The 140923-nt window shown below is 47.9% G+C and overlaps 4 protein-coding genes across 14 annotated transcripts; 1 reads left to right on the plus strand and 3 right to left on the minus strand.

The window, feature by feature from the left end:
* Positions 1-3595: 3595 nt before the first annotated feature.
* On the minus strand, positions 3596-19305 carry MS4A15 (membrane spanning 4-domains A15). Of its 2 annotated transcripts, none has more exons than XM_088832309.1 (7): positions 19211-19305; positions 12340-12591; positions 9160-9282; positions 8406-8462; positions 6103-6195; positions 5635-5787; positions 3596-4717 (listed from the first exon to the last, which is right to left on the minus strand). In XM_088832309.1, exons 2-7 carry the CDS (start codon positions 12562-12564, stop codon positions 4601-4603), a joined length of 768 nt encoding a protein of 255 aa, XP_088688435.1. In that variant the 5' UTR covers positions 12565-12591; positions 19211-19305; the 3' UTR covers positions 3596-4600. The 2 variants fall into 2 exon arrangements, with proteins under 2 accessions (XP_088688435.1, XP_088688436.1); XM_088832310.1 differs by having other exon boundaries at positions 5635-5748; positions 19211-19233.
* Positions 19306-22584: 3279 nt separating this feature from the next.
* MS4A18 (membrane spanning 4-domains A18) lies at positions 22585-49447 on the minus strand. Of its 5 annotated transcripts, none has more exons than XM_055415844.2 (10): positions 45308-49447; positions 43569-43609; positions 41077-41150; positions 40578-40640; positions 35180-35656; positions 31519-31632; positions 30245-30301; positions 28462-28554; positions 25993-26106; positions 22585-22905 (listed from the first exon to the last, which is right to left on the minus strand). In XM_055415844.2, the coding sequence occupies exons 5-10, from the start codon at positions 35642-35644 to the stop codon at positions 22708-22710; spliced, it is 1041 nt and encodes a 346-aa protein (XP_055271819.2). In that variant the 5' UTR covers positions 35645-35656; positions 40578-40640; positions 41077-41150; positions 43569-43609; positions 45308-49447; the 3' UTR covers positions 22585-22707. The 5 variants fall into 5 exon arrangements, with proteins under 5 accessions (XP_055271819.2, XP_088688582.1, XP_055271818.2 ...); XM_088832456.1 differs by having other exon boundaries at positions 40578-40643; XM_055415843.2 differs by lacking the exons at positions 40578-40640; positions 45308-49447 and having other exon boundaries at positions 43569-44676.
* Positions 49448-54260: 4813 nt separating this feature from the next.
* Positions 54261-74183, minus strand: MS4A8 (membrane spanning 4-domains A8). 3 transcript variants are annotated; one of them, XM_055415847.2, is made up of 7 exons: positions 73876-74182; positions 73360-73579; positions 71246-71368; positions 65167-65226; positions 63079-63204; positions 54853-54966; positions 54261-54675 (listed from the first exon to the last, which is right to left on the minus strand). In XM_055415847.2, the coding sequence occupies exons 2-7, from the start codon at positions 73576-73578 to the stop codon at positions 54574-54576; spliced, it is 744 nt and encodes a 247-aa protein (XP_055271822.2). In that variant the 5' UTR covers position 73579; positions 73876-74182; the 3' UTR covers positions 54261-54573. The 3 variants fall into 3 exon arrangements, with proteins under 3 accessions (XP_055271822.2, XP_055271820.2, XP_055271823.2); XM_055415845.2 differs by having other exon boundaries at positions 73360-73582; positions 73876-74181; XM_055415848.2 differs by lacking the exon at positions 65167-65226 and having other exon boundaries at positions 73360-73582; positions 73876-74183.
* A 27503-nt stretch (positions 74184-101686) lies between these two features.
* Positions 101687-134354, plus strand: SNX19 (sorting nexin 19). 4 transcript variants are annotated; one of them, XM_055415849.2, is made up of 11 exons: positions 101687-103847; positions 105858-105996; positions 107285-107385; positions 107489-107608; positions 109509-109639; positions 110798-110894; positions 111377-111557; positions 114741-114870; positions 131553-131737; positions 132461-132548; positions 133259-134354. In XM_055415849.2, exons 1-11 carry the CDS (start codon positions 102174-102176, stop codon positions 133413-133415), a joined length of 3003 nt encoding a protein of 1000 aa, XP_055271824.2. In that variant the 5' UTR covers positions 101687-102173; the 3' UTR covers positions 133416-134354. The 4 variants fall into 4 exon arrangements, with proteins under 4 accessions (XP_055271824.2, XP_088688610.1, XP_088688608.1 ...); XM_088832484.1 differs by lacking the exon at positions 131553-131737; XM_088832482.1 differs by lacking the exons at positions 131553-131737; positions 132461-132548; positions 133259-134354 and adding an exon at positions 126000-126112.
* Positions 134355-140923: the final 6569 nt, after the last annotated feature.

A 140923-nucleotide genomic window follows, 5' to 3' on the forward strand; every position in this document is an offset into this window, starting at 1 on the left:
TAGATATGCAGGTGTGCTGAGAGCCCAGGATGAGCCAGTAAGGCTTCCTGGAGGAAGCTGTGTCTACAACGAGGTCTGAAGGAGGGTTGGAAGCTAAGTGGGACAAACAGGAGAGTGGGGGGCAGGCAGGGAACAGAGGGATATCACAGAGGTTCAGTATGGCTGCTGGGTGAAGTGTAAGAATAGGCAGGCAGAGTCAAGGCTACAGAAGTGAGTGGGCTGGGTTCTATAAACCTTCCAAGAGCATCTTAGACTTTAGCCTGAGGGTGAGGAGAGCTCCTACTGACTAGGCAGAGCAATAACGCTTTGCACTTAAAATCTCTCGGGCTGTTATCTAGTTCAGATATGGGCTGACCTAGCTTGAGTCTGAGGACAGAGGTTAGGGGTCAGGAGTCTGATGCCACGATGCAGGTGAAAGATGATGGTGGTTCACAGGTGCTGGGAAGGAAGATGGATGGGGACTGAGTTGAGAAAGCTAGAATAAAGAGCATCAGTGGGGCATGTTTACACCTGGGGCTGAGGCAGAGGTGAAACTAAGAGTGATTCTCAAATTTTGTCTTGGGAAGCCACCAAGTCTGTAGCAACACTGATTGATGAATGGCGTGAGTTTCACTGTAGTGGAACCTGAAAGTAGATGCCGAAGCTCTCAGAGGAGAGCTCTGGGTAGAAGACAGGGATTTGGGAATGTTCAGGATGAGGATAGATGAGAACAGGGATTTTGCTGATGTCTGTCATCCTCAGAGCCTGGATACACAGCCAATAAGCACCTACTGAGCAAACCATGAAATGAAGCGAGAGCAGTAGAAAAGATCACCCAGGGGATGTGTAGAGTTCATAGAGGTGAGTCCAGTGCATCCAGGAGTGACCCCAAGGACTACAGCCCACGAGGCCCCTCTGGCCACGGAATTCTCCGGGCAAGAATACTGCAGTGGATAGCCATTCCCTTCTCCAGGGGATCTTCTCGATCCAGGGAAGATTTTTAATGAATATGCCATGATGTGCTTACCTATTCTATTGTGGATGAACATTGAGATGTTTCAAGTTTTTGCCTTTTATGAGTAGAACTGTCATAACAAACTTGTGTCCATGTCTGGTTTGATAGATATATTCACTCACTTCTGTTGTGTGTACATCCGACAACAGAATTGTTAGGTTATACTGTATGCCTTAACATATCCTGTGAAACATTTTCTTCCCCCAAAATGGTGGTATCAAAACATACTCCCACCAGCAATCTATAAGATGAGCTCCCCAAATTCATCAACATCTGAGTAGTCAGTCTTTTTAAATTTCAGCCATTTGGGCATGTTGGGGTAGTTCTTTGTGGTTTTTACTTTGTATTTTTCCAGTGGCTAAAGATGTTGCACACACTTACTGGTCATTTTGAGATCTTTTGCAGAGTGCCTGTGCAAGTTCCTTGTCCATTTGAAATTAAGTTGCCTCCTTTTTTCTTATTTATTTTTAGGAGCTATTTATATATTTTGTATTCAAGTCCTCTGTCTGATATTATGTGTTTTAAAATCTCTTTTCAGTCAGTAGAGCACTTTCATACTTATTTTTTAATAAATAGAAGTTCTTAATTTTAATAAACACTGATTTCTAAATCTTTTGTTTTATGATTAGTTTTGTGTGTGTGTCCAATTTGAAAAATCCTTGCTTATCCCAAAGTACTGTAAGAAACTCCTTTTAAGTTGTAAAATTTAGGTCTATGACCCATCTTGACTTTTTATGTATGTTATGTGATGTAGGAATTGTGTTTCATTTTTTCCTTATAACCAAATCCAATTGCTTCAGCATAATTTACTGAAAAGAATATCTTCGTCCACTGAGTTGGCAGTGGAGCCTTTGTTGTAAATCAAGTGAACTGTATAGGTGAGGGTCTGTTTCTGAACTCTGATCTGATTGTCTACTCAGTAAAAACTATGCTGCCTTGGTTATTATTGCATTATAGTAAGTTTTGAAATCTGGTAGTTTAAGTCCTCCAACTTTGTTTTTCTTTAAGGTTTTCTTGAGTATTTTAGATCCTTATGAATATTTTAGATTTTCCATATAAATTTTAGAATTAGCTTCTCAATTTCTCTCCAAATAAAACTGTTGGAGTTTTGAATGGAAATGTATGAAGTCTACAGGAAAATTTGGAGATAAATGGCATTTTAACAAACTTTTGAGCTTTCCAATCCATGAACATAGTATGGCTCTTCATTTATTTAGATCATCATTCATGTCTCTTTAACAGTTTTCAGAATTAATTATGTCTCTAGCTCCCATTTCCTCTCAGTGGCAGGACTTAATATTGCCAGTTAGGGTAACTCAGTCACTTCCCCTGACTTCCAGTCCACAAGCATGATCTTCCATGCTCGTTTTGCATGGAGGCCACTGTCTCCACCCTATTTAACTGTTATGCTTTAGTCTCACACAGCCCACATTGCACGTCAGCCCTCTGAGCCTCTTGTGCTTTCCCCTGGGGGACACGGGAAGCTTTCTGATGCTTTTACTCATACCCACATGGGAGTGTAGGGCTCCATGTCATGTCATCAGGCATGCCCTTGGCCATCTCAACTCCACATCTGGCTCCATGCTGTCTGGACACGGGGTATCTCTAGAGGCCTTGCCGTCTCCTCATGTTACAGCCTGGGATGCGAAGAAGCATCATTCTTTAATCCCTCCTAATTGATCTGTGGTTTTTGGACATCTCTGTGGAACTTAGTTAACAGGGCACAGAGATGGTAAAACCCCAGCCTGGGGCTAAGCCTTCTCTCTCTCCTCTTTCTCCCTCCTCTCTCCAAACGTCTCCCCTCAATTCAGATAAGTCTCTGATCTCTATGTGTGGCAGGAAACCCATTCTTAAATATACCAACACGTTTCTCCCAGCTGTGTAGTGTGGGGTCTTCAACGCTCAGCTCTGTGTCCTCAAGTCCCTGCTCTTGGTTTTGAAGCCAGATTCTGTTGTGATCCCCACCCAACTCTGCACACGCATGACCCAGGATGGAGGGACTCCTTAAAAGGGGGATCTTCTTACCCCACTTTCGTCTCCACTCTGTGACTGATCAGCACTTGGCCACCTAGCTGACTACTTCCTCTGGGAAGACCTCATGGAAGGAGCAACATTAAAATAGGGTTTTGAAGACAGAGCAGAAGTTTGTTAAATGAAGAAGCGGGGTGCTGAGGAATACAGCCCTGCCCCAGTCTCTGGGATGAAGAAACAGGAGGAGGGAGGGGAATACACTTGGTTGGAATACACTTGGGTTTGGACTGTGGGGCGCTGAATGGTAAGAGCACAGACCCTGAGGCCAGATGAAGCTGGGTTCAGATCCTGGCACTGCCTTTTACTAGCTTGGTGGCCCCGTGCACATGATTTAACCTCTTCTAGGTCCCCTGTCTTCAGTGGTAGGATGGGGACATGAATGCCTGCTTAGTTAGGCTCAGGCGGGGACAGAACAAGGGTAAGGATCACACTGCACAGAGCCCAGCATCCAGAGTGCCCTTTTGCTGTGACGGTGGGACAGTTCCCCAGGTCTCCTGATCAATATGGGACAACCCTTTAAAGCCCCCAAAGTTAAAAACAGAACAAAACAGTCGTTGCTATGAGACCAGATCAAGCTGTAAGCACAGTTTATTTCCCTCTGTGGTATGAGAGACAAGCCACCTGCCAGGGCCTCTAAATACCAGGTAGAACTGTCCCCTTGGCCTGGAGACCCAGCCCAACTCATCACACCCTCAGAGGTTGTTTTCTCCTCAGGCTGGGGTTGGGGGTGAGAGAGGGCACACTGAGGGCCAGGGGAAGTTCTGAGCCTGCCAGGGGAGGGGGCCCCCACAGCTGCGGCCCGTGGATGCTGACCAGGGTGCCATGGGCTGGTCTCAGGCTTCTCCTGAAACCTCTCCAGCCCTGGAGGGTGTGCAGGGCTGAGGAATAGGGCCTCCAAACAGTTCTGCAGGCAGTTGGGATCGGGGGTCATGCCTTAGACTTTAGACTTCTGGGAGCCCAGGGGAGCTGGAAGTGTCTTAAATGTCATCTGGTTCAACACTTTCTTTTCCAGGTGGGAAAACTGAGGCCTGATGACATGGCAGCAGATTATAGAGCTGGCCCTGGGACCTGGTGACCAGAGGCCAAGCCACCGCCGTTTGGCTTTGTGACCTCTGCAGCTAGACTCAGTCCTCCGTTCTGGGGGATTCTGGGTTTAATTCTGACAGCTTAATGACTGTCCCAAGGCCTGAGAGCCAGGGCAGCCCTTGAACCCGTGTCCCAGCGAGGCCAGGGTTTCCAAAATGAGTAGAGAGAAATCCAGGGCGGCATCAGGAGGCATTTTCTGATGAAGGGTGGCACCCAGGGAGCACAGGGACACATACCCTTGACATCAACTAGCTTTTTTAGGAAATAAACCACTGCGGGAAATGTGAGGGACAGACATCCCCAGGGACTCCACTCAGTATCACAACACGAGAGGACTGGGGCGCCAGGCTGCCACCAGATAAACGAGGCGAGGGTGGGGAGAGGCTGGGCCCGGGATGGCGCGGCGGGGCGGGCGGAGGAACGTGCGGAGGCGGGAAGGGGGCCGGGGCAAAGTGAGGGAGGCTGGGCTCCAACCCCCAGAGCGACCGTCTACTCTGAAGCCTCCTTGGGTATATATGCCACATTATCGTAGGCGGGGGGAGGAGAGGCTGCGGGGCTGGGGATGTTGAAGTCTGTGCTGAAGGCGTTCGGCAGGAAAATCACAGGCTGAAAGCAAAAAAAAACAAACCCGGGCAATTCTGGGGGCTCCGGCGCCTTCAGGGAGCTGTTGCAATAGTGCCCTCTTGTGGGTATTGTGAGAACAGCGCCCTAGTGGTGAACTCTCCAGGGATGAATTGGCCCCACTCATCAGTTCAACTAAATTTCCAAAAAGTATTTGCTGAGGTCAGCTATGATCTGAGCATTGGAGGTACAGCAACGAAACAGATAGTAGTCTCATTTATCTAGGAACAAAGGCTCTGGATTTCTTTGTCTCTGGACAGCCCTACACTGGTTCAAGGCTTGGATACCACAGCGCCGGCATCCTTGCAGCCTCTTTGCGGAGGCTTCCCACCTCCAACCCCTACCTCTCCGCCCCGCTCCCTGCCCCCGCAGTGGGCAAACCCTCTAGATTGATTTCCCTGAGCCCCACTCTACTCACCCTCCCCTCTGAACATACAGGCCTCTGCTCAGATTTTCAACAGCTCCACACCCCGTTTTGCACAAACCCACCTCCCAAGGGGGACCCCCACCCCGCCCACGCCCGCACTATGGCCTGCATGTTTGTTTCCGCGGAGGCTGACTTCCAACTGGTTCCCTTGCCTCGAAGGCCCTGCCTCCATCCCCTCTCTGCACTGTCCTCCAGTTTGGGGAAAACGGAGGTCAGTGTCCACCCGAGTCGTGCTGCCCTTCCTGATGTCCACGTCTCTTGACCCGTGAACTTCTGAAGGGTCCCACTCATCCCCGACAGCGATCTCCGCTGGCCCCAGAGCCCGTCTTCCAGGGCTCCGCGTCCAGGCGCAAAGAGCAGCAGGTCCCTTGATGCTGCCGCGCCCCCGTGGCCACGAGGAAAACCTTCCCACGGAAACCCAATGGGGAGCTCTTTGCAGGGCGGGGCCGGGGCAGGGGTAGGGTGAGGTACTCACCGCGTGAGCTTGGGCGCGAGTGGCTTGGCACCCAAAGTGGGTGGCAATGACCGCAATGAAGAACTCCAGTATGGTGAAGATGGTAAGCACGGCCAGATAGCCCCTGCCCACATCCTGGGGACCAAAACCCACAGTCAAGGCCAGCTGAGAATTCTAGAACAGAGGAGGAAAGGGGGCCCAGAGCAGCGAGAATAAGGTGCCCCAGATCACGCAGCCAGTCGATGGCAGAGCTGGAGCGGGTCCCCCTGCCGCGTGACGCATACTCTCCCTTGAACTCAAGATTGCTTCTCCCACCCTTGACGTAGGGTCCTGGGGTCCATATACACCTGGGGGGATCTCTTGGGATTGGCAGGCTCTGCTGATGCCCAGGGCCCTACAACCTCCCTTCCCCCAACCCCCGTCTCCTCCTGGATGTGGCTGTTACTCTTCTTCAAGTTTTCCCACTCCTGGGGACGTTGGACAACATACCCAGTTAGTGACACCAAAATCCATGAGCAGAATGGCCGTCCCTGCAAAGGCCGCCATGGCGCTGAGAATGTTGGTCCCCAGACTGCTCCTCACCTGCAGGGGTAGAGACGGAGGGGAAGGAGGGGAGAGGGGAGGCGGGGGGAGAGGGGGAGGCCACAGCTCTGCCCCGGGAGCCTCGAATACCGGGCCTCCCGCCGCCCCCTGGGTTCTCACACCCATGCCCATACCTGCATCCTCCTTGACCTTCTTTCTTCCTGTCCTTCCCTGGGGACCTCAGGCGAATGGCCCTGCTGACCACTCCCCTAGGTCTTACCTTGTATTGTCTTCTTAGAAGCTGCTGGGAAAGGGGCCCGACCTCCTTCATGGCCTCCCTAAGTGGGGTCTGCAGAGGCTCCTTGCCCACCCATTACTATGCTCCACCCCTCAGGCCCAGCATCCTGAAGGTGCAACTACCCCACGGGCAGGGGTCGGGGGAGGCCCTCTGCTGTGGCCACTGAGGTTGGGAGAGGTGTTGGGGTCAGATCCACCTGGGCCCAGGCAGGGGCTGACAGAGCAAGCACTGCAGATGCCTGCAGGGCACCAGGCAGGGGAGACGCAGGGGCTGTGAGCCTGAGGTCCAGGGAGCGGAGGTCTGGGCCGCGCCCTCATCTGGAGGCTCGGGACTTGGGACAAGTGGACCCCTGGGTGGTCCAGGCAATGGCTCAGGGGTCACCCTCCCCATGCTGCTGGAACCCGATGCTCTTTTGACCCAGTAGCTGAAGCCTTCTGGTTAAACAGCCCTAGCCTTAAAGTGGGGACCTCTCATGGGTGGGCTGGGGACTCTGCAGGATTTGCTCAGGTTCAAAGACTCCAACTCCTCTTTTTTTGAATGACAGGGAGGAGGTTGTTGAGATCAGAGCAGCCTCACACGTAATCAATTAACTGATGAATGACTCCTGCAAACTTCTGTTGAGCACTGGTGCCTGCCAGACACTGTCCAAGGTGCTGTGGGAGTAAATCAGCCCTCTCTCCCCGCCCCCATCCAGACTTTACAGCCTGGGGGAGGGGGGATATAGGTTTGATTCTGAGGTTTCCCTGTGTCCAGTCCCGTCCTATTACAATCCATTCTCCACCCAGCAGCTCTCAGGAGTGTAAATAGAGCACTGATTCTCCTGCTCCCTGGTGGCTCAGACAGTAAAAGGTCTGCCTGTAATGCAGGAGACCCAGCTTTAGTTCCTAGGTGGGGTAGATCCCCTGGAGAAGGGAATGGCAACCCACTCCAGTATTCTTGTCTGGAGAATTCAACGGACGGAGGAGCCTTGTGGGCTACAGTCCATGGGGTTACAAAGAGTAGGACGCAACTGAGCGACCAACACTTTCACTTCTCCCCACCCCACCCCCACCCCGGGCTCCAGCCTCAGTGGCCTCCCACTGCCCTTAAACTTGACTCCATCCACGAGTGTCTCCCCACCTTTCCCTCTCGGCTTAGCTCCTCCCACTCAGCCCCTGGTTTGCTGTAATCCAAAGTCCTGGCCCCTTCTCATCCTCGGGATACTGGTCTCCAGGCTCCTGTACAATGAGCTCAGCGACACCTGCTCAGGGACTGCAGACTCTCCCAGTTGAGCAGAATCCCTCATATTATCCCCCAGCTTTGTTCAGCACTTTCCACTCTGTAAAGACCTTATCTGTGTTTTTGTTTTAGGTGGGGGTCAGGGGTGTCTTACCAGACATTGGAATGTAAGCTCCATGAGGGCAGGGACTTGACTCTGGTGTGATGCTCAACACTCTCCCATCCAAAGCCTCCATTGCCCCCTGCCCTACCTCCCCCCAATCACCCGCAGAAGGCATGGAGCTGTCTGAGATGTCGACCCAGTGTATCTCTAACTTCTCTGCACTTCCCTTCCAAGACTTTTGCCCTGGTCAGATGGAGTCACACATGGTTTCCACGGTGACCCTGCCCACAGTCCCTCCTTGCATCCTCATGCTCTTCCTTCAGGATTTCTCAATCCTACATGCCTACCAAGGCCCAGCTCAGCCGTCTCCTGTTCAGGAGGGCTTTTTGCCTTGTCCCTTTCTCTGGGCCATGAGCACGTCATCTGTGGACCCTCACTTTCTGCCTCTTAGGGTATTCTGAAAGTGTGTCTTGGTTTCTGCTCTCCTGTAGGTAGGGCAGGGACTGTGTCTGGCTGTCTGGGTGTTGTCCCATGCCTGGCCTCCAGCAGCCCCCTATGGAGTGCTTGTTGAAGGAGCATCTTTGGAGGTAGAGCAGAGTGGAGCCTGGCTGTGGCTCCACCCTCACCCCTGGGTCTCCCATTCAGACTTACCAGGCAACTGGTGTGGTTCTTCTCGGCTGCTACTGACAGGGACCCTGAGATGATGAACTGTGTGGGGAAGTGGGTATCCTAGTGAGGCTTCAGCCAGGACACTGGGAAGGGCACACCATGCCTGGCACTGTCAAGGCCGTGGATATCAGGGAGAGGCCAGCAGCCTCCTGGATGCCACTTTCTTGGCCTCCTGGCCAGGCGCTTGGGATCACTCTGTGAGGGTGTCCTCTGGTTACTAGGGGCCCCTGTCCAGGGAACTAGGGCCATGGCTTGCCAGATGAATGTTTTCATTGACATTGTGTCATCAATAGGGAAGGCATTGATCCTTCAGACATTCACTTATCAGACATTTCCTGAGCAGCAGGCATGTGGCAAGATCCTAGCAAAGTTGAATGAGACAGGCAAGATCTCTGACCTCATGAGGCTTCTATTCTAATTTGGTAAGGTGGACACTTAGCAAATAAACAATCAAGAACACTTAGAAGTTTGAAGGATGGAAGCTGGGTAACTACAGGTGTTTAGTGTCCTTAGCCCTGCCTTCATCCCCTTTATTCCATCCTTTTTTGGGGGGAAGCAGGCTAAGCTCTATGCTGGGAGCTTTTCACACATGGGAGTGGGGTCTGGGTCAGGTCATGATTAGGGTTTGTGGTTGAGAGTAGGCTCAGGCCCCCACCCAAGAGTGGCTGTGCCCAGGAGAATGTGGTGGAGGGTGAGCCTGGGCACAGCCCCCCGCCCAGATGGCCCAGGCACTCACGCAGGCTCCTCCCCAGAAGGGAACACCGCCTTCGATGAAGAGCATCCCCACGTGGCCGCGGCGGACCATGAGCAGCACGCCGCCGAAGCCCAGGTGGATAAGGCCGATGAGAATCTGGACGGTCTGCGGGGAGCGGACGGCGGTTCAGCCAGGCGGGCGCGGCGGGCTCCACGCCGCCCCCTGCCGGCCGCAGAGGAAAGCGTGGCAGGGCCCTGCAGTCACGCTTTGAACCCTCGGCAACTCGGAAATAAACTCAGATTCCCTTCTTTTAAGAAGACATCATTACAACAACTGTGAAAGACACCGTATTTTAAGATGGAAAGCCAGTTCCCCACAACTTTCAGGACCCACCCTTCTGGTTCCATGTCTCCACAGGTTTGCCTTTTGCTCTGACCAGGTCTCAGGCACCCTGTGGTGCTACTTGGTTTCTTAGCCCTCATGTTAATGGCTCAGCATTCCCTGCGCTGCCTGCCTCACCGCTTCCTTCCTTGTGCCCCTGCAGCCTGCACAGATATCTCCTTGGGTGTTTTTCTCATTGGAGTGTCATTGATGCATCCCAGTCAAGTGCAGGAGCTGCCGCCTTCCAGCTGGAATCTGGACTTAGGTTTTATATTGATTAGTTAATCAATTAATTAAAGGAATGGTTTCCCAGCACCCCACTGATCCATTCTCAGAAGTGGGATGGTTTTCCCAAGGATGAGGACAATGTGGGCTTCTGGTTCGTGCTGCCACGTTTCTAAGTGGGTTTTTTTTTCTTCTCCTGTTTTGTTTGTTTGTTTTAAAGTATTTATTTACTTGGCTGCTTTGGGTCTTGGTTGGGGCATGCAGGATCCTTCATGACGCAGCATGGATTCTCTAGTTGGATCATGCAGGCTGCAAAGTGCGCAAGCCTCAGTGGTTGTGGCAGGCAGGTGGTGGGATCTTACTTCCCCGACCAGGAATTGATCCCTCATCCACCTGCCTTGCAAGGCAGATTCTTAACCACTGGACCACCAGGGAAGTCCCTGTTTTCCGAATGGTTCTGGTAACGACTGACTCTAGAACTGAGTGGAAAGGGACATTGACGGCCGCTGAACTCAGCCTCTGTCTAATCCAGGTGGTGGTGGCTCAGTCACTAAGTCGTATCCAACTCTTGCGACCCCATGTACTATAGCCCGCCAGGCTCCTCTGTCCGTGGAATTCTCCAGGCAAGACTACTGGAGTGGGCCATTTCCTTCTCCAGGGGATCTTCCCGACCTGGGAATCAAACCCAGATCTCCTGCATTGCAGGCATATTCTTTACTGAGGGAGCTACAAGGGAAGATCCTAATCCAGGAACCCTGTCCATCTCCTGACTTCTGAATGGACTCCCTTAGTGATGAGGTGCTCACTGTGGTCCATTTATGGGCAGTTCAGGCTGTGGAATTGTATCTTAGGATCATGTGCTACATATATATATATATATGTCTTCCTAACATGAGAGCCAAGCATTTGTACATTTAAAGACGTGACCCCTTGAATCCTCTCTTTCCTCTCTCTTTGATCACGTGTCTTCCATGTTTTTGGTGCCCTTTATGGGGTATCACGTCCCAGATGCCAAAGCTGCTCTCCTCCTCGGGTCCTTCCCCTGCTACTGGATCAACACTGCTACTGCAGTTACTCCTCATAAGACACCGGCTGCCACTTACCAAATGCCTGTCTGCACTAAGCGATGTGCTGGGTGTTTTACAGACATTATCTCTTTTAACCCTAATGTGATGAGGTAGGTATCCTAAAATTATTATCCTGATTTCAGAAATGAGGAAATTGAGGAAAATGATGTTCAGAGATATTCAGTAATTTGTGCGAGGTCTCCCAGCTAGGCAGTGGCAGGCCAACTTACTCTAAAGCCAGTATTCTCCCTGGCTGACACTCCCTAGAATCTATATATAGTTTCTCTTTTTTATATTTTTTGGCAATTTGCGTTTGTCTCAGCAAATCCCTTTGGGGTCATTGTTTCTCAGAGGCTGGTCTGAGATTTCCAGTCTCCAGAAAGGGATCCACCAACTTTGTCCATTTGCTTCTACTCCATTCCTGCCCCAGTGGAGCTGGTGCAGCCTTTAGGCTCCTAAGTTCCAGCATATTCAAGCCCAAGCCTTGGGCCAGTGACTTAGCGTTGATGAGCCTCAGCTTCCTCATCTGTCCAGTGGGAACTATGATCCCTGTCTCACAAGTGGTGATGAGACCCTAAGGAGACAACGAGTGCAAATTCTTTGGCCCAGTGTGCGCAGCTCTCAGGGGCACGCAGTAAATGAGAGCTGTCATCATTGTGGTCGTCACCACCATCATCGTCAATGAAACTATGTTTTCATCTTCCACTCCGACAAACTGAGGCCGAGGGACAAGCGGAGGACACTCTGCATATAATATATAGATAAATATGTGTAACTCTCTGTCTGTCTACTGTCCCCCCAAGAGATCAATATCTCACGGCCATCTGAGGTTGGACTGTCAGCCCTGCAGCAGCCAAGGGCTGGCCCTGGCTTCCACTTCAGCTTCATCTCAGCTCCCTCCTTCCTCGGCTCATTACCTTCCAGCCATGTCCGTCTTCTGTTTTTTGTCCATCTTGTTCTTTGAACAAGCCGCCTCAGGGCCTCTGCACTTGCTGTTTCCTCTCCCTGATGAGCCAGTCTCCATCCCCTCACTTGGCTGGCTTCAGCCCAGCATCTGGACTGTCAGCGACAATGCCATTCTCACCAGACAGACCTTTCTGTCCACCTTTGCTGTGTTGCCCCTCCCCCATGGTCATTTTCGACCTCACTGCCTTGTCTGGAGTTATCTCAGTCGTTTCTTCACTGGTTTACTCTCTGCAGAATGGTCCGTGTCTGCCTGGTGCATGGCTGCATCCTCAAGTCCTCACTAAGCATCTACCAATTGCTGCCCTGGTGGCTCAGACAGTAAAGAGTCCACCTGCAGTGCAGGAGACCTGGGTTCGATCCCTGGATTGGGAAGATCCCCTGGAGGAGGGCATGGCAACCCACTCCAGTATTCTTGCCTGGAGACACCCCATGGACAGAGGAGCCTGGCGAGCTGCAGTCCATAGGGCTGCAAAGAGTCAGACACGACTGAGCGACTAAGCGTAGCACATTATCTCCAAGGTGCATGAGGGCTCCCTCCTTGCCCAGCACCTATGCCCCAGGTGGTCGGAAAGGCTGTTCTTACCCCCAGAGCCTTGGGCTCTCCCGTCAGGAATGTCTCCCCGGGCCGCAGGTCTGTTGGCTGGGTGACCCGCGGTGTCTGCGCCCCCAGCGGCGGCTCCTCGTACTGCATGATCCCTGGGGCCTGGCACAGGGAGGTGGGCAGGATGGCTGGGGGCGGGCGCAGGCCGCTGGCGTTGCTGGGTGGGATGACGACAAACACCCCATTGCTGGAGGGAGCCGTGGACATCGTGCTCAGAGAGCCTGGGAGAAGAGGCTCCGGAAATAATAATGATGGTGATGATGGTTACACATTTACATAAGAGATTGTCAGTTTATCAACAACCTGACTTCCTATCCCTGTTCACTGCAGTCCCCAGAGGCTGGCACCAAAATCTCTGCTCAGTGAAGAAGGGAGGCTTCCCTCAGGGAAGTAAAGGGATGTCAGAGGTCAAGGTGAGGCAAGGCCAAGACTTGAATCCAGTCTTTTTGACCCTAGAAACCACATTCTCCATCTCTGCCTTTATTACATGGAAAGGACCTTTAAGAGGAACATGCATTTAAATTGCCTCCTTTGCCCAGAGAGGGCAAGTGACTTACTCAAGGACACACAGCTAGTGTGAGCCGGAGCTGAGCATCTCTGCACAGGAGACTGGAGCTCACCCACCACTTCCTGTCCCTTAGCCCAGGGCTAATGAGCTTGTGTAAATAATACCCCTGGGTGATTTCCTGCTGTGGGAACCTTCCTCTTGGCCACCCAAGCAATCGCCATTATCACAGACAAGCCATGCATGGATTATGGAAACTCTATGCATAGCTGGCCTGAGCAAATGCTTTGGGGAAAACCACCCAACTGTCAGGAGATGGACCAGCAGAGTGATGAACCTGCCAGATCATACAATGAAATGAAGAACAGGCATCCTTCTTATTGGCGTTAATTGGTTAAGCACACGACTCTGCAGATAGAAGCTGGGACTTGAATCCTGGCCCCTCTGGGTACCGGGAGACCTGGGGGCAAGATGGCCACCTGCCCCAGCCTCAGTTTCCTTATCTGTAAAGTGGGGATAATAACACTGAGAGTTAATCCCATAGGGTTTCGTGTGAATTAACATAACACAACCTTGAGAAAAGCCATCTTTCAGAGTCTAACCATTGCTAGGAGTCAGGTACAGGGTCCATGCCCTCCAGGAGCCTTGTGTCTGGTGGGAAGAGCAAGAGAAGCTTGTAATTCAGCCCAACAGATGATGACAGCATTGACTGAGCACCAAGCTCAGGGCTGGGCGTAGGAAGAAGCAGACATGTCCCTTGGGATGGACTGGTACACACTGCTGTATTTAAAATGGATAGCCAACAAGGACCTACTATATAGCACAGAGAACTCTGCTCAGCATTGTGTGGCTGCCCGGATGGGAGGAGAGTTTGGGGAGGATGGATACTTGTATATGGATGGCTGAGTCCCTTTGCTGTGCAACTGAAACCATCACAATACTGTTAATTAATCAGCTATACCCCAATACAGAATAAAAAGTTTTAAAAAAAAGAACGTCCTGTCCTCAGACTCTGGCAACGTAGAGCAGGGCTCTGCTAGGACGGGGTGCTGGTGGAGGTGGGAGCTGATTCCACCTTATTGGTGTGAGTTCAGTCGTGTCGTCAGGGAGGACGCAGACCTGAAACTCGGGTCCTCAGAGGCGGCTGTTAGTCTGCTCTCACCTCCCCACCCACGTTCCTTCCCTTTTCTCTTTCTCTCGTCTTCCATCTTTTTCTTTCCCCGCCTATTGGCCTTTTCCCTCTTCACCAGACGTATTTGAGAAAAGTAGGCGACTGCTGAGGATGTTGTGAAAGAGTCCCTGGTCTGGCAGTCCAAGTACATGGGGCCAGACGAGATGCTGGGAGACGGAGGGTCTGAGCTGAGGAGAACCCTTCCTGCCCCAGGACTCTTTGCTTCTTGAGGTGTGAATAATTACCGTTTAAGTCCTCCTCTCATTCTAAGGGAGAGAAGGCATGGATTGTTAGCTTGGAGATGCTTCCCTGATGGCTCAGCAGATAAAGAATCTGCCTGCAATGCAGGAGACACAGGGGACACGGGTTCAATCCTGTGTGGGGAAGATCTTCTGGAGAAGGAAATGACAACTACTCCAGTATTCTTGCCTGAAAAACCCCATGGCCAGGGGATCCTGGTGGGCTACAGTCCAATGGGTCTTAAAGAGTTGGACACGATTGAGTGACGAAGCACAGCACAGAGATGAAGAACTAGAGGTTCAGAGAGGGTGACTGTGTCTCCCATGGTCACACAGCAGCCTCAGTATTGAAGAATTGGGGTAGGTCTGCACTCTGGTCTTCCGGTAGATGGGAGGCATTCACTCCTGGGTTCAACTCCTGTCTTTGTCAGAGTGAGGGGATCAATCCAGCACTCCAGTTTTTGGAATACTAGTTCTAAAATGCTTGGAATAAAAGTTAATTTAAAAAATACAACTATACTCCAATATAAATTGATAAAAAACAAATGAAATACTTGGAGCCCACAGAGGAGTGAATTGCCAACCCATGGGGCCTGAGTCTGCCAATTTTCCACTTCCTCATGCAAGTTCATTTAAAGAAATCACCCACATTCTCACCATCACCTGGAAAGGATATTTAGCACCAGAGAGGGAGGAAAGGCATAATTTTAGAAAAAAAGGACAAAACCTTTAGGTGGAACACATTTGACTCCTGCTTTGCCTGTAGAGTTGTCATTTCATCAGGGACAAGGTTCACTGGTGGCTCAGATGGTAAAGAACCCTCCTGCAACACGGGAGACCCGAGTTTGACCCCTGACTTGGCAAGATCCCCTGGAGAAGGGAATGGCAACCCACTCCAGTATTTTTGCCTGGAGAATTCCATGAACAGAGGAGCCTGGCGGGCTACCGTCCATGGCGTCACAAAGAGTCGGACACAACTGAGTGACTAACACTTTCAACACAGGTGAAAACTGTGCCTGGGACCCATGGCGATTTGGAGTGTATCTGTGAACACTCTCTGGGGTACCAAGAAGCAGCACCATGAGCTATACCCTTCCTGGGCTCTCCAAGGGGGCCCGAGCAGCCTCAGAAGGGAGCGCAAGCGTAATTAACGCCATCTCTCCCGAGGTGGGAGGTGAGAAACTTGCTTAAACTGAGACCTCACTCCCCCTTAGATGAAAAGAAAACACCTACAAAAATAGGCTCTCAGCTGATGTCGCGGGTTAAGAGGCAACCGAAGTGTCACAGAGCTCCTGAGACCTAAAATCTCTCTCTACTCACCCCTCTGAAGCTGCCATCGGCCTTGCTACAACATCAGGCCAGGGACCACCGTTCTGTTGGGTTCGGAGGCCACCTGGCCCACGCCTCTAGCTATGTGCCACCCAGAAAGAGACTCTCTTTTCCTTGTGAATGAATGTGAATGAATCAGTCACCTTGCCGTAAACCTTGATGCGTGTGTGTCAGGGACAGGCAGGTGGAAAAGAGGCAAAGTCATGATCCCCTGTATCCAGGAGCTTACCAGATACCCTCCAGGGGAACGGCTGCCTAGGACACAGGAAATACCCAGATATCAATAAGGCATGATATGAGCAGCTGCACAGCCTTCTGTAGTTTGTGGAGTCCTCATGTGTATGGGAACCAAGGACCCTTATAACAGCCCCTGAGGTCAGTGTTAATCAGCCCATTTTGCAGACTAGTAAACTGAGGGTCAGGGCTTCCCTGGTGGCTCAGTCAGTAAAGAAACCACCTGCAATGCAGGAGACCCAGGTTTGATCCCTTTGTCCGGAAGATCCCCTGGAGGAGGGCATGTCTACCCACTTCAGTATTCTTGCCTGGAGAATCCCATGGACAGAGGAGCCTGGTGAGCGACAGTCCATGGGGTCGCAAGAGTCAGATACAACTTAGTGACTAAACTATCACCAAACTGAGGGTCAGAAATTGTGCAGTCGAGTGGCCCAGGCCATGGGCCTTGAAATTGGACATAATTGTCAGAGATGTTAAAAGTTTCAGCTGAGTTCAGATACTGGAGTGAGCTGTGCCATAGATGACCTGGTTCAGTTCAGTTCAGTTCAGTTGCTCAGTTGTGTCCGACTCTTTGCGACCCCATGAATCACAGCACGCCAGGCCTCCCCGTCCATCACCTGGTAGAACTTGCCAAAAAGCAGGTGGTCGTGAACCTCCTGGGTGACTTTGCCACCTTTGCCTATACGGCTGGGAATGGAGGCTGAGAGTGGATTTTGGAGAGATTATTTAGAGTGATCTGAGTCTAAATACAGGGGAAGAGAAGTTTTCCTGTTCACCCTGAGACAAAAGGGAGGGGCTGGCTTTGTGGACACTTGGAGAAATTGATCCGCACTCCTGCAGTTTGGGCCTCCCGTGATTCTGAGTTGAGGGAGGGGTTTTCGGGGGAGGTACACAGGAGAGAGAACCATCCTCCCCCCAGTGATGAAGGGGCACATCCAGAGACCTGGTAAAACACCTCTGCAGAGAAACCAGCTCAAACATTGCCAGCCTCAAAGGAGGGCGGTGGGTGCTTGCAAGAGCAGCAGCTAGCTCCCCCGTCCGTTCCTCTCCTCCTTCTCCCCTCCTTCTGTCATCCGGCTCTGGAGAAACTGCAGTCCAGCTTGGGGGAGGGGAAGCTCGTGGGAAAGCGAGGGGAGGTCCTCCAGGTCCTTCTCACCTGCCACATGCTGGGCTGAGGATCCTGGTGCGCTAAGCCTCCTTGTGACCTAACAGGAGATCGGACCCTCCAGTGACCGAATCGGGCTGTTTGCCTCGTATGAGAGCAGCCAGAAGAGTGACCACCGCAGTTTCAATCTCACATAGTTGCTGTGAGTTTTAAAAGAAACAGTGCCCACCTCCTGCCCAGCACAGTGCCTGGCATGCAGGGGGCAACCAGTGCCTCTAGTCTCTGTTGCTAGTGACATCCATATGAAGTAAGTACTATCACCATTTTGCCGATGAAGACAATTGAGCTCAGAGACATTAAGTGATGTGTGTAATCTCCGTCCAGTGAATTATTCTTTGTGAGCCTCAGTTTCTCCATCTGTAAAATGGGTCCCTAAAAATCCCTTTTGGTGCTCAAGCCCTGCTCCTGTGGAACCTGGAGTGAGGTAAACTGTCCTCTCCTTGGGGGCTTCTCTCCAGGACCTTCGTGGGCAGGCAAAGACATGGATGGCTCAGGAGAGAGGGCTAATAACCTGTTGTTTTGAACGTAAGCAAGGTGACCTGCCCAGGGTCACACGGTCAGGGTAAGGGATGGAGCTGGGATGCAAACCTAGGTCTTCTCACTCCACCTCCTGCTCTTTCCCAGTTCCCTGAGGACCCTCCGATGTGGGGGCCACACTGTCAGGACACAGAGTTGCACAGAGAGCCCCAGGACACTGACTCCACTGGCTTCCCTCCCCGGAGCCAAGATGCCCTGGTCCTACACTGATTCATAGACCTACCACCTCTGGCTGGGCCAACTCCACCTCTCAGCTGCCTGGACTTGTCTTGTGAGTGTCTCTGAGCATCGACTATACTCACGAGGCGCCAGAAGCAGTTTTGTTCATTCACAGTCACAGCAGCTGGGAAGCGGGTGGTGTTAACAGCTGGAGGAGAGCGGCTCTTGATGAAAGGCAAAGAGCACATCTGGGAGGGGGCAGCTTTGCCGAGTGGCCGAGATCTCAGGCCCTGGAGTTAGCCTGGGAAGAATCAGCCTACCCCTCTGCCGGCTCTGTCAGCTGCAGGCCCTGGGGCAAGTTGCCTGACCCCTTTGGGTCTCAGTTTCCCCATCTGTCAAGTGGGTGGCTGTGATGTTGGTGGGAGGTGAGGTGCTTGAGTCTTCCAAGGATGCCCCATCTACTCCCCTGCCGGCCTGCTGGCCCCACCTCTGTGTTGATGGGCAGGAACTGGTCCCTTCTGTCTAAGTCTGAGCCTGTGATGTCAGGCTGGCAGGAAGCTACTGGGCTTCTCCAATCCCAGCCCGTTCAGGACAGGTCAGACCTGCTCTGCTGTCCTGGAAATGATGCTGTCAGATGTACACACGTGTTGGAGGAGGACAGGCCTCCCCCCATCCCTGCTGCCTGGCCCCTCTGAAGGTTTCCACTATGCTTCGCTGCCCGCTCTGCATTGAGGGCCTGGGGGTCAGCCCCTTCCCCTGGATGGGCCTCTGTTTCCTCATCTATAAAAGAGAGGCGAGATAATATTTGCCCCTAAGTCCCTTGCCAGCTCAGAATCTGCCAGGTCCTTCTCTTTCCTTGGAGAAGGGAGGAACAGGGTTTGAATCACCTTTCGGCCTGCCTGAGGGGATGGGGTGGGGTGTGTGGAGTCAGGAGCGGGTGGGTGGGGAAAGCTGAGCGGAGGATTCCGGTTCCCTGAGACGACAGTTGGGGGCCCAAGGTCTCAGGGGATACCCGAGTCTTCTCAGTGACTGGCTTTGAGGAGAGAAGACCCATGCCCTTTCTTTACCCCAACACCTGACCGTGGTCCTGAGCTGAAGGTCCCCATCAGAGGGAGGCCAGGAATTCAGAGGCCTGGGAGCTGTCCTGCCCATTAGTGCTGGGTGGGGAAGGACCCGGGGTCATCACCCTGTCGGCCCAGTGGTCTCCTCCTCTCGACTTGCCTGGTGTCTGACATGCCTCTGCCCCGGGTTCTCTGTCGTGCCCCATGTCTCCCGTCTCCTCCCAGGTCCCCTGTCTCCCCCCAGGGCCCCTGTTGTGCCCTACATCCCCTGTCTTGTCCGAGGTCCTTGTCTCATCCCAGGTCCCCTGTCTCGTCCCAGGTCCCTGTCTCCTCCCGGGTCCTGTCTCGTCCCGGGTCCCCTGTCTCCCCCCAGGGCCCCTGTCACACCCCACATCCCTGTCTCGCCCCAGGGACTGGCCTGGGCCTTGCTCCTGGAAGGGCAGGTGTACTCACCCGGCTGTCACTGCCGCCGTGCCCACTGCCGCCTGCTCCCCGCTGCCTCTGCTCTCCGGCTGCCCCTCCTGAGTTCACACATGCTACTGTGAAAGCCTTGCTATTCGTGTGGGGCTTGGAAATCCTCTTCTGTAAGCTGCTGTCTCTGGGAAGTTCTCAAGTCCCCTCCCAGCTCTGCGACCTCACCTATCCAGCCTGATCCACCCAGGGGCCTAGGAAGCTGCTTCTGGGAGCATGGGCTCCCGGGAGCAGGGCCCCTGTGGGCATCAGCTCCTTCCCTCGACGTTCAGAGGGGAGATTAGGCCTGGAGGAGCCAGTGGCCTGCTGGGGTCCCACTGTGAGTGTCGGAGCCGGGACCTGGTCCACAGGGGTCTGCATTGGCCTCCACCCTCTTGCTGCTCAGGAGGGGGGAAGCCTGAGAGTCACCTGGAGGAGGTGGCCTGACATCTTCCAGCTGAACTTGTCTGACGTCGGGGAGTCATTTCCCTGCTTTCCCATGGCAGAGCGCAGAGTGTGTGATTGTAGGAGTGAGTGTGAGCAGGTGTGAGTACACGTGTGTGAGGGTGTGGACATGTGTGTGAGGGAACGTGTGTGAGTGTACCTGGGCTTGTGAAAGCGTGTGCGTGTGTGAGTGCATGCGTGTGAACATGTGTAGGCATGCATGAGTGCAGGTGTGTGAGTGTGGGTGTATGAGTGTGAGCACGTGGCCATGCGTGCAGGTGTGACTGTGGTGTGTGGGTGTGTGGGGGTGTGAACTTGTGTGACCGGGAGTGTGCATGCCCACAGAGTGGTATTCGAGTGGTGTGGGCGCAGAGAATTTGTGCACCAGTTTCTAGATTCAAGGTCTCATCAAAATAGGCGCTGTGACCTCCGGGCCCAGCCAGGGAGATGGGGTGGGTGGGCCGGAAGGGCGTGGCCCCGCCGGCGCTCAGCTCGGCCAGGGACAGGGCAGCCTGATTGCAGAAACAGGCCTGGCTCTCTTCCTCTGTGCATCCACACCTCCTGCAGCTACAACAGGAGTCTAGTTCCCCAAACCCTTGGATCCGGGCTGCCTTGCGTGCAGCAGAAGTGGCCGGGGCAGGCTCTGACCTGAGGCCTCAGGAGGTGTCACGGCTTCTGTTCTTGTCAGGAAACCAGCACCTCCCACGCAGCATGTCCCGCCAGCCTGCTGGAGGCGGGGAGCCAAGCCAGCCCAGCTGTGCCCGCAGAGGCCCCAGCGTGCGAGCGAGAACGGCCAAGGTCAGCAGGGCCATCTGGCTGACACCGAGCTGAACACAAACACATGGGTAAACCTAGATCAGAGCAGGAGGCCTGCCCAGACAACCCAGTGACTGGTGAGCAAAAATAAACGCTTATGGAGGAATGCCATGGAGGTTCCATGGTTGACTGTCTTATGGTCCTTCTCTGGTGATGGGTGAATGAAGGCGTCTGCTCTCCTGTGGCGGCCTCCTCATCTCTCACATCAGCAACTCCGTAGGCCAGGGACCAAAGAATCTGTGCTGACCCTTTAAGGACCAGGAGCAGCTGGAAAAATGGAACTATCCAGACTCTAAGCCCAGCACTAAGCCCCGCCCAGTCCTTTCCCACAGCTGGTGACCCGTTTTCCTTCATGATTTGGGCACTGTGGGCAGCCACCGTCTCTAGCTGAGTGACTCCTTGTTTTTCCTTCTGGGAATGCTTGATTCTTTCCTGTCATTTACCATTTTCAGAATAATGGGAGTGCCCTAACAGCTTCCACAGGTGATAAAAGATATTTTTTTTAGTATTCCTATGAAGGCTCATGTTCCAACCCACCACAGGCATTGTTGTTTTTATTACTATTTTTGCTATTGTTATTAGTCTTGAAGTTCAAATTGTTCCATTTTAAGCCAGTGGGGTCCCCTTCAAACTGGCTCTTTGTCCTTCTGAGATGCCCCTTGTCGGACAGTTTCTGAGTCTCAATTTCCTCATCTGTAAAACGGGCTTCAAATACCTACCTGTATTGTTGTTGGAGATGAAATATTTGTGTTTCGTGAAATACAGCTTCTGAATTCATGTTACTGATGGTCCTGCCCCTTACCCTCCCAGCTCCCCCTCCCACCCTCTGACTTTTTATATTAGAATGGCCTCTGGAACCACACTTTAAGGGCTACACAGTGGTCACAGGGCCCTTCTGATGATCAGTGACACAAATGTGTCATCCAGGGCTTGTGACTGGGACGCTTTAGGCCATCAGCTATGATGGGATGGGAGTTTCCCACTCTTCACTCATTTTTTTTTGTCCCCTCTTCCTTACTCCTAGTAGAAAAAGAGATGCTTGAGCAGAATCACTTATTGCAGTTATGCTAGGAGCAGTTGTCACATTAGCAAGAAAGGCTGGTTGGTCCCTTGTCGACCAATTGGAAATAGCTCTGGAGGTCTGCAAGGAGCCACTGCCACCTTCTTGCATGGCAGCAGGAATGTGGTTTCCATCATTTTTAAAAACTTAATTAATTAAATGTTTTATGTATTGATTTGGCTGTGCTGGGTCTTTGTCACAGCATGCAGGATCTTTTCATTGTAGCATTCCGGGTCTTTTAGCTGTGGCTTATGGGATCCCGACTAAGGGTTGAACCTGGGCCCTGTGCATCAGGAGCTGAGTCTTAGCCTTTGGACACTCAGGGAAGTCCCACTTTGGGGTCTGCTGTCAGGCTGGAGTCAGGACTCTGGAGGGGGGAGTGAGATTCTCCTTGGGCTGAAAGCACGTGCTAGGACACTGCTAGTCTATAGCGCACTTTGTGCAAATGGGGAAGGTACCTCTTCATCAAGATACGGTGTTTTAAGTTAGTGTGTATATACCACTGGGCCACCTGACTAGTCATCTCTGTCGGGTAGGGGTGAGGCACGTTTCCAGAGCCCCAGACAGCAGCATGTGGGTCCATACACTCTTCTACCTGTTCACCCATGAGTGCTGAGGCATCTACACTGCAGCTGCAGCATCCACACGCTCCACTGCTCCCCTGCTCCATGGGGCAACTGAGTCAGAGTCAGAGTCAGAGCTTTGGGGAAGCGGCCAGAGTTGGACCTCCAAGAGCGTCATGACTGAGGCGCCAATTTAGAACAGCAGACCCGGGATCAATCCCTGGGTCGGGAAGATCCCCTGGAGAAGAAATAGCAACCCACTGCACTATTCCTGCCTGGAGAATCCCATGGACAGAGGAGCCTGGTGGGCTACAGTCCACAGGGTCACAGAGTCGGACACGACTGAGTGGCTAACACTGAACAGTGCGCCTCCACCAGGAGTGACAGTGGAAGTGCACCCTGCTCTTCACCAAGGTTAAAGGATGCCGTGTCCCAGGAAATAATTTATGAATTAAAAAAAGAAAAGACATCAATAAATGAAACCAAGGAGGAAAGAAGGGAGAAATTAATTGTTCATTTTGGACCAGCAGCAGTGCTGGGTCAAGGGCTTCCATAAGTTTCTGGGAGAAGGAAAGAGTCAACTGAAATGGCTCCTCCTCATCACTGAAATAGACTGACTATTTCTGGGCAAAACCAGCTACACCTTCATAGGAGGGCACAGGGGGCACCATCACTGCAGCGTTGGTGGGGGAGGTGGGGTTGGCAGGGCTGGTGATAATGTTGGCATGGCCAGTGGTATTGTTGGTAGCGTTGAAGGGGCCGGTGGGAGTGTTGGCTGGGTTGGCAATGACTATGGTCGGAACTTCTGTCTTGTTCTGAAAGACAAAGGATATGAGGTCATCAACTTCCCCTGTGGTCAACTGCACAAATGGCCACAAATTCTTCCCCTTCCTGTTGCCATGCCCTTGGGTAGACCCTTCCTCACTGATGCTGGGAAGTCATGGAACTTCTGTGGGTCAATGGATCGACCATGAAAATGTGAAGCATCAGAGATCTGAGAAGTGTTTGCAAATCCAGGCTTGCTGTCTCATTGCTCTTCTAAACGCTGAGGCTGCCATGTAAAGAAGGCTGGGCTGGCCCACTGGGTGATGACAGAAAAGTAGGCCAGTTGGCCCTATTGGTAGGTGGCGTGCCAACTGCCAGACAAACAATTGAGAGCATCCAAGACGATCCAGTTAGCAGGCAACTCACCAACCAACTGTAGACTCATGGCGAGTCCAGCAGAGGTCAGCTGAGCTGGCCCAAAACAGAAGAACTACCCAGCAGACCCAGAGAATCATAAACTACAGAAGCAGCTATGTTTAAGGGGCTAAGTCTGGGGACTGTTTGATATGTAGCAAAAGCTAATGTACAGAGAAATTGGTAGCTAGAAGCAGGATAACAAAATCTAACATGTGCCTTGGATTTGGGACTGGAGGCCAGTGAGACTGGAGAAATAGCCAGGAAACTGGCATAACAGACTAGATGCATCGTTACCCATGGTATGTAGGGGGAAGCACTGTTGCATTTTGGAAGACAGAAAATGCACCTAAAAACTTTTGCCTCTTGCTAAGGAGACCAGGATCTCCTGCTTTGCAGGCAGATTCTTTAACATCTGAGCCAGTAGGGAAGCCCTGCTAAAGGAGATCACCAGGCATCATATGGGAATGTCAGTTGCTTGCTCCTCGCTGCACATGCTCAAGTACCATAAGGAAGAGATCAGATAAAGACTGATTCACTTCACAAGTAATATTTAGAGGGGAAAAAAGAGGGCCCAGGACTTAAAAAATTAGAAAATAAAATGCTCTCTTATTTCCAGGTTCCTCACAGATAAATGACATTTGAAGTAAAAGTAGGCCTGAGAACAAAGATCAATCCAAGATGTCTCTATCCAACTCTTTGTTAAGATCTGTAAAAGGTTTAAGGTAGTGACTTGCAGACCCTTTCAGCCAGACAGAGAAGCTTCTAAGAATTTTAAGGGCATGGTCCCACAGAAACTTAATCCCAAAATAGATACTCTGAAAGAGAGAGGAATGTCTGGAACATAATCTCAGGTGTGATTTTTGTCAAACAGTAAGAACCATAATCTGATAAAACATTCTCACTGTTTTAAAGGAAACTGTGTCAGCAAACAGATCATCGCCTTGGATTAACTTGGAGCTGCTCAAACTGCAAAAGGGCCTTTGGGTCCTAGTTTCTTCAAACAGGAGGCAGTTTGAGAGAGCTATTCTTCTTCCTCAAGATGAAAAAGGTGGACCATTTCATATGGAAAATGGGTCACTTTTTATGGAAAAGAAAAAATGTTTTCAAGCATGGAGCCAAGAGTTCAGAGGATGGAGTCAAGGTTGCAGAGAGCCTAGATGGAAGCACTAGAGAACTGTGATCTGGGCATACTCTTCCGGGGAGCAGAATTGGCCTCTCATCAAGGCACACTCCCCAGCCCAAGGATGGGGTAATAGCCAGCTGGCCTTTGGGTGTCAGGATTGTTACAGAGCCTTAACTGCCCTGTCTTCCTCTTATCAAATAGGAAGGCACATTGCAGTTTCCATCCCCTTGAATCTGGGGTTGGCCAGGTGACTTATTTTGGCCAAAGAGACATTAAAGAATGTGACATGAGCAGGGACTTAAAAGTCTGTATCTGTGGGGCTGGCTGTGTCTCACTGCTCTTGGAATCCAGCTACCCTAAGAAGCTCAGGCCAGCCTCCTGGAGGAAGCGATACCACTTGGAGCAGATATGGACTTTTCCTCGAAGATTCTGGTTGGTCAGCTGGTGCCAACCTGGCAGCTGCTACACCTGTCTGAATGTGATACTGTGCAGGGCTCTATGGGGCTCCTGGGCACGAGGACTTTCTGTGTCCCTCATCTCTTTGATTATAGGAAACAGCCTTCATTCAGGTCCCCTGACCTTTCCTGAGTTCCAATGCGCAGATTCAAACAGTTGTTAATTAGGGAGGGGAGGGGAGGAGATGCAAGACGAGGGAGAAATAAGACAGTCAAGAGCAGCCTCGGGCAGGGTCCTATTTCCCTATCAGTGGATACACACAATATCTCTGAGCTATTTTGCAGATACTGAAACCCCCACAGGGTGAGAGAAGTTAACGATTAACAATAATTAACAATAATCATGGCCAGTAGAAGGCCCTCTGGTCACACTGAGACTCAGAATCATGAGCTAAAGAAATGGTTGCTGTTTTAAGCTGCTGAGTTTTCCAGCAGTTTCTTTTGTGGCAAAACTACACAGATACACCCTCTTTGTGATGGACTGAATATTTGTATGTTGGAATCTTAACCCTCAATCTGATGGCATCCAAAGGTGAGGCCTTTGGGAGGTAATTAGGTCATGAGGGGGCTTCCCAGGTGGCACTGGTGGTAAAGAACCCACCAGCCAACGCAGGAGACACAGGAGACGTGAGACACAGGAGACGTGGGTTCAATCCCTGGGTATGGAAGATCCCCTAGAGGAGGGCATGGCAACCCACTCCAGTTATCTTGCCTGGAGAATCCCATGGGCAGAGGAGCTTGGCGAGCTACTGTCCATGGGGTTGCAAAGAGTCAGACACAATTGAAGCAACTTAGCATGTTTGCAGGTCATGAGCAGGGAGTGCTCATGAATGGGTTTAGTGCCCTTAGAGAGATGCCAGAGAGTTCTCCCTATCCTTCTGTAAGATAGGGAAGCTATAATAAGAAGACAGCCATCCGAAAGCTAGGAGGAGAGTTCTCACCACAACCTGACCATCCAGGCACCCCGATCTGAGACTCCTAGACTATGAGAAATAATTATAAGCCATGCAGCCTGTGGTATATTTGCTACAACATCCTGAACCAAAGAAGATGTCCTCTCAGGCCCCACTTCTCCCAGTGTCCAGTCACCTCTGCTACCCCCGGAGCACTCTCTGATTCCTGGAGCAGGGCCCAACACTCACCACAAACTGGTTCCAGCATGTAGCCTGGCACCCAAAATGCGAGACCACACAGGTGAGGCAGAACTCCAGCAGGACGAAGGGGAGGAGACCACCGGAAATTGTCTTCACGTTAATCTAGGGGCAGAGAGGAATGGGAAGGGTTTTGTCACAGAGGTGACTGTCCTGTGACTGTCCACGCCTGTAGGGCTCATCTCAGGCAAGCACCACTTGCCTCAGCTGGAGAGCCCCAGACCCTCTGGCACGTGCTCCATGAGCAGTTGCTATGGGTGCCCCTCTCACACGCCCCCACGGTACCTTTGAGGGCACGACAGTCAGGCTTCCAACTGCTGGCACCTGCGTTTCTTTGCCTTGGGGCTTTCTCTGGTCCTTGGAGACCACTTAGCTCTTCATACAACAGGTCCAAAATGCCGGGGAGGTTTCAGATCAGCAGTCTATCAATGACTGACAGGGGCTAGTGGACCAGTACCCTCGATTCTCACCCCTGGGCTGGGAGGGCGTGACTGAAGCATGTGTCTGCACTGCTTTCCCAGGTGAGTTCTCAGTGTTGGATGAGGTCATCTGGGGGCAGTCCTCTGACAGCTGGACCCAGGCAATCGGAGGTCTTCACCCTTCCCCTGTCCTTGGAATGCACTTCTGCAGTGGGAGTCATTTTCAAGAATGCAGCCTTGAGAGTGGGTGGTGTTAAGACCACCTGGACTGGATGCAATTAAGTTTGTAGGATTCTGATGGGCGGTGCAGAGGTCAATGCACCTTGCAGCGGCCCAAGACAAGCCTCATACATCAGTTCCTTGGCTTATTAGACCTACCACCTGCCAGTCTGGCATGGCTGCCTCTTTGGTCAGTCTCCCCCTGCCCTCCAGGTGTGGGGACTGGTTTAGGAACCAACACTCAAGTGGCTTGATTACATCACATCTTTACTGGTCCCTTCTCTTCCCCACCCCATTTCTCATCACCCTGCTGGCATTTGCTTCCTCCCCCAAATAAGCTACTTGTCTCAAAGTCAGTTCTGGGACTTCCCTGGTGGTCCAGTGGTAAAGAATCTGCCTGCCAATGCAGGGGACATGGGTTTGATCCCTGGTCTGGGAAGATTCCACACGCTTCGGGGTAACTAAGCCCGAGTGCCACAACTACTGAGCTTGCCCTCTAGAGACCACGTGCCACAACTATCAAAGCCCTTGAGCCCGAGAACCTGTGCTCTGCAGCAAGAGGAGCCACTGCAATGAGAAGTCCACGCTCGGCAACTAGAGAGTAGCCCCTGCTGGCTGCAATTAGAGAAAACCTGCACATAGCAGCAATGTGCAGCCCAAAAAACAAAGTTAGCTATGGGAGGAACCCAAAGTGAGACCCACCTCACAAGCACACTGGCACACGTGTGGCAGACTGGAGTCCAGGGCATTCAATGCCCCCAGGAGTAGTTTCCAATCAGTGATGGTGGGCATTGGTGGGTGGGTACCCCAGGCCCCTCACCCAGGACAGGGTGGAACTCTGAGGCAGTGTCTTCTCTGTCTGCTAGAGCCCCAGCAGGATTCAGTTCCAGCAGTGACTTGGGTGGTGACGCCCTTTCTCTGTACCTTCCTTTCCTGGCTCATCTTATTCTCTCCCCTACTGGTATTTCCTAGGGGAACCTCTGAAAGAAATGACTTGCTCCTGAATCCCTGTTCCAGCATCTGCTTCTGGGGGCCCCAGATAAGAGGAGAATCTGGGGTCAGCACCTCCTGTTCTTGCAACCAGCTGTCCCTCCCTCAACAGCTTCCTGGGGGCAGGTGGCCTTGAGATCTGAGTGTGGCTACTGCCCCACCTGCTTGCCTTGGCGTTTGCTGCCTCCAAGCAGGAACAGAACAGGTACAAGGAGGGGCCACCTAGCTCCAGCTCTCTGAGTCTCAGTGACCTCATCTATAAAATGGGGTCTATCTCACCTGCCTCAGAAGTCAGGGGTTTTGGTGAGGGTTACACATTTTAGGATGCTTTTGAGTTGTGGTGCTGGAGAAGACTCTTGAGAGTCCCTTGGGCAGCAAGGAGATCAAACCCGTTAATCCTAAAGGAAGTCAACCCTGACTATTCATTGGAAGGACTGATGCTGAAGCTGAAGCTCCAATACTCTAGCCACCTGATGCAAAGAGCTGACTCATTGGAAAAGACCACGATGCTGCGAAGGATTGAGGGCAGGAGGAGAAGGGGACGACAGAGGGTGAGATGGTTGGATGGCATCACCAACTCAATGGGCATGAGTTTGAGCAAGCTCCCAGAGATAGTGAAGGATGGGAAAGCCTGGCGTGCTGCAGTCCATGGGGTTGCAAAGAGTCAGACGTGTCTGAGTGACTGAGCAACAACAAATAACACATTTTAGGACCCAGGGCTGTCATACTAGGATGGAATTGGGCTGTGATTCCTTCCTGCTGTGGAACAACCTCATAAACAAGCCTCCCCGATCTTTCGGAAGCCTGGGGTGCTGGTAGTCTGGATGCTCACCTGCAGGATAAAGCACATATCCAAGATGAGAAGCAAGACCCCAGCCAGGGAAACGATAGCGCTGACCACATTCATGCCGATGCTGCCATGCACCTGGAAGGGGCAGGGGGAGAGGTACTGGTGAGGCAAGTCTGAAGCCAGGCTTGTGAGGACTCTCAGGGAGCAGGAGGAAAGGGAAGCCTGGTCAGGAAAGAGGTGGGTGTGGAGAAGCCAGCTAATCCTAAACTCACTGAAGTGAGAAGATTATTCTTTATTCAATAGGCAGAGTCCACCTGGGGCAGGTGCTGTATTTGTTTGGGAAAATACCTGCATAAGCAGTTGATGGTGCAGGAAATGAGATTCAAAAGTCAGATTGGGAGGAGAGATGGCAAGGATGCTGAGCTGCTCTGTGAAAGAAATGAGCAGAGATGGGGGTGATGGTGGCAGGGGGCATGAGTTGGGATTCGAGGATTGCCTTGAGAGAAGGGAGAGGAAAGTTCTGGTCCTGCTGGAGGGAGCTGGAGTCTGGGCTGGCAGGATTGGTTGGGGAGAGTTTTCAGAACCAGAAAGTCTAGTACTCCATTTTAAGGGATCTGATGCCCAGTGTCGGGCTGCTGAAATCCTCCAGTCACTCACGATGTCCCCTGCTCAACTGCCTCCCCTGGGGGGGTTGGTTCATGGGGATGGAGATGGGGAGGGAAGGGCTGTGTCAACCTGTGGGCTGAGGCTGGGGAGGCTGGCAAGCAAAGTAGAGATGGAAGCAGACACTTCAATGGGAAATCAATCATCAGAACCAGGGGGGACTGGGAGCCCCCCAGGAATTGGTAGGAATCTTGGAGAGGTCATTGGATTTCCCAGAAGATGTGGGACAAGAGTTCGATCCAATTTTGTTAGGCGATTAAGGAGGACTGTGAGCTCAGCTGATGTTGGGGGCCTGGGGAAGGGGGTCTTAATCCCGTTGAAGGGGATAGAGTAAGGCAGACCGAGGGGCAGCAAACATTTGCCTTGCAGACAAAGGACTGGTGATTGGAAACCTTCGTGGGACAACCCAGCCTCCAAGCTAAGCCATGCTTTCCCACTGAAAAGGCAGAAGAGACAAGAAGCCCTTTGGAGAACATGGAGAGGGGCAGGAAGGACTTGGAGCCAGGGATGAGAGGAGGGCCCTTAGAAGCTCTACATTTATCCCTAAGCTTCTTAGAGGCTGCAACAAAAATAAAAACATGCACAGCGTATCTCTGGCTGTTGAGACAGAGGATAACATTCTGATGGTACAAGGGAATTCTATGTCCTGTGTCCTATGGTTTGAACTCTGAACTGTTCAAGGCACACAATCCCCTCATTTTTCCAGGTCTCGCCAAAGGGGAGGGCAGGGAGTACCTTAAAGAGGTGGCTGAAATGTACACACATTTCCACTTGGCCTCTACCTGACCTTCTGCTTAATTCAGAGCACCCCAAGGTCATGGTGCTGTCACTACTTGGCCATTTGCCAAAATGCCAAGTGTTTGAGTAGTTAAATGCAATAGGTGAAGGCACAGTGCTGGGATCAGAGGGCTCTGTGTTTAAACCCCGGCTTGGCCACATTCCCGCTGTATGATCTTAAGTCCGGTCACCCAACCTTTCTGTGACTCGGTTTCCTCTTCTGCAGAAGGAGGATCACAGAACTTTTGAATGAAGTAAGGTACGTAAGAGCGCTGAACCCTGGGGCCAGGACCAGGCCACTCTGGGAGGCTACTGGGAGGCCCCTTGCCCTGGGAGAGTCACATTCTAACACTGAAGGGTGATGAAAGATGGAGTTACAACTCACCATGCAAGAACTGCGGTCCTTTTCAGCCTCCACTGAAAGCGATCCAGAGACGATAAACTACACAGGAAAAAAAGAGTAAAGGACAGTTGTACAGTGTGTTGCAAAGACCACAGTCCATTCAGGGGTGTAGCTCTGAGTCTTTAAGGCCTACACACCTTGTTTCTTAAGATGGGCAGGTCTGTTTACTTCCTCTCAACATTTTCACTATCCCAATGGTTAGATGCCACAATACCCGAACTCCTCTGTGTCTAGGTTAAAATCTTTCCCCCTAAAAGCCTAAATTTTGTTTCAGGATACTAGACATTTCATTTTTGTGTCTGGTCCCCATGAATCATCTGGCCTCCCGCCACCCTGTTCTCAACTGTGATCTTGGAAATGCAGGGACAGGGTAGCAGGGTGAGTAGAGCCCTGGGGCTGGGAAATGGGAGACCTAGGCTTCTGCTCCACTCTTGCTCCCAACTCACCTTGCTGTGACCCTAGGCAAGTTGCTGCTCCAGCCTGGGGGTCCTAACTGGCCCTAGATGCTGCGAGGCAGGTGACAAATGTGTGAACCCAGAGGCAGGAAGAACTTGGTCCAGTTATGAGAGCCCTGAACTGAGGGGGCCTGGGCTCCATCAGGACTTTCTTCCAACCCTTTCTGACTGTGAGCCTGTAGTCATCTTGCCTAACCTCTCTGAGCCCCAGTCTTCTCATCTGGCAAATGAACATGAACAAACAAACCCTGCTCTATCTACAAGAGGGTCATGTGATTCTGTAGTTGTTGTTTGGTTGCTAAGTCATGTCTGATTCTTTGTGACCCCACGGACTGCAACATGGCTCCCCTGTCCTTCACTCTCTCTGGAGTTTGCTCAAGTTCCACATCCATTGAGTTGATGATACTGTCTAACCATCTCATCCTCCGCTGCCCTCTTCTCCATTTGCCTTCAATCTTTCCCAGCAACAGGGCGTGGGAGAATAAGGGTGGGGTTATAAATGATTTACATATTTACATTTACATCAAATGAGAACCCCAAGAGGGTGGAATAATTAAAGCATGTGATTGGCTTGTGAGCATGTGATTGGCTGAAAGTTCCTTAGAGGCAGGGGCGAGTTGCTGGGGCACGGGGTCCGGGCCGGGTCCTTAACCTGTGCTGCACCTACAGTCTTAGGTGGCTGGCTCTGGGCTCCCAGGGCCCTATTATTGGGAGTGCATTCAAGGCTCTTTCTTCCTTCGCTCCGCCACCCCGGTCTGGTAACTCAGAACCCAGAAGGAGGCCGCAGGGCCTTGTACTCACGAATATTCCTCCCCAGACCAGGTACCCTGATATCGCGGAATAAGCTCTTTCCCGATACAGTAAAGGATTGATGGCAGTGAAGATGTGAGTCAGGCCGATGAGAATCTGGATGGCCTGCGGGGAGGACAAGGCATCGTGAGAAAGAGCAGAGCTGGGGGCCTATGGGACTGTAGCTACCCTCAGCAGCCCAGACTGTACCCCAGAATCCCTGAGTATGACTGCTGTTGGGGTCAAAATCTCTCGGGGTGGGGTCCATGTCAAGCTGTTGTTTTGAAGCTCCACAGATGATGCCAATGTACACTCAGAATTGACAGCCATGGACATAAACGGAAGGAGGAGGGGTAGGGGATAGAACAGATCAGGAAGACTTTCCCGTTGGACTCTGCACCTGCAGGCTTGCAGAGAAGATGCCTGGGCGGGGGCTTTGGCAGCAAACCAGACAGGCTTGAATCCTAGCTCTGGCACTCACCAGCTGCGTGGCCTCAGGCAAGCACCACCCCACCGTACTCTCTCTAAGACAGGGATGACCGTATCTGGCTTGCGGGGTTCCTGTAGACAGGGGTCCCCAACCTCCAGGATCTAATGCCTAATGATCTGAGGTGGAGTTGATGGAACAATAACAGAAACCAAGAGTACAATAAACATAATGCTCTTGAAATACAATGCTCATCCTGAGACCACTCACCCCACCCTGCTGCTCAGTCACGTCAGTCGTGTCCGACTCTGTGCGACCCCACAGACGGCAGCCCACCAGTCTCCCCCGTCCCTGGGATTCTCCAGGCAAGAACACTGGAGTGGGTTGCCATTTCCTTCTCCAATGCGTGAAAGTGAAAAGCGATAGTGGTGCTCAGTCACGTCCGACTCTTAGCGACCCCATCGACTGCCGCCTACCAGGCTCCTCTGTCCATGGGGTTTTCCAGGCAAGAGTACTGGAGTGGGGTGCCATCGCCTTCTCCATTCCCCCACCCCGTCTGTGGAAAAACTGTCTTGTAGGAAACCGGTCCCTGGTGCCAAAAAAGGTTAGGAACCACTGGTTGCAGAGATTAGAAAGAGGGCCCCACAGAGACTTCCCTTGCAATACAGTGGTTAAGACTCCTCCTTTCAATGCAGGGGGCACGGGTTCAATCCCTGGTTAGGGAACTAAGATCCCATGTGTCAAAAGGCATGGCCAAATTTTTTTCTTCTTTCTTTTTTTTTTTTTAACGTGCCCATAAAGCTTATAGACAGGTCCTGCCACTTGGGAGGTGTTTGCAAGCCCTCCACCCACACCTTTCCTAGGCCCCACCCCCACCTTTCCTAGGCCCCACCCCCGTGTGTTCCCTGCTGTGGGATCCTCAGTGCCTGAAAGCCTGTGCTGCTCCTCATTCCCACCTGCTTTTCTTCCACTTCTGTCTGAAAGGTACTGGCTTCACCCTCATCCTACTGAAATCCCATCTTTCTTTCAACGACCAAATACATCCTTTTACTGACACCCCCACATTCAGGACAAAATTCCTCCTATTTGGGGATCCTGCAGCACTTGCTATACCTGAGGACTTGGAGTGACATTTAACTTCTTCAGGCCTCAGGGTGCTCAGGGGTCAAGTGATCAGTGTTGAACAGATGCATCAGCTCTCACGCTCAATGAGTCTAGAGCTTAGTGTACAGATCTGGGTTTCACGTCAGCTGCTTCATCAAATAACATGCTTGATCTTGTCTGTGTGCCCACTTTATCTTAAGATAAAGGCATAGCGTCTCCCAAATTAACTGCAGTTCACTAAAGGGGGCCCATGTTTTTGACCTTTCTCTGTGTTTGATCAGGTTCCCAAGGCATTTGCTCTAACTTAAAATAATTCTTTCAAAAGACTTTAATTGGAACCCAAAGTTAACAAGCATTTGTCCAGTATTAATTAATAAGGAAAGTAATCATAACATGAAATTATAACTACTATGTAATATCATATAATATCTTCACCTATTGAAGGTTTTCCACACACATTTATAATCTCATTTCCTGCCTGTGACCAGGATTTCTATTCCTGATACTGTTGATAAAAGCCAATTTCCCATATTGAGGTTTGGGGAAGTCATTCTGGCTTATACACGTTATGCTAACTAAAACAGCCTGTTTGTGGCCTGTCAAACCTCCATTGTACATTTGCTTGGGGCTTCCCTGGTGGCTCAGAGGTTAAAGCATCTGCCTCCAATGCGGGAGACCCGGGTTCGATCCCTGGGTCGGGAAGATCCCCTGGAGAAGGAAATGGTAATCCACTCCAGTATTCTTGCCTGGAGAATCCCATGGATGGAGAAGCCTGGTAGGCTACAGTCCACGGGTCGCAAAGAGTCGGACACGACTGAGCGACTGAATGGATGGAAATGGAAAGAATGTCTACGTTAAATAAATATTAGGAATTTCTCTGCTGGTCCAGTGGTTAGGGGTCTACACTTTCATTGATGAGGGTGTGAGTTCAGTTTCTGGTCAGGGACTAAGACCCTGAAAACTATGCAGCTTGATCTCCCACTAAAAAAAAATCACCTGGGAATGTTTGGGGACTTCCATGGTGGTCTAGTGGCTAAGACTCTGTGCTCCCAATGCAAGGGGCCCAGGTCTGATCCCTCGTCAGGGAACTAGATACCACATGCCACAACTTAAAGAAAGATCCAACAAACTGCATCTAAGACCTGGCACAGAACCACCCTCCCCCCCCCGCAAAAAAAAAAGCAGACAAAGAGAGATGAAGTGCCTCCCTTCCTGGGATGCCAACGCTGGTGCTCCTTCAATGATAAGCCTCCCTTCCCAGGTGCATTGGCTCAGATGGTAAAGAATCTGCCTGCCAATGCAGGACACGTGGGTCCAGAAGATCTGCTAGAGACAGGAATGACAACCCATGCCAGTGTTCTTGCTTGGAGAATTCCAGGGACAGAGGAGCCTGGTGGGCTACAGTCCACAAGGTTGTAAATAGTCAGACACAACTGAGAGCCTAACACTTACTCCCAGATGCAAAAGCCACACTGACTCCCTGTGTACATGTTGATCGGTTGTTGTTTTTTAAACCTTAAAGAATTGTATACTTGATCCAATGAGATATAAAACTGTGCTGACCACCCTACTTCTCCAGAGCATTTTCTCAGAGCTATCTGAGAGGCTGTCCTCTGGACTACACGCCTCAGTCTGGCTCAAATAAAACCTTTTTCTATTCCTATTATAGATTGGTTATTTTTGCTGGCAGTTTGATTTGGATAAGTTTAGGAGGCAAACAATACCTTGCTCTTGGTACAGTACACTGGTTTGTCTGTCCCTGAAGGATGGACAAGCAGAGGTGGGCTGGGGTGTGTGTGAGCCAGTCCTATCCTCCTGGCCTCAGCAGGTGGTTGGGTCCTCTCGGGAGAGCTGGCCAGTTTGTACTCTTCAAGCACCAGGACAATTTATGCATGTCCTGTGGCAATTACCAGAAGGTACTGTAGTTAGAACAGCCCCTCCTAGGTCTTCAAGGATGGTTTCTGGACAAAAACAAGGGAGAGACTGGCCTCTGTGGGGTCATCCTGACCCAAACTCCAGAAGCTGCCACCTACCTTTGTGTCCTCTGCCCTCTAAATCCATTCCCTTCCTTATCCAAGTGCACTCACTATAGCCGGGCTCATGAAGGGACCCAAACTGTAGAGAAAGAGAGATCACACTCACCCCCAGTGTCCTGACCTCATCCTTTATGAATTTCTTGGGATCGAATGTAAATGATCCAAATGGCATGTTCCATTGGAACTGGTTGGAAGTATACATCAGCCCAGGGGCACATGTGGGGGGATTCTGAGGGCTTCCAGGCAGGTTTTGGATGTCTGTGGCTCTCAGTGAGTACTGGATCTCCCCAGGTGAAGTCTGCAAACTGGCCACTGCTGCCGGATGCTGAAGTGCAGAGGGCGGGCCCTGTGTGGCGCTCACTTCCGCTGGATTCTGGATAACCATGTGTGGCGTCTGTAAGTTCACTCTTCCTGCATCATTCTCGGTCACTCTGGATGTTAAGTAAGTGGCCATGCCCACAGGCTGCCCCTTGGTCCCAGGAGCCACAGGATTCCTGACCTGGATCTCGTACACATTACCTGGTGCCGTAACACCAGGCACAGTGTTGGCTCCAACTCCCTGCTCCGTCATGATGCTCAAGTGCTGCAAAACAGATAAGAAGGTGCATTTTCCCTCCTCTGAGAAAATTAATATGTGCTGCATCTGACCCCATCCTTTTCTTTAGCTTCATCTTCATTAAAATAAAAATCACCAAAAATAAAAACATAAAAATCATCTAGCATGATATTATACAGAATGATCTTCTTCCCTTCCTTGTAGTCTGTGTTCTTTGGGACATGTTGGTTTCTGTTTTTTTGTTTTGGGGTGGGGGGGGGTTAGTTTTGCAAGACTAGGTTACCTGGGGCTCCTTATCCCTGCAGACCCTTGTTTACAGTTGAGGCAGTGGCTTTGTTTAGAATCCTGAGGTCAATGTTTCAATCTGCCTGTCTTAAATATCTGAGTGATTGGATGTGACCTCGCCATCCTGTCCCCTGCCCTGGCCACAGCTGATGGCCTAGGGGGTGGACAAGGGACCCCCAACTGGGCCTAGAACTTTCCAATCTTGGAACGTGGAATTGGACCCAAGGACCATTTCGGGGTGAGGCGGTGCAGAGCTGGAGAGGGTCACAATTGTCATGTGTAGGGGTAGTAGAGAAAGCCAGTTAGAATGAAGAGAAGGAAGCTGATATTGTAGCAGGGCTGAGGGGTGGGGAGAAAGGTAAAGAAGCGGGTGGTGGGAGAGGGACAGGAATAGAGAGACAAAGAGAAGGAAAAACCTTCGATCCTGAGGACTTTTTACTTTCATTCCAGGTTCTCATTATCCCCAGCTGTCTCTCAGCCCTTCAAAATCTATAACTAGTTTATAACTAATTATGAGTTTAATCTAATGAAGCTAACTTTTGTATGACTTTTCCCTAGTGGCTTAGACGGTAAAGAATCTGCCTGCAGTGCAGGAGACCTGGTTCAATCCCTGGTCTGGGAAGATCTCCTGAGGAAGGGAATGATTTACCCACTCCAGTATTCTTATCTGGAGAACTCCATGGACAGAGGAACCTGGTGGGCTGTGGTCCTTGGAGTTGCAAAGAGTCATACATGACTGAGCAACTAACACTTTCGCTTCACTTTTCAACATTAATTGGTTTTGGAGCGGAAAACCAGACTGTCTCTGACTACCTGTCTTCCCAGGGGGGACCATGGACCCAGTGGAGACTGTGAACAGTCATCCTTTACATCTCATGAGTCATGTCCATGTTGGTGTTGTGGTTAGGACCATGTAGGAATTTTTTATTTCTATTTATCGAGGTTTAAACCATTATGGGCCAAGGTGCTGGGTATTATGATAGTGGCCACATCCTTAACAGCATGTAGTTACACCTGAGTCCTGAGCATTAGAGACTGTTGGGAAGGGAAGGGCTTGAAGTGAGACTTAGGATCTCACCATGATTTGACCCCTGATAAGCTGAGTGCATGCTGAGTCTCTTCAGTCATTTCTGACTCTTTGCGACCCTATGGACTGTAGCCTGCCAGGCTCCTCTGTCCATAGGATTCTCCAGGCAAGAATACTGGAGTGGGTTGCCATGCCCTCCTCCAGGGGAATCTTCCTGACCCAAGGATCGAACCTATGTCTCTTATGTCTCCTGCATTGGCAGGCGGGTTCTTTACCACTAGCGCCATCTGGGAAGCCCTGATAGGCTGAGAGGCTTGGAGAATTTCTTCATTATCTGTGCTGATGAGCAAGTACGCCATGGGTGGCAGTGGACGAGTAGCTTCAGACTCCGAAGACACAGCTGGAAAGGTTTCCCATTCAGGTAAGAGAAAAGGTCCCTTATATCATTAATGTTGATATTAACTGTTAATGTTAATTGCTGCAGCTGCTGATCTTGTCTCTCCACCTAAGTGATACACTCCCTGCTGGCAGGAAACTGAATTCTACAGTTACTAGATTCCAGATAGCATCACCGACTCAATGGGCATAAATTGAGCAAACTGGGAGACAGGGGAGGACAGAGGAGCCTAGCTTACTAGGATTGCAATGAGTCACACACGACTGAACAAAAAACAACAGATTCCAGAAGTCTGTTATCAGACAGCTTTCTCCCCAATAGAAAGTGCCTCTAAGTTGCACTTACAAAATGAATTCCATCACATCCCACCCCACCATGATCCTAATTGCTTCCAGAGGGAGAGAAACACTTCGAACTATCAATGACCAACCTGGATTTGGCTGGCTAATTAATTGGCACTATTTAAGTTAATAAGCTAAAAAATAAACTCAAAGGCAAGACAGCATCAGGGCTAAGAGTTCAGACATCCTTGGGTCCTTTTCCCAGTCCCTTCATTTACTAGTTACATGACCTTGATCAAGTTGCATGAGTTCGTTAGGCTTCAGTTTCCTTATCTCTGACAGGTAGATCATAATAACACCTTTCTCAGAGGGTGTTGTCAGGATTAAATGAGAAACTTTCCCACACAGAGCCTGGCACAGAGGAGATACTTAACATCTGTTTGTTGATGAGTCGACACCATCCTTGGTCTTCCCTGATGGTTCAGCAGTAAAGAACACGCCTGCAATGCAGGAGACTCAGATTTGATCCCTGGGTTGGGAAGATCCCCTGGAGGAGGAAATGGCAACCCACTCCATTCTTGTCTGGAAAATCCCATAGACAGAGGAGCCTGACAGGCTATAGTTCATGGGCTTGTAAGAGTCAGACATGAATTAGTGATTTAAACCGCCACCAGAGACCATTCTTGGAGGAGGGCCTTTGTTTTGAACATTTTTCTTAATTGATCTCAAACTCATTTCCAGTACCTACAGCCATGGATCTCAAAGTGTGGTCTCTGGACAGGTGAGACTGTTTCACTTGGGAACTTATTAGAAATGTAGATTCTCGGTCCTCTGCCTCAGTTCAGTTCAGTCAGTTCAGTCGCTCAGTCATGTCCAGCTCTTTGTGACTCCCATGGACTGCAGCACACTAGGCTTCCCTGTCCATCACCAACTCCCAGAGCCTGCTCAAACTCATATCCATTGAGTTGGTGATGCCATCCAACCATCTCATTTTCTGTCATCCCCTTCTCCTCCTGCCTTCAATCTTTCCCCGCATCAGGGTCTTTTCCAGTGAGTCAGCTCTTCATATCAGGTGGCCAAAGCACTGGAGCTTCAGCTTCAGCATCAGTCCTTCCAATGAATATTCAGTACTGATTTCCTTTAGGATTGACTGGTTTGATCATGCAGTCCAAGGGACTCTCAAGAGTCTTCTTCAATACTACAGTTCAAAAGCATCAGTTGTTTGGTGCTCAGTTTTCTTTATGGTCCAACTCTCACATCCATACGTGACTAAAGGTCCTCTGCCTAGACCTACTAAATAAGAAGGGCTTCCCTGGTGACTCAGATGGTAAAACCTGGAATTTGGGAGACCCAAGTTGGATCCCTGGGTCAGGAAGATCTTCTGGAGAAGGAAATGGCAACCCACTCCAGTACTCTTGCCTGGAAAATTCCATGGATGGAGGAGCCTGGTAGGCTACAGTCCATGGGGGTCGCAAAGAGTTGGACGCGACTGAATGATTTCACTTTCACTAAATAAGAACCCCCCAAGTGTGGGGACCAGCTGTGTGTTTTTTAAAATTGTTTTTTTATTATGGTAAAATATATATAATATAAAACATACTATTTTAACCATTTTAAGCATATTTAATTGTACAGTTCAGTGGCACTAAGTACATTCACATTGGGGTGTACATACACCCCAATATTCATTGCAGCACTTATTACAGTAGCCATGACATGGAAGCAACCTAAATGTCCATCAACAGCTGAATGGATAAAGCAGATGTGGTACATGTATACAATGGAATATTACTCAGCTATAAAAAGAATGAAATTGTGCCATTTGTAGCCATCTGTTTTAACTTACTCTCCAGGTGACTCTGAGGCTGGTAAAGTTTGAGAACCACGATGGTATATAAATGTCCTATACATCTCCTTATTGGTTTAATTCCTTTCTCGTGGACCCTAACAGGTAAAAATATAAACTATATAGAACTCCAAGAAATTCCCAAAATTTTTCTTATTTTAAAATCTAGGAACTTCCCTGGTGGTCCAGTGGTTAAGAATCCACCTTGCAATGCAAAGGATGAGTGTTTGAGTCCTGGTTGGGGAACTAAGATCTCATATGTCCTCGAGCAGCTAAGACAGTGGGATGTCTGATGCAGCCATGTAAATATTAAAAATATATATATATAACTAATTAAAAAAATTCTAGCTGGTCTCTCCAGTTCTCCCATAAGAGCAGCAGCTTTCACTGGTTTGTCAATTGACAGTTCAGTTACTCGCTGTGTCTCCTCACTTTTTTTTTCTTTTTAAAAAGTATTTGTTCTTTTTCTTTTTTCTCCCACTATTTTTGATCCAACCTGCATCCCTGCAAACAGGAGATGGAGTCTTTGAAAGTGAAATAACTTGCTTGTGGATAAATGGATTTGAGACCTGAATTTATTCTTTCTGACTGCTATCTTCTTTTCACCATTTTAAAAAAATTTTTCAAAATGAATCCTCTCTCTGCCAGGTGACATAGGAGTGGCAGAATATTTGGCAGTGTCAACTGAGATGGCCGTATGCAGCATGTGCCACTTCTGCCTTGACCTTGATTTACCCCTTGCTTTCTCGGAGGAACTTCAGGTTTCCCCGTAAGAGTGGTTTATAATAACAACTACAGCAAGTCTCGGTGTTTGGACTCCACAGCCCTGTAGGCATCAGGCAATTCCTCCAGCTATATACCACTGCTGTGAGCATTTTGCAGACAAAGTAACTGAGGTTAAGAGAGGTTAAGTAACTCAGGTCATGGACACACAGCTAGGAAATGCCAAAGCTGAGATTTGAACCCTGGTCTGTCTGCCTTCAATTTTCATAATGGATACCACACAGAATGTTACAGTCTGCTACATGATATGAGAGAATGGATGATATCTGTCTCCCTTTTTCAGAACAGACTTTCTTCTTACATGTGTGACACATAATACAACTACAAACCTGGCATCTGGCAGAGGCAGTTGGATCCTGTGATAGACTCTCCCGAGACCCCTTTAGTCCCCGCTGCTGTCAGGAACAAGGGAGAGGGTTCTTTAGGAGCCTTTCCATCAGTTCTAGATCCGTCCTATACCTGATCACACTTTAATTATAGCTGGATTCAGGGAGGGGGGAAATGGAGATGTCCTGTGGGTTTCCCACCTTCTATCTTAAGATATCTGGATTCACACAGAGATATGAACCATCTCTGAAACCTGTTCTGTTTCTTTACTTACCTCCGTAGCTGGCCAGACTCTGCATCTCCAAGGTTGCAAATTCTGTCTCTGTGGACTGCGCTGGCTTATCTTAAATGCTTTTATAAAAAGGTATATGCATCCTATACAGATCCCTGACTTATGGCGTTTCCCAAAGACCCTACTCAGGGCCCGTCTAAGCCCCATGTCTCCCCTAGTATGGTCCAATTTCTGGGAGAACCAAGGAGAGGAATTCATAGATGCCTTACCTGGTCGACCCGGCGAGCCTTTCAATGTTCCTTCTTCTGATCCTGTGGGCCTCTGAAACCTGGCCTAGAAATTTCTGATAAAAGAAAGTTTGGTTTCTCTTTGAGGCTCCAAAGTCTTGTTTGTAATTTCACTTTGAGTCAAACAACGAATCCATTCTCTGGCTTCCTAGTTGAGCTCATTTGACCTTCAGAATATTTATGGCCTTAATTGGTTAGGAATGAAGTGACTTAGCAGCAGCTGCAGGGTTCCATGGACCTTTCAGAAGTGGGCCACTAAGATCTCATAAGCCAATAGATTTATAAGCAATTTTAGGAAGTAATTAATAAGTATTTACTGAGTGTTATCTGTGTGTCAGATGGTATGTTACATGTTGAGGTACATAGATTTCTAGAAGTTTACAATGACTTGGCAAGATAAAATCTAATCATTGTCAGATAATCATAGTAGAGGCATACCTTGTTTCATTGTGATTGCCAGATATTGCTTTTTTTTTTTTTTTATCAATTGAAGGTTTGTGGCAACCCTGCATTGAGCAACTCTGTGGTGCTATTTTCTCATCAGCATTATTTTAAAATTATGGTATATTCCTTTAGACATAATGGTATTGCATACTTCATAGACTATGGTGCAGCATAAACACAGCTTTTAGTTGCACTGGGAAATCAAAAAATTCAGTAGGATATTTACTTTTTGGAAGGGGTCTTGAACTGAACCTACATCTTCGAGTTGTGCCTGTACAAGTTATGGCTGGAAACAAACAAAGAGTCAGGCCATCAGTGAAAAAGTAGGTAGAGCACATGTCAAAGATTTGGGCTGGTCTCTGGAGGTTTGTGAGAGGCTGGATGTTGAATAGGACATCCAACTATGAGTGGACTTTGAAAGGAGGGTCAGGTTAAAGCTGCACAAAAGGCAGTCTGTTCCCGAAGAGTGTGAACCAGAGGCACAGGTGCATGCAAAAAGGTGTCAGGAAAGTCAAAACTACAATGAGGCATCACCTCACACTGGTCATAACAGCCATCATCAAAAATCTACAAGCAACAAATGCTGGAGAGGGTGTAGAGAAAAGGAAACCCTCATGCACAGTTGGTGGGAATGCAAATTGATGCAACCACTATGAAGAACAGTATGGAGGCTCCTTAAAACAGTATGGAGGTTCTAAAAACAGAACTACCTTGTGACCCAGCAATCCCACTGCTGGGCGTATACTCAGAGAAAACCATAATTCAAAAAGATACATGCACCCTAATGTTCATAGCAGCACTATACAATCAGCCAGGAAAGCAACCTAAACATTCACCAACAGAAGAATGGATAAAGAAGATGCGGTACATGTATACAATGGAATATTACTCAGCCATAAAAAAGAATGAAATGAAGTCATTTGTAGAGACGTGGATGGATCTGGAGAATCCACACAGAGTGAAGAGTCATACAGAGTAAAGTAAACCAGAAAGAGAAACCAAATATCCAATATTAAACATATATGTAGAATCTAGAAACGTCGTCTAGGTGATCTCAAGCGCAAAGCAGAAACAGAGACACAGATGTAGAGAACAAATGTATGGACACCGGGGGAAAGGGGGAGGGACTGGAGGAACTGGGAGACTGGGATTGATACATATATACTTTTGATCCTATGGAGATCCTAAAGGAAATCAGTCCTGAATATTCACTGGAAGGACTGATGCTGAAGCTGAAGCTCCAATACTTTGGCCACCTGATGTGAGCAGCCCACTCATTGGAAAAGACCCTGATGCTGGGAAAGATTGAGTGCAGGAGGAGAAGGGAGTGGCAGAGGACAAGATGGTTGGATGATATCACTGACTCAATGAACATAAGTTTGAGCAAACTCCTGGAGAAAGTGCAGGACAGAGGAGCTTGATGTGCTGCAGTCCATGAGGTTGCAAAGAGTCAGACATGACAGAGATTGAACAACAACATAAAATAGGTAACTAATGAGCGCGTACTGCGTAGCACAGGGAACTCTACTTAATGCTCTGTGGTGACCTGTATGGGAAGGAAGTCCAAAAGGCAGGGGATATATGTACATGTATTTATTTTTCTGTATGGTAGAAATGAACACAAACATCGTAAAGCAACTATACTTCAATAAAAATTAATTAGAAAAAGAACAAAAGGGGGGAAAACTGTAGCACAAAATTCTACTCCAAAATATGCCTCTTTGACATAATAATTATAGTTGGTTGAACCTTGAACAACACAGGGCCTGAAGAACCAACACTCCACATAGTTGAAAATCTGGGTATAATTTAGAGTAAACCCTCTGTATCTGAGGTTCTACATCTGTGGATTTAACCAACCTTGGGTTGTGCAGTGCTACAATGGAATAGATCGGCAGATAAGTGGACCTGTGCAGTTAAAACCCACGTCGTTCAAGGGTCAACTGTGTTTTGGACTGATTATTTTGAGAAAGAGCAGACATAGGCGAATCTCTGAAAACAGAAGTTACCTTTTTGTAAGAGAAACGTACCTTTGTAAAGGAAGTCTTCATTTGTAAGGATGCCTTCCTCTCTGTACCAGGAAGGAAAGGATGACAAAATCACAAGAAACTCTTTCCTGCAGAGAAGGCATGCCTTAAATCTGTGTGACAAAGCTTCCTCTTGTTTACCTCCCATAATCAGCCTCCTCACATCTTCCTCTCCTTTCTCTGGAGCAGAAGATAAGATTTAAGCCTGAATTTTGAGTCACCTCTGAGTGTTACTCATTTTCCCCTACATATCTTCTCTGTACACAGTTCAGTTCAGTTCAATTCAGTTGCTCAGTCGTGTCCAACTCTTCAAGACCGCGTGAACCACAGCCTGCCAGGCCTCCCTGTCCATCACCAACTCCCAGAGTTTACCCAAACTCATGTCCATTGAGTCAGTGATGCCATCCTACCATCTTGTCCTCTGTCATCCCCTTCTCCTCCTGCCTTCAATCTTTCCCAGCATCAGGGTCTTTTCAAATGAGTCAACTCTTCGCATCAGGTGGCCAAAGTATTGGAGTTTCAGCTTCAACATCAGTCCTTCCAATGAACACTCAGGACTGATCTCCTTTAGGATGGACTGGGTGGATCTCCTTGCAGTCCAAGGGACTCTCAAGAGTCTTCTCCAACACCACAATTCAGAAGCATCAATTCTTGGGTGCTCAGCTTTCATTATAGTCCAACTCTCACGTCCATACATGACCACCGGAAAAAACCATAGCCTTGACTAGATGGACCTTTCTTGGTAAAGTAATGTCTCTGCGTTTTAATATGCTGTCTAGGTTGGTCATAACTTTCCTTCCAAGGAGTAAGCATCTTTTAATTTCATAGCTGCAATCACCATCTGCAGTGACTTTAAAGCCCAGAAAAATAAAGTCAGCCACTGTTTCCACTCTTTCCCCATCTATTTCCCATGAAGTGATGGGACCAGTTTATGTGAGAAACTTCTGTTTTTCTCTTGTTAATCTGTCTTTTGTTTCAGGGGCCCCAGCTGAGAATTTAGAAGAGTAGAAAAGGAAAATTATTTTTTTCCCTCCTCTAAAATGTCCACCCTGGTAATTCATTGGAAGACTGATGCTGAAGCTCCAATACTGAGGCCACCTGATGTGAGGAGCTGACTCATTGGAAAAGACCCTGATGCTGGGAAGGATTGAAGGCAGGAGGAGAAGGGGACGACAGAGGATGGGATGGTTGGATGGCATCAGCGACTCAATGGACATGGCGCAGATGGGAGATGGCGAAGGACTGGGAAGCCTGGCGTGCTGCGGTCCAGGGGGTCGTAAAGAGTCGGACATGACTGAGCGACTGAACAACAGCAAACCCAGTCTTCAAGACCCATCTTGAAACCTGTGCTCCATGAAGACTTCCTTACACGTCCCAGTGAAAATAAATCTCCTTGAGACTCAGATGTCTCCAATGTCAACTGCCTGGGGATGGGTTCTGATTATTGCAGCCTTGTGGGGTCACTCTTTCCCTTTAGGTTCCTATTGTTGGGGCTGCTGGGGGGAGGGCAAGCGGAATTCCATCTTGAAGACTGTCAGCCATCTTAAGGCAGGATGAGAACTGGGCCTGAACCCTGTTAACCATCATTAAAGAAAAAACAGGAAACCCCCTCCTAACAGATGGCAAACAAAGATTGAAAGTAAAAGTCAGGTTATCACGGTTAGATGAACAACAGTGCCTGCACCTGCGTGTTGTAATTATTAATCCTTCCACCCCTGTACATTGTAAAACTAATTACTAACATGTAACCCGTGGTCATGTATGGTTGTGAGAGTTGGTCTGTGAAGAAAGCTGATCGCCGAAGAACTGATGCTTTTGAACTGTGGTGCTGGAGAAGACTCTTGAGAGTCCCTTGTACTGCAAGGAGATCCAACCAGTCCATTCTAAAGGAGATCAATCCTGGGTGTTCATTGGAAGGACTGATGCTGAAGCTGAAACTGCAATACTTTGGCCACCTCATGCGACGAGTTGACTCACTGGAAAAGACTCTGATGCTGGGAAAGGTTGGGGGCGGGAGGAGACGGGGACGACAGAGAATGAGATGGCTGGATGGCATCACCAACTCTGTGGACATGAGTTTGAGTGAAGTCTGGGAGTTGGTGATAGACAGGGAGGCCTGGCGTGCTGTGCTTCATGGGGTCGCAGAGAGTCGGACACGACTGAGCAACTGAACTGAACTGAACTGAACTGAACCAGTCATGTAGCTGCTGCTGCTGCTGCTAAGTCGCTTCAGTCATGTCTGACTCTGTGCAACCCCACAGATGGCAACCCACCAGGCTCCCCCGTCCCTGGGATTCTCCAGGCAAGAACACTGGAGTGGGTTGCCATTGCCTTCTCCGAGTCATATAGCAGGGGGTATAAAACCAAGTCCTTCAAAATCATCGGGGTCCTTGTTGGGAACCGATTCCCCTTGGACACGCTGGTGTAATAAACTGTACTCCACTGTCTGGAATGTCCTCTGAGGTGTGTTTTGTGACTCCAGATGCTACAACACTATGGGCTAGCTAAAGCCCCATTATATATAGTGTGGCCTCACTCCCAACAACTTGGAGGACTTGGGTTGTGGATTATGCTTTTCTTAGTCACCTCTGGCCTCAGCTTCATGTTTTATACATTTCTGATCTAGGTCATACCTCCCTTTTCCAGCTGTTTCTCCAACCTGAAAGAATTCAGTCATGAAACACAGCTCTTTGTTATAGAGCTAGATCTCTTTCTGTGACACCCCCCTGCCCAAATATGTTAGAGTCCCTTGGACATCAAGAAGATCAAACCAGTCAATCCATAAGGAAATCAATCCTGAATACCCATTGGAAGTACTGATGCTGACGCTCCAGTGCTGCGAAGAGCTGACTCATTGGAAAAGACCCTGATGCTGAAAAAGATTGAAGGCAAAAGGAGAAGGGGGTGACAGAAGATGAGATGGTTAGATGGTATCATTGACTCAATGGACATGACTTTGAATCAACTCCAGGAGATAGTGAAGGACAAGGGAGCTTCGCATGCTGCAGTCCATGGGGTCACAAAGAGCTGGACACAACTTAGCAACTGGACAATGACAACAACCTCCAGTACCCCATAATGCACCCTTATTTGGAGACAGGTTCATTACAGATGGGCTTCCCTTGTGGCTCAGCTGGTAAAGAATCCGCCTGCAATGCAGGAGACCTGAGTTTGATCCCTGGGTTGGGAAGATCCCCTGGAGAAGGGGAAGGCTACCCACTCCAGTATTCTGGCCTGAAGAATTCCATGGACTGTATAGCCCATGGGGTCTCAAAGAGTCAGACACGACTCAGTGACTTTCACTTTGACTTCCCTGGTGGCTCAGACGGTAAAGCGTCTGTCTACAATGCGGGAGACTCAGGTTCGATCCCTGGGTGGGGAAGATCTCCTGGAGAAGGAAATGGCAACCCACTCCAGCATTCTTGCCTGGAAAATCCCATGGACAGAGGAGCCTGGTGGGCTACAGTCCATGGGGTCGCAAAGAGTCTGACACGACTGAGTGACTTCACTTTCATTATAGAAGTAATCAAGTTAGAATTAGGTCTTTGAGGTGGTCCTTAATCCAGTAGGACTGGTATCCTCATAAAAAGGGCAAATTTGGACAGAAGCAGATATACACACAGAGAGGACGTGATGGGAACGTGAAAGCAGAGACTCGGGTGATACATCTACAAGCCAGGAATCCTATAGATTGCCCGCAAACCACCAGAAGCTAGGCAAGAAGCATGGACCTGACCATCTATCACATCCTCAGAAAGAACTAACCTAACTACAGGTGATACACTTCTGTTGTTTAAGCCACCCAGTTTGTGATAGTTTGTTACAAGCAGCTTGGAAAACAAATGGAGCGTGATTTTCTTCAATCTTTAGTTAAAAAAAGTTCCATGTGGCAGAAATGTACTAAAATTGGAGGTAGGGAATAGAGCTTGGTAGTAGTGGCAGTGCAGCAAAGCAGAGCAACGAACTTAACCTTGGGTAGTAGTGTCTCTGATCTTAGTCCCTAACCCGTTCCCAGCACAGAGAATTCAAAGCAGGTTTTCTCTAGGACCCTGGCCATCCTCCACGTTTCCAGGACCCCCTCCCCTTCTTCTTCACTTTTCTTTTCTGTCTGTTCCTGGGCTTCCTCATGGCCCCTTCGTGCTGCCCCCAGAATCAATAGATTCTTCCCACATTATGAGGCAGCCTGGTTCAGCCTTCCCAGCTTGGCCAGGCCCTGGAGTGGAAGGAGGGACTCACTTGTATCTCTAAAGATCCAAAGATAATTGAGTTGTCCCTTAAGAAAATTTGCTGTCACTGAACAAAAATAAATGTTTGTTTTCTCGATACTGTTCTGTTCCAAACTCCCGTAGCGTTGTAATTCCATAGCATCATTTTATTTGAACCTCTCTGTGCCCTTGGCCTTAGTTATCCCTGCGCTACTGTTATCTCTCTATGGGTCTACACTTCCCAGTGAGGCTCTGAGTCCCAAAGGGATGGGATCTGGTTCTTATCTGCAGGGGCTGGGGCTTGGTGTCTGACGAATGAGTGCATACATGCCTGAAGGTAGCAAATCAAAGGCAGCAGTCCAGAAGTGCTGGTCCAGAAGTGCTGAAGGATTGAGATCGAAAATCTTAAAAAGCAAACCCTTGATCAGGGCCTTGAATGCCACTGTCAGAAATCTAATATTATCCTGGAGGTGCTGGCAAAGAACTTGGCTGAATTGTGTTCCTGACCTAGTGTTTTGTGGAAGGCAGAACTTGAAAGCAATGAAACTAGATTTGGTTTGGTTGAGGAAATTTCCAAACCAACTGTAAAGAGATCAGTTTAGATGGACAATCTCAATGGAAGTTAGGTGCTATTCATCAAGACAATAGTCAGATGTCCAAACAGAAGAGCCAAGATCTGTTGTCCATGACAAAACATCAATGGAAGGATGATCCTGAAGGCATTTTGGAGATCTGCTGTCTCCCCCTCTGCCAACTCCAAAGGCCCCGAGTGCCATGTGGCAGGACAATTTTAAAGGCTTATCCTAAGCCACTACTACCATTGCAATTTGGAAGCATATAACACGATTGATTTCACAGGTTTACTCATCCGTGGCTGATTTAGATGAGACTTTGGACTTAGACTTTTAAATTGATGGTGGAATGTGTGAAGACTTTTGGAGCTATTGAAACTGAGCAGGACTTGAGAGATTACCTGAGACCAAGCCCTGAACACACCCTGATCTTATCAGCAATCCCACCCTTGAACCATTGCTATAAAACTTCCCTGATGGGAACATATAGTTTTTGAGGGACATAAGCCCACTGTGTCCCCTTTTGCCTGGCAAAGCAATAAAGCTATTCTTTTTTACTTCAACCAAAACTCTGTCTCCAAGATTCAATTTGGTACCAGTGCACAGAAGCCAAGCTTTTGGCTTCAGATTTAACAATGTGGAGTCATTGGGACTTTGGTAAGAATGATTCTAGTGAGCAGGTGTAAAAACATGATTACAGTGAGTTCAGAATCAACAGGAGGGAATTTCCTGATGGTCCACTGGTCAAGACTCTGTGCTTCCATTGCAAGGGGCATGAGTTTGATCCCTGGTCGGGGAACTAAGATCCTGCATGCCTTGAGGGGTAGCAAAAAAAAAAAAAAAAAGGCAATGGGAGAGTAATTTGAGACGGCAAGCTGAAATTAGTTTGAGGAGATCATCTCTGTAAAGAGGAACAGAGGAACAGGGCAGCATCTCCAGGTGGTTCTGGGGTCAGAAGAGGGTTTCATTTTGCAGAGGGAAGAAAGTATAATATGTTTGGGTGCTCTTGGGGATAATTCAGTAGATGGTGAAAAACTAGGAAATGGGGAAGTGTACATGAGGGAGTGGAATCAGGGGCCAAGTAGAAGGAGCCTGGATATTTCCTCTACAGAAGGCAGTCTATGGTCACAGAAAGGTCTAGTCTTTGGTCAGGGCTTGTAATTCTCTTCTGACTACATTTGATTTATCAGGAAAACAGGAAGCAAGCTCATTAGGTGAGAATTGGGGAGGGAGGTACGTGGGTTTGCAGAGAGAGGAAAAGATAACACACAGTTGGGACTTCCCTGGTGGTCCAGTAGTTAAGACTCCATTCTTACAATGCAGGGGCCACAGGTCTGATCCCTGGTCAGGGAACTAAGATCCCACACACCGGACTGTGTGGTCAAAAAAAAAAAAAAAAAAGCATGATATAGTTACGTAGAAGTTGGGAGACAGTATAGATTAGTGAAATGAAACAGAACTGCTAGATGGCTATTTTAGGAAGGAAATAGGCAGCTGGTTGGGTTAAATCAGGGTTGAGATTTTGTCAGATAGTACTGAGGTGAGGCGAACCAGGGAGTTGATGTGATTTTGGTGATGAACCGTGGAGTGTAAGAATCAGGGAGGCAGGGAGTCGGGGGGCAGTGAAGAGGTGGGAGATTGATGGGTTGTAGGTCCAGTTGGAGTTGAGAACTGTAGGACTTAGGAGGAGAGGTAGGATGTGAGGAGGCTGGGGAAACCCAGGTTATGGAGGAGGTGCAGCTGTGGAAATGCTGAGGTTGAGTTGTGACCTTGACATTGAGTGACTGAAGTGGGGAAAGCAGGGATTACTGAGGGAAAGGAGGACTAGTTTCTTTATATTCAGTGAAAAAAGAGGCAGAACGGAATGACTCTCATAGGCATATTTCTGTTCTCCTTTCCTGCACTTTTCTCTGCCCTACTGGTATTTTGCCCTTCCTTGTGTGGGGCTGATGGTTGGTGGAGGAAACTCCCTTTATTGTCTGGCCGTTTGTTTACCAATCTGGTTTATTTCCTGGTTAGTCATTATTTATTTTGTGTTGAATATTAGTTGAAACCCGTAACCCAGTCCCATAAAACACTGGTGGGGCTGCCGCTGCTGACATTTATTCTTCCCTTTACAGTGCCGGTCAAGCCCTATTCGTGTGAATAGAGCCCTCCCCCTAACCAGGGTGGTGTGCTTACAGCTTCCATCACCATGAAAGCCTCTGATTAACAACAGCAAGAATAGGTGGGAGGATCACAGCCAATTCCTCCACACCGTGAGGGAGTAGCTTGGAGGATCATGATTTTAATACACAATGGACAGTGACTTTATCATCCTCACACCATCATGGGCTTTCGTTCTGTCTCAGAGCCAGCACTGTGGGCAGGTCAGGATGAGGCAGTCAAAGAATGTGAGTTTTGTCTGCAGGGGACATAGTTTCAAATCCAATGCCACCAATTGCTAGTGATGTAAACTTAAGTAAGTAATCAACCTGAATACTCATTGGAAGGACTGATACTGAAGCTGAAGCTCCAATAGTTTGGCCACCTGGTGCGAACAGCTGACTCATTGGAAAAGACCCTGATGCTGGGAAAGATGGAAGGCAGGAGGAGAAGGGGACGACAGAGGATGAGATGGTTGGACAGCATTACCAATGCAATGGACATGACCTTGGGCAAACTCTGGAAGATGGTGAGGGACAGGGAAGCCTGGTGTGCTGCAGTCCATGGGGTTGCAAAGAGTTGGACATGACTTGGTGACTGAATAACAATCAGTTCAGTCGCTCAGTCATGCCTGACTACTCTCCTTTTTAATATGCTATCTAGATTGGGCAGAACTTTCCTTCCAAGGAGTATGTGTCGTTTAATTTCATGGCTGTAGTCACCATCTGCAGTGATTTTGGAGTCCCCAAAAATAAAGTCAGCCACTGTTTCCACTGTTTCCCCATCTATTTCCCATGAATTGATGGGACCATATGCCATAATCTTAGTTTTCTGAATGTTGAGCTTTAAGTCAACTTTTTCACTGTCCTCTTTTGCTTTCATCAAGAGGCTCTTTAGTTCTTCTTCACTTTCTGCCATAAGGGTGGTGTCATCTGCATATCTGAGGTTATTGATATTTCTCCCAGCAATCTTGATTCCAACTGTGCTTCTTCCAGCCCAGCGTTCCTCATGATGTACTCTGCATATAAGTTCAATAAGCAGGGTGACAATATACATCCTTGACGTACTCTTTTTCATAGTTGGAACCACTCTGTTCTATGTTCAGTTCTAACTGCTGCTTCCTGATCTGCATACAGGTTTCTCAAGAGGCAGGTCAGGTGGTCTGCTATTCCCATCTCTTTCAGAATTTTCCACAGTTTATTGTGATCCACATAGTCAAAGGTTTTGGCATAGTCAATAAAGCAAAAATAGATGTTTTTCTGGAATTCTCTTGCTTTTCTTATGATCCAGCAGATGTTGGCAATTTGATCTCTGGTTCCTCTGCCTTTTCTAAAACCAGCTTGAACATCTGGAATTTCACAGTTCACGTATTGCTAAAGCCTGGCTTAGAGAATTTTGAGCAATAGACTTGAGCAAATTACCCTTTCTGAGCCCCATATTTTCAGATTTCTTATTCTTAAAATGTAGATAATGCCACTCTGTATCATTTGATTGGGAAATGAAATAATGAAGGTGAAAAGGCATTGAGAAGAATAACTTAGTAGATATTGACTCAATAAACATCAATTCCTTCTTTTTTTCAGAAGATTGAGTCCATTCGACATATTAGGGAGTATCTATATCCCTGGGTGCTATTCAGTAGTGGAAGTTGGGGGGTATTCTCCGATGGCAAAATGACTTCTGGCAGCCGTTGGACTGGCCCAGGGATTCGTCCTTTATAGGGTTTTATTGGCCGGGCAAAGTCTGATCTTGCTGTTCCTGCCTTAATTATCCTCTGCATCTGTCCAGCCTCTTTCTGATGACTCCTCTTTCCTGAGTTAACTTTACAACATGTGAAAGTGTACTTATCTGTAGCCTATCTAGAAAGAGGGTAGAAGTATTGAGGGGAAGGTAAGGGACCTGGGCTTTTCAATAGCTTTGATGGGAAATAGATAGGTGGGGCTGAATCTTTTTTAGTCTCTGATTGTTCAGCCCTAAAGGGGAAGGGTCATCATTTTGTCTCCCAGGTGAGAGTTTGGGAAATGTCTTATCTGGGTTTCCACTTAGACACAGTTCACTCTTTAGAAGAGCTTCTCAGAAGAGGTGTCTAAGGATGGTGCTGGCTGCCTTTGGAGACACCATCATAATATATACCACCATACAAGGTGCTCAAGATTAGAAGGAATATTTGAAGATACTGTTGAAAAGAGGTTCTCAAATTTTGAGTGGGCATCAGAATTGCCTGGCAGGCTTGTTAAAACACAGATTGCTATGTTTCTAATTAAGTAGGTCTGGGGTGGGGCCAAAGAACTTGCATGTCTAACAGGCTCCTGGGTGATGCTGTAAATATGGGGGTAATTATAGGGAATATTCAAGCATCACATAGAAGTTATCTTTAAATTTGGGGCCACCTCTGAAAAGCTGGGTTGGGAAGATCCCTTGGAGAAGGGAATGGCTATCCACCCCAGTATTCTTGCCTGGAGAATTCCGTGGACAGAGGAGCCTGGTGGGTTATAGTCTATGGGGTCGCAAAGAGTCAAGACATGGTTCAGTGACTAACACTTTCACTTTCTGAAATGCGATGTTCCTATAATTTCTTGAAGGTCATATTACTGAAATCTTGGCTTTTCTTCTGAAACCTTTTATTACTCTAGCCTTTTCCATCTCAGTAAATGGCTGTTCACCCAGTTACTTGAGGCAGAAACCTTGGTACTGTCCTTAATTTCCCCCTCTTCCTCTGCTCCCTGACACCAGGGAGATGTTTGAGAACACCTGATCTTTAGGGACAATTGTTCTAACCCACTGGTATGGAAACTTTTGGAAGTCAGTTGGTCATTGTGGATAACAGTATTAAAATTAATGTGTGCATCTAGAAGTTATGAATGTACAGCCATTTCATACAGGAATTAGTCCCTGTCCTTTTATACGTAAAGATGTATAGCCTCATAACTTTGGAAGCTATCATAAGACAATGTTGAATCTTGAGCCCTATTGCATCGGTTATAACAGCAAAGAAAAGGGATTGATCATTTAGTGGATAACTCACTCTTTCCAAAGATCTTCCCAACACAGTAGGCTTTCTTGTTGCACTAAAAATGTTGCTTCCTCAACTTGCCTTGTTCTCTGCTTTCCTCATTCCTTTTATTTAATTAAAAATTTTGTTTGGAGTATAGTTGATGGACAATGTTGTGTTAGTTTCAGGTATACAGCAAAGTGAATCAGTTATACATATACACATATTCACTCTTTTCACAGATTCTTTCTCATCTAGGTTGTCACAGAGTATTGAGTAGAGTTCCCTGTGCTGTACAGTAGGTCCTTGCTGGTTATCTATCTGTTTACATGCAGTAGTGTGTGAATATTCATCCCAAGCTCCTGATCTATCTCTCCCGCCAGGTTTCTCCTTTGGTTACCACAAGTTTGTTTCTTATATCTGTAAGTCTGCTTCTGTTTTGTAAATAAATTCATTTGTATCAATTTTTAAAATTATATTCCACATATGAGTAATATATGATATTTGTCTTTCTCTGACTTCTTCGCTTAGTATGATCATTTTTAGGTCCATCCATGTTGCTGCAATTAATGCTTTCCACATTCCTTTTTGATTCACTGCCAGACTAAATCAGATCCCTGTCTGTTCTCTCGCTTCATATCCTCACATTTCTTCTCCAAGTCAGAGAAAATTGCTTGTATATTATCCTCTCTTCTGAGGCCAGAATTTCCTTGCGGTCAAGGGCAGTTGTGTTCCACAGTGTTCACCCTCCTTTTGCTGTGACTAGAGCCTGAAACATATCAAATCCTCAGTGCATTTTTATTAAATGAATGAAAAATTGAAAGAATGAAGGTTGGGTCGTCTAGACATGTGTGGCCCAAAGGCACCCACGCATGGATGCCCTAGGGAGGACCTTTTCTTGTTAAAACCCATTTTAAATTCCTGTCTACAGCACAGCTACCAGGCTGAACGGAATCAAGTCCAGGAACACATGCCATTGGAGAGATGTTTCCTTTAGATTGTCAGGGAAGGAAGAATCTGGTTTCAGGAGCCCAGACAGGGGAGGTATTCTTTCAGGTTCCAGTGAAAAATGCTTCTAGAACATTTGGGTTTGCTTATTTGTCACCCTGGACCTCAGAATAATTAGGTGGCGAGCTCTCTGGTTCTGGGATGACCGCTGGGTTTGTCACGTAGACATTTGGGATGACCACGCCCACCTGGAAAACACAGGCAAACAGGAAGTGTACCAGTGATGAAGCAAGAAGCACTGGGCATGCCTTTAGGGACCAAGGGAGCCCTCCTGTTCCTGGGCAGGAAGGGGAGTAGGATGAGCCCTCTAGTCTCCACCCTCTTTGGGACCTCTTCCCATCCTCCGAGGAGCCTCTGGGACTCACGTTGTTGGTTTGGTAGCAGGTCAGCTGGCAGCCAAAGTGGGCAGATGCACTTGCAATGCACACCTCCAGGAGGCAGAAGATGAGCAGCAAACCAGAAACAGCCATTCCCGGGACCTGGAACCAGAATGGACCAGGAGGACCTGAGTGCATGTCTGGGAGTCTGAGCTCTGACTCTGCAGAGGCCATCGCTATGGCTTTGATGAAGTCCCCCAACCTCATCTCAGCTTCAAGGGGAAAGTACCTCACTGGGTTTTTGTGAAGGCCAAGTGTGTTTGTGAAAGAAATTTTATCTTAACACTTACTAGCAACGCTGCCCTAAAAGAGAGGATAGTCACTGTCCAGGGAAACCTCTTGACACTGTGCTTCAGATATGAGGGACCTGGGGTATGGTCTGGAGTCAGACAGTGAAACAGTGGAACAGTTCTGTGTAGGAAGTGAATAGAAATCTGGGAGTATGGACAAGCCACAGATAGAAGCAGTATGGGTAGAGGAGAAAGATGGGACTGAGCAAGGTGGTGGGAAGGTGGCAGCTGCAGAAAAGGGCGTCTCATGAAAAGATGACACTTCACAAAACAGGAATGCCTAACCTTCAGAAATCAGTAGTTTCCTGGGCTCTGAGGTAAACCTCTACCATCTCTCTGAACCTTTAGAGAAAGTCAGCTACTGAGGTCATTCTCTTGGCTTGTGACACTGCCATTTTGTAGAGGGAAGTAACTGGGGCTATCTTAGGCTTGGAAAAAAAGAGTGAGTGCTGCTACTGCTGCTAAGTCACTTCAGTCGTGTCTGACTCCATGTGACCCAATAGACGGAAGCCCACCAGGCTCCCCCGTCCCTGGGATTCTCCAGGCAAGAACACTGGAGTGGGTTGCCATTTCCTTCTCCAATGTGTGAAAGTGAAAAGTGAAAGTGAAGTTGCTCAGTCGTGTCTGACCCCTAGTGACCCCATGGACTGCAGCCTACCAGGCTCCTCCATCCATGGGATTCTCCAGGCAATAGTACTGGAGTGGCTTGCCATTGCCTTCTCCGAAAGAATGAGTGAAAGGCCCCCAAATTTGAACTAGTTCAGCAAAAATAGATTTCACCTAAGGACCTGGGGAAATCCAAGCCCCCTCCTTGCTATTCTCCAAGATTACCCAGGAAAATAGGGTCTCCCGCTGTGCCTGGGGAGAGAGTTTGAGTAGAATCTATTTTCCTCTTAAAGAACAGGGCTGAATGACCCCAACTGCCATATGGATTCCAATCACATGAAATACTAAACATGAAAGTAAACGTGCACAGTACATGGTAGGGTACCAAATATACATTATTGATTATAATTTTAAAATGACATAGGGGAGAGTCAGCTGCTCAGAGAATTCTCCCTTTTGGAGAGGCCCCATCTTTCCTCCTTTCCTTTGCCTCCCTCTCAATTTAGCAAGCATTTATTGAACGTCTGTTTGGTATAAGGGGCTCAGAGAAGCATCCCAAGAGGCACAATTGAATGAGGGAGACAGAAACGGATGTGGATAATTACAATCCACATCAGACAGACTAAGAGTTATAAAAGAGTGGGGGGAAAGGTGCCTCGGGGACACTGAGGAGAACAAGAGTTGGAATTCACCCTACATGAGTTAGAGAGGGTGGGGTTAGAAAAGGGTGGTCCAAGCACATGGAAAGTTGGGATGATGAGATCTTAGTCAAAGAATCACAGAGTTTCAGGAAGGAAGTGTTTTCAAATGATTCTGGTCCTTTCTAAAATTGTTTTTAACACAATTCTTTTTATAAAGAAAACCCTTCATGGAAAAGGGGTCCTTCAAGCAGCTTAGATGGATTTCCCAGGTGGTTCGGTGGTAAAGAATCTGCCAATGCCTGCCAATGAAGGAGATGCAAGAGACGTGAGTTTGATCCCTGGGTTGGGAAGATTCTCCAGGAATAAGAAATGGTAATCCACTCCTGTATTCTTGCCTGGGAAATCCCATGGAGACAGAGCCTGGTGGGCTATAGTTCCTGGAGTCACAAAGAGTTGGACATGACTGAGCTACTGAGCATACACAGAGAGTTTAGATGTGTGTCATTTGATGGGCATTAATTCATGCTTGTTGAGCTCCTGGAGCACCCCATCCCTTGGGTCATCATTTACAAAGATCAGATGAAGTCCGGTTCTTCTGGTTCAGATGCCAGGCCTGAGGTCTGATGGTGGGGTGGGCAACTGGGGTGGGAGGACTTCTTCTGAGATAAGACATGGGCAGAACCAAGATTAGAAGCCAAGTTTTCTGACTTAAAGTTACTGCAGCCTCCACTGCAGGGCGTTGGCAGTGCTGTGTGGCTTAGTCTTTCCTGACCCTCTTCCCCTCCCTCCCACCCCTACTCCCTGAGCTCTTCACCTGCACCTGCTTCCTCATTTCTTCCAATGAGCACCCCATGCCTCCTATTTCCCAGAGGGGAAAGATGCAAGCCTTCTCCATGCCTGCCTTTCTGGGTGGGGAATGGCGGAGGGGAAGATGGGGATGGGAGTGTAGGGGGGGGGGACAGGAGGAGCTGGAAGTCTGGGGGAGCAAAGGGATTGGAAGGGAAGTGAGCGGCAGGGCACACAGAGTTGGAACCAGGTCTCTGGGCAGCAATAAATACCTGGCTGAGGAATTTAGACTTTAATCCTAAAGCAACTGGGAGCCATAAAGTGTTTCCAGAAGGGGAGAAACTCAAGGTACTTTTGATAAAAGACATGGACATGGTCAATAGGTTCTCTGGGGCGAGGTTCTTCTCACAAATCCTGGAGACAAAAGTCTTGGGAAGGACTTCTGATCAAAACAAATAACAATTAATGGTTTCTATTTACCGAGTATAGGCCATGCCAGGCACATTTATGTATTGATTTGACAAATGGTTATGAGCTGTCAATCATGTTCCAGACATGGGCCTGGGTATTTGAGACAGAGCAGTGAATGAAACAGAAAAATGTCCCTGCCCTTATGAAGCTTATATTCTAGTGGCAGGAGACAGTTAGTAAGCATCAAATATAACAGACAAGTAAACTGCAGAGTTCGTCAGATGATGGTTAAGGCTGCTGCTACTGCTGCTAAGTCGCTTCAGTCATGTCCGACTCTGTGTGACCCCATAGATGGCAGTCCACCAGGCTCCCCTGTCCCTGGGATTCTCCAGGCAAAAACATTGGAGTGGGTTGCCATTGCCTTCTCCAATGCATGAAAGTGAAAGTGAAGTCGCTCAGTCGCATCTGACTCTTAGTGACCCCATGGACTGCAGCCCATCAGGCTCCTCCATCCATGGGATTTTCCAGGCAAGAGTACTGGAGTGGGTTGCCATTGCCTTCTCCAATGGTTAAGGTTACTGGGAAGTAAATCGGGGATGTGGGGGAGAAGGATCCTGGGATAGTGTAGGTGATGCTTTTAAGTGCAGTGGTTCTGTCATTCAGGTGGGTCTCTTTGAGAAGGTGGTTACTGAGAAACAGCCTGAAGGACCAAGGGGGCTTGGGGGATATCCGAGGGAACTTTCCAAGCCTGAAGATTGATATATGCCTGGTGTGTTTGCGGAAACATCAAGGAGGTTAGTGTGGTTCAAGTGGAGATAGCCAGGGAGTGGGGTGCATCTTTAGGTTCCTGTAAGGACATGGGCCTTTTTTTTGGTGTGTGTCAGTAAAATGGGAGAAGTAGCAGGTTTTGAGCAGAGAAGCGATGTGATGTTACATCTCAGAAAGGCTCACTCTGACTGCTGTGCTTACAGCTGTTAGGAGACAAGGGAGGAGCAGGGAGAGTAGTTAGTGAAACAGGCTGGGGCCTGGGACCCTCGGCAGCAATGCTGCAATGCTTGTACCTGGACGCACCTCTTCTTGAACAACAAAATACAAAGAAACTATATGGGACTAAAAATAACTGTGTGCATGTTCAGTTGGGGCAAAATTATGGACAAGAGATACAAAGAAACCAAAAAACCCAACTGCCACTTCTGAAGAGCCTGGAGCAAAACCAGGTTAGGAGCAAAAGCAGCATACTGCGCATGTCCAAGGCACACAACACCACCTCGGGGGTGGGCAAAACACCAAAGCCGCCCCTCTAGCCTAGTCCCTGGACACACTCCTGTTGTTGGTTAGTCACTAAGCCATGTCCAACTCTTTTGCAATCCCATGGACTGTAGCCCGCTAAGCTCCTCTGTTGGTGAGATTTACCAGGCAAGAATACTGAAGTGGGTTGCATTTCCTTCTTCAGAGTATTTTCCCAAACCAGGGATGGAACCCATATCTCCTGCCCTGGCAGGTGGGTTCTTTACCACTGAGCCGCCTGGGAAGTCCTCACCCTATGCAAGGAACAAGCTCACCCCGCCCTCCCAGGTAGTGAGCAAGCAGGGGAAGCTGCTGTTTGTCCTCATTCACCCCTTGCTGCAACAGGCTATAAAGCCTTGCTTGAATTTCTTGTCTGACCTCTAGTCAATTTCCATTGATTGGGGAAGGCCAAGAGCCCTAGTTGGTATCATTAGGAAGCTGAGAGGTGATGGTGACTCTGGCCAGAGAGGAACTGGAGGAACTGCTGAAAATGGTTGCATGCTGGATGCATTTTAAAGGTAGAGCCAACAGGATTCCCTGAGGAATTGGCAGGGAGGTGTGAGAGAAAGAGAGGGTCAATGATGATTCCAAGGTGTATCCTGAGTGGAAAGATGCGGTTGTCATCAACTGCGATAAGGAAATCCAAGGGAAGGTCTGGGAAGTACAATCTGGAGAGGAGAGTTGGACACGTTCATTTCAAGATGTTGGGTGGACAGTTGAGCACAAGAGACTGGAGTATGGGAGAGAGATTTGGGTTGGGGCTCTTTACTCTGGAGAAGGTGTTTGTGGTTACCATCAGATGAGATTGCCAAGGCAGTGCAAGCAGAGGAAACAAAGGGGACCAAGGACAGCCTCGGAGGCCGGGAAAAGAGCAGAACCAGCAAAGGAGAGGGAGGAGGGAGAGAGTTGAGGAGGACCAGCCGCAGGGCACAGCCTGGACGCCGTGAGACATCCGTCACAGAGGAGGCCTGACTGCGGGCTTAGAGCACAGGAAGTGTTTGGAGAAGTGAAGCAGAAAGTCTGATTAGAGTGCGCTCAAGAGCAAATGTAAGAGGAGAGAGAGTTGGAGACAGTGAGGGCAGACAAATCTTTTTAGGATTTTTCTGCAAAGAGGACCGGAGAAATAGGGTGGGATCTGGTGCAAGAGAAGGTTGGTTGATTTTTTTACAATGGAGGGAACAAAAGCATGTTCATATACTGATGGGAAAACTCCAGTCAGAGGGAAGAATGGCTGATATAGAAGAAAGGCTGTGAGGAGGGGGAGGAGATGAACTCTGCTGTACAGACGGAGAGGTTGAATTTACACAAGACTCATCTATAGCTGGTTTCTTGTATCCAGCAGCCACGAGCCCTGTGTAGCTGCTGAACACTTGAGATGTGGCTAGGCTGCAAGTGCTAAATACATCGTGTGTTTCAAACACTTCATATCTCAAATACGAAATATAAGATGATTTTTTACATGAATTACATGTTGAAATGACATTTGAATCTATTGGATTAAATAAAACATATTATTAAAATTCATTTCATTTATTCACCCCTTTCAGGATGATGACTAGAAAATTCAAAATCATATACTTGGCTCATGTTCTATTTCTATTGGATGGCACTGATGTAGAGCACAGGTTGTCAAATTATGGTTGCATCCTGCCTGTTGCCTATTTTTGTCAATAAAGTTTTATCAGCACATAGTCAAGCTCATTTGTTTCTGTATTTTCTATGGCTGCACTCCTACTATAAGATAGGGTGGAGTAGTTGAAACAGAGGCCTGCAAAGACTTAGATATTTACTCTCTCACCCTTTACAGAAAATCTTTACTGACTGCTTATCCCCAGTGATGGGGAGGAAGGCAAAAGGTGAGTAGAGGCAGGTTGGCAGGTACATGTGCATTAAATGTATAGTTATATAAATGAAATTATAAATTAAAAAATTTCTTAATAGTGTCATATGGTAGATACTGTTTTACAAAAGTAGAAACTAAGAATGATCAGGGACTTTAAATTCTGTTGCAGTTCTTACCGCACTTGGAGGAGAAGGTTGTTTGTTGGGCCCTTTCTTCTTTTTTTATTGGAATATAATTGCTTTACAATATTGTGTTAGTTTCTGCTGTACAACCAAGTGAATCAGCTATAAACATACACATATCCCCTCCTTCTAGGGCATCCCTCGCCCCACACTTCACCTGTCTAGCTCATCACAGAGCACTGAACTGAGCTCTCTGCTATACCGCAGGTTCCCACTAGCTAACTATTTTATACATGGTTCAGTTCAGTTCAGTTCAGTTCAGTCCAGTCACTCAGTTGTGTCTGACTCTCCGCGACCCCATGAATCACAGCATGCCAGGCCTCCCTGTCCATCATCAACTCCTGGAGTTCACTCAAACTCATGTCCATCGAGCCAGTGATGCCATCCAGCCAACTCATTCTCTGTCGTCCCCTTTTCCTCCCGCCCCCCACCTTTCCCAGCATCAGAGTCTTTTCTAGTGAGTCAACTCGTCGCATGAGGTAGCCAAAGTATTGGAGTTTCAGCTTTAGCATCAGTCCTTCCAGTGAACACCCAGGATTGATCTCCTTTAGAATGGACTGGTTGGATCTCCTTGCAGTCCAAGGGACATGGTAGTGTACTGCTATTGGGAAGTCCAGTGTATTTATAGCAAATTGGTCTCCTAATTCATTTCACCCTCCCTTTCCTGCCCAGTGCCCACACATCCGTTCTCTACATCTGCGTCTGTATGCCTGCCCTGGGAACTAGATTGATACGTACCATTTTTCTAGATTCCACACATATGTATTAATATATAATATGTATTTTTCTCTTTCTGACTTACTTTACTCTGAAAGACAGACTCTAGGTCCATCCATATCTCTACAAATGACTCAATTTCATTCTTTTTTACAGTTCAGTAATATTCTATTGTATAAATGTACCATATCTTCTTTATTCATTCATCTGTCAGTGGACACTTAGGTTGTTTTCATGTCCTGGCTACCGTAAACAGTGCTACAATGAACATTGGGATACAGGTGTCTTTTTAAACAGAGCTGGAGGAATCAGGCTCCTTGACTTCAGACTATACTACAAAGCTACAGTAATCAGGACAGTATGGTACTGGCACAAAAAACAGAAATAGAGATCAATGGTATAGGACAGAAAGCCCAGAGATAAACCTACATACCTATGGTCACCTAATCTATTACAAAAGGAGCAAGAATACAATGGAGACAAGAGAGTCTCTTCAATAAGTAAGTGGTGCTTGGAAAACCAGATAGCTGCATGTGAAAGAATGAAATTAGAACACTACCTAACACCATACACAAAAATAAACTCAAAATGGATTAAAGGCCTAAATGTAAGACTGGACACTATAATGCTTTTAGAAGAAAGTGTAGGAAAAGCACTCTTTGATGTAAATTACAGCAAGATCTTTTTTTGACCCACCTCCTAGAGGAATGAAAATAAAAACAAAAATAAACAAATGGGACCTAATTAAACCTAAAAAGTTTGCATAGCAAAGGAAACTGTAAATAAGCCAAAAAGACAACCTTCAGAATGGGAGAAAACATTTGCAAGTGAAGCAATGGTCAAAGGATTACTCTCCAAAATATACAAACAGCTCATGCAGCTCAATAAAAAAAAATGAACAACCCAATCAAAAAATGGGCAGAAGACCTAAATAGACATTTCCCCAAAGAAGATGCACAGATGGTCAAGAGGCACTTGAAAAGATGTTCAATATCATTAATTATTGTGAAAGTGAAGTTGCTCAGTCGCGTCCGACTCTTAGCGACCCCATGGACTGCAGCCCACCAGGCTCCCCCATCCCTGGGATTCTCCAGGCAAGAACACTGGAGTGGGTTTCCATTAATTATTAGAGAAATGCAAATCAAAACTACCATCAGGTGTCACCTCCCACCATTCAGAATGACCATTATCAAAAAATCTACAAACAATAAAAGCTAGAGAGGGTATGGAGAAAAGGGAATCCTTTTGCACTGTTGATAAGAATATAAAGAGGTACAGAGAGTCTTTAAAAAACTAAAAATAGAACAAGCATATGACCCAGCAATCCCACTACTGGGCATATACCTTGAGAAAACCATATTTCAAAAACACACATGTCAGGCCCTTTCCAACAATTCCTAAATCCAGCTAAGGTGGAACCCAGAGGAACACTGGTCAGGAGGGATACTCACCCTGCCCCAGGTGTGATAGTCAGGGTAGGCGTAGGGAGAAGTGATAATTAAATCTACGATGAAGAGTGAGATTCCAACCATGGAGAAGATTGCGCTGACAATGTTGAATCCCACGCTGCTATTCAGCTGAAAAAGATACAAAAGTTCAGAATGGGAGAGGAAAATAATTGTAAATGAGATGAGCAGCGACTCAACAAGTATTTCTTAACAGGATTTCCCAGAATCTTAGCTCTGCAGCAAACAAGACAGTGTTTTGTGCAGAAAGGAGTGTGGCTGGGGTTTCCCTGGTGGCTCAGTGGTAAAAGAATCCACCTGCCAACGCAGAAGATATGGGTTCAATCCCTGGTCTGGGAAGATCCCACATGCCGCAGAGCAACTAAGCCCATGTACCACAACTCCTGAAGCCTGTGAGCCTAGAGCCCCGTGCTCTGCAGCAAGAAAAGCCACTGCAGTGAGACACCCTCACGCTGCAACTAGAGAGTAGCGCTCACTCACTGCAACTAGGGAAAAAGTTCTTGTAAGGTAACAAAGACCCAGGGAAACCAAAAGTAAATAAATATTAAATTTTTTTTTAATTTAATTTTTTTTAACAAAAAGTTTTGGGGCTAAATTAACTTTGAAATAAAGTTAAGTTAAACAAAGTTAAACAGGTCTTTGCTGCAGGACTTATCAGAGCCTTTAACAAGGATTATGGATCTTTGGTGGAGGCGGGGGGCTACTAAATAGAAATCTCTCCAAGGTTACCTACCCATCTTTACAGAGTATGTCATCAGACAAGTGTCCCCAAGAATAATCTTTGTGAAACACTCCATCCTTTTATCCCATAGGAGGTGGGTGGGAGGATCAACCTCTGGTGTCTTGGAATGTGACAGGCTCTGGTGCCCCATTATTCTGGGCCACAAGCAGAAAATTGTTGCTGTTTAGTTGTTTCAGTTATGTCTGACTCTTTGTGACTCCATGGACTGTAGCCCCCCAGGCTCCTCTGTCCATGGGAATTCCCAGCAAGAATACTGGAGTGAGTTGCCATTTCCTTCTCCAGGGGATCTTCCTGACCCAGGGATTGAACCCATGCCTTCTGCTTTGATAGGCAAATTCTTTACTGCTGAGCCACTTAGGGAAGCCCAGTTGCACATAGACCTGCCCATAATTTTGAGCTTTCCTTTGGAGATTTTCAAATAGATTTCATCTGGTGTAGGGACCCGGTTACCTTGAAGCCTCTCAGGCTGGATAACCTGCTTGTGAGAGGAACCAGAGTACTTTCTGGGCATACTGTTAGGGGACCATGAAGCCTTGTCCATGCTGATTTACAGAGCTCCTTGGCTGGCTTCCTTAGAGAGGCAGGTGCCTGAGCCTCCTTGGCTGTCCTGAAGAAACGGGGGCCTGCTCTGTGTGCTGTTCAGCTGTCGGGGAGCCCTGGGCCCCTGGGAGCTCTGTTCCTCCTCCTATAAGAATGTCCTTGGGAAGTTAAGTCTAATGCCCTAACTAATGTGATTGCATTGCCCTTCCCTCCCCTAAGTCCTCTAGACATTTTCCTTTTTGGAACTCTGGCCAGGTTCATGTGGCCCTGTGATTATGTATGAGCAAGTGTCAGAAGAATTGATGCTTTTGAACTGTGGTGCTAGAGAAGACTCTTGAGAGGCCCTTGGACTGCAAGGAGATCAAACCTGTCAATCCTAAAGAAAACCAACCCCGAACATTCATTGGAAGGATTAATACTGAAGCTGAAACTCCAGTACTTTGGCCAAAGAGCCAACTGATTGGAAAAAAACCCTGATGCTGGGAAAGACTGAGGGCAGGAGGAGAAGGGGGCAACAGAGGATGAGATGGTTGGATGGCATCATCAACTCAAGGGACATGGGTCTGAGCAGACTCCGGGAGCTAGTGAAGGACAGGGAAGCCTGGCGTGCTGCAGTCCATGGGGATCACAAAGAGTTGGACACAATCGAGTGACTGAACAACAACGTGTCAGAGCCCATGTCTGGTTATGAGTAGGTACGTGGATGAGGGAGGGATTAATCTTCTTTTCCCCCTGGTGCGTCTTTCCTATAGGTCCCCAGCTGGGAGAGTCAGTCCCAGGATGTGACTTACCAGACAAGAAGATTGTGCCTGCTTTTCTGCCAACACTGAGAGGGATCCTGAAATGATGAACTGACGAGGAAGAGAGATGGTTCAGAAAGAGTTCAGGGGTTAGGGCCCCTGTCTTCAGGCTCCCATGATTCAGTTGACACACACATTCTCTCACACACTACGTTCCTCTACTGAGACCCAGCTCAACGTGCGGGGAAGGAACGCATGGATGGATGAGTGCCTGTTTTGTACCACATCACCGGTCAGTGAAGTGGGATCCAGCAGATTAGCTGTAAATTCTGGCTTGAAACTCATGTGATCTTGGGTAAGTTACTCGTTTCTCAAATATTTATTTCCTCATTTGAAAAGGGGGAAAAGGACATGTCATTGTCCCTAGAAAATTTATACCCCTCATCTGGCATTTAGTGTATCTTGCACATAGTAGATCCTATACAGAGTAACTGTTGTTTATTTCTTTTTCTTTAACTTTTCCACACACAATATCTTGTTGGTTTCCAACCCATATCTCAGCATTCAGTTGGGCACGGGGACTCGGGATGGGGAGAAGGAAAGGCTACCAGCTGTACTGCTTTGAGATGTTTTAACCCAACCTCAATCCTTGCCCGTCTGCACACCTAGGTGAGTAACTTTCAGCGACTCAGAGAAGTGTCACATGTCTACAAAACTGAACGTCCAGTATGAGAACTGCAAGGTAGATTGTGTGCATTTATTTCAGCACTGGTATTCTGTAGGCATAGCGGCTGGAGAGATTACCTACCATCATTTGCCCAACATGGCAGCAACAGTGGTCTGAAAGGGCATCAGCTACTGTTTAGGAAAAGCTTTACTGAGCACTACATGAAGTGTTTCTTATAACTTTACCTTATTTAACTGCATGATGTCCCATCGGGCACTATTATTCTTCCCATTTTGTAGATGGTGGACTGAGGCTTAGAGATTTATTTACATCCTGCTTTTTATTTATTTATTTATGTTTTTTTGCCACATTGTGCAGCATGCAGGATCTTAGTTCCTCGACCATGGACTGAACCTGCCACACCCCTGCAGTGGAAGCGAGGATTCTTAACCACTGGACGGCCAGGAAAGTCCTGTGGCTTAGAGATTTAAAATAATGCATCCAAGACCACCCAGAAAGTAGCAGAGTTGAGAGTCAGATCCAAAGAGTTGACTCCAGGTCCCATGGTATTAACCCCCACTCTCTACCTGCTCCCAGTCAGGGTGGATGCATGTGCCTGGGAGTGTAAATGGTGATTTACAATGAAAACTGACTCGAGTGGCTTATGCCTTCTAAGGGGAATGCCATTTATCCTAGAAGTGTAAAAACGGATCTCAGTTGTACACCCTTCTGTTTATAGAGACTTGATGAAGAAGCAAGGGAACAAAAGGCTGGATTTCTGATGTTCCTGATGGCCCTTTTAAGATGCCAAAGGAGACGGGCCCTTGTTTTAGAAGAGGGCATTACTGATCTTTAAGAAATAGAAAGACAGTCCTGGAGTCAAGAAGGCAGCTAAGAACAAAACTGCAGAAAAACGGGAGGAGGGTTGAAGGTCACTGAGCATACTGGCAGAAGAGGAGGTGGCCAGTGAGGCATTTGAAATGTCAGGCCAGCCACTGGGCACTTAATACTCAGTGGAGGCTAATGCTCAATAGCAAGGTGTTCTTTGTCTGGCATGTTAGTCCTTTCTGCCGCTCCGAACTCCATTAAAGTTAGTGATACAGAACAGGTGCCCTGTGAGTGCTTAGGGGCAGGAAGAGGGGTTGGTTTCAAGTTAGGTCTGTGCAGAGCAGAGAGAAGACCAGAATCTCAGGAGATGAGACATATGGGAGCAAGAGAGAGAGAGGGAGCAGTGACGCCGAGAAAGACATTCCCTAGAGCATGAACCCAGCCACTTTGCAGATACTGTGTGGGAATGAGGACGGGGGCTAACTCTAGGCTCTTTTATTTTATTTAGTTAGTTATTGTGAAATTTATTATAGTAGTCCTTAAATTTTTGAGGCCTGTTCCCTTTAATTTCATGTATTTATTCATTTTATTTTTGACCGTTCTGGGTCTTCATTGCTGTGCTAGCCTTTCTCTAGTTGCAAAGAGTGGGGACTACTCTCTAGTTGGGGTACACAGGCTTCTCATTGCAGAAGCTTCTCTTGTTGCAGAGCATGGGCTCTGGGGCTTCTGAGCTTCAGTAGTTGTGGCTCCCCGGCTCTAGAGCACAGGCTCAATAACTGTGGTGCATGGGCTCAGTTGCTCCGAGGCTTGTAGGATCTTCCTGACTTGTTTCCTGCATTGACAGGTGGATTTTTTTTATCCCTGAGCCACCAGGGAAGCCCCAGGCTATTTTATTTAAATCTCATGGGATAAGGTGACTTTGGCTGACATCTAGGTTACTCTGGAATTTTGCTGTTTGTCAGAAAAGTTGCATTTGAGTCATAGACAGGTGTGTGAGTTGAGGGACAGACTATATAACAGCATGGAGGAAAGGGAGACTGGTGGGTGGAGGGGGAAGGAGTGTGTATGTACACACGTGTGTGCGTACGTGTGTGTGTGTGTGTGTGTGTGTGTAGGAGGAGGACACTAGGGAAAATGCAAAACAATCTTAAAGACAATGCCTTGGAGAAGAGAAAGGACTTGTGCTCCTTAACCTTCTCAGTTCAGTTCAGTCGCTCAGTCGTGTCCGACTCTTTGCGACCCCATGAACTGCAGCATGCCAGGCTTCCCTGTCCATCACCAACTTCCAGAGTTTACCCAAACTCACGTCCATTGAGTTGGTGATGCCATCCAACCATCTCATCCTCTGTTATCCCCTTCTCCTCCTGCCTACAATTTTTCCCAGCATCAGGGTCTTTCCAAACAAGTCAGTTTTTCACATCAAGTGGCCAAAAGTATTGGAGTTTCAGCTTCAGCATTAGTCCTTCCAATGAATATTCAGGACTGATTTCCTTTAGGATGGACTGGTTGGATTTCCTTGCAGTCCAAGGGACTCTCAAGAGTCTTCTCCAACACTACAATTCAAAAGCATCAATTCTTCAGTGCTTTCTTTATAATCTAACTCACATCCACACATGACTACTGGAAAAACAAAAGCTTTGACTAGATGGACCTTTGTTGGCAAAGTAATATCTCCGCTTTTTAATATGCTGTCTAGGCTGGTTATAACTTTTCTTTCAAGGAGCAAGCGTCTTTTAATTTCATGGCCGCAGTCATCATCTGCAGTGATTTTGGAGCCCAAGAAAATAAAGTCTGTCACTGTTTCCACTGTTTTTCCATCTATTTGCAATGAAGTGATGGGACCAGATGCCGTGATCTTTGTTTTTTGAATGTTGAGTTTTAAGCCAGCTTTTTCACGCTCCTCTTTCATTTTCATCAAGAGGCTCTTTAGTTCTTTGCTTTCTGCCATCAGGGTGGTATCATCTGCATACCTGAGGTTATTAATACTTCTCCTGGCAATCTTGATTCCAGCTTGTGCTTCACCCAGCCCAGCGTTTCTCATGATGTACTCTGCATATAAGTTAAATAACCTTCTAGGAAGTCACAAATCATTCTGAGAATCTGATGAAAGCTATAGACTTTGACAGAAAACACCCCCAAGTATTTTACCAGAATGGGGAGTCAGAAGCCCTTCAGTGGACTCTAAGCTGAGTCCCCATTTTTTAATGGTTTATTGACCCTTGAGCATGGGTGGAAATGCTTTTCTCCTGGAGTTCAGGTTGTGGGTCTACATTGAACAACACTTGAGGGCTGTTCCCAATATATTTTTTTACACATGGGTGCTTTTGTGGGAATTAGGTAGCTCCTCTGGGTTGATAAACTAGAAAAATGTTCCCTGCCCTCTGGGGTGGGTGGATTAGGAAAGTGGCTTTTCTGGGTGAATGTTGTCTTGAATTGTCTTGTAACCCTTGGTGTTATGGATGAATTATTTCCCCTCAAAATATATCTTCTGAAGCCCTAACCGATAGTACCTCTGAATATGACTCTTTTTGGAGACAGGGCCTTTAAATAGATGAATAAGGGAGACTTTCATGGTGCTCCAGTGGCCATTTAGGAATCTGTTTAGGTCCAGTTAGGAATCTGCCTGGCAACGCAAGGGGTGTGGGTTCAATGTGTGGTCAGCGAGCTAAGATCCCACCTACCACAGGGCAACTAAGCCCATGCACACAACTACTGAGCCTGCACACTGCAACTCCGTGGCAGCACAGCCAAATAAACAAATAAATAAATGAAAAAATCAACCAAACAACAACCAAAAAATCTGACTTAAAAAAGAGCTGACTAAGGTTAAAGGGGATCATCAGGGTTGGACTTGGACATAAACCAATATGACTATGTTCTTAAGAAACGAGGCGATCAGTGAGAGTGTTAATAGCCTTGATAGGGAGGCCAGAGGTCCCCAAGCAGCTGGAGGAAATAAAATTACAAGTGGCAGACGTTTTTTTCTTTCTTTTCTCTTCTAATCCTGTGTTGTCATGGTGACACCTGGTTCTGTCTGAACTTAACTTTATCTGAAACCTTGAGCTAACCAATGTGTTTTTCTCATGGAAATCTCTTCCTTAAGCTATGTTAACGAACTATGTATTTGCTTGGAAGTCTGCCTTTCTTCAAGATTCATGTCAATTGTTTTATGGCTGGGGATGACTCAACTTGTGCCAATGCTCTCTCAACATACATGTTGTGGGTGAGGGGCCTGGTGCAGCTCTCTCAGTTTTGAGGTGTTCCCTTTCTCGAATTCAGTTCAGTTCAGTCGCTCAGTCGTGTCCGACTCTTTGCGACCCCATGAATCACAGCACGCCAGGCCTCCCTGTCCATCACCAACTCCCAGAGTTCACTCAAACTCACATCCATCGAGTCAGTGATGCCATCCAGCCATCCCATCCTGTGTCATCCCCTTCTCCTCCTGCCCCCAATCCCTCCCAGCATCAGAGTCTAATTCAGTTCAGTTCAGTTCAGTCGCTCAGTCGTGTCCGACTCTCCGCGACCCCATGAATCACAGCACGCCAGGCCTCCCTGTCCATCACCAACTCCCGGAGTACACTCAAACTCATGTCCACAGAGTCAGTGATGCCATCCAGCCATCTCATTCTCCGTCGTCCCCTTCTCCTCCCGCCCCCAACCTTTCCCAGCATCAGAGTCTTTTCCAGTGAGTCAACTCGTCGCATGAGGTGGCCAAAGTATTGCAGTTTCAGCTTTAGCATCAGTCCCTCCAATGAACATCCAGGATTGATCTCCTTTAGAATGGACTGGTTGGATCTCCTTGCAGTATAAGGGACTCTCAAGAGTCTTCTCCAACACCACAGTTCAAAAGCATCGATTCTTCGGCGATCAGCTTTCTTCACAGTCCAACTCTCACATCCATACATGACCACGGGAAAAACCATTGCCTTGACTAGACGGACCTTGGTTGGCAAAGTAATGTCTCTGCTTTTTAATATACTATCAAGTAGCTTGCTAATAGGTATCTAATTCCTTGCTAGAAACTAACAAGGGAGCACTCTTTCTGTCCCCTTCTGATGTCTATGTCAGAAGCTTTCTCTATCTCTTTTATACTTTAATAAAACTTTATTACACAAAAAGCTCTGAGTGATCAAGTCTTGTCACTCGCCCCAGATCAAATTCCTCTTCTTCGGAGGCCAAAAATCCCAGCGTTGTTCACAGTTCTGCTTGCAGCAGCAACCTTTCATTAGGGTATACACACACACACACACCCACACACACACACACACCTTTTCATTAGGGTATATATACACACACACACTCACACAACCATGCAAAGACTCAGGGGAGGAGATAGTTGTTTACTAGCCAAGGTGAGAGGCCTCAGAAGAAACCAAACTCGCTGGCACTTTGATCTCAGGTCTCTGCCCTCTAGAACTGTGAGATAACACATTTCTGTTGTGTAAGTCACCCGGTCAGTGGCACTTGTCAGGGCAGCCCAAGCAAAGTAGTTCGTTTGGTGAACAAGACCTGAGCTGGGTTTCCATCCTGCCTGCCCCTTTGGCTGGGAACCTGCAGGGCACAACTTGACAAGGTGGCCCAGAGTGTGCTGGCACTTTCTGAGAACTTGGTTGCGAGGTGACTCGTATTACTCACCCAGACGCCTCCCCAGAAGGGAAAGCCTCCGTAGAATGAAACAGCAGTGTAGTTCCCCCCGAGGACTGTCCCCATGACGGAACCAAGACCGAGGTGAATCAGGCCGATCAGGATCTGGATGGCCTGTCAGGAGAGCCACAAATGGAACCCTTTGTTTCTGAGTCTGGATACTGCCCCCTTTTTATTTTAATAAATCTTTTGCTTCCCTGGTCTAAAACATAATATGGAAAAATATAAAATTGAAATAAAAACTGCCCACCATTCCCCCTCACTCAGAGAAAAAAATGGTTTACATTTTGTTGGATAAACTTTCATTATTCTTTTCAGATATATACATGGATAATTCACAATGTCTCTATAGTTAACATTTCATCATGAACATGGCCTCATGGAATTAAATATCCTTCAAACTTATGTTTTTTTAAGGGCTGTCCAGATTCTGTCGTGTGGATGTTCCGTGGAGTCATTGGAGCAGAGAGCTTGTACTGGTAAGACTGTTTCTATTTTTTTCATATTATAAATAACACTGTGATGAACATCTTTGTAGATAAATCTTCGTGCTCATCACTTACGTCTTTAGGATATTGTTATGGATTGAATTGTGACTGCCTCTCCCCCATCAAATTCGTGTACTGACATTCTGATCCCCAGCACCTCAGATTATAGCTTTGTTTGGAAATACTGTTGCTGCAGATAAAACTAGGTCATATAAGGTGTACTGGAGTAGGCTGAACCCCTAATCCTATATGTGCATGCGTGCTTAGTCGTATCTGACTCTTTACGACCCCATAGACTGTAGCCCGCCAGGCTCCTCTGTCCATGGGGTTTTCCAGGCAAGAATACTGGAGTGGGTTTACATTTACTTCTCCAGGGGATCTTCCTGATCATGGATCAAAACTGCAACCCCTGCATTTTCTGCATTGGCAGGCAGATTCTTTACCATGGCGCCACTTAGGAAATCCTTAATCTTATATGACTACCGTCCTTTTAAAATTTTTTGGCCATGCCATGTGATGCGCAGGATCTTAGTTCCTTGGCTATCAAACCCATACCCCTTGCAATGGAAGTGCTGAGCACTAACCACCAGGGAAGTCCCTGACTGCTGTCCTTTGAAAGAGAACACCATGTGGGGACACACATTCATGAACACAGGAAAACACCATGGGTGTCAGGATTGAAGTTATGCTGCCACAAGCCAAGGAACTATTACTAGGAGAGAGGGCCTGAAACAGACCCTTCCCTGGTGACTCATCCTCTGAAGGACCTATCCTTCAGAGAAGGCATGGCCCCGTGGACAGTTTGATGGTTATGTCCACACTGTTGCAGAGAGAGCTTACTTCTTCTTTTTAAAGCTTTGCTACATTTCATTCTTTGGAGGTACAATACATGGCTTTAACCAGGGTTTTGTTGATGGATATTTTGGTTGTTTCCATTCTTTTGTGATCACCAGCTGTGCTGCCATGGGTAAGCTCATAGCTGTCCCATTTCTTGCATGTGAAAGTATACCTGCAGGACAAAGGCTCAGAAATGGAATGATTGGGTATTTTGTAAATGTGGCAAATACAAATTGGCCTAGAGATTGTATTTATTGACATCCCATGGACAGTGAATGGGCGTGGGGCTAGGATTTGAGCTCCAGACAGTCTGGATCAGAATCCAGACACTGCCATGAAATGGGCCTCTCCTTGAACTACCCAGGACAACCTCTTAGGGGGAAAGTTGTTGGGATCGCTTATTTTGTTAGTTCTCTAATGTGCTTTTTTTCCTCTTGGGCAGATATTCTATTCAAGCTCTTTTAGATTTCACCTCATGGTCTGCTGAACCCACTTTCTTCCACAGGCCACATGGATCAACACAGGTGTCAGCTTACTGCTTTTTTTCCCCCATTGCTTTTCTTCCTCTTTCCTAAAATGCCTGAGTCAAAAAATACAAGGCCTGCACAGAAGCCCTAGTGATGCTACACAGCTGAGCTTTCCCACAGATCTGAGTTTGGAGAGGCCGGGTCGGCTCCAACCACAGTTACTGGATTTGGAGTGTCTGTGTTTCCAAAACTCCTCCCTCCTCCAGCTCCAGCCATGTGACCCCCTCTCCCTGCAGAGTGAAGTTTCACTTACCCCTAAGGCTTTGCCTTCTTTTAGGGCTCTCTCGGTGGGTTGCTGACTCACAGATGGCCACGAACCAGGTGGGTTCCCGTGAATTACATGGACTTGGGACTGGTAGTTTGGATATAGGGGCACCTGAGACATGCCCCCGGGGAGCACCGTGTACCCATTTGGGGGTGTCACCACAAACACAGAGTTGGCCATGGGGCCTGCTGAAGTCGTTGGATTCATGCTGCTGAAAAACAAGCGCAATAAAATAAGCAAGAAGGACCTACTGTACAACCTATAATGAAGAAAAAGAATATATATACATATACACACACACACAGGTTACTTATGAATTCTGGTCTGGTTTAAAATTTTCTTTTCTTTTTCTACTCTTTTTAGGAGCAGAACCCCAAAAGCTGATACAATAAACCCTGCCACATGCTCCACCCCACACCCAGGTTCATTCAAATCTCATTTGGCAGCAAAACTTATCACTGCCCCTCAGTTAAACATAGAAACTATTAGATCAAGGGTACTCACTTTGTTCTGCCAGCGGCGAAGTCTCTCTCGCTTCTTTCTGTCTGTTCCCAGTTCTTTGCTGTAAGTGGCTTGTTTTTCCTTAGAGAGTGAACACACTGGGTTGGGTTTGGGGATGGGTTTAAAAAGATCCAAAGTCCACTCTGCTTTCCTCCCAGATACAGGCTTGGTTACCAGTTTATGCAGAGCTCAGCTTCCACACCCATATTTACTTCCTGATTTGGTCAAAGAGCCTCTTAATTGCAATTCAGTTGGGAAAGTATTTACGGGAGAGGGAAGAGTTGTGTGTGGTGCCCTGGGAGACACAAGAAGGAACTGGGTGTACAGTGGTCATGTCTTGGCTGTAATGCAAGACAGAGTGGCGTAAACAATCCAGTAGAGAAAGAAGAGACCCTCACAGGAGAATGAAGGAGAAACTGATTCACTGGATTTGAAGAGATTACAAAAGACTTCAAACAAAAAGTGGAATTTGAAATCAATAAACTGCATGAGAAAAGGGGAGCCACAGCCTGTAAAATAAGAATGGCAATGAACTGATGTCACAAGCTCTACATCAGAGTCTGTAGAAAAGCAGAACATGCCCAAGAGTGGGCAGGCATATGGTGGCATCCATGATGAACATCATGTGAATTACACAGGCGAAGTGCACAAAAACTGTCGTACTAGACTTTGAGGATCGTGATGGAATAGTCCATGACACACTCACCTTTGTATTCCTACTGACATATAATAGGCACTAAGCCAATGCTTGCTGAGTGAACAGATGAAACTGATCAGATGGCTAGAATTTGGTAAAATGGTCAATGTAAGAACAGTATCACAGGCAGAGGGAATGGAGGGGGGCAAAGGCATGAAGAGAGAAGATGCAGGACATATTTTGGGTATGGTAAGGTTTATATATTCAAAGTTGTGATGTTTCCAGTAATCATGTATGGATGTGAAAATTGGACCATAAAAAGCCTGAGCACCAAAGAATAGGTGCTTTTGAACTGTGGTGCTGGAGAAGACTGTTGAGAGTCCCTTGGACTACACGGAGATCAAACCAGTAAATCCTAAAGGAAATCAACCCTGAATATTCATTGGAAGGACTGATGTGCTGCGCTGTGCTTAGTCGCTCAGTTGTGTCCAACTCTTTGTGACCCCCATGGACTGTAGCCTGCCAGGCTCCTCCATGGGGATTCCAGGCAAGAATACTGAAGCGGGTTGCCATGCCCTCCTCCAGGGGATATTCCCAACCCAGGGATCAAACCCAGGTCTCTGGCATTGCAGGCAGACTCTTTACCAACTGAGCTACCTGAGAGGCCCCTAAGAAGGACTGATGCTTAAGCTGAAGCTCCAATACTTTGGCCACCTGATGCGAAGAGCTGACTCACTGGGAAAGACCCTGATGCTGGGAAATACTGAGGGCAAAAGGAGAAGGGGAAGCAGAGGATGAGATGGTTAGATAGCATCACTGACTCAATGGACATGAATTTGAGAACTCTGGGAGAAAGAGAAGGACAGGGAAGGACAGGGAAGTCTGGCATGCTACAGTCCATGGGGTTGCAAGATTTGGATGTGACTCAGTGACTGAACAAAAATAGAGGCTAAGGCAATCAACTAAACCACGCAGAAGGAATCAACGTGAAAACAAAGCCCGCACCTGGAGGAAGAATAGTATTCAGTCAAGCTGGTGAAAAAAAGACAAAAAGGCCAACTTCTTGACATCATTCTTTTTGATGTACATTGCATAATGATTGGCTAGTCATGAGGAAGTTTTTCCAAAGTCTCAAAATTTCTCTTGGGTTTTGTTTCTTTGAAACTGTTTTTTAAAATATGATATTTTAACAGCAAGCATTTTTTAAATATTTGAAGTGTCATCAATTTTTTTTCCTGTTTAAATGGCAAGCACACTCACTAATTTCAACACTTTCCTGTCATTACACAAGATTTCCTCATAAGATGTAAAAGTTAAAATCACATATATCCACACAAAGTGAACCATTACTCTATGAAATCATTTCAGGAAGATTGGCTAGTGTAACTCTTTTAATACTTCTTACTTGTTACTCAAAAGACTACTTTACCTGTTCAAATTATTTATTATAGTCCTCAAAACGTTGAAGTAAGAGACGTGGGTTCAATCCCTGGGTCGGGAAGATCCCCTGGAGAAGGGCATGGCAACACACTCCAGTATTCTTGCCTAGAGAATTCCATGGAGAGAGGAGCCTGGTGGGCCACAGTCCATGGGGTTGCACAGAGTTGGACATGACTGAAGAGATTTAGCATATATATATATGTGTGTGTGTGAAATGAACATATAAGTCCACATGCAAACATATACAGAAATGTTAAAAACAGTCAAGAAGTGGCAACCACTGAAATGTCCTTCATTTGATACATGGATAAACAAAAATGGTATAGACATCCATGGATATCACTCAACAACAAGAAAAAATAATGAAGTACTTAATACCTGCTACAACACAGATGGACTGAGCTAGGTGAAAGAAGCCACACACAAGTCCACATATTCTGAGATTTCATGTCCATGGTGTGTCCAAAATAGGAGAATCCATAGAGACAGAAAGGGGATTAGTGGTTTTCTATGGCTCAAAGCCTGGCTTGGAGAATTTTGAGCATGATTTTACTAGCGTGTGAGATGAGTGCAATTGTGCAGTAGTTTGAGCATTCTTTGGCATTGCCTTTCTTTGGGATTGGAATGAAGACTGACCTTTTCCAGTCCTGTGGCCACTGCTGAGTTTTCCAAATCTGCTGGCATATTGAGTGCAGCACTTTCACAGCATCATCTTTCAAGACTTGAAATAGCTCAACTGGAATTCCATCACCTCCACTAGCTTTGTTCGTAGTGATGCTTTCTAAGGCCCACTTGGGAGAAATATCAATAACCTCAGATATGCAGATGACACTACCCTTATGGCAGAAAGTGAAGAGGAACTCAAAAGCCTCTTGATGAAAGTGAAAGAGGAGAGTGAAAAGGTTGGCTTGAAGCTCAACATTCAGAAAACAAAGATCATGGCATCTGGTCCCATCACTTCATGGGAAATAGATGGAAAAACAGTGGAAACAGTGTCAGACTTTATTATTTTGGGCTCCAAAATGACTGCGGATGCTGATTGCAGCCATGAAATTAAAAGACGCTTGCTCCTTGGAAGGAAAGTTATGACCAACCTTGATAGTATATTAAAAAGCAGAGACATTACTTTGCCAACAAAGGTCCGTCTAGTCAAGGCTATGGTTTTTCCTGTGGTCATGTATGGATGTGAGAGTTGGACTGTGAAGAAGGCTGATCACTGAAGAATCGATGCTTTTGAACTGTGGTGCTAGAGAAGACTCTTGAGAGTCCCTTATACTGCAAGGAGATCCAACCAGTCCATTCTAAAGGAGATCAATCCTGGGTGTTCATTGGAGGGACTGATGCTAAAGCTGAAACTGCAATACTTTGGCCACCTCATGCGACGAGTTGACTCACTGGAAAAGACTCTGATGCTGGGAAAGGTTGGGGGCGGGAGGAGAAGGGGATGACAGAGAATGAGATGGCTGGATGGCATCACCGACTTTGTGGACATGAGTTTGAGTGTACTCCGGGAGTTGGTGATGGACAGGGAGGCCTGGCGTGCTGTGATTCATGGGGTCGCGGAGAATCGGACATGACTGAGCGACTGATCTGATCTGATCTGATGGCTCAAAGCAGGTGGAGTACTGGGTGACTGCTATGAGTATAAAGTTTGTTTGGGGGTAAAAAATAGTTTCTAAAAATGGATAGTAGTGAAGGCTACAGAACTCGGAACAGTCTGAAAGCCATTGCCTTGTACACTTAACTTCTTTAGTTTAAAATTTTTAAATTATATGTTGAAGTATGGATGATTAACAGTGTGTGTTAATTTCAGGTATACAGCAAAGTGGTTTAGTTATTCATATACATATATATATTCTTTTTAAAATTCTTTTCCCGTTTAGGTTATTACACCTTGTATACTTTGTGCTGTGCTGTGCTTAGTAGTCCAGTCGTGTCTGATTCTTTGCGACCCTATGGACTGTAGTCCACCAGGCACCTCTGTTGGTGGGGATTCTCCAGACAAGAATACTAGAGTGGGTTTCCATGCCTTCCTCCAGGGAATCTTCCCAACCTAGGGATCAAACCCAGGACTCCTGCATTGCAGGCAGATCCTTAATTATCTAAGCTGCCAGTGAAGCCCCTTGTATACTTCAAATGACTCAATTATATGATATGTGAACTATATCTCAAAACAAAGCACTTAATTAGCTGGGAGATTACCAAGACATGGATAACTCTAACCTGGAGCTCATGAATGCTGAAGGGAAAAATAAACTATGAGAATAACAGCCACCTCAGAAATTAGAAACAAGAGCCTGTACAGGTGAAGCCAGAGAATAGAGGGACCAAAACATAGAATGAAGTCACAGAACAAGAGAAAGATCAGACAGAAATACTTCAAAATATATTTTGATCTTCAGCATCTCTGTCAGTGCTAAACACTTCTGGGAGTTGAGAACTCATTGCTACTCTTGTTCTCTAGTTAGGGGAAGGTAATGAATGGGTTATCTTCCCTTAGTGACCTAGAGAGAACTGATCCCACTCATTCTGGGCCTGTTGATGGCTTATGCAAACTTTTCTACATTACTGTATCACTCAGGATCCTGGAAGAAAACAGAAGTCAGTCTTAAAGTGTTTAACTAAAGGAAGATTAATGAAGAAACTGTTTACAGAAATATGAACAGAGTCATGGGAACGGAAAGTGATGTTGACACATTTGGGAACCAATATTGGAGGGAAGTTATTACTTCCCCTAAGCCTTAAGGGGCAAGGTTCAGGAACCACGTAACCACAGCAGTAAGAGTTGCAGCTCTGTAGCTGAGGAAGTGCGATGCCTAATAACCGAGGCCTTACTTAGAAGAACCCAGTTACTGTCAAATGTGGCCAGAAAAAGGGACTGGTTTTCTCCTGACTTCCAGTTTGATTGGATAATACCACCCGAAGGGTAAAACCAAGGCATGAGATGTTGCAGTCCACATGGGCTAGCCTCCCAGGGTCCAGAGCAGGGCACCTGCTTCCCAAATCTCCTCTCCCCACTTTTCCATTGTGTCCCTGGGGGCTGATCTTCATATGGATTTCCTCAACAGGCACCCTTGCCCTCCTACTCCAGCTGGTTGCAAATAGCAGGACATCCTGTTAGGAGATTGCAGGAGAGGAAGGGCAAGTTATTTAATTCTCTCACTTTCCTCCTCTGTGATGTTTCAAGGGCTGGTGGGCTCCTTGACCAAAGGTCAAAGTGGCTTCTCCGCTTAGTTCTATCCTCTGAGGAACCACTGCTTGCTTCATCAGGCTCAGAGGATTATGGTTTGCTTCTGTTCTTAAACAACTTGTGATATTATTCTATCAGTTGTGGTTTCTCTACATCCCAACCCCATTTTGCAAAATGCCCCTGTATTAACTATCCCTCAAATGAGCCCATTTGAACATTCCTTCTTAGTCTGATCAGTTACCTGACTGTTCTAAGGGTAGGAAGTGGATCCACCCTTAGAACAGTTTGAATGGGCAAGTGGAGACTTGTCTCTCTCTCTGGTCTTCCTGACCCTGCCCCAAATGGAAGCAAACATGATCCCTATGACTTTGGTTTTCATTTCAAGGAAGAATCTGGAATCCTACTTATTCAAATTAATACAGTTCAGGTCAGTTCAGTTCAGTTGCTCAGTCGTGTCCGACTCTCTGCGACCCCATGAATCACAGCACGCCAGGCCTCTCTGTCCATCACCAACTCCCGGAGTTCACTCAAACTCATGTCTACAGAGTCAGTGATGCCATCTAGCCATCTCATTCTCGGTCGTCCCCTTCTCCTCCCGCCCCCCAACCTTTCCCAGCATCAGAGCCTTTTCCAGTGAGTCAACTCGTCGCATGAGGTGGCCAAAGTATTGCAGTTTCAGCTTTAGCATCAGTCCCTCCAATGAACATCCAGGATTGATCTCCTTCAGAATGGACTGGTTGGATCTCCTTGCAGTATAAGGGACTCTCAAGAGTCTTCTCTAGCACCACAGTTCAAAAGCATCGATTCTTCGGCGATCAGCCTTCTTCACAGTCCAACTCTCACATCCATACATGACCACGGGAAAAACCATAGTCTTGACTAGACGGACCTTGGTTGGCAAAGTAATGTCTCTGCTTTTTAATATACTATCAAGGTTGGTCATAACTTTCCTTCCAAGGAGCAAGCGTCTTTTAATTTCATGGCTGCAATCAGCATCTGCAGTGATTTTGGAGCCCAAAATAATAAAGTCTGACACTGTTTCCACTGTTTTTCCATCTATTTCCCATGAAGTGATGGGACCAGATGCCATGATCTTTGTTTTCTGAATGTTGAGCTTCAAGCCAACCTTTTCACTCTCCTCTTTCACTTTCATCAAGAGGCTTTTGAGTTCCTCTTCACTTTCTGCCATAAGGGTAGTGTCATCTGCATATCTGAGGTTATTGATATTTCTCCCAGCAATCTTGATTCCAGCTTGTGCTTCTTCCAGCCCAACGCTCCTCATGATGTACTCTGCATATAAGTTAAATAAGCAGGGTGACAATATACAGCCTTGATGCACTCCTTTTCCTATTTGGAACCAGTCTGTTGTTCCATGTACAGTTCTGACTGTTGCTTCCTGACCTGCATACAGGTCTCTCAAGAGGCAGGTCAGGTGGTCTGGGATTCCCATCTCTTTCAGAATGTTCCACAGTTGATTGTGACCCACACAGTCAAAGGCTTTGGCATAGTCAATGAAGCAGAAATAGATGTTTCTCTGGAACTCTCTTGCTTTCTCCATGATCCAGTGGATGTTGGCAATTTGATCTCTGGTGCCTCTACCTTTTCTAAAACCTGCTTGAACATCTGGGAGTTCACGGTTCACATATTGCTGAAACCTGGCTTGGAGAATTTTGAGCATGACTTTACTAGCGTGTGAGATGAGTGCAATTGCGTGGTAGTTTGAGCATTCTGCCTTTCTTTGGGATTGGAATGAAGACTGACTTTTCCAGTCCTGTGGCCACTGCTGAGTTTTCCAAATCTGCTGGCATATTGAGTGCAGCACTTTCACAGCATCATCTTTCAAGACTTGAAATAGCTCAACTGGAATTCCATCACCTCCACTAGCTTTGTTCGTAGTGATGCTTTCTAAGGCCCACTTGACTTCACATTCCAAGATGTCTGGCTCTAGGTCAGTGATCACGTTATCGTGACTATCTTGGTCGTGAAGATCTTTTTTGTACAGTTCTTCTGTGTATTCTTGCCACCTCTTCTTAATATCTTCTGCTTCTGTTAGGTCCATACCATTTCTGTCCTTTATCGAGCCCATCTTTGCATGAAATGTTCCCTTGGAATCTCTAATTTTCTTGAAGAGATCTCTTGTTTTTCCTTCTCTGTTGTTTTCCTCTATTTCTTTACATTGATCGCTGAGGAAGGCTTTCTTATCTCTCCTTGCTATTCTTTGGAACTCTGCATTCAAATGCTTATATCTTTCCTTTTCTCCTTTGCTTTTCGCTTCTCTTCTATTCACAGCTATTTGTAAGGCCTCCTCAGACAGCCATTTCACTCTTTTGCATTTCTTTTCCATGGGGATGGTCTTGGTCCCTGTCTCCTGTACAATGTCACGAACCTCCGTCCAGAGTTCATCAGGCACTCTATCTATCAGATCTAGTCCCTTAAATCTATTCCTCACTTCCACTGTATAATCATAAGCGATTTGATTGAGGTCATATCTGAATGGTCTAGTGGTTTTCCCTACTTTCTTCAATTTAAGTCTGAATTTGGCAATAAGGAGTTCATGATCTGAGCCACAGTCAGCTCCTGGTCTTGTTTTCGCTAACTGTATACAGCTTGTCCATCTTTGGCTGCAAAGAATATAATCGATCTGATTTCCGTGTTGACCATCTGGTGATGTCCATGTGTAGAGTCTTGTGTTGTTGGAAGAGGGTGTTTGCTATGACCAGTGCGTTCTCTTGACAAAACTCTATTAGTCTTTGCCCTGCTTCATTCTGTAGTCCAAGGCCAAATTTGCCTGTTACTCCAGGTGTTTCTTGACTTCCTACTTTTGCATTCCAGTCCCCTATAATGAAAAGGACATCTTTTTTGGCTGTTAGTTCTAAAAGGTCTTGTAGGTCTTCATAGAACCGTTCAACTTCGGCTTCTTCAGCGTTACTGGTTGGGGCATAGGCCTGGATTACTGTAATACTGAATGGTTTGCCTTGGAAACGAACAGAAATCATTCTGTCGTTTTTAAGATTGCATCCAAGTACTGCATTTTGGACTCTTTTGTTGACCATGATGGCTACTCCATTTCTTCTAAGGAATTCCTGCCCACAGTAGTAGGTATAATGGTCTTCTGAGTTAAATTCTCCCATTCCAGTCCATTTTAATTCACTGATTCCTAGGATGTCGACGTTCACTCTTGCCATCTCTTGTTTGACCACTTCCAATTTGCCTTGATTCATGGACCCAACATTCCAGGTTCCTATGCAGTATTGCTCTTTACAGCACCGGACCTTGCTTCTATCACCGGTCACATCCACAACTGGGTATTGGTTTTGCTTTTGCTCCGTCCCTTCATTCCTTCTAGAGTTATTTCTCCACTGATCTCCAGTAGCATACTGGGCACCTACCGACCTGGGGAGTTCCTCATTCAGTATCCTATCATTTTGCCTTTTGTTACTGTTCATGGGGTTCTCAAGGCAAGTATACTGAAGTGGTTTGCCATTCCCTTCTCCAGTGGACCACATTCGGCTGTGGTCCATGTGATCAGATCGACTAGTTTCCTGGGATTATGATTTCAGTGTGTCTGCCCTCTGATGCCCCCTCGCAATACCTACCATCTTATTTGGGTTTCTCTTACCTTGGTCGTGGGATATCTCTTCACAGCCGCTCCAGGAAAGCACTCAGGCCAGTCTCCTCCAATGTGAGATAAAGTGGGCATTCACCATTGCTTTCCTATATTCCCCAGACCGACTCCATTTTTCCATGTCAACGCAGATTGGCTTTAATGAAAGGAACAGTCAACTTGTGGTCAAACTGCATCCTTTATTGAAGAGGTAGGAAAAAGGAATACTGGAAAAGACTTCATTAGAATCCATTTTCCATGAGGTCTTTTAAAAAAAAATTATGGAGTCCTTCACTAACTCACAATTAATCTTTTCTTGCCTGGAGTCATACTGGTTCTTTGAAAATTACACAGACGATTCAGACAGTGTGTAGCCTGGGGTGAGTTGAGTGATGGCAGATTCCTCACTATTATACTATAAAATAAATAGCCTTATCCTTAGCCACTGAGTCAAAACAAGATAAAACAATAGCAATAACAAACAAGTAAACCTATGCGACCAGTTGAAACCATACAAAGAGAACAGCATCTACTCTGTCCTGGGGCAGGATCAAAGACACATCGGACCTATGGCCCATCAGAAACTGATGGTTTCAATGGATTACAAACAACCATGTTAATCTAAATTATGACTCTTTGCAAAACAACTTTCACCTTCAGCTGGACTCTCGTGGGTCACAAGATTCCTTCTGGACCCTCGACTTCATGTTCGGGGTCAGAAAGAGAAATATCCTTCTGGAATGGACAGCTCTCTGGCTCAGATTACAGGATTTGGGAGAGTCACTATAGTTGCAGAAGGCATTCTGACGCTAGTAGTGTCATTCCCACCCCAGTAAAACTTTGGTGTTTTTGCATTTTAAGTTTGTAGCAGAATATTGTTACATTAACACAGACACCAAAAAACAGAATAATGAACATTTTGAACAGTTTTATATTCGAGTGAAATACAGATCAGCGTTTAAAGCTAAGCTCAATGGTTATTGAGGAGCATTGGAATTAGAAATAAAGCATAAGCAGTTTATGTAACTAATCTACTATTCCTGTATCTAACTACTAATTTTAGCTCTTGAGCAACATTGAATGTGAACCTAACTAATATATGAAACAGTGATAAAATTCCTAAATACCTTTCAAGTTTATCCTCTTTAACTCTACAGTTCAAATTTAGGAATTCATCATTTGACTCTAACGTGGCCTCTGTTGGAACAATCATCTAATTATCCTTCTCTCTAGGCTTGTTCTTCTTCAATTCTATCTCTATTCTTCAGGTGAGTGACTTCTTCAAAATCATGCTCCTACACCTTTATCTGAATTCATCATGGCAATTCCATCCCCTTTGCCATTATTCAGTTCAGAGAGGGGCTGGACTAAAGCAGCTGGGTCAGTGTGAGGTAAAGAAAGGATTCCCTTTGGCTTCTGAGAGAGAGAAACCATTTTCTCCTGCTGGTTCCTGGTTCACAACATCTTACAACTTTAGAATCAAGATTCCAGAGGAAGACAACAAGAATCTGGGTCTCTGATGCTGTCACTGAGCTGTTGAATCAATTGATCCAGAAGCCCCTTACTTGGGAACTTGCTGTTATAAGACATGTTTTCTGATTGATTAAGGAGTTTGAGTTGGAAGATCTGTAATTTGCTTCAGAAAATACTCTCATGAAAATAATGATATAATCATAAAGTTTGATAAAGAAACCCTGCTGTATAAAACCCTTTAATAGCATGTTGTTCAGTTCAGTCGCTCAGTCGTGTCCGACTCTCCGCGACCCCATGAATCACAGCACGCCAGTCCTCCCTGTCCATCACCAACTCCCGGAGTACACTCAAACTCATGTCCACAGAGTCGGTGATGCCATCCAGCCATCTCATTCTCCGTCGTCCCCTTCTCCTCCCACCCCCAACCTTTCCCAGCATCAGAGTCTTTTCCAGTGAGTCAACTCGTCGCATGAGGTGGCCAAAGTATTGCAGTTTCAGCTGTAGCATCAGTCCCTCCAATGAACATCCAGGATTGATCTCCTTCAGAATGGACTGGTTGGATCTCCTTGCAGTCCAAGGGACTCTCAAAAGTCTTCTCCAACACCACAGTTCAAAAGCATCGATTCTTCGGCGATCAGCCTTCTTCACAGTCCAACTCTCACATCCATACATGACCACGGGAAAAACCATTGCCTTGACTAGATGGACCTTGGTTGGCAAAGTAATGTCTCTGCTTTTTAATATACTATCAAGGTTGGTCATAACTTTCCTTCCAAGGAGCAAGCGTCTTTTTTTAATTTCATGGCTGCAATCAGCATCTGCAGTGATTTTGGAGCCCAAAAAAACAAAGTCTGACACTGTTTCCACTGTTTTTCCATCTATTTCCCATGAAGTGATGGGACCAGATGCCATGATCTTAGTTTTCTGAATGTTGAGCTTCAAGCCAACCTTTTCACTCTCCTCTTTCACTTTCATCAAGAGGCTTTTGAGTTCCTCTTCACTTTCTGTCATAAGGGTGGTGTCATCTGCATATCTGAGGTTATTGATATTTCTCCCAGCAATCTTGATTCCAGCTTGTGCTTCTTCCAGCCCAGCGTTCCTCATGATGTACTCTGCATATAAGTTAAATAAGCAAGGTGACAATATACAGCCTTGACGTACTCCTTTTCCTATTTGGAACCAGTCTGTTACTTATAGACTAAATTCCAAACTCTTTAGTAAGCTGGTTTAGCTGTATTACTTCTCTGCCTTCATTTTCCAATTATCTCCTCTACACCCTTATTCTATGCGTGCATGTGTGCTCAGTCGTGTCTGACTCCACGTGACCTCATGGGCTGTAACTCGCCAGGCTCCTCTGTCCGTGGGATTCTCCAGGCAAGAATACTGAAGTGGGTTGCCATGCTCTTCTCCAGGGCATCTTCCCAACCCAGGGATTGAACCTGCATCTCCTGCATTGTAGGTGGATTCTTTACCACTGAGCCACCCTGGAAGCCCACATTATCCTCCAGGAATCCCACAAATATCTATTCTTCTGGATCCAGGCAGAGTTTTAGGTTGCCTTATTAATATGCAGTTTTTTGGAGGGATTAATGATTGATTTTTATTTTGAAAGAATTTAGAGGTAAGGAGATAAGACCATCAGCCGTGACAGCCTATGAATATTCCCTTCGATCACTCTTCAGTGATTGTTTCTATCTTTTATTCTATTAATGCAGTTTACTATTAATATATTGATTGATTTTTTCAATTTAAAAAATTGTGCTAAAATATATGTAATATTTCGGAGAAGGCAATGGCAAGCCACTCCAGTACTCTAGCCTAGAAAATCCCATGGACGGAGGAGCCTGGTAGGCTGCAGTCCATGGGGTCGCTACGAGTCAGACAGGACTGAGCGACTTCACTTTCCCTTTTCACTTTCACACATTGGAGAAGGAAATGGCAACCCACTCCAGTGTTCTTGCCTGGAGAGTCCCAGGGACGGGGGAGCCTGGTGGGCTGCCGTCTGTGGGGTCACACAGAGTCGGACACGACTGAAGTGACTTGGCAGGCAGCATATGTAATATTTAACATCCTAATTTAAACATTGATTTAAATTGCTTTAAAAGTGGTTTTAAATATGTACATTATATTGTACAACCGTCACCACTATATATCTCCGTAGTTTCTTTCACTTTGTAAAACTCTGTCTGGAGACTCTATACCATTAAACAGTAACGTCACATTGGCTGTTCCCCAGCCTCTAGCAGCTGTCCTTTCACTTTCTGCTTTATCATTTCGATCATTCCAAGCATCTCTAATCGCCAACATTCGATGGATCATCGAAAAAGCAAAAGAGTTCCAGAAAAACGTCTATTTCTGCCAAAGCCTTTGACTGTGTGGATCACAATAAACTGTGGAAAATTCTGAAAGAGATGGGAATCCCAGACCACCTGACCTGCCTCTTGGGAAACCTGTATGCAGGTCAGGAAGCAAGAGTTAGAACCGGACATGGAACAACTGGTTCCAAATAGGAAAAGGAGTACGTCAAGGCTGTATATTGTCACCCTGCTTATTTAACTTATATGCAGAGTACATCATGAGAAACGCTGGGCTGGAGGAAGCACAAACTGGAATCAAGATTGCTGGGAGAAATATCAATAACCTCAGATATGCAGATGACACCACCCTTATGGCAGAAAGTGAAGAGGAACTCAAAGGCCTCTTGTTGAAAGTGAAAGAGCAGAGTGAAAAAGTTGGCTTAAAGATCAACATTTAGAAAAATAAGATCATGGCATCCAGTCCCATCACTTTATGGCAGATAGATGGGGAAACAGTGGCTGATTTTATTTTGGGGGGCTCCAAAATCACTGCAGGTGGTGACTGCAGCAATGAAATTAAAAGACGCTTATTCCTTGGAAGGAAAGTTATGACCAACCTAGATAGCATATTAAAAAGCAGAGACATTACTTTGCCAACAAAGATCCGTCTAGTCAAGGCTATGGTTTTTCCAGTGGTCATGTATGGATGTGAGAGTTGGACTGTAAAGAAGGCTGAGTGCCGAAGAATTGATGCTTTTAAATTGTGGTGTTGGAGAAGACTCTTGAGAGTCCCTTGGACTGCAAGGAGATCCAACCAGTCCATCCTAAAGGAGATCAGTCCTGGGTGTTCATTGGAAGGACTGATGTTGAAGCTGAAACTCCAATACTTTGGCCACCTGATGCGACGAGCTGACTCATTTGAAAAGACCCTGATGCTGGGAAAGATTGAGGGCAGGAGAAGAAGGGGACGACAGAGGTTGATGAGATGGTTGGATGGTATCATCGACTCGATGGACATGGGTTTGGGTGAACTCCGGGAGTTGGTGATGGACAGGGAGGCCTGGCGTGCTGCGGTTCATGGGGTAACAAAGAGTCGGACATGACTGAGCGACTGAACTGAACTGAAGCATCTCTTATAAGTGGACTGGAATGATACAATATTTGTCTTTTTGTGACTGGTTTATTTCACTCAGCATAACATTGCCAAGGTTTATTCAAGTTGTAGCATATGTCAGAATTCCCTTCCCTTTTAAGTCTGAGTAACGGTCCATTGAATGGATATGCTACATTTGGTTTACGCATTTATCTGTCAATGGAAACTTGGATTGCTATATTTTGGCTATTGTAAATAATGCTGCTATTGAACTTGAGTGTACAAACATCTCTTTGAGACCCTGCTTTCAATTTTTTTGGGTATGTATCCAGAAGTAGAATTGCTATTTCATATGATAATTCTATTTTTATTTTTTGAGTAATCCCCATATTGTTTTCCACAAAGGTTGTACCATTTCACATTCTCAGTAACAGCATACAAGGGTTTCAGTTTTTTCACATCCTCACCAACAATTATTTTCTGCTTATAAAATATATTAGTCATTCTAATGGGTGTGAGATAGTATCTCATTGTGTATTTTTTTAAACTCTTATTTATTATTGTTTTTGTTGCACTGGTCTTCACTTCCTTAACTGCTTTCAACAAATAAAACGTTCAGTCTTTGCTGAGAAGCTGTGTGTGCACATGTGCATGTGTGTGTGTGTTGGGGGATAAGTCTTTAAAGCTCTGGGACACAATTGGCAACTCTGCCTTAGCCATTGCTCCTTGCTTGCAGACAGCCTTAGGTCAACCAGAGCTGGGAGACTAGGGCCTTCTCAGGTTTTCCCTCGGCATGGATATAACCCTGCTTATGCACATGGCCTTTATTATTTCCAAATACTGTCCTAGTTTAAAAGTCCCTTATGGATATCGTGTGTGTGTGTGTGTGTGTGTGAGAGTCACTCAATCATGTCCAGCTCTTTGTGATTCCATGGACTGTAGTCTGCCAGGCTCCTCTATCCAGTCCATGGAATTCTCCAGGTAAGAATAGTGGAATGAGTACCCATTCCCTTCTCCAGGAGATCTTCCCAATCAAAGGATCGAACCCGGGTCTGCTGCACTGCAGGTAGATTCGTTACCATCTGAGCCACCAGGGAAACCATGGACATCGTACTCTACAGTTTTTTTTTAAGTTCTTTGATCAGCCTTTTGTATTCCCCAACTGTCGTCCTTGGTTTAGGCAGACATGATATTAAGTACCAGTGACTGTTCAGACACCCCAAGGAGAAAGCTGCTCACAGTGGCTGAGCTTTAAGTGAGGTCAGATTAAGACGAGGCTTGCCAGTGGAGGTTTCCAGGGAGCTGCCAGACAAGCTAATAAGAATTCTCTAGGAATAGGGCTTTTGGGGGAGAATGCCAATACCATTCCCACTTTTGTAGTTGTTAGGCTGGTGTTTTTCACAAGTACTGTGGTTGCCAGGTTGTTTAATTTAAAGGCCACTGTAGAGACGGGACAAGGAGGATGGGAATGTGACAAAGTAAAACACCACGAACCTCACTGTTCTCGCCAAGACGCAGCCATTTTTCTTGAATAAGTGGTCACTGGATTACTGCAAGTTTTTAACTAATTCCCAGATTTCTAAAAAAGTTGATTTTGACAACTTTTGCCAATGCTCTCATTTGTTTTATGGAAGAATGGATTTTAGAGCTTCTTATTCTTTTATTCCAGTATTCTCTGAAGTGACCTCTAAAATCTTCATCTTCTGAAGGCGTTCATGCTCCTGTGTGCTCAGTCATGCCTGGCTCTTTGTGACCCCATGGACTGTAGCCCACCAGGCTCCTCTGTCCATGGAATTTTCCAGGCAAAAATACTGGAGTGGGTTGCCATTTCATTCTCCAGGGGATCTTCCCAACTCAGGGATTGAACCCCCATCTCCTGTGTCTCCTGAATTGCAGATGGATTTTTTTTACCAACTGAGCCATGAGGGAAGCATTTTTCTCACCCCCACCACCTTTCCTTGTTGGTAACCATAAGGTGCTTTGCTATGTTCTGAGGCCCTTTCTGTTTGGTAAGGAAGTTCATTTGGATCCATGTTTAGACTCCACCTCTAAGTGATATCATATGATAGTTGTCCTTCTTTGTCTGGCTTCGCTTTTTAAGATCCTCTCCACTTCCTTGTTGCTGGGCAGGGCATGATGTCATCCTTTTATGGTTGAGTGATGTTGCCCTGTGTGAGTGCCCCATCCTCTGTATCCATCCATCTGTCCTCTGATTAGCCTGCTTTCCTGTCTTGGCTAGTGGGACCGAGATTGAGGGTTGCCGGTGCTTTTAAATTTTAGGTTTTCTCTGGATTTATTTCCAGGTATTGGACTGCTGGGTCCTAAGGTACTTCTGTGTTATTTTTGAAATGAACATCCATACTATTCTCCCTATTGGACATACTATGTGATTGTGAAGAACGCCGCAGGAGGGTTCCCTTCTCTCCACACCCTCTCTAGCACTGTAAAGTGTTTGGCCATGGCCATTCTGACCAGTGTGATGTGGCATTTTGCTGTAGCTTGGATTTGCATTTCTCTAATGTTTAGGGATGTTGACATTTTTTCATGTGATTTTTTAAAAGACTGTGAATTAAAGTTACATCTTGAAATTGGCTTCCTCCAAAATTGGCCTGACTTCTTTTGGATTCTTTTTCAATGACAACCCCTAAGACTTTTTTCGAGGGCAGCTGTTGTTTACTTACAGTCCCGGGATCCTTGTGTATATTAAGTGCCCAACAGCACAGCTCTTCATGGTGTTATTACAGAAAATGGCCACAAGGCGGCAGCACTTCTTCATGCCTCATGCTTTTCTTTTTTTCCCCGTAAATTCCTTGTTATTTTCTGATGGAATAGAGTGGATTTCTGATGCTGTGCTTGTTTCAGGTGTACAGGACCTTGATTCAGTTATACGTAGATGTTTATTCTCTTTAGGGTTCTTGTTTGCATATAGGCGATTACCGTATCTTCAGTAAACTTCCCTATGCTGTTCAGTGGGTACTTTTTAATCCTCTATTTGATATATGTATGTGTGTGTGTGTGTGTGTGTGTGTGTGTGTGTGTGTATGTTACTTCCAATCTCTTAGTTTATTCTGCTTGTATCTGGAGAGGGGCATCTCTCCAGAGGGAAACAGGAACTCCAGGTTCATTTTTGGGACACATCACCTGCTACATGCTCCCAGCTCACTCTGCCCCAGGACACTCCAGCCTTGGCACCCAAACCAACTGGGCTCCACGGATGTGACACAGCAAGTCTCTATGCCATGGAGGAATAGAGTCGGAATACCCTTTCCGTTTTATCTGTGTTCATCCCATCATTTGAACTGGAGCCTACAGGTGAATTATAATCTTGTGAGGGTTTTGTTTTTTCCTTTTCCTTCTTTGACAAATTGTTTCGCTTCTGCATAGTTGTGTGTATGATTTGTTGGGGTTTTTCTTTACAGGTTAATGCAGAGTGTGGAGCATGTTTCCTTCTGTTACACGGTGGGTCCTGGTCACTTGTTTTATCAATAGCAGTGTGCATATATTAGTCTAAAGCAGCTCCTTTCTCCCTGTCTCACATCTTCATATCTTAGTGACCAGAAGTTTCTTTTCTAAGTCGGTGAGCCTGTGTCTCCAGGCAGTAACTTCACTTGTATCCATCTTTAGATTACACCTAGATGTGATATAGTACGGTATTCAGTTCAGTTCAGTTCAGTTGCTCAGTCGTGTCTGACGCTTTGCGACCCCATGAATCACAGCACGCCAGGCCTCCCTGTCCATCACCAACTCCCGGAGTTCACTCAAACTCATGTCCATCGAGTCAGTGATGCCATCCAGCCATCTCATTCTCTGTCATCCCCTTCTCCTCCCACCCCCAATCCTTCCCAGCATCAGAGTCTTTTCCAGTGAGTCAATTCGTCGCATGAGGTGGCCAAAGTATTGCAGTTTCAGCTTTAGCATCAGTCCTTCCAATGAACACTCAGGATTGATCTCCTTTAGACTCTCCCTGTCTCTCTTCCTTCACTTGGAATGATCATCTCTACTTTCTTTCCTGGCGCTGGACTTGGCACTTTTCCCTGCTTCTTTATGGTTGGGATGTATTGCATTGTGTACATGTGCCCCACCCCATTGTGGATCCCTTCACCTGTGCTTCTACAGTTAACTTGCTTTTCTGTCTTGGCTGTTGTACATAGTGGAGCCAAAATCGCAGGGTTGTCCATCTCTATTAAAATTTTGGTTGTCTCAACCTGGCTGCCTCGACCCCAGATGAGTTCAGACATGAGACCCAAACCTGCTCAGGCTCCCGGAATGGGAGAGCAGCCCAAGTCAAGGAGGTGGGAGGGGATAAGCTAGGCATTGCTTTTTGTTCCTTTTCTCTGGTCTCATGCCTGTGCCACGTTGGAGTATAGTCGATTTGCAGTTTTGTGCTTGTCTTCAGGGTACAACCACATGATTTACTAATGACATATAAATAAAGCTTATCTGTTTTTTTTGGGGGGGGGGATTCTTTTCCCATAGAGGTTTTTACAGAAGGTTGAGCAAAGTACCCTGTGTTGAATATCAGGTTCTTTCTGAGAATCTATTAGAGATACATATTTCTGTGTATATGTGGTGGGTAGGAAGGAAATAATGATTTTGGATTATCTATTACAGAAGGAAATGGCAACCCACTCCACTGTTCTTGCCTGGAGAATCCCAGGGACGGTGGAGCCTGGTGGGCTGCCGTCTGTGGGGTTGCAGAGTCTGACACAACTGATGCAACTTAGCAGCAGCAGCATTACAAATACAGATTTTTCTGTATATGTTAGAGGTACAAATTTCTGTGTCTATTTGGAAGGAAGAAAGGACAGAGAGAATCCTTCTCGATTTGTTATTACAGATACAGATTTCTGGGTGTGTGTTAGCCCTGACCTACTAATTCAGCCTTGTTCTTTCACATTTTCTTGGAACCTTCTGTTTCTGTTTGAATTCTCAGAGTCGCTTTTGTGGTGTAAATTTGTTCCTTTGTTACTCTTTTCTTATTTTGCCTAGAAGGGATATCATATGCTTTTTTCTTTCTCTGTCTGGCCGAGTTGGCCTAGGCCATATTCCTCCAAGGTTCATCCTTGTGACTGTTACTGGCATAATTTCATAATTTCAGTGGCCGTTTTTCATGACTGAGTGATACTCCATTGTATATATGCACCACATCTTCCTTAACTTTCAATCTGTCCAGAGATACCTTGCTGGTTCTATGTCTTGGCTATTATGAGCAGTGCTGCAGTGAATGTGGGGTGCACGTGTCTTTCTGAATGATGGTTTTCTCGGGATATAGGCCCAGGTGTGGGTATGTCAGATCATGGGCTGCTGTCTCTTGAAATCTTATTTTCTGGTATGCAGACAAACAAACTTTCTAGCGGCTGTTGCTAATGTCCATTTCAATGATCATGATAGGGGTGTTCACTCTTCGAGCTGTTGCCCACATTTATTGATTGTAGAATTATGAGTAGGAGAAGGCAATGGCACCCCACTCCAGTACTCTTGCCTGGAAAATCCCATGGATGGAGGAGCCTGGTAGGCTGCAGCCCATGGGGTCTCAAAGAGTTGGACATGACTGACTTCACTTTCACTTTTCACTTGCATGCACTGGAGAAGTAAATGGCAACCCACTCCAGTGTTGTTGCCTGGAAAATCCCAGGGATGGGGGAGCCCAGTGGGCTGCCGTCTATGGGGTCGCACAGAATCGGACACGACTGAAGCGACTTAGCAGCAGCAGAAGAATTGTGAGTATGGCCATTCTGAGGTGAGATCTGATCTCTTGCTGTCACTTTGATTGGCATTTACCCTGTCATATTTAGGGATATAGAACATCTTGTTCTCTGGCCATTTGGGGATTTTTATTCTTTTTTTCTTTACCTTAAAGGGTGTATTGAGAATTTACCTCGTAATTCTGGTTTCTTCAAAGCCAGTTGTGTTTGCAATCAATTTCCGCAGTACTCACCCAGGTCCTTCCCTGAGGGCAGCTGTCATTAACAGCCCCACAGGGCGTGTGACTTGGAGGTGCCAGTAAACACAGGTGCTCAACTTGTAGTTATAGGAAATGTCCACAAGGCGGCAGCACTTCTTCATAGCCCTCTCTGCTTCCACCTGGAAACAGAGCCTCAGGGAAAGTCAGCTTCCTGGGTTGTGAATTAGTGTGGAATGTGCTGAGCAACGGGAGAAGGCAATGGCAAGCCACTCCAGTACCTAAGGGCTTGTGTCTCACTGTTTCTTCCCCCGAAGCTTCACCTCTCCCGTCCAGAATCATGCGCACCTGGGACACCCTCCCTGCTGAGGTGCCTAGGAGGCTGCACTCTCAGGAAGGAAGCTTCAGTTGGGCACCCCGGCCCCGCGGATCTGGATACTTGGTGACTTTACCCTGGTCCTCGTGGCCAGATGGTCGTGTCATCGTTGATTGGGCTCCCAGGGAAAACTGGTGCAGGTTTAAAAGGGGTCTCAATACAGGGCACCTTGCCAGGCTGTTTCTACTCCTCCCCAGTCCAGCCCTCTGACCTCCAGGCCCTTGGTACAATTCACCTAGCCTCTAGGTCACCTGGTGCTAGGGTTCCCATTTCAAGCCTCCTTCCTGAGAGGGCAGCCTCCTAGGCCCACTCAGCACGGCTTGTGGTTCAGGTTGCGAGGAGCCTGGAGCGGGTGGTGGTGAAGCTTTAGGGGAAAGAAGTATTGAGACACCAACCCTTGAGTGTTTCCTCAGGCACATTCCACCCGAGCTCACAGCTTGGCAGTCCAGTCTCCCCTAAGGAGCTCATGGCCCCAGGAACGAGAGTGGCGCCTGAAGGAGGATCGTCACCCTGTGCACGTTTCCTGGAACGACAACTTGATTATCGGTGCTGACTCACACCGCCAACTCACAAGCCCTGGGGGGGCTCTTAATGACAGCTGCCCTCAGGAGACACCCTGGGGCCCGTATTTCAAACACAAATGCTAAACACAGCCAACTTTCAAGAAGCCATCTGCAACAGGTAAATTGTCCTTGTACCCTTTAATGAAAAGAAAAAAACAATAAAATAACAACAAATGGCCATGGGACAAGATGCTCAGCATCCTTAATTAGTACAGGAAAACAGAAAAACTACCACCAAAGTGAAACCATACCACTCAGAATGGCCATTACCAAACGTCTACTAGCAGTAAATGTAGGAGAGAGCCAGGAGAGGTGGGGTGGGGTAGGGTGGGGTGGGACCCCCGGTGGAAAGGGACATTGGCAGGAGTCACTGGAAAGGACACTGCATGCTAGGAAAAAAAACGAACAAACAAGAGACCAGAGCTAGGATCTGACATTCCCACACCCGGGCCTTTAGCCCAAAGAAACCAGTCTTCAAAAAGACATACACACCCCAATATGCACTGTAGCACCACTTACAGCAGCCAAGACTCAAAACCATAGAATCACCACTGACAGCTGAGAGCTCACACAAGATGTGGTGTATGTGTATGTATGTGTGTGTGTGTGTGTGTATACACATATATAAATATATGCATACACAACAGGGACTATTATTCAGCTACAAAAAAGCACCACTGAAATGACGAAATTATGCCACTGGTCCCCGGAAGGGTGGACCTTGGAGGTTCACACCCTAAGTGAAATCAGCCAGATGAACAAAACTGCAGATGATGAACCTTTGAGGCAGAATTAAGAACGGTAAAAAGAGAACTAATTTACAACACAAAAGGATCCTCTGAGAAGAATTAACCCAGTTCAGTTCAGTCGCTGAGTTGTGTCCAACTCTTTGCGACCCCACCGACTGCAGCAAGCCAGGCCTCCTTGTCCATCACCAACTCAATTAACCCAAGCAAGGAATTAAAGAAAACAAAAAACAGTACTGGGTCAGGATGAATTAGGAGATTGCAACCAACAAATACGCAGAAAGCCCTTACTCCAGCCTATACACAGAAGTCTGTCTATAATAATCCACAAGGATTTCCTCCTTCCTTCCTTTGACATTCTCCCAAAATTGGAATCTCTGATAGATACTGCACAAGGATCTGATGTTCAGCACAGGGAATTTTTCTCTACCTTCTGCAATCACCTCTATGGAATAAGCATCTGAAAAGAAATAACAGCAATATCTATCTCATTCCTTCCAGCCTCCCTGACTTGGGCTGCTACCCCTTCCCTGGAACCTGAGCAGGCTTGGTTCCCATGACTGGGATGGGGGCGTGGCACCGGAGAGGGGGCCCTTAATTTAGAGCCCGAGTACATGTATGGATGTGAGAGTTGGACTGTGAACAAGAAAGCTGATCACCGAAGAATTGACGCTTTTGAACTGTGGTGTTGGAGAAGACTCTTGAGAGTCCCTTGGACTGCAAGGAGATCCAACCAGTCCATTCTAGGGGAGATTGATCCTGGGTGTTCATTGGAAGGACTGATGCTAAAGCTGAAACTGCAATACTTTGGCCACCTCATGCAATGAGTTGACTCACTGGAAAAGACTCTGATGCTGGGAAAGGTTGGGGGTGGGAGGAGAAGGGGACGACAGAGAACGAGATGGCTGGATGGCATCGCCGACTCTGTGGACATGAGTTTGAGTGAACTCTGGGAGTTGGTGATGGACAGGGAGTCCTGGCGTGCTGTGATTCATGGGGTCGCGGAGAGTCGGACACGACTGAGAGACTGAACTGAACAGAACTGAACTGACACCTGCACTGTCTGGTTTGCTCGGTCTGGGACCACACTCCCTCAGGCACCCAAAGGATGGGGCACACCCTTTGCCTTCGAGGACCTTGGAAAGTTCACCTAGTCACCAGGGGTCCTGGTGATGGGGTCCCCAATTCAAGTCTCCATCCTGAGAGTGCAACCTCCTAGACACCTTAGCAGGGGTTGTGGCCCAGGCTGGGATGAGTCTGGAGGGGAAGTGAGGGGAGTAGCTTTAGGGAGAAGTAGTAGTGAGATACAAGCCCTTGAATGTTTGCTCAGGCCCATTGCACTTGAATTGCCAGCCCAGGAAACTGATGCTCCTTAAGGTTCTGGTTGGCAGGAGGCCCAGAGTCGAGAATGAAGAAATGCTGTCGCCTTATGGACATTTCCTGTAACTACAACTTGATCACCTGGGCTGACTGACACCTTTCAATTCACAAGGTCTTTGGTTCTTTTCTTGACAGTTGCCCTCAGGAAGAGTCCTGGGGCTGGTATTGCAGAGATAACTTCCAAACACAGCTGAGTGTACACAAACCAACTACAACGGGTATATTCCTCAAATCCTTCATGGAAAGGAGAAAAAGAGGCTAAAAAACCCCAAAAGGCCACAGGAAAGGTGATCAGCATCTCTAATTATTAAAGGAGGGATGTCAGTCAAAGCAACACCAAGCCATCAAATCCCACCATGGAGAATGGACATCCTCACAGGTCTGCTGCTGCTGCTAAGTCGCTTCAGTCGTGTCCGATTCTGTGTGACCCCATAGACGGCAGCCCACCAGGCTCCCCCATCCCTGGGATTCTCCAGGCAAGAACACTGGAGTGGGTTGCCATTTCCTTCTGCAATGCATGCAAGTTAAAAGTGAAAATGAAGTCGCTCAGTCATGTCCAACTCTTAGCAACCCCATGGGCTGCAGCCTACCAGGCTCCTCCGTCCATGGAATTTTCCAGGCAAGAGTACTGGAGTGGGCTGCCATTGCCTTCTCCCCTCAAATGTCTACAAACAACAAATGTGGGAAAGAGGCAGATGATGGAACCCCACCAGGTGGTGGCTGGAAATGGACAAGGCCAGTAACCCCTAGAAAAGATAGCCTCCGCATACCAGAAAAAAAAACCTTTCAAGAGAGCTAAGCCTAGGATCTGACTTACCCACACCTGGGCTCATATCCCGAGAAAGCCATCATTCAAAACACATGTGCACCCCCACTTTCACTGCAGCACTAGTTACAGTCCCAAGAAAATGTTTGCCGACAGATTAAAGCTTGTAGAAGATGTGGTTCATATGTACAAATGCTGGGGTTGCTGTTCAGTCGCTCAGTCATGACCAACTGTTGGCAGCCCTTTGCACTTCGGCGCGTCCCTGTCCTTCACCAGCTCCCAGACTTTGCTCAGCCTCATGTCTACCGAGGCGGTGACGCCCTCCAACCGTCTCATCCTCCTCCTTCTTCCTTCACTCTTTCCGTGCCTCAGGGCCTTCATCCGTGAGTCTGCTCTTCACATCAGGGGCTAACGTGCCACTACTCAGCCACGAAAAGCCACCCCTTTTCATTGAAGTCATGTCATTCGTCGGCGTTAGGATGTACCTTAGAGGATCGCACACTAAGTGAAGTCAGGCGCAGAGAGGAAAACAAACGAATATTACATCCCTTACAGGCAACACTTTAGAAATATACAAAGGAACTAATTTAAAACACAAAAAGAGACTCTGAGAAATCCAACACACACACAAAGAATTAAAAAAAGTAAAGAGCCAGGGATGACTTATGGGGCAGGGATTAACATAGACACAGATACCTGCATCTGTAATAGATAGTCCACAAGGATTATATCCTTCCTTCCTTTCACATATACACAGAAATCTGTATCTCTAACTGATACACAGAAGTCTGTATCTCTAATAGATACTCAAGATGGCCCCGCTGTTCATCACAGGATACTTTGTTTGACCTTCTGCCATAATCTCTTCGGTAAAATAATCCAAAAATGAAATTCACTTGTGTCATAAGTCAGTCAGATGGCTGTACACTGAGAATAAGCACAAAAGTGAAAATCAACTCTAGTCCAACAGAGCACAGGCATCAGATTAAAGAAGAGGAAAGAAAACAGGTTCCTAGTACATGCCTTCCGATCTCCCTGACTTGGGCTGCTCTCCCATTCCGAGAGCCTCAGCGGGCTTATGTCTTATGTCTGGACTGCGGTGGGGTTGAGGCCACCGAGTCGGGAAAACCAAAAGTTTAACAGAGATGGGCAACCCTATGGCAGAAAGTGAAGAGGAACTAAAGAGCCTCTTGATGAAAGTGAAAGAGGAGAGTGAAAAAGTTGGCTTAAAGCTCAACATTCAGAAAACCAAGATCATGGCATCTGGTCCTATCACTTCATGGGAAATAGATGGGGAAACAGTGGAAACAGTGTCAGACTTTATTTTTGGGGGCTCCAAAAGCACTGCAGATGCTGATTGCAGCCATGAAATTAAAAGACACTTACTCCTTGGAAGGAAAGTTATGATCAACCTAGATAGCATACTAAAAAGCAGAGACATTACTTTGCCAACAAAGGTCCTTCTAGTCAAGGCTATGGTTTATCCAGTGGTCATGTATGGATGTGAGAGTTGGACTGTGAAGAAAGCTGATCGCCGAAGAATTGATGCTTTTGAACTGTGGTGTTGGAGAAGACTCTTGAGAGTCCCTTGGACTGCAAGGAGATCCAACCAGTCCATTCTAAAGGAGATCAGTCCTGGGTGTTCATTGAAAGGACTGATGATAAAGCTGAAACTGCAATACTTTGGCCACCTCATGCGACGAGTTGACTCACTGGAAAAGTGAGTCACTTTTCACTCTGATGCTGGGAGGGATTGGGGGCAGGAGGAGAAGGGGACAACAGAGAATGAGATGGCTGGATGGCATCACCGACTCGATGGACGTGAGTTTGAGTGAACTCCGGGAGTTGGTGATGGACAGGGAGGCCTGGCGTGCTGTGATTCATGGGGTTGCGGAGAGTCGGACACGACTGAGCGACTGAACTGAACTGAGGCACAACAGCAAGACATGAAAGCAAGGTAACTGCAGAAGCACAGATGAGCGGGTACACGACGGGGAACATGGACATGATGGGGTGTTTGTCAGCCATAAGGAGGCATGTCCAGCTTCAGCTATGAAAGTCATGATGGCCACTCCAAGAGAAGAAAGGGAGGCAGGGAGAGACAAGTATCATAGACTCTCACTTCTAGGTGTAATCTAAAGATGGGTACAAATGAATTTACTGCCCAGAGACACAGATTCACAGACTTAGAAAAGAAACTTCTGGTCATCAAGATGTAAAGATGTGGGGGATGGAGAAATGAGCTGCTTCAGACTGATACAGACACACGACTATTGATAAAACAAGTGACCAGGACCCACTGTGTAACACAAGGACGCGCACTCCACGCTCTGTATTAACCTATAAAGAAAAAGAAGCAACAAATCCTATATACATCTATGTAGAAGTGAAACAATTTCCTGTAGAAGGAAAAGGAAACATCAAAACATCCACAAGATCGTAATTCACCTGTACACGCCAGTTCAAATGATGGGATGAAACAGAAAAGATGAAAAAGAAATTCCTACTCTATTCCCCTCAAGACATGCTGACCTGGACTGATGACACATCCCTGGAGCCAGCCTGGTTTGGTTCTCAAGGCTGGAGTGTCCTGGGGCAGAGAGAGCTGAGAGCGCAGGGCAGGCAGCGAGTCTCCATGGTGGACCTGGAGTGCCTGTTGCCCTCTGAAGAGCCTCAATCTTCAGATACAGGCAGGAGAAATGAAGAGATTGGAATTAACACATACATATTAACATGTATCAAATAGATAATAAAAAGTACCTACTGAATAGCAGAGGGAAGTTTATTGAACACGCTGTAATCAACCAAACGAGGAAAAACAAAAAAGGATAAACATCTGTGTGTAACTGAATCTAGTTCCTATACACCTGAAACAAAGACAACACCAGAAATCCACTCAATTCCAACAGAAAATAACAAGGAAGTTATAGCAAAACAAAGAAGCCTGAGGCATGAAGTACTGTCTCCTTGTGGCCATTTTTCCATAACACCGCCAGGAAGAGCTCTGCTGCTGGGCATTTAATATTCACAAGGCTGCAGGGGCTGCAAGAAGACAACACATACTCTCGAGAAATGTCTTAGGGATGGTCATCAAGAAAGACTCCAAAACAAGGCAGGAGTTAGAGAAGCCAATTTCAGGATGTACGTTTAACTCACACCCTTAAAAATAAAAATCACATGAAAAGATGTCAACATTGCTAAACATTAGAGACATACAAATCTAACCTATAGCAAGGTATCACATCACGCAGGTAAGAATGGCCATTGCCAAACACTCTACAAACAAACTTTGGCCTCCTGAGGCAAAGAGCTGACTCATTGGAAAAGACCCTGATGCTGAAAGACTGAAGGCAGGAGGAAAAGGGGGTGACACAGGATGAGCTGGTTGGATGGCATCACCGACTCAATGGACATGAGTCTGAGCAAGCTCTGGGAGATGGTGAAGGACAGGGAAGCCTGGGGTGCTGCAGTCTATGGGGTTGCAGAGACTTGGCCAGGACTGTTGTTCAGTTGCTAAACAATAATTCAGGACTGAACAACACCTTTGAAGAGGCAGCAGAAAGGATCCCTTCTCTGTGAGGTTCCCCTTAACCTCACAAACCACTGTATAATAATTTGCAACCTTCACGCATATAATAATTTGCATTTCACCATATCCCATACTGAATTGTGTTATTAAACATTCACTTGGGACCCAAGAACTCATCTCCCCAGTTATCTGCAAGGTTTTTGAGGACTCTTCACCACTTCTATTTCTCCACACCAGCTATCACAGGGACTGAACAAAGATAATCAAACGATTTGATTGCTCAGGGTAAAGCTAGTGACAAATAACCCAAACCATAAAAATGATTTTGTTATATAGTATTATGAAATTTTAGAAATACTTCTATCTCTGTATTAATGTTTTATGCCTTGTATTCTGCAACTCCTGAGCTCAAGATTGGTTAGCTGAGCATTGGGGATGAGAGAAGGCCGTTGTGGAAGGTGGCGTGAATGTTAAAGTGTAACAGGCCATTGAAAAAAAACGCCCATTTGAGATTAAAACAAACTGGAATACTGAGTTTGCCTAAATGGTAGAAAGTGTTTGAAGAGTTCATTTAAACACTGCACCTCGCACTGAGTCTCGGAGGGGCATTAGCTGCAAGACCGCTCGCAGGTCCGCACCGCTAGGAATGATTGGTGAGCTAGCGCTCCGCCAGATCTCAGGGCCCAGACCGGTTCGCGCCGTGCAGTCACGGCGCCTCCTCACCACCAGGGGGCGCCATGCAGCGCCGAGCGGAGCCGGGGAGCGGATCGCACGGCGCTCTCCCCGCACGCCCCGCTCCGACTGACGTCGACCCGGAAGCAGTCGCCGGCGCCCAGCCGGCCGGCAGCCTTAACAGCAGCTGGGCTGCGGAGTTTAGGTGCCCGGCTTCCCCAGCAAGGCCAGGGCCCCTCCGAGGCGGCGAGGGAGGCTCCGCCGCGTTCCCTGGCGCCGGGGCTCAGCCAGGCGGTGCGCGAGCCGGTTGCGGGCACCTCGATGGTGGACTCACTAAATATGCGGTGGGCCCACGGCCCTGCCCGGTCTCCGAAGCCCCAGTTCGCCGACCGCGCACCATGAAGGTCGCAGGGTCTTGCTCGAGGGCGGCGTCCCGGCCGGACGAGGCTGCGGCGAGGCCGAGCCTCCGAGCCCCCCGTGTCGCCGGGCCTTGCCTGTAGGACGTCCGGGCCCGCGACCCGGCTCAGGCCTGACCGGCACCCGGCTCTTGTGTCCGCGCCACATTCGGCGCCCCCACCCCTGGCTTTGACGTGAGAGGGGGGCTCTGGTCCGGGGAGCCCCTGCCCGCCCGCCATGAAGACAGAGACGGAGGTCCTGGCGCCGGAGCGCCCGGCCGGGCCCGGCGTCAGTCACCTGCTGAGTAGCCGGAAGCTGGTGGCCCTGGGGGCCGTGCTCGGCTGGCTCCTGGTCATCCACCTCCTGGTCAACGTGTGGCTTCTGTGCCTTCTGTCTGCGTTGCTGCTGGTGCTGGGAGGATGGCTGGGCTCTGACGCCATCGTGGGGGCTTCAGGGCGGCTGCATCTGGAGCGCTTCATCCCAATGGCAGTCTGCCCCCCAAACCCCGAGGCCGAGAGGCAGCTGGAACAGGAGATCGACCGCACCATCCGGATGATCATGCGGGACTTCGTGTCGTCCTGGTACCGCACGGTGAGCCAGGAGCCAGCCTTCGAGGAGGAGATGGAGGCAGCCATGCGAGGGCTGGTCCAGGAGCTCCGGAGGAGGATGGCCAGGGTGGACAGCCATGCTCTTGCCCAGAGGGTTCTGACTCTCTGCGGTTGTCACCTGCAGAGCTATATTCAGGCGAAGGAGGCCGCAGGGAAACAAAGTGGCCCAGGGGAGCCCTCCCAGCTCTGGGAGGCTTACTGCCAGGCCAGCGCTCCACACCCTGCAGTGCAGAGCCCCGGCGCTGAGGTCACCTACACACGTGGCATCGTGAACCTGTTGCTTCAAGGACTAGTGCCTAAGCCGCACTTGGAGACCCGCACGGGCAGGCACATAGTGGTGGAACTCATTACTTGCAATGTCATCTTACCGCTGATCAGCAAGCTCTCGGATCCAGACTGGATCCACCTTGTACTCGTGGGCATCTTCTCCAAAGCCAGAACTAACCCAGCAGGAGTGGCTAATCCACTCTGCACGGCCAGTGCCCCAGAACAGCCTTCAGTGCCCACATCTCTGCCACTGATTGTTGAGGTCCAGGGTCTCGCAGAAGCCCCTTCTCCAGCAGCAACCCCAATGCTCTTAAGCTGTAGTGAGCCAGATGGGCCTTCACACCCCTCCCCAGAAGTTGAAGAAGGTCATGAAGCGCTGGAGGGAGATCTGGGGGGAGTGCTCGAGGAGAGAAAAGTCGGAAACAGCTCTTCTCATTTCCTGCAGCCTTTGTTCTTGTCTGAAGATGCAGAGCTGGAGTCCCCGTTGTCTGAACTGGGCAAAGAAACCATCATGCTCATGACCCCAGGCCCCTTCCTCTCTGCCAGGATTCAGGATGCCCTGTGTGCCCTCGGGGGCTCCCAGCCTCTGGAGCCTAAGGATGGCAAGGGACCAGAAGGAATAGAAGGAGCAGAAGCTGAGGAGGGTCCAGGAACAGAAACAGAGCCGGGCCTGCTTGCCTCCATGCTGAATTCCTGCCCAGAGATCCAGATTGACACTGCGGACAAGGAGGGAGAGCAGGGAAATGGCGCCTCTCTCACAACTTTGCTGCCCAGTCCAGAGAGGATATGCCCCCCACGCCCCTCATGTTTAGAGAAGGATCTCACCAGTGGTGGGAGCTCCCTGGACTCCAGTCTGCCACAGGTCCTGCTCTCCTCCTCTCCACCTGGACCCCTCAGCTCAGCCACCTTCAACTTTGAGTCCCTGGGCAGTCCAGATGGCCCCGTGGTCATCCAGAACCTTCGCATCACTGGCACCATTACTGCTCGAGAGCACAGTGGCACCGGTTTCCACCCATACACGCTCTACACGGTGAAGGTAACAGATGTAGTGCGCGGCCACCACTCTGGTCTGGGAATGGATTTGGAAAGCAGTCAGTGAAGCCAGTGTCTTGAGGGAGGAAGTCTGCTCTTACTTAGTTTGCTTTTTTCAACCAGTATCAGTATGGAGGGTTTGAAGCTCATGAGTGAAGCAGAGTAGGCTTCCATGACATTCTCACAGACTGTCCTAGAATCTCAGGGCTATCATTGTGCTGGGAATCATATTTTTCCAATGGATACAGCCCAGAAATCCTTCCCAGACTTCTTCCTTGCTAATTTCTTTTTTAAGTACTAATACCCTTTATTCTTTGTTTTAGAAAGGAAGGTTGTTTACCTGTATATACCTCAAAAGGTGGCGAGTCCCTCTCCCTGGAGATGTGTGGTAGTAGGAACTGCTCGGCAGAAGTGATAGGAAGGGGTGCCTATGTCAGGTGGCTGGTTTGATTCAAGCAGCAGCTCCCTAAAGCTGATTTTGATAGAGTGAAAGTCGCTTAGTTGTGTCTGACTCTTTGCGACCCCATGCACTGTACAGTCCATGAAATTCTCCAGGCCAGAATACTGGAATGGGTAGCCTTTCCCTTCTCCAGGGGATCTTCCCAACCCAGGGATCGAACCCAGGTCTCCCACATTGCAGGCGGATTCTTTACCAGCTGAGCCACAAAGGAAGCCCAAGAATACTGGAGTGGGTAGCCTATCCCTTTCCAGCGGATCTTTCCAACCCAGGATCGAACTGGGATCTCTTGCATTGCAGGTGGATTCTTTACCAGCTGAGCTATCAGGTTTTGATATAGGCTGCCTCCAAGTTTCCCAGAGAGTTGTATTCTTAAAAAATAAGGAATCCTGGGACCCATTCTTGGGAAATTCTCATTCAGGATCCATTAGCACCTGTCAGAATCCATATTCTGACAGCAGGTTCTGCAGCCCAAGAGATTCTGAGGCCTAGCCAAGTTTGGAGACGTACTTGTATAGTGTCCCTTACGGAGCAGACTAGCCACAGAGAGCATAACTCCCAGGGGCTCCGGATGTGAGAGCCCTCACCTGAATTCCACATGCATCTCTTATCTAGGCCTCTCCTTCTCAGTACTGGCTTGAGGAACTGCTTTGTTCATTCCAGCTCACAGTGAACACCTCTGTCTACCTCTAGACAAGCTTTCAACACCAGCCTCACTCTTCCATTGCTTGCCCATAGGATACCTTAACCAAACAGGAACACCAACCTACTCCTGATGAGAGCAAGCACGTGTATCGTTCTCCCACAGCATTCGTTGTATCTTACACAGTCTCCCCGTGTAGGTATGAAGTTGCAGCTTTCATACCATTTGGGGCGTTCTCTCTGGGGGGACATTCCGCACTGCTGTCTTTTGCCACATGCCAGCCCTCCTCACATATGAAGACAGCTGACTGTGACCCCATAAAACATCTCCAGTCTTCACATGTCTTCTCATCATACAGACAGATGATCTTTCCTTGGGAAGAAAGATTCAGTGTCGTTCCAAGAACCCCAAGCAGAACAAAAACACGTGTTCCTTTAGTGTAGTCCAGGCAAACAAATGATTGTTGTTCCTCCGCTGTTTTGGATTATTTGTTCTTCCCTCAAGTAATGTAGATAATCACTGGTTTGAGGATAATGACAAGATGGTTATCTCCCCATAACATCCAGCCTCTTGATTTAGGGTCATCATTAGTGTCCTACCTTCTGTTTTATCCTCTGTCTTTGGGATTTGAAATTGGTTATAAGTAAACAGTGTTTGCAGGGAGAACTTTGAGCTGGAAGGAGGAGTGAAAGGCAGTAGAACTTTATTTCCCACCTTCTGGGCCACCTCTGTTGGGAAAGGCATCTCATTGTGTACTGCAGCCCCCCTGGGATTGAGCTATTCGTTAGAGCTTAGAGTAGCAGTCAGACCCGGGAGGCTAAGGGACAGAACAGGAACAGCGTGCTCCCTTGACCCTGCTGTACCCTTACTGTGTGCCAGTGAGCTGGCGCAGCCAACAGACGTTCTCTTGACAGTATGAGACGGCCCTCGACGGCGAGACCAGCGGCGGCCTGCAGCAGGTGGCTTTCCACACCGTGAACCGCCGCTACCGCGAGTTCCTGACCCTGCAGACCCGTCTGGAGGAGAAGTCGGATCTCCGAAAGCTCATCAAAAGTCAGGACTTCCCCAGCCCCGGAATGCCTGCTTGCTTTTCACATCCAGCCACCCTGATCTCAAAGGCTGGCCTGTTGTCTGTGAAGAGGGTGGTAAGGGAGAACGCGGCCTTGAGGGTCCCGTGCTCCCTCCGTTTGCTTTAGGTGTTTGGGGTTTTAGTGCTGAGCAGCACTCATGACATGCTTTCCGGGGTACTGCTTTCCCTCTGAATGCTTTGTTCTGGGGCCCCATCTAGTTTAAGCTTAAGAAAGAAACTTTAATATTTCTACCTGTGCCTGTGAGGAGTTAAACAGTTTCATAGACTGGTTGCTGTTAAATATTAAACTGTTATCCAGAAATCCTTGCCGCCTTTCCTTTAACAACAGGCTTCTTGGTATGCCGTTTGGTTCTCATAAGGCACAGGAACAATAAGAAAACATAAAAAATTTAATTCAAACCATAAAAGCTGGTGAGCAGCTACTCTGTTTTTCAAGAAAATGCCAAGTGAAAGTGGAAGTCGCTCAGTCATGTCTGACCCTGACTGTACAGTCCATGGAATTTTCAGGCCAGAATACTAGTGTGGGTAGCCTTTCCCTTCTCCAGGGGATCTTCCCAACCCAGGAATCAAAACCAGGTCTCCCGCATTGCAGGCGGATTATTTACCAGCTGAGCAACCAGGGAAGCCCATGATCACTCAAATAAACATTTTTAATAAGTTGTGGCATAAATCATAGATTTCAGTTACAGGTTTTCTGTCATAATAGCAGTAGTTAATACTGAAAATATACGCCCGGTTCTCTACTAAGCACGCTACACATAGTTGCTTGTTTAGTTCTTGTAGCAGTCTGCAAGGTGGATACTGTCGTTATCCTCATTCTACAGAAAAAAGCAAAGATGAAGCAGGTTGCCTAAGGCCATTATTACAGCAGAGACTGGAGCCAAAATTTAAACTTGGGCAGTTAGACTTCAGGGCTGTTATGCCTCACTACTCTAGTGGCCTCTTACACCTTAATAATACCATGAATAATGAAAATAGGCTGTCTGTATTATGTCCTTGGGTTATATCTCTAACTCCTGAAATAAAAAAAATCCCGTGGAGGGGAGGCCCCAGGGGAGAGACTCTGAAGGGATAAGGCCCAGGCCTTGGTACCCAGCTCCCACCCCAACCTTAGGTCACTTCTCAGCTCTGTTTGAAGGTGAGGGGAAAAATCCCCAGGAAATACATTTGGCATTTCTGTGTCTTATATATGTGATGGGTAATAAATGGAATAGTTCTTAGTAAATGTTAATCAACTTTTTTTTTTTAAAGATGTGAAGGGCCCTAAAAAGCTCTTTCCAGATCTTCCGTTTGGAAACATGGACAGTGATAGGGTGGAAGCCCGCAAGAGCCTCTTGGAATCGTTTCTAAAGGTCAGCATCCTCTGCTGTCACTGTAGCCACCAGACGCCCAAGCCAGGGTGGGGAGATCTGGGGACTGGAGTTTGTCTCTGAAGTCCCGCTTGCGTCTTTTCAGCAACTCTGTGCCATTCCTGAGATCGCTAACAGTGAGGAGATGCAGGAGTTCCTTGCTCTCAACACGGACGCTCGTATTGCCTTTGTCAAGAAGCCGTTTGTGGTCTCCAGAATAGACAAGGTATGAGCGGGCCTGCGTGCTCAGCCTTAGTTTCTCACAGGGAAGGGGGAAGCATGTTTGAAAGGTAAGGGAGCTGGGGGGAGGGAGAGCAGTACAGGGGGGTAACTGGAACACGGACTGGGCCTTTCAAGACCTTTACCAGTACTGGTGAGGTCATCATTGCTGGATGGCCATGAGCCTCAGTACTCCTGACACTGTGAGCGTGCACAGGTCTCCTGGTGGTGTCATGACGCTGTGATTCCAGGGGAAGGGTCCAAGGGTCGGTCCACGTCTCCACGGACAGGCCGGGGCAGGAAGGCCTCTTCTGGCGATGAAGGTCATTCCCAGCATTGGTCACTCAGATTGGAGCCCTTAGGCAGGACACCGAGCTGGATTTAGATTTGTGTAGTGCTCCTCTGCCGGAGAACAAGTTTCCAGATGGTATCTCGGAACCTTTGGAGACAGTAGCAGAGCATTTGAGCACCACGCTGGAGCCTATGAGCAGTGGTTGCTCACTGATTCTCGCGACTCCAGGACAGAAGTCTGAGGTTTGTGCTGATCAAAATGCATGTGTTGTAAGAGGTTAGAAAGCGCTGATTCTGGCAGAAGAGGGGGTCTCCCTCTTCCAATCTAGACTTTAGGGGATAAAATGATGTGGGACTTCAAGTGAGGGGTGTTGGGAGACATTCACTGCTGTGAGGAGAAGACCACAAACTAAGAAGGGATAAACAAGGCGAAACCTTGGAGTTCCTTGCAGGTTTGCTCACCCATGCTGATGTGTTCCTTCACTGATTTTTTTTTTTTTTTTTAAACCTTCACTGATTTTTTTCAACACCTGCCCCCTGGGCGCCCACTCAAAGCCACGCACTGTATTCACCGCTCATGGTACAAGAGTGAGCAGGTATCGACTCTCCCGGCAGACCACCACTCTGTGAGCCTGGAGAGCGACTGTATTTTCCCAGCTACGTTCTCCACATCCATGCAGTGCGCTGTGTTCTTTCCCCGAGTTGCTGTCCCCTGGTCTCTACTGTGGTCTTCCTTGACCATGTCAGCCTTGCCTTGGCTGTGCCGGCTGTGTTCCCCAAGGAGGACTAACACAGGATAAGACAAAGCGAGCAGCAGTGTTGATTAATAGCGAGAGTTACTAAAGGAAAAGTCAGTGTTTCCTTCCATCTCGTTGATATTTTAGGGTTTCATTTGTTCTTTCTCTTTAGCAAAAATCTGTATGTCATTTTCCCATTCTGAGAAATAGAGATAGTTCTTACTCTTCAGCAAAGATTGTTTTATTTCATTTGTACAAATAGAGAAGTTTGTATGAATTCCAGATCCTTAACTTTAACCTGAGTGGTTTTTGCCATTCTTTCTGTAGTTAAAGAAGAGGAATAGTTTGAACTAACTGGAAAACCAGTTTTATTGTTCTTTTTTTTTTTACTGTGAATTGCTCTGTGTATTTTTATATCATAAATATTTTTACACTATTCCTTATTTTGGTAATCTTTTTCACTTTTCCTTTTCTCTGTATCTTCTTACCTGTATCACTTCCCCTTTGTCACATCTTGGTGAAAGTATTATCAATTTGAAAACTAAAAATCATTCTTCTGTATGAAAAGAAAGAAATTGAAAGTGGAAAGCATTTCACCAGCCTGCAGAACTCCCAGATTTTTATTTGTCATGTTGTTTTTGCTTCTTTTCCCATGGAATCCATCGTTTGTCTTAACTCTGTGAGGAAGAAGATTTTCATGGCTGGGGAGGAAAGGGGAGAGAGTTGCCACTGAGTCATTAGCCGGTATCTGGCTGTGTGTGTGGATAAGGCTCTGCTAGACAGGTCAGCGGGCTGCTCGTCCAGGGTGCAGGAAGCACCTTGAGACAGCTGCTGCTGCTCGGTGGTGCCTGTCTAACCCCACGTCTCTGATGCCTGCAGATGGTGGTGAGTGCTATCGTGGACACGTTGAAGACAGCGTTCCCTCGCTCTGAGCCCCAGAGCCCTACAGAGGAGCTGAGTGAGGCCGAGACAGAAAATAAGCCCCAGCCAGAAGGCAAGAAGGCTTCCAAGTGAGACACCCTTCCCAATTCTCGGGGGATCCCCAGTTTTCAGTCAAAGCCCATCCCTGGTCTTAGGTCCTAGAATAGAGGGGAGGGGTCATCTGTACCTGTTTTTATGCAGAGTCAGACTGAGGGCCAAGCCCAAGGTCCCGCAGAGGTAGCCTGGCTTCATGTTGGTCTTGCCCTGGGAACCCAGGGCCCAAACTGACCGGGGAATGTTGACTAGAAGGAAAACTCTAGAATATGGATTTCCCCCCCGCCTTGGGAAATTGAAACGTTTCTTTTCTTTTAAGAATTAAGGGTTATCACTGATCTCTGTTTGTCATGGTTTCTGGCTCAGGAGTCGAGTACACTAGCAGTAAACAGGAACGGGCTAGAAGGGACCCCTTCAGGGGTTCACTGGTTATTGCTGCTGCTCCAGCCTGCACTGGCAGCTCTCACAGCCAGCAGGTGGAGAGGCAGGGCACCACGCTTACTTTCCCAGACACTTGCTGTATGTATCTGGCCCGTTACAGAGAGAGAGACCGTGCTGGTGGGAGGGAGGGGGTTGGAGAATGTTTATGTGTGTGTCTCGCTGTCTTTTTCTCTGTGTTCATGTCTTATGGGCTGGCAATAACCCTCACAATTCTTAGCCTTTTCTCCCCCCTCACTGGGCCTGTATTTTGAAGGGTAAACATGTTGCCTGTGCTTATAAGAATCCCATTTCTTGAAACATTGAGGTTAGCCCTTATGATTCCTTCTCTGGTTTTATCTGGAACACAAGGGGAATAATGGATGTGCAGAAAGGTGTGAAGAGCAGGGGCAACCTTGGTCTGTGGCACTTGTCTCTTTAACTTTCAACCAATTTTTAACGAGTGCACAGTATGTGCTAGCCGCTCTTCTGCCTGTGGGATACAACTGTGATGGACAGGTCCTTATTTTACATTAGCAAAGCCGTTTCACAGGCGCATTGTAAGCATAGCTCAGTGCACGAGTTGCCCTGTGTGTAAGAATATTTATTGTTTGGGGGATTTCAGAGTGAGGCGTCTCTTGGCAACTCTGACCACCATAAGCTTCCAAGAATAAGTGTGGACATGCCTGTTTTGAGGTATTAATACTTGTCAGCCCTTCGTATGGGGATCAGGACCGTGAATTACACTCTGTTTCTGCTGTTCGTTTCTGTACCAGATCCAGATTGAGGTTCTCATCCAGTAAAATTGCTCCAGCACTGAATATAACTGAGGCACACGGGAAGGTCCTCTACTGTCTCCAGGACAGCGGTGTGGTGAGATTCCCTAGAGAATTCTTGGGATCCTCAGTTAGGAGATCAGTCCTGCTGTTATAGGCAGTTGGGATGTTCTCCAGAATCAGAAAGGACTTTCGTGCCTTCCAGCCAACATCCGGATCTCTGGTTTTTATTCTAGGAGTGTTTTCTCAGACTGGTTTGGAATTCTATGAGTTCTGGGCTGGCTGGTTGGCTTCTTAAGGGTGGTGGGCTTCTCAAGGGTAGTGGGCTTGGGATAATAGATGATAGAATGAGAAAGCCAGCTCCTAGAAGGAAACACAACTTTTGTAGCGAACGAGACTACAGAGGCACTGTTCTCCTTGCAGTTTAGGTTAAAGCAAGCACCTTTTCCTTAGGTGATCGCGGGGTCAGTGGGGTCCTCTACTTGAGACACGTGCAGGGAAGTGATGGGAGCCACGGTGCCGCAGGTGCCCCCCACTCCATGCACCCTGCCTGTGACACAGCCCCCCCTCTCTGCTCAGGAGTCAGAGACCCTCTCCGTGTCTGGGATGGAATCCTTTATTGAAAAACAGGCAAAGTTACTAGAAGTGCAGCCAGCAGACGCTTCTGGAAGAGATTCTGAACAGACCGCTGAGAGGTGTGTGGATGGTCACGTGTCAGATGCTCCTGCTCCAGCCCAAGGCCTCAGCAGCAGTGATCCAGGTGAGTGACGGCGGGGACCCCGGCGTGTCTGCTGGCTTGTGACTGTTGGGTGGCTCTGTCAGGTGCTGGGGTGCAGAACGGCACAGTCCCAGGGCCGAGTGGATCAGAAGAACTCGGGGGCAGGGCGTCCGGTCCAGCCCGGTCCGTGCTTCTGTTGATAGCAGAGCCGTTACTTGCGTTGTTCCCCGCGTACACTGGCGTTGTCTCTGGATTACTCCCTCCATTCAGAAACTGCCTTCTGCTGTCTGTGGTGCCACTTTCTGGTCTCCTGTCTCTGTGGCCCCGCCTCTGTTCCTTCTGTCGGTCCCTCAGCCTTCCGGAGCTTCATTCTGCCCCTGCTCCGCGCCCTCGTCCTCTGAGCCTCTGTTGCCCGCTGTCAGCCCTAACGTGTGTGCTGGTGACGCCCCAGTCCCTGTGAGCCTCTGTTGCCCGCTGTCAGCCCTAACGTTCGTGCTGACCCCTCAGTCCCTGTGAGCGCCTCTGTTGACCGCTGTCAGCCCTAACGTGTGTGCTGCTGACCCCTCAGTCCCTGTGAGCGCCTCTGTTGCCCGCTGTCAGCCCTAACGTGTGTGCTGCTGACCCCTCAGTCCCTGTGAGCGCCTCTGTTGCCCGCTGTCAGCCCTAACGTGCGCTGCTGACCCTCAGTCCCTGTGAGCCTCTGTTGCCCGCTGTCAGCCCTAACGTGTGTGCTGGTGATGCCTCAGTCCCTGTGAGCGCCTCTGTTGACCGCTGTCAGCCCTAACGTGCGCTGCTGACCCTCAGTCCGTGTGAGCGCCTCTGTTGCCCGCTGTCAGCCCGAACGTGCGCTGGTGACCCTCAGTCCCTGTGAGCGCCTCTGTTGCCCGCTGTCAGCCCTAACGTGCGCTGCTGACCCCTCAGTCCTGGAGGTGTGCCTTCACTTGCCGACTGAACATCTCCACCCAGGCGTACTGTGTGCTCAGTCTCTCAGTCTTTGCAGCACCACGGACTGCAGCCTGCCGGGCTCCTCTGTCCGTGGGATTTCCCAGGCAGGAGTACTGGAGTGGGCTTGCCGTTTCCTACTCCAGAGGACTCTTCCTGACCCAGGGATTGAACCCGCATCTCGTGTGTCTCCTGCATCGGCAGTTGGATTCTTTACCACCAGTGCCTCCTGGGAAGCCCAGATGTCCTGCAGGGCAGCGGAGATAACAGCTGCACAAAATGGAATTTCTCTTTTCCTCTGGGTCTGTCCCTTCTGTTGTGTTTACTGCCGTGGCCAACAAGACTGCCTGGTTACCAGGGTAGAGCCGAGGGAGACGCGGTGAGGACACCACTCTGTGTAGGAGCGTTTGAGGCAGGGCAGTTGTGCCTCCCAGAGGTGCAGTGTTCTCTGCAGAGGGAGAATTAGGAAGCCTGGATGCTGATAGATTTGCTGTGCTAGAACTTAAAAGAACAAAGTCTTTCAAATCCCGCAAGACAAAGGCTTCCCTTGCAAATAAAAGATCACAAAATCCTGGGCCCAGAAGAGGAAAAAAGGCTGACTTCGCCATTGTTTCTCAGGCGCCCACAGTCAGTCCGCGCTGTGGACCTCAGCTCAACGCTGTGAAAAATGGAGTTTACAACCCCAGCTGTTCCCACACGTCTCACTGGTTAAGTAAACGTGTTTTGAGAGCAAAAGCATCGAGAGAACTATGAGAAAGTATAGATAAGAAGGGATGGGTAAGATGAGATAATTCTCGCCCAAATCAAGTCTTTAAACATTGTGCATTATCTCTCTAAAGGGATCATTTATTCCTGTGCCATTCCTTTAGCCCTGAGAGACCCCACGTGCCCACATGATAGATAATTCACCGCTTGGACCGAGAGGACCTGGGGCCCTGTTGCTTTCACTTCTATTGCTGGGCTACTTGTCACCACACGGTGGCAGCTCTGCACGTTTGCATGCTAAGTCTCTTCAGTGGTGTCTGACTCTGCAGCCACATGGACTGCAGCCCGCCAGGCTCCTCTGGCCATGGGATCCTCCAGGCAGGAATACTGGAGTGGGTTGCTGTGCAGCTCTAGGTAAATGCTAAACCTGCGAAGAGAAGAGAATTGAAGAGGGAGATTGAGGAATGCTATTTTTCCAAGAAACTGAATATCACATTTTGAGCAAATAACCAGAAAGCAGACACATCAGCTCCTATGCCCCCATGAAGTACAGAAAAAAAGGAGAATACATACCGGATGGGATTAAGAAGAAAGTAAGATTCAGTTCCAGCACATTTATCTGAGTTTGACATCATTCACATTCTATAAGAACCCTTAAGTGAGCAGTGCTTGGGCACGCTTGCACAGAGAAAACCCGCTGGTCCTAGCCTAATACAGTTACTGTTGATGATTAATTATAACTTGTATCACATCTGCAGTACCAGATAGAAGAGGATTTTTTCAGGAACATTCTGTAGTTCTGGGGCAGTCTCCTGGAAGGCAAGTCAGAGGTGATGGGGGACCCCATGAACAGAGTTAGAGAACAGACGCTTCCATCCGTAAAATACATCTGTTTAAGAAAGTTCTGCTTAGCGTTGGTATGAGCATGTTTGTGGCCCTTGCCGTCTTTGAAACAGGAAAGAAATGAGTAGTTATCATGGCTTTTTACCAAAAGTGCAGTGTTCTTCCCAGAACCACACGTCATCTCACGATCAGACTGAGGCTTCCTGGACGCTAACCCTCAGCTCTGTGTAGTGGAGTTGCTTTCAAAGCCACTTGCTTACGGAAAACCGTCCCCACATCTGCTGCCCCGCACGTTTCCCTGCTGCCCTGCGGGAGCGAGTAGATGGAAGGGAAAGGAACCGGGCCTTGCCAGTTCCAATTAGTCACCAGTTGGGAGCACTTCCTTGGAACAAAATGTGTTCAGCTGCCTCGGGAAAATACACAAGAAACAGAAGGAAAGTAGGCAAAAGAGTTATATATAAAATCTATAGATAAAAAATTACTCAGTGACTTGCTGCTGCTGCTAAGTCGCTTCAGTCATGTCCGACTCTGTGACTTAGGAACATAAATTGTGAAGAAAGACAGAACCTACCACTGAACTTTGTAGAGATGCAGTAAACATCTCTTGACTTGAATACAGATAGATTACACAAATGTGAGATGATTAACATAAAGGTGGAGCAGACCCAGGGCCCTGAAATGTGTCCTTGAGTGCGGGTCTCTTCCAGGTTACTCCAGATTCCTTTTCATCCCCAGGAACAGAGACCGAGTTGGCTGACACAGCCCTGGACCTGCTTGTCTTGCTGCTCATGGAACAGTGGCGATGGCTGTGTACAGAGAGTGTGCAGAAAGTTCTTCATCTTGTCTTCGGGACCCTAATCCAGAGGTAGGCCTGCTGGGTGTCCCTTCAGGTTAGAGTCTCAGGTTGGACAGAGGTTGGAGGTGGTTCCTGATTTCTGCCCTAGAGAGGGAAAGTGTAGAGTCCAGGAGACCTGCAGTCAGAAACGAAGAGAAAACCTCTGTCCAGGGCTGCGGGGTGACGAGCGCTGCAGAGCATCACGTGGTTGCAGGACCGCCGGCATCATCCCCTGATTCAGGCGCTGCCTCGGCTGAGCTCCTCCTCCGCTGGGGTCCATTCTCCCCCAGTTTACCCCCAGGCCCTGTACCTCTCGCCTTGATACAGTGGACGTGTCTCTTCACCAACAGTTTACAGTCTGTGACTACCAACAGCGAGGAAGGAAAGAGAAAAGCATCGCGCGCTCTCCTAGTAAAGATTAGTTTCTCCAGAAGGGGTGGACATAGTCACAGCTGAAGAAGCACTGACACGTGGTGGTGGGGAGTAGGATACTGAGATTTAAAACTTGGGTTGTATAATTCCAGCACCAGTTGAATTTCCTGAAAAACTTGTATGCAGGTGGAGTTTCTAGTGCTGGCTTTCTAACCGTGAAACTGATGCAAGCTTTGCTCAACTGAAGGAGTCCAGGGACCCTGTCTCTGAACCAGACAGACACACACAGCGCTTGAGCTGTGGCCGCTCATGCTTTGACCTCTCCCGTGTGAGACATCCTGGCAGATCCCAAAGTCGGGAGCCAAATCCTGAACCCTTCTGTTAGCGTGTGACTCATGCTAATAGGTCACTCCGAAACTAACAGTTTTATTAAAAAAAAAAAGAATTATGTATCTGTTCTACAATAAGGAGGATATCCATTAACATTAACTTTCATACTGGGTAACTGTCTTGGTCATTTTCCTTTATTCATTGAGAAAATATTAAGGTCTGATCAGTAGTGAACAAAACAGATACGGTCCCTCCTTGCACGTATTTTATGGTTTAGTGAGGGTGAGAACTGAGGGCCTTATCCATGTTCACCAAGTGAGTACTTGGTGGAGGTGCACGTCTCCCCGGGTGTTCCACAGCCCACACTCTTATCCACTGCAGCATACTACTACTCTGCTGTGTGTCATCTCTCTGAGCTTTGGAATCATTGTGGTGTCTGTCTGCAGGTGTCTGGGTGCATAGAAAGTGTTCCAGTAAATGTTAGGTCTTCGTACTTGCGATTCAGAAAAATGGAAGGATAAGAAGTGTATTCTGTGTCTGATTCCTCCAGCTTGTGGCCCCAAGTTCCCTCCGCATTCAGGGTGCCCCACCCAGGTCAGTCTCCAGCTGCAGCTCGCACCACTCCTATTACCCTGTGTTCTCTGAACCGCACAGAACCCGTTCTTCTCAGCAGTATGACCTTGTGAGGCCTTCCCGGGTGACTTTGTGCCCAAGACCAGAGCGTCCGTGTGTCTGACAGCAGGAGACAGCCCCCAGGCCCCCTGCAGCACAGGTTCTGTCCCAGGGCGGCAGTGTTCTCCAGGCACTCCTGCTTCCCCGCATGCAGAGCTCCTGGAGTCAGGGCTGCCCTTCCTCATGAGAAGAGCCTGGAGTCAGGCTCAGTTCCTCCCCTCTCCACCCCCAAACCCTGACAGATCCACGGGAACCACACCTCGGGTTAGCTGGGTGGATGGCTGTCTGGTGAATGTAACTTATGCCCTAAACAACATCAGAGAGAGAGTTTATGGCTGAATCCCCCTTGATCTGCTTCTCTTTTCACTTAAAAAAATGGATGACACGTTTTTTGTTGTTAAAGGGAAAAATTTTTTAATGTTTTAGTCTATTTGAATGAAGGCAAAGTGAGGATTGCAGAAGAACAGAGTTTTGTGTCTAGGTACTTCTGGACAGTTCTTCATGACTGTGGTCTGTTAACCTTTGTTCACCCTAGATGTTTTCAGGTGATGACATTTTGTACTTGTTGACTTGCCTCATATCTCTTCCTGTCAGAACTTTATTCTTAAGACCATTTAGTTTTGTATGAGCTGCAGCAGAGATAGGAACCCAGCTGTTGACACCTTCCTTGCTCTTGGCCTCTACAAACTAGAGTTAAATGAAGAACCTCATCTTCTCTGTTCACTGCCTTTCATCTTCTCTATAAAGCATTATTCCCAGCTTTTTTGATACACTTGACCTTCTTCTCAAGTATCTCTTGCTGGGTCACATTGTTCTTGAAGCTTCCTTAAGACAGCAGTCAGGAGGTCATGGAGAAGGAATCTCTCCCAGCGCTCCCTCCAGAGGCTCAGAGGACTTGATGCCTATGGCCCGTGGTCTCTACCAGCAAGTTCTGAGTGCCAGCTCCCCAAGGAAGAGACAGGGCTTATTTCAGGTTCAGAGGGTAGACGTCGATGGTCTTACTAGCTTCAGGATCCACCATCCAGCCAACATCTGTGGAGAGCTGACTTTATGCAGACATTGCGCCAACATCATTTAATCCCGTCAGAAGCCCTGTGAAAGAGGTCTTTATAATCCCTACTTTAAAGGTGAGGCAGCAAAGGCTTGCAAAGAATCATGATTGTTTGGTCAAGATCACAGAGCTAGTAAGTATGTATAGGCAGTTCGAACCCAGGTTTGTCTGATGTTCAGCTTCAGGATCAGATGTTTGCCCTATGACTTGAGAAGATAAAAGCCAGCCCCCAAGTCTTTGACTCAGAGCAGTCCATATTCCCCAGGAGGAGACTGGCAGTCAGTGTGTAAAATGAAAACTGCATTTGAATGTGCGTCCACTCACGTACGACGCAGAGTCCTCTGCGGCACCTAAAGCCAGTCTGTGTCCCCTGTCCCCTGGACAGCTTGCATTTTTATTTTTAAAGAGGCCAGCGCAGTGCTGCATTCCTGGGCTCTCTTTGCTTCGGTAAGCACATACTCTGGAATGTGATACCTCCCCAAAGCTGCAGCACCCCTTCCACCTGTCCTCACTACCCCCAGAGAGGTGTGGTTGGTCCCCGCTGGGTCAGGGTGGACCTCTCCCAGGCTGTCCCCAGGACTGAGGCCCAGGAGGCAGCATAGTTGCTCTCTGTTTGAAACCGCACGCCGCTAAGCTGCATCCATCTGCAGAGCACCTGGATTCTCTAAGTTCTAAAGAGGAGAGTCGATGTTGATGCCACGAGTACCTGCCGCCACTTTCCTGGTTGACCTGGATACACTGTCATCTTGGACGGCGTCTAGAGTTAGATGCTTCTCCTTTTAAAAATGTCATCATTGTCCAGCCTCCAGCATTGTCATCTCCAAGAAGACAAGTTCATTTCTTCTGCTTCCAACTTTCTGTATTCTCCCTGATCCCTCTAAAGATCCATAGACATAACTGCCTAGGACGCCAGAGACTGCTCCCAGGTCCAAAGCATGCATGCTGTCACTTTTTCCCTCTCTTGCACATATTTAGTCTCCACGCCACCCTCCCCCCACGCCCCCGCCCAATCCCTCTGTCCCTGGCCTGCGAGGGAAAAGAGTAAATTCAACCTCATGACCCCTCCTTCCAAGCCAAGGTTGGAAGAGTTTGAGCCAACTGCGTAAATCTCCCTTGATTGTTGATACTGTGGAGAGAGTGGGGGAAGGGAGCTGGGGAGAAGTTAGATGCCCAAAAAAGGCATTGTTAAGTCAAAGGCAAGTCTGCACGCATGCGCGCCTGACCTCGTGTGTCAGCTTCTGTGCTGGGAACATCCAATTATGTAAGAGGGAGTGCTCCTTATTTGGAGTTAGAGTCAAAAGGAGGGGAGAGGGGTGGGGGAGCAGTCTAAGCCAAGGCGTGAATCTAGCTTATGCAGACCACTCATTCAGAAAGCAGGAGAAGCTGACAGTGTCTCTGAGTGCGTCAGACTCGGGTTTAGGGCCTGGAACACTCAGACACTGGCTGGGTGGGAGGGAGAGAGAGAGGAGACACAACTGTGCTCCATTGACAGGAGAAGGTGTGGGGCAGGAGCATCCAGCCACGGTCAAGGGTGAGATTATTCTGGAGCCCTGATGTAGAGCGAAGGAATGAGAAGAAGCTGGCCCAGATCCCCGCCTGGGTGCCCAGAGCAAAGCCACGATAAAAATATGAGCCAGGCTAGCAGGAGAGTACACGAGTGCCACCTCCCGTGGCCCTGCCCTCGCCATGGCCCCAGAGGTGGCAGCAGACACATTCCTGGTGTCTGTGTCTGCGTCAGGGTTTCTTAAAGAGTGTGATTGAATGAGTGAGTGAGTGAGCGAATGAGCGTGTGTGTGTGTGTTGAGGGCACGTGGGAACAGAGCAGCGTGGCAGAAGGGTGGGAAAAAAGGAATGTTGTGTGACCTGTGGATATAGGCAGGTAGAAAAGTACACGAAGTCAGGAAGTAGATAGAGAAGAAAAAGAATCTGTCAGGTTATGCTGTCGAGCATGCTGTGGGTCCAGGAGAAAATTCAGGAGCAAGCTCCGAACCCTGCACCAGGCCATCGAATTGTCTTCCGAGGGGAGAGATCTCTACGAGTCATCTCCCAGGGAAGGTCAGGAGAAGGCGCATGGGTGGCGTTGTGTGCCTATTGGAGAGGGCCATGCTGGCAGCGGGCAGTTAGAGTTGGATGACCAAGAATTCTCTTGTCATCCATTCTCTTTGGTCACCCCACAACTTTAGGTGTTCTCTGAGTGGAATCCGTTCAGGGGCCTGTTTCTCGGTGGGCCTGTCTAAATGGCAGATGGATAAATGGTCTTCCTGACGTTGAGTGTGTGTTACGGGCAGCTCCAGACCCGCCACTGAAAGGGCATGAGCAGCTGCAACCACAAAGGAACTGACGTTGACTAAATACTACATCAGCCAAGCAGCCGTGGATTTTATATACTAAGGAGCAGTTCAGTTCTCTGAGGTAGATGTGTATTTTTTAAGTGAGCAAAGTGCTATTTAGATTAAATAACCACCTCAGAATTATAATAAGGATTCCAACCAAGTCACCCTGGTCTTCAAGCCCATCCCCTTCCCACCACCGCCTGCGGCCTCCCCGCTGAGCAAGCTTCCCCATAAGGCAGTGGCCACAGGATTGACCTCACCTGAAAGTGCCATGTCCTACTTCTGTCCAAGAGACACACATATTTGATGGTAGCATATAAATTCATTTCCATCTGTGTTTTATTCTTAAACACTCCTGGATCAGAAATTATGTAGTCTCCCTTTAGTATCTGTTCTACATCCTGTTCCCAATCAGGAAAAGGTTGTCACAGTTCTGATTCAGAGTTTCTCAGGACACGTAGATGCTGGTTTTTTCCTTTGCGCCATACATTTCTCTTCCAGTTCAGCTCTGGTGCCTTGTGTTGTCTTACACCTGATCTCTTCCTGTGCACAGCTTCTATAGAAAAATGTGTGTGTTTGCAGGAGCTACAAAATGATCTCAAACCAAGTCTAGTTTTCCCGTTTGGTTACATCCTTGCCCGCTCTGGTTCCAGCCCTGGCCTGGGTTTTAGGGGCTGAAGTCTGTGTTCTGCAGCAGTGGCTTTGCTCGGGTTGTATCGTGCTTCCTTAGGGAGAGGAACACTGCTTGTCCCCCACCTTTTCCACTAGACCTTGAAAAAGGGGAGCTCTGACTTCGTAGACTGGATCAGGATGGGCTTCAGTGGTCTCCGGTTATATGAGTGTCCCCCCTGCCATATTTCTTAGGCGTCTCTTATTCCACGCATCATAGGATCAAAGCACCCAGCCTTTCCTTTTGTGTGCTGACAGTTTCTACCTGAATCCGTCTTTACGGCTGTAACAGCTCAATGTGCGTTTGCACTTTCATGTGTGGTATATGCTCTTACATTCTCGTACACTCACAGGTGCAGAATTGGCAGCATTAAACCAGAACATCATGACATATTTAAGCATCAAAACCTTTTTTTCCAAGTCAAATTATTGCTATCTCTTGCCCATCTATAACTACAAAGAGGAGCCTGAAACAGGTTTTAGGACAGGTTCAGACTGTAAGCATCTGGTGGGCAGGCACTGTGTCTTACTCACCATTCTGTTGTAGGCATTTAGCTGTGTATGTGGAAGGCACTTCGTAAGTTTTTGTCAAATGAATGAACGTCACTTGCCCTTCTGGTTGAATCGGTCTCTCTTCTCATCACTAGTGAGAATCTCGGGAGTTCCCCGGCACTGCTGGGATGAAAAACACAGATGTCAATGGAAAGCCCCTTGCCTGCCTCCCCACAGCTCTTTAGTTGGGCAGCTGCCCCCATCCGCCAGAGTCATGGCTGGGCCTCGGGCTATCTCCAAACCCAGCGGCCTCTCTTCTCCAGAGGAACAAAGTGCCCTCTGCCATCGTGGCTTCCCACCTAAGCTTGGACCTTCTGGAAGCGTCTCCTGCTGCTTTGCCTTCTCACCTCTGTCCTTCCACGTGTGAAAGTAAGGGTATGGGCTTTGAAGTCACTCACATCTGAATTCACGTCTTCCCGTGAGGCTTGCTGTCTGTGGCTCACCTTTGCTTCAGTTACTCTGAGTGGGAGTGACAGGGCCTTGCTCGTGAACTGATGGAGACTTCCGTTGCATGCCTGCCATCTGGTGGCATCCGTAAATGTGAGTTCTTGTCCGTCTCTACAAGCCCCACATCCCGTTTCCTTGGGGACTGTTATTCACTAGGGCGGTCACACATCTGCTGTAGGATAGAGAATCTGTTTACGTTGCGATGGTTTTTGGTGAGGCCTTTGTGGTGAGCTTGCTTTGTGATCGCTTAGGAGCAAACCCCCTGTGAGACACATGGCCTTTTCCGCATCCTTCAGATTAGCGTGTCTTCCTCCAGTTTAGCTGTCTGTGAACTCTCCTGTCCTGCTCACATTCGTGCTTAACGTCTCCCCAAGTCGTGCCCAGTGTTTCAGAGCCAGGGATCTACCTTTTAACACAGGTACTCCCAACACTTTACTTTCTAGGAAACTAACTTTGTTTAGTTCTTGTTATGGTGACTTCTTTATAAATAATTTTTGAAAAGTCTTTGTGAGATTTGATACTGTGTCGATTTGCTGACTGCTAGCTCTTCAGGCCTTTCCATCAAGGTCCTTTCAGCCTAACAAAATAAATAACCCATAAGAATCCATTAGAAATACTGAACAGTGTAAGGTCAAAGGACACAGTATAGACCATAAACACAGTTTAAAAAAGTCATAAGGATTCTTGAGGGTAAATGTTAGGTAGGCTTTAGAGAGGAAAGTGTTTAAAGTTAGACCTTTCAAGACAAATCCCTTAGAATGGTTTAGGGTAAAGAATATTCCAGACACTGGAACATTTTTAAAGAGGGAAAGGGACGTTATTTCTACTTTTAATAGTTACCTTTAAACATGTTTTGGGTATTTTCAGCCAGCCCCTTTCTTAGTGAGTGAGTTGAGTGAGTGTGTGTGTGTCTGTGTGCAGAGTATGGAGTGTGTGAGAGTGTGTGTGTGTGTGTGTGTGTGCACGCGTGGGCACAGAGTATGGAAAGCCTGCAGTTAGCTGTGAATTCTCCATCTGGACTCCAGGTGGCACCACAGGATAAACAATGCCTGTTTACAAGTTTTTGAGGGAGCTGCAGTTGTAGTCCTTACCCTGGGGTGGTAGTGACACGTTGGCTTTCTTGCCCCATGATCCAGAGGTGGCTTGTGCACCCTCTCCTTTGTGCCCCGGACTCTGTCAGCCAGCTTCTTTCTTCCTTCACCCCCGCCCCTTCAGATGGTCCAGTGTTCTGACACATCCCTGAGCCCCCCAGGAGAGTAAGTCTTACAGAAGGGGAAACTACAGCATGAAATGCAGAGTTTACTCCTTAGCCCCTACATTTAGTTCCCTAGACCTGGTAGAGCTTTGTCAGAGGATCCAGAGAAGCCTTTCTCTGACACATGCACAAACACACAAGCACTTTCACTTTTTCTCCTTTGGTCTCAGTAACTTTGTGAAGAAGGCAGGGCAAGAGTCAGTCGGTTACAAAGGAATTCAGAACTCAGTTCTTTCAACTTCTCTGTGACCGAGCCAGCCTCCAGCCTGCGTGTGGCTTTTCAGTGTTGCTGTCACTTGTTGCCACACACTGTGAGAAGCCTCCATGGCTCTTCTGGACACTCAGCCTTGTTTCCCCAGAAGGGTGTGGACCAGTTTTATGTGTGGTATTGGGGTGAAAACTCTGATGGCCTCTTCCAGACAGGAGACCCTGGACTAGGAGAGATTCCAAGAAACATGGAGGGGGGAACTGATTGTACAGAACGTGTCCTTCTGTTGTTCTTATGGGGCCACACGAAAAACAGGCAGATATCAAAAATGTGTGGCTGATTTTTCCCAGCTTTGAGGCCTGTTATGGTGCATTGATGATAGCCTAGTGTGAGGCTGAGAACAGTTGTCCTGAAGGCCTTCAGAGGGACATAGGTTTGTGTCATCGCCTTTGAAACTGGAATCCTGAGTGTCATGATGCTCGGTCTAGAACAGATTTCTGAAGATCTACATGTGCGATCAGACTCTCTTATCCCATGAGCGCAGAGCCCCCAAGCGACTGCTTGTTCCATATGTGTTAGAAAGGTAGCCAGACCTTTGCTGTTGGCCATTTTTTACCCAAATATCCTGCTACGTTATTCTCGCTAGCTTCAAGTGATGGGTTGGATTCAGCTCAATGCTGTTCCATCCATCGGGGGCACTTCCCAGAATACACACATGACTCACAGGCCTCAAAACCCTTTTGCTTCTGACTTTCAGCCTCTTCTATCCCCTGGGCCTGTTTGCCAGGAAAACTGACAAAAACCTAGGCTGCTGGCAGCTGTCTGTCCTTTCTGGGATTTATGGGGCATGGCTGACCCCCGTCTTTGCCCTCCACCTCTTTTCTTCCAGTGAGTGCAGAACCAGGTATGATTGTGTGGGTTCTTCATGATGAATTCTGAGTTCTAGCGCAGCTGACTTATTACCCAGTATTCTTCATTTAATATCCACCCTACAGCTGCTGTATTGGCACACAGCTTAATTTTAATATTAGCCTGAATAGAAAGTTCTTAGGAAGATAAATCTGCCAAACGATTATGTAGATGCATGTAAAATGCCAAATACAAAGGATTTCTAAATCGTCTACCTTTATTATTGTCCTCCTCCATCAGCGCAAATAACTAAGAGCTCAATGTTGTTTTGCTGCTCTAAGTTCTGGGGCGTTTGCCTTCTGCACAGCTTGGTGTGAGCTGTGCGCCTTGCTTTAAGGCCGGTGTTTGCCCCACTTACAGCAGTGATTCACTTAGTAACTAGTACTTATTGACCACCTACTATGTGCCAGACGCTGAGTTAAATGATCAAAATTTTAAAAAGACCCCAGGTTCCTACCCTAGGAAGTTTAGTATCCAGTCAGAGATGCAATCTTATAAATCAGGAGTTATAGTATGAAGTTATGATTTCAAAAACAGCTCTGTTCTTGATTAACAGAAGGGACTAAGTAAATTATGAGAAATCTAGGGAGGGTTTATAGAGGAGATGACCTCTGAGATAGGATTTAAAGGATGAAGAGAAATTGAGAGCTGGCGTTGGAGAACAGAGCGTTGAAGCCAGAGCAGTGAAGCAGGACAGTGTATGTGTGGTACTCAGAGGAGTCTTGGACAGTTGGGATGTACGACATGTAGCCAGTATGGCCAGAGATTCCACTGCAGAGCTCAGTAGGCACTGACCCACATAGAGCCCTGTTGCTCTTCAGAGAGCATAGGATTCACCTCTGTTCATTAGCTAACCATGTACAGAGTTAAACAGATGATGACATGATCAACTTAGTAACTTAGAAAAATCATTTACATAGTGCTGTTGAGGATTAATTGAAGCAAACAATGTTCGAACCAGGGAGACAAATTGGGAAAGGGGTGATGAGGACCTCAGCAAAGATTGGTGCTGCAGAGATCGTAAAGGATGATGAATTCATGGGGTCCTGAGTACTGAGGAGGTCAGCTCAACCAGCTTTAGTAACTGTGTCAGTAATTAGGTGATGTCGCAGGGGGCACGTGGGCTAGGGTTGGAGAAGAGGCAAAATCAAGACTGACTCTGGTTCTCCCTTGTGGATTGAGAAGCAGTGCTAGCAGATGGCATAGTAGCCTTCCAAATAATATATCTGACTTGTGATGCTGAAAGTCCCTTGTTGCTTATTAAGTCAATGGATTATTACCTACTTTTGTGTGACTCTGGATGATGACACACGAGGAAGCGTGGATCATACCTCTAATAAGTTTCAGATTTCGAGTAGAAAATTTAAGGACCTGCAGACCTAGATTTCTATCCTTTCTTCTACCTGTAAGCTCTGTCTTTGAAAGAAAGAGGAAGGTGTGGATCGAACAGTTAACTGTGTAGCTGGAACAGAGGGAAGGTTTGTAAACTTTCTTACTCTGGCACATGATACCCATGTGGTAGACTCTTAACTGCAACTGCAGTGAGAATGTAACTCAAGGACCACAGGAAGGGCTTCCTTGGCAGGACAGCCATCAGCTCAGCGAAGAAGAAGAAGCTGCGAGGAAAACTGAGGTAAAGCTAAAACTGAATAGAGTGGGAACAGCTGACAGACGGGAAAGTAGACGGAAGTGAACTGGAATTCACAGAAGAGCATAACAGCGTCCGTCGCATATGCCGCGGTAACAGCTGGACTTAAAGTTTATCATGGAGCGTTTTGGAATAAGGTCGATTCATTCAGTGTATGTTTAATGCCTTATTATGTGAATTGTACTGTTCCAGTAAATGCTGAGGAAGACACCAAAATGAACTGAGATCCCTGCCATCAAAACCTCAGAATCTTGTTCTTTTGGAACTTTTAAGAAGCTGAACCGATATGTATTGAGTAAATGGAATAAACAAATTAACACATGACTCCAACGAGGAAGGAGAAGAATCAGCATCAGATGAAACCAGAGTAGTTAATTGAGATCATAGATGAAAATATATAAAAAAACAGAGAAAAGGGACATGCACTGAGCAATGCAAACAGAAGAAATTAGAACTGGTAAGAACGGTGTCCATTATCCGTGAACTCAGAAGGAGCTGACATTGTGGATAAATGTTAGGGGGAAAGATTTTTTTTTTTAAAGTTTAAAACTGGAACAACAAAGGTAAATTGTTTGGAAGAGATCTTGTAGTATTAACTGGCTACCTTGAGAAAGCATTTATTTATTCATTTATTGGACAGCAAATTGGTGTATACTTTGCCTGGGGTATTTAATTTCTGTTTTTTGTTTTGTTTTTTTTTTTTTAATGTAAAGGAAAGGGTCTAATAAGAAGAAGTGAGCAAACATGATTAAACTAGAACTGAAGACCAAAATAGGAATGGAAATAACAAGAGAGCATTCATCTGCTTTAAAACTCAGGTACCTGACCAGGTGAATTCTGTTCATGGAACTGAAAGAATTTGCATTTATCACTGAAGATCTAAAAAGATCATAAAGAAAATTTTTATATAGAGATGTGTTGCTTGGAGATGGACAAGTGTCTAGCCTTTAAAAAAATGGATACAGGCTCCTGACCCTGACTTTTACCTCTGGAAATTTCTGAAGTGGATTATTAAATAGATGTGAACTCTCAGGAAGAGAAACATGGGCCCCAGAACCCAGCGTGCATTCAGTGGGAATGATAACCTTGTTAGCAAGGTTTTTTTTTCTGTCTTAGCAGGATTGGTAGACCATTAAATGACAGGAATGCATAGGTTGTTGTATTGTCTGCGGGTTTCAACAAGATTGTGCCATATTTCTCTAATATCCATATGGACATACATGGTCTGGACTGTGGGACTTTTAAGTGGTCCGTGGCTATCTAAGGATCTTTAGCCCAGGTAGCTAATAACTTGATAGCATAGGGGGCACTTTCTAGCGAAAGCATAGAACTTCTCCTGTTTGTCAGTGAATTTGCAAGTAACTCTGATCTTAGAGATATAATTAATAGCCTGGGTGACAGAAGTCAAGATTCAGAAGACTTTAGAAGAGTCAGTTCAGTTCAGTCGCTCAGTCGTGTCCGACTCTTTGCAACCCTGTGGACTGCAGCACGCCAGACTTCCCTGTCCATCACCAACTCCCGGAGCTTGCTCAAACTCATGTCCATCAAGTCAGTGATGCCATCCACCATCTCATCCTCTGTCGTGCTCTTTTCCTCCTGCCTTCAGTCTTACCCAGCATCAGGGTCTTTTCCAATGAGTCAGTTCTTCGCATCAGATGACCAAAGTATTGGAGTTTCAGCTTCAACATCAGTCTTTCCAGTGAATATTCAGGACTGATCTCCTTTAGGATGGACTGGTTGGATCTTGTAGCAGAGTTAGAATGGTAGTCTAAAGCAAACAAGATGGGATTTAACAGAAATAAATATTCAGTTTAAGCAGAATTTTCAGTTCAGGTCAGTCGCGCAGTCATGTCCGACTCTTTGCAACCCCATGAACCGCAGCATGCCAGGCTCCCTGTCCATCACCAACTCCCGGAGTCCACCCAAATCCATGTCCATTGAGTCGATGATGCCATCCAAGCAGGATTTAGATTTTTTTTAATTATACAAGTATAGTATAGAAGGACAAGCCTAGACTTACCAGGAGTCTGATTTTTGGTTAAAGTGCATCCGTGGACTCAGGGTTCTCGTTGGCTGCACACCCAGTGATGAGTCAGTGCTTTCATGTGTGTGCCCCAAAAGCCAGTACAGTCCTTGACTGTATTAATACAAGTATGGTATCTGGCTTGAGGAAGCTGCCATTCTCTGCATTCTTTGCTGGTCAGGGCACATTGTGAGGTTGTGTCTGATTCTGGGCACTCTGTCCGTTGTAAGAGAGGACAGCTGTGAAAACCCTAACCCTACCCTCCCTTCCCCCCACTGCCATCAAATCAGCACTGCTCAGTCGTGTCTGACTCTTTGCAGCCTCATAGACTGTAGCCCACCAGGCTCCTCTGTCCATGGAATTTTCCAGGCAAGGATACTGGAGTGGGTTGCCATGCTCTTCTCCAGGGAATCTTCCTGACCCAGGGAACAAACCTGCATCTCTTGTGTCTCCTGCATTGGCAGGCAGATTCTTCACCACTGCGCCACCTGGGAAGCCGTGCCCAACCCCACCCCCCAGCCCCCATGAAGCCATACTTATCCAGGGCCTTCCTCTCTCAGCCATGGAGGCAATCTTAGAAAAGACGTGAGGGGAATTTGGTTAATTGGCTTAGATGTGGTCCCTTAAAGCTTTCTCCCCTTACTCTTAAGATTTGATTCTGCTCTTTTGATGGAAAATGACCTTCTGCTAACCTTGAAGTGCATTAAACTGTCTCATTTTTAGCGACCGCTTCGTTTCCCTGTGAGTAGCTGTTTCAGACCAGGCTCCTTGGAATGTGGACTGGATGTGGACTTCCAGTGTAATGGGTGCCCTGGTCTCTGCATCCTCTGTCCTTCCATGTCTGTCACCGGAGGCTCTTACATGTCTCAGTGTCCATCTGCGTTGTTTTTTCTCCTTTTATTGCCTGTTCGTGGCCCCCTAGAATGTCTTCTCTGCTCTGAGTCCTTCAGAGATGGCCTGACCGAACACATGTGGTCTGGCTGTTTTTCTTCTTCTTTTCTTTGGGGAGAAGCTGGAAGGTAGAAGAAGATATCTAAATCAAATATCAGAACTGGAATAGTAGTAGAAAATAAAACCAGTGCTATTTGAGGCTCTTCTCCTCCATATTTATTTTAGCATATTTACCTCATGCATCTTGTGTTACATCAACAATAACATTTGTATTTAGTAAAGGATTTCTTATAAATAATTTGTAAATAGTAAATAGTCCAAGGGATATGTGTGTGTATCTCCACCTTGAAACTGGAGCTCGTAGCTTAACAGTGGTAGCAGCAGATTCCAGAACCTGATGCTGGAGGAGCTATTATGGCACACTGGACTGCAGACACGGATTCCATTCCTTGTGCTTCAAGATGCAGATTTCTCTTTAACCTCCCCACCCCTAGGTTAAGAAAAGAAGGATGACATGTGGAATGGAGAGATTCGGGGAGCTAACGAGGCTTTCCAGGTGGCTCAGTAAAGAATCCACGTGCCAGTTCAGGAGACATGGGTTTGATCCCTGGGTCGGGAAGATCCCCTGGAGAAGGAATGGCAGCCCACTCCAGTATTCTTGCCTGGAGGATTCCATGGACAAAGGAACCTGGCAGGCTATACAGTCCATGGGTTTGCAAAGAGTTGGATACGACTTGGTGACTAAACAGCAACAACAGGGGAGCTAAGGATGGGAATCAGCGTGTCGGTCGCTTAACACTCACCCCAGAGCCTCATCTGCTGGCTTCCTGTGCCTCGGCCCAGGTTCAGGACTGAGGGAGTTCACAGTGTTAGATAAAGAAGGGTGGTGTGCGTGGAGCTTCACTCTGGAATAGAAGGAAGGGGAAATGGATTGAAGGAGAGAAGCGATGGTTGGATGAAGAAATCCCTGTGCATTTTCTTGTTTACCAAGTAAAACATCACCCAGGAGTGCCCAGGAGGCAGCCTCTTGTTTCCTTCGAGGAGGAAGAGGAGGAACGGGTGGGAGGAGGACCCTGAAACGGGAGGGAAGCATCCGTGTGGTGTGGGTGCTGCTTGTCTGCTGCCTGTGGGGCGTGAGGAAGGACGGGAGCACTGAACCTCGCAGGACCCCCCTTCTGCAGTGCACCCCTCTCTTTAGACACAAAGTTGGTTTCTTTACAGCTGGTTTACACAAGTCCTGCCTCTCCCATTCCCAGGACTGACTCTTCTAGGCCCTTCTGTTTATTAGTCCTGTGCCTCAGGGCTTAGGGCGCTTACCGGCGCCTTTGTTTTGTTCAGCAGCTGATGTTTTGCTTGGTGACCTCAAACGTCTTTGTCAATTCGTTCTGCTAAGCTCTGACAATTTTATCTGACTCACTGACTCATCCTCCTCATCAGGGGCTTATTCTTGCTTTTTCAAACTGTGATTCTTCTTCCCAACATCCACATTGAGAGTTTGATGGGTTACAGTCCAGTAGGTTTGTATAATTTGTACTTTGCCACATGTTGACATTTGTTCTGCATCCGGCATGTATTCATGAGATGCTTGGTCATGACAGGAGGGAGCAGAGGGGACCTCCTTGCCCAAATGCAATTGGCAGTCCTGTTCCCATTGAGTTTACCATTAAAGTAAAGCAGGCCCACAAGGGGGCCGGGCGCCCAGGGCTGCTGTTGTCATGCTCAGTCGAGGAAGGGTTGAGTAGATGCTGAGGTCTCTCTGAAGAGTCGCAGGTGCTACTGGCTCCAGAGGACAAACTGAAGGTCAAACAGAAGGGCAAGCCAGCGTGTTGTTTGCATCTGTGAACGAGAGGCTGAGTTAGAGCTAATGCTGGCTGAAAGGGAAAGTGTTAGTCGCTCAGTCATGTCCAACTCTTTGTGACCCTACCGACTGTAGGCTGCCAGGCTCCTCTGTCCATGGGATTCTCTGGGCAAGAATGCTGGAGTGAGTGGCTATTCCCTTCTCCAGTGGATCTTCCTGACCCAGGGATTGAACCCTGTGTTTCCTGCACTGGCAGGCAGATTCTTTACCACTAAACCACCTGGGAAGCCCAAATGGTGATGGCTGTTTCGGGCAAGCTTCGTGCCGCTCCTGATCTCCATCCATGTCTGCCGTTGTTGCCCTGCCGTTACCTTTCAGACTTCCTATACTTAGAATCATCTGTGAGCCCTGGGCCTGGGGGAGTGCAGCCCCCAAAGCTGGAATGCCTAGCGTGAGCGGAATGCAGACTGTCTGGCAGAGTGGAGGTTAAATAAAGTTTGCCTTGGCAGCCCCCTCCACTCTTGGATGGGCGACAGGCAGCTCGGGTCTGGAGTGATGGCACGGGCTGTGTGGTGCGGCACCAAATAAAGTCTTCTTTGCGTGAGTGACGTTGCCAGCAGTCCATTCATCCCTGTCATGGCCATGCCATTCTCAACACGGGCCCCACGAAGGCGGCCTCTGTAGTGTTGAACCTCAGCAAGTGACCACACAGCTCTGGAAACCTGCAGAGACAAGGAAAGAGCTTAGGTGGAAATGCCTCGCAGGCCCTGCAGATTGCAGTACCTGCCCTCTAAGTTATTGACTCATTTGTGAAAGCAAGACAGAGCGGTACATTTTCACTGTAATAAGAGCAGTTGCCAGTCAGTCAACAGACATTTCATTGTGGGAAGGTTTTGTGGTGGGGGCCTCTTGCAGTGCTTATAATGTAGTTGGGAAAGGCGAGCTGTAAATATATGAGGCAGTAATTAATATTCCAACCTGGAATACCAGTGCTTAGTCTGTGTAGTAGAAGGAGCACCGCAGGAGGCCTGAGGAGTGAGCATTTCTGGGTGGAATGCTCAGGAAGGGTTTTGTGGAGGAAGTGGGGTTTGAACAGGTTTTACCAGAAGGACAGAGTTCTGCTGCTGGCAAGGAGAAGGCCTGGTCTGTTGGTATCAATGGGTGATGTCGGGAGTCCTCAAGACAGGTTGTGGGGGCGTGGATGGGTGACCACGGAGAGGGGTTTGTATAAAGTCCCCAGACCCTGCACTGGGTACATGGCACTGAGAAGTCCCGGCGCTTCTCGCTAGAGGACGGTTGGAAAGGTGCAACCTCCCCAGAGCCAGTAGCCCTCAAAGGCTCTGTTCTCCGCCCCTGACACAGGTGCTCACACTCCGTGAATGACTAATCCTGTCGTCACTCATCTTCGGGTTCTGGGAGCCCACGCTGTTGACTGGCTTGGTCTCACCTGTGGGAGCTGGCGCTGCCCTGGCGTTGTTGTGTCCTCACTGCCTGGAGGACTTACCAGGCTCTGGGTCCTCCACATTGCCCTGACCCTTCTCTCTTCCCCTGCAGGTGGCTGGAGGTGCAGGTGGCTCATCTGACATGTCCACAGCGCTGGGTGCAATACCTCCGGCTCCTCCAGGAGTCCATCTGGCCGGGCGGGGCTTTGCCCAAGTGTCCTCGGCCTGTGAGGACCCCGGAGCAGAAGGCAGCGGCTGAGAAACAGGCTCTGCAGAGCCTGATGGGCGTCCTGCCAGGTGACTGCAGAGAGACGGATGGCGCCATAGCCTGCCTCTCCACCCCGCTTTCCTGCCGTTACCCCACACCCTCCCCTGTGTTCAAAGGGCCTTATCTGCAGCAGGACTCAGAAAATGCATTGACCTGCCATTTCTGAGGCCAACAGGAAAGTGATTGGGACTTTTGGGGAGGCGGAGGGAACAGGAAGCGTCCTCGGGGCAGGTGATGACTTCCAGCCCTGTGGACCAGGGAGGAGCGTGACACACCTGCAGAAGCCCAGCTTGGGGACCAGCAGCAGACAAGTAAAAGTGCACGGTCCTCAGCTACACAGTAACAAACTCCGAAGAGGCCTTTTTCCTTCCCTTTGTATGGTTTTTTCGGGGGATGGGGAAGGCAGTTTGCTGCCTGTGGTCGTGCTGGGAGGGGGGAGGGCACAGTGGTGGCCTGTTACCCCGGACTGTGTTATTTACTCTTGTTAAGCTCCGTTCTCCAGCCTACACCATTGTATCAGAAGCAGCGACAGCTTATAGAATTGTCTCCTGGGGCCCATTCTTATTTAGATATCTAACTTAAGAACCATTTTTGTTGGCTTTTCCCTGTCTCCTGAGGATATAGTTTGTGTGGTTCAGAGATGTGCCAGAAGTACGCAGTGTGAATAAAGACACCAGACATCCTGAGGAGACAGTCCCGCAGAGGCTAAAGCTTTGCAGTGAACTAAAACCATGTCCACGTTTCCTCTTCAGATGTCATCGTAGAAATCCTTGGGGAGAACAAATGCCGGCTGAGCTGGAGTCTGGTCTTGGAGTCGCTGCAGCAGCCCCTCATCAACAGGTGGGCACGGCTGAAGCCGTCTCTGGTCTCAGAGGGTCCCGGGTTTCTGGGTGAATGGCTGCACTGGGAACACTGGGACAGCAGTGTCTCCCTGCCCCAGGCCCCGGCTGCAGGGGCAACGACCGTTTCCCTGGCTTCTCAGCAGGAGTCAGTTGGTTGGGAGCTGGCGGGACCAGCCACTGTTTGCTTTGGGAAGAACTCTATGCAGGCCCCCGTGGGAGCTCCTGAGAAGGCCCTGGCAGTCCTCAGCACAGAGAGGTCATGGTCCCCTGGCCTGTGCCCGGGGATGGAGAATTCTGCTGGTGCTGAGGGCACATTCCCTCCCCTCTCAGCCCTGCCCTGAGCACGTTGTGTCCATGAACTCTCCCTCCTCACGTCCTGTCTCTGCCTCATCACAGGTGACCTGAAGGTTCCTAGGAAGTTGTTACTACAGGGATTCCCCTCGCTCAGAGCTCTTCAGAGCAGTGCCGACGGGCTAGATGTAAAGAAATAGGGAATTTCCTTAAACCCAGTCCCAAGCACCATTTCCACCTTTGTGGCAATCCCAGCCTTCCTTAGCTCAGCAGACTTTATTTCACGACCGGGATGTTGCAACCCACTGAGGATATCACTGTCAGGCAGTGGGGAGGCGAGAGAAATGTCATCAGCAGGATCTGGTGCCTGAGACCCAGCCAGACCTTCCCCCAAGTTGTTCTGTTCGTTTCTTTCAGGCATTTGATTTACTGCCTCTGGGACATCATCCTGGAATTGTTAGAGCTCAGTGCCTCTGCTGAGGAGTCTGCCGTAACCAGCTCCACCGCTGACACCCCAGGAAGACGGGCATCTCCCCTTAGCCAGAGGCCATTGTCCCATTTCTTCGAGGGTTAGGAAGGTTGGATCACTCTGCCACTCGAGACCAAGTAGAAGACCATACCCTGTGGAACAGGGCCACACTCAGAAGGCCTGGGGTCTCAGGAGCAACGTCCCCCCTCCACCCCGCCACACACACACACTTTGTCTGGGGCAGGCAGTGGGCGCATATGCACCATTGCACGCACATCCGTTTCCTTGCCTCCTTGTGGTATGTGGACTGTCGCTGGTGGATGGATCCTGGTTCCTCTGGGAAAGGGAGCCATGGGGGAGAGGAATGAGCCCCCCCTGCGCTCCTCCCTGACACTGTTTGCCGGTAGCCTGGCCTGTGCAGAGGTGTGCCTGACACCCCCCACCCTCCCTACCCCCATGCAGGCTCCAGGGAGACCGGGAAAAGCACCACAGCTGGGTTTTCTTGGAGGAGAAGACAGTCTTCTGAGTTCTCTCTTCCCACCAGGAAACACAATCCATCCAGGAGTACTCTTGAAAGCCAGAGCGCTGGTCTCTTGAGCATCCCCACAGCCCATGGAGGGAGACACTTCTTAGGGCTCTCCACGCTCCCTGGTGTTGCCCAGCACCCCGGCCTGCAGAGGACATGACTTCAGTTGCTGCCCTAGGAAGCTGCTTCCCTGAAGGCAGACTGCCAAAGCTCCGGGGGACCCACCCCACCCCTCCACCCTTTCTGAGAGAGGGCTGCACTGCAGACTGTACCAGCCCCTCCCAAAGAGCAAGTGCATGCTGGCCTCTGTGGCCTTCCCTGTCTTCCTTCACCCACCCAGCACGGCAGGTCGTTTCAGCCGTGACGAGTGAAGAACTGGACCTGCACTAGCCTGGAACATTCCTGCTTCTCCTGTCACCCTCCCCACCCCTGCCCGTTCTTTCCCAGCTTCTACTCGCTTTTGCTCATGGCACCTGACAGCAGATGTGAGGTCCTGGGCAGAGTAAAAATATGTGTCAGCGTGGTCTCTGGCTCTATGGGTTAGGATGCTTTAGGCTGAAATTACTAAGAACATTTATTTTTTTCCGTCAAACCAGTCCCTGAGTAGGTGAGGCCCCGGGTTGGCGGATGCAGCACCTTGGACCTCATCGAGGGCCCAGATTCGTCCCATCTTCTTGTTTTGCCTTGTAAACACATTAGCTCATCTTCAGACCACCAGCCTTCACAGTTGCTGCAGTTCAGGGCCTCACATCCACGTATGACAATATCCTTGAAAGAATGGGGCGTCCCCCATGTTTTCTTTTAAAAAATGGGGAAACGGTTTCCCAGAAGCCCTTCAAGAGTCCTCAGGGCTCATTGGCCAAAACCCCCCGCCCTGAGCCAGTCCATGACGCTGAGGAAGCTTGAAGACAGTTGGCTCCTGGTAGTGTTTCCACCTGGGGAGGTCACTCCCCAGGATGGTTAGATACCTCAGAAAATAGATGTTAGCAAGGAAGAAGCAGAGGTTGGGTGTTGACGAACAGAGTCTGTTGCAGGGGACATTCTGTCAAAACACCACCAGAGCCCCCCCTGTGCTCAACTAGAGTGCCGTTTGCCAAACGTGCCGCCTGAAGCTCTTCACACGCGTCACCTCCCCGCACCCCCACGGCAGCCCCGGGAGGTGATTCTGCCCTGTGCCCACTTCCCGGGCACACGAGGCACAGAGAGGGGGGGATGGCCACAGGCGCTTGAGGAAATGGCAGAGCCCACACGCAGAACCACTCTTCCGGTCTGTACCAGAGGGCGGGTTCTCACCTGTGAGGAGCCTGTGGTCTGGCAGACTCCTGGTCAGGGCCGTGTGGCCGCGCGGTGGTCTCTGCTGCAGCCACTCGGCTCTCCCACGGGGGCCTGGGCAGCCGCAGTGCGTGCTCCTGCGATGGGCTGTGTCCCCCGGAGCTCTGTTCACATGTCACGGCAGCTGCTGGGTTTAGCCCGGGAGTGGGCCGCAGACCCCATCCTAGTGAGTCAGGGCAGTGCTCGCTGAAGTCAGTGTGCGCCAGAGTTACCTGGAGCCAGGGGAGAGGCCCGGGGAGCTGCGTGTTCATAAGCTCCCGGGGTAGCCGGCGAGAACGCGGGCCTTTAGCCACACCTGGAGCGTCGAGGGGTTAGAACCCAGACAGCTCCGCTTGGGTGCACTTAACACACCACTGAATATTAGTTAATTGAGATTGTAATTCTGTGTGAACTGACTCCTGAGGGATTAATGGGCTAGCCTGTGAAAGCATGGGGGTTCAGATGCAACAGTGAACCATGGCTGAAGACATGGAGAGTAGCCCCCTGAAAGACGCCTCCTGTGTGACCCACTCCCTGCGGTGCCCGGCGTGGTCGGGCTTACAGGGCAGGAGAGCGCAGTCATGGGGCAGAGGGGCGGGGGTGCAGTGGGCACAGAGCTTCAGCTGCTCGGGAGGCAGAGCTCTGGGGCCTGTTTTTATGTATATGCAGTGTATGTAGCACTGCTGAACCGCGTGCCGAACAATGGTTGCAATGCTGAATTTTATGTGTATTTTACTGCAGTGGAGAAATTAAGAAAATAAGCCGTGTGGCACCGGCTGAGCCTGGCGTGCGGTGAGGGTGTGGTAAGAGCCGAGGCTGGAGCCGCCTGGGCTGGGAGAGGGCGCAGTGTGCCTGGAACCTGGGGTCCATTCCAGCCGCGTGGTGGGGGTCATGATCTTTCCTGGGAGTGTTCATCAGCAGTCCTGGGCCTTGATCAAACACGATCAGCCCTGCTTGGTCCTGCCCCTGGAGACTTGACTCCCGCCTGCGTCATTCTGACCCCTTGAGTGCTCCCGGCCCGTCCCCGCTGCTGCTGCTGCTGACAAATGCAGTGGGTTCGGTCTGTGGGGTGTAGTGAACTTCAGGTGATCAAACTCCAATCGGAATCCTCGCTCTGCCTCTTGGCAGAGAATGCAGATATGTTGGGAAGCTCACCTTCACGGAGACTGAGATTTCTCTTAGAAAAGGGGACCGCCCTTTTGAGCACAGAAAGAGCTCGGGTCTAACAGCAGGCCCTGGGAAGCATGCGGCCCTGCTATGCTGTGTCGGCGGCGTGGCTTCCCCGCTCCCCTTTGCCGGGGGAGCAGCGGAGATGCCAGACCCGGGGAGCCCCTTCGGAACCTGCTGCTTCTCGTCTTCCTGTGCTCCGGAGCAGGGTGTGTTTCCTTAGGATGAGGGAGGAAGGTGAGCCAGCCCTGCTAGGTACAGATGACAATGGGAACCTGGGAGGAAGGGAGACCACAATGCTGTGGGCGTGGGAGCCCAGCTGGACAGGCTCTGCCGTAACTTAGCACCTCTGTTTCCGCCGGGAGAGCCAGAAATCACAGGGCAGTGCCCACTGATTCTGTAGGCCAGAGAACAAAACCACTACAGGGTGAATTCCAGACAGCAAACCTGCCTCACTCCTCTGAGGTGTAAAGGGTGAGGATGTGCTTCACACTAAACAGTATCTCAGCAGACAGCCAGTGAGGGGAAGCACCCCAAACACTCCGTCGAGACCCTCAGACTTGTCTGATACTTAGAATGCAAAGGCGGCAGTGTCTGGTTTGAAGGTGGGGGCAGAAAATCAAACCCAGAAGCAAATGTGGATCGCCACACCTTCTCCCTACTGTGACCAGCAGCAGGGTTGGAGGCAGGGCAAGCTCAATGCGGGAGGAGGTATGGGCACCAACAGGCTCCTGGACGGACGCTCTGCACTGGTCTGTCTCGCTGAGCCCTCCTGCCACGTCCCTCTCGCCTCTCACCTGTCTCTGGGCTGAAAGTGCTTTTGAACTCGGCTTTTTTGGAAACGAAAGCAAACGTGACAGGATACAGAGAACTACTCCTGGCTCTGATGTCTTCACCAACACGACAAAATCTGATTTCTCCGCGTATCTTGATCCTTCAAACCTTACCTGCAAGCGCTTCTGTCTGAGTCACTAGCACACCGTTTCCAGGGTGTAGAGGTTTGGGAGGGGAAAAAAATGAAACAATAGAATCAAGACTCAAACTTAGAAAACTGTAAGTGACCTTGTCTACTTATTCTGATCCCAAGTAGGACTCTGTCACTGGTCAGTGTTTAGGAGATGCAGACTAATTTTAACATTGAAGTGTTATAAGGATTAAGAAGGTAAATATGCAGCTTTTACATAAGCAGTCTGCACTTTGACACTTTTTAAATTGAAGCGTAGTTGGTTAACAATATTACTAGTTTCAGGTGTACAGCAAAATGATGTGATTATATGAATACATCCATTGTTTAGGTTTTGATTCTGTTCATTATAGTTTATTACAAGATAATACAGTTCCCTGTGCTATACAGTAAGGGCTTCTCTGGTGGCTCAGATGGTAAAGAATCTGCCTACAATTCAGGAGACCAGGTTTGATCCCTGAGTTGGGAAGATACCCTGGAGGGGGAAATGGCAACCCAGTCCAGTATTTTTACCTGAACAATTCAATGGACAGAAGAGCCTGGTGGGCTACAGTCCTCCTTGTTTATTTTTTATATGGCCACATGCATACTTTTGACTTTTCCTTTCTTCCCTGTGTGTTCCATGTTACTGAAGCACTATATTATTATGAGCAAGAGAGAGCGGCAATCCAAGCACACCAGATACTTGGATTAATCCCTGAGGGTGAAGACCAAGATAGACAAACACAAAAGTCTGGGATCGCAGATAAAGGCGCTCACATGAACACAGAAGCAGTGATTTCTCAGTGCCTGGTAGCATTGCGTGGTGATCCATCAGCCTGGGGCATCAGACCTTTTGCCTATGCCCCTTGATAAAGAACCATTCTGCCACTCGTTGCTATAAAAAAAGATGAGCCTTGGTTTAGCAAAATGTCTGCGCTTCATCTCAAATCTTCCCATTAGGGAGGACAGACTTTATTGAGAAAAAAAGCAACGCTTTCTTTGGAGTTTTTGTTCTTTACGAAGACATGGAGTCCCAAGTCAACCCAGGGGTGGCAAGCCAGGTTCTTTCGAGAACAGTGAGGGTCCCTTTCATCAGGCCTCAGTGTGTCTCTGGGAGAACTGTGTGGACTGGGTGGGTGGCAGGGCTTTTACTCAGGGACAGAATGTGTTGTGGAGATGGTCTCTCAGAAGTCTAGGGGCCTGTGCTCTGCTCGTGCCTACTTCTGTCCCCTGTCACATGCTCTTTGCTCAGGTGTGTTCCCTTCCTTACTCCAGCTGTGCACAGGTGGAGAGCTGAGTCACATGTCACCTGCTCCTTGAAGCTTTATCTGATTGGGCAACTCAAGAGTTACCTACACTGCCTCTCAGATCAATGTGCATAGACGTGGGGTCTTCAGCGAGAGGTTCCAATTCTTTGAGGTCAGGGAGCGTCATTCCTTTTCTGCTCCCGTTACACGCTGGTGCCTCCTCAACCCTCCTGTCTGCCTGGTGCATAATAGTCACTGATGCTCATTCAATTAAGGATGTTGTACTCAGCTTTTAGGGGGCAGAATATGTGAAAAAGTTGAATGAAAGAAGAATTTGCTGGGGACAAAATAGAAAGGAATGAGGGGGAGGAAAATTTTCACTTTTAGGACCTTTCATCTTTATTCTAAAGCAAGTATCACATGAAAGAAGTTCACTTTCCTATTTCCTGTGCCAAAACCCACACAGTTTTATAACAGTACTGTTTGCGATCTAAGTGTGTAGGCCGTCATAAGGTTCTAAAGCGATATGCTTCTTCAAGAAAATTGATCCTGATTTGAAAATGGTTTTTAAAATTAGCCAGCCACAGAAACACCCAGCATACCCTGTCTGCTTTCCAAGTCTTCCACCTTCACCTGCTCTTTACCTTACTGGGATTGGAAGGCAAAACAAAAATCTGCCTGCAAGAAATAGCCTCAAGTGCTTCCTGCCCCAGACGCAAATTTGGTAGGAGTGCAATTATGGTGAGGACAAACACAGCTTTCTCTTCCATTTGCTTTCTGGAAATCCTTTGGTCCCAGATCTAAAATTTTTTATTTCATACCTTCTCTGACAGTTTAAGTCACGTCTAAGATGCTGCAAGGAAGACCCTTCAAAGACGCAATAATAACCACAAGAAAAGAAGGGCTACGGAAATGCCGCGTCACTCTCACAGGTGTCTGCTGTCTCCCCGCCACATTCACTGCTGTAACTGCGAGCCCAAGCACAAATCAAAACTGGGCAGCTGCCATCAGAATGAAAACTCAGGAATCTAAGACGTCCGGAGTAGCTGCAGGTCAGCGTGTCGGCCCTGGGGGATAAAGTCGCCTGCTGTTTCTGGGCCCAGTAGGAGCCTCTCGGCCATGACTTGAAAGAGGGCAACAGCAGGTGAAGGAGGAAGTTCAGTCTGAGGATTAAACAATGACGCATTTCAGGGAAAGGAGGAAACCCTAGACAACCTAGTGCGTGGGTCACGTGCTATCTCAGAGCAGGCCCATGAAGGGGACCCTGTCTGCTGTGGAGCCAAGTCTGCCCCCGGGCCAGTGTGCATGTGCCCGACACGTGATGTGGGACAGCCTCGGCAGCCAGTCTGGTGTGTATCCACCCCGGGGTGGGTCGGGCAGCCTGCAGTGTAAACCTCCTCGGGATTAACCACTTACTCAGGGTAGAACCCTGGGTAATTAATACCAGATCTGGTCCCCGCACTTCCTACATCCTGCATAAGGGTGAGGACCCGAGTGTTTCCTTTCCAGCGTTCTGTTTGGACGAGATAGAAGAAGCTGTTGTCCTAATGCTGGAGACATAAGTCATCCCCTCGCGCAGTGCCTTGTGCAGATGTGGGCTTGTGAGTGGCACTGGTGTTTACTGGCCAGGAGAGAGCTTGTCTGGAAAGATAAGGGGGCAGCAAGTATGTGTGTATGGAGACGGCTGTAGAGAGAGTCCATGGCCTGGAGGCTTGAAGTGCAGGGCTGTGCACTTCCCTACAGCAGTCTAGAGAGGAGCGAGGCCAGAGCTTGTGTCTTAGCAGGCCTGCACTCTGGAGGAATGCCCACTGCTGGGGTGGACAGACCTGAGAGCTTTATGAGATTAGGGTTTCTATAGCGGTTTCCTAAGTGACAGAAATTTTCCTCTAGTCTTGCTCATAGCAGGCAGCCTGAAACAGTTGTTTGCCTCACCCAATTCCTTCCCTGTGTTTATTTCTGAAGCCCTTTCCTTAAAAACAAAACCAAGTAAATGAGAACGGGGAAAAAAAGGTTTAAAAAGACTTCATATCTCTGGCATTTTTCCTTTCTTATGCAACTCAAAAATTGCTTTCTCTTTAGTCCCTAAATTTTTGTCCTGTATTGGCTTACCATTCTTTGTGGACTGATTGGCTGTCCCTAGTCTAATTGTCTCTTTGGTCAATCAATGCGGACATCAATTTAAGATTACATGTAAACCTTAAATAGGTGCTATTTCTTATCCGTGACTCCACATTTAATATTCTATGAGGAAGATTGGGGTGGGCTCCCCGAGTAGGGGACCACCATCCCTTCCCCTTGGTTGCAAGTTCAAGCGGTCCGAGAACTTGCCCAGATGGTATTCAACACCACAGGGCCTGAGACGGGGAGAAGTTTAGGGGAGCTGTCCTGGGGGAGGGAAGAGTGTTCTCTGCCTGCT

This window comes from Moschus berezovskii, chromosome 25 (assembly GCF_049115385.1).
Source record: "Moschus berezovskii isolate FMDL1 chromosome 25, NW_MosBer_1.0, whole genome shotgun sequence".
Classification (NCBI taxonomy): domain Eukaryota; kingdom Metazoa; phylum Chordata; class Mammalia; order Artiodactyla; family Moschidae; genus Moschus; species Moschus berezovskii.

Bases quoted from the DNA above. Each gene is read 5' to 3' on its own strand.
- MS4A15 (XM_088832309.1), bottom strand. From the start codon at position 12,564: ATGTCCACGGCTCCCTCCAGCAATGGGGTGTTTGTCGTCATCCCACCC. The intron at 5,788-6,102 runs GTATGTTGTCCA...CCTCTGTTCTAG, and splicing joins ATTTTGGTGTCACTAACTGG to AATTCTCAGCTGGCCTTGAC. The intron at 4,718-5,634 runs GTGAGTACCTCA...TTTTGCTTTCAG, and splicing joins CTCGCGCCCAAGCTCACGCG to CCTGTGATTTTCCTGCCGAA.
- MS4A18 (XM_088832454.1), bottom strand. From the start codon at position 35,716: ATGCAGCACATATTAATTTTCTCAGAGGAGGGAAAATGCACCTTCTTA. The intron at 30,302-31,518 runs GTGAGTACAAGG...TTTCCTGTGTAG, and splicing joins TGGTCTGGGGAGGAATATTC to TTTATCGTCTCTGGATCGCT. The intron at 26,107-28,461 runs GTGAGCATCCAG...CTCTGCCCCTAG, and splicing joins ATATGTGCTTTATCCTGCAG to ATTAACGTGAAGACAATTTC.
- MS4A8 (XM_055415847.2), bottom strand. From the start codon at position 73,578: ATGAATCCAACGACTTCAGCAGGCCCCATGGCCAACTCTGTGTTTGTG. The intron at 71,369-73,359 runs GTAAGTGAAACT...CTCTCCTGACAG, and splicing joins AAGAAGGCAAAGCCTTAGGG to GCCATCCAGATCCTGATCGG. The intron at 54,967-63,078 runs GTGAGTATCCCT...TTCTGGTTCCAG, and splicing joins ACTATCACACCTGGGGCAGG to GTCCCGGGAATGGCTGTTTC.
- SNX19 (XM_055415849.2), top strand. From the start codon at position 102,174: ATGAAGACAGAGACGGAGGTCCTGGCGCCGGAGCGCCCGGCCGGGCCC. The intron at 107,609-109,508 runs GTATGAGCGGGC...TGATGCCTGCAG, and splicing joins TGGTCTCCAGAATAGACAAG to ATGGTGGTGAGTGCTATCGT. The intron at 131,738-132,460 runs GTGACTGCAGAG...TTTCCTCTTCAG, and splicing joins CCTGATGGGCGTCCTGCCAG to ATGTCATCGTAGAAATCCTT.